The sequence below is a fragment of the Chanos chanos genome, chromosome 1 (assembly GCF_902362185.1).
Source record: "Chanos chanos chromosome 1, fChaCha1.1, whole genome shotgun sequence".
Classification (NCBI taxonomy): Eukaryota; Metazoa; Chordata; class Actinopteri; order Gonorynchiformes; family Chanidae; genus Chanos; species Chanos chanos.
Genome location: NC_044495.1, coordinates 48,248,200 through 48,392,378, shown reverse-complemented (window position 1 = coordinate 48,392,378; position 144,179 = coordinate 48,248,200). Strand labels below are relative to the sequence as shown.

The window sequence follows — 144,179 nt, the reverse complement described above, 5'->3', positions numbered from 1 at the left end:
AGGCAAAGACCTGTACACTCCACAGGCGTCCATGAAGAGAACTGCCTGTCCCTGCCCTAATCCACTGCATTCAAACAATCCCTGTGTTTAAATCATATTTCTTTCACTATATCTTTGAATCTGACTGTCTACTTACACTGCATGAACATTCGTATCTACAATGCACAACACACATCTAGTCCATACACAGCCTCATCTGTGTATTCAGAGTTGAGCAAAGTAACAACTCCACAAAATGCACACATAATCTTAACCTCCCTGTGTCACAAGTTTACATTCTCTAATGAAATCTACAATACATTCATTTCTTTTTCCTCCACAAAGTGATTGAGGTTTTAAAAACATTCAACAAACCCAGTTTTGTTCTCTTCTGATCAAAGTAGTTTTGGCAAGAACTTTTCAAGAGAAATGAAACACATCATCAATACTCAGGTATGACTGGTAGAATAACGGTCTGGATCTTTTTGTAACTGGCAGGAATATAAAATGAACAGTAATCTGTTAAATTTGTTTTAAAGAATGAAAGAAACTGCACAGTGGCTTGCTTACTCTATGTCGTACTACAGAGCAAAACAAACAAACAAAAAAAACCAAACAAACAGAAAACTGTATGTCAAACTTCTGGGGAGCAAATAATTTTGTTTGGTAAATGTTGTTAACCAGCAAAAAAATCTGACATTTTTCGTGTGATTTACTTATTGTTTTTATCTAGGTACATTTGATGCTTTCTTCATTTATCATACATAAAACTATCACATCACTTCATATAAAAAACACCCTGTTTCTGCTGTTCTGCATGCAGTAAGTGCTGTATTTATTATGATATGGCTCTTAATTGTTACTGGAAAAGAGCTGATCTGAGGTCAGTCCATATCTGGACCCCCTAGCCCACTTTTCTTATCCCCCTTCTCTGAAATGAGAGAATGGGTTTGAGAAGTAGAGAAGACTCGGTTTCGTGATCAGTCAGGCATAGTGAGGATTTTTTTAAATTATTTTCAGTACTGTTTGTTCTGTCTTTCAGACCTGCTGACTGATGTTTCCCAATTCATATCCTGGATGTTTTTTCGTCCTAACACAATGCTGACACACCTTGTGAGGCTATGGTGATGCCCAAAACTGGAATTGAGAAACACTGACCTAAGGGAAGAGGGTAGGAAGAAATCAAGGCCCTTGGAGTTACATTCAGCCCCTCCCCACCCCCCACCTCCCCCAGCTTCTCAGCATGCCCCTCTGGAGTTGGAGGCTCGCAGGGCGATGCTGGCGATACTCTTGATGGCACAGGTGGAGAAGCGATGACACGTTCCAGCGCTGGAGATGTAGGTGGAGGCGAGGCGGTGTAGCCTCTTGGCCCCAAACGTGTTGTAGTGGCCGGGCATGACTTGCTCCACCTGCTCCGAGTCCACCAGCCCCACCAGCCTTTCGCAGCTGCGGACGTAGTCGCCGATGCGGCTGTAGGGGAGCCAGTCGATCATGGATCCGTCATATACCACATCCCCGCTAAACAGGAGTTTATTCTCAATGTCGTGAAGGCAGATGCTGCCCCTGGAGTGACCCGGCATGTGGAGGACAGTGAGCTGCCGGTCCCCAAGGTTTATGACATCACCTGGGAGAGAGATGGAAAGAGAGAGAGAGAGGACTAAAAAAAATGAGTGCAGCAACCAGATATTGCAGCTGCACTGCAGCACTGACACAGCAAATCCAGTATCGAATGTATTTTCAGGGAGGCAGGGAAGAGGCAGCCCGGTTAAGTCTTAAGGGTGAAAAGGTGCTTAACTGCAGACCGCAGATGTGTTTACCTACCTAACTCTAGACAAAGACACCAATAATCCTCCCAAAAAAAAAAGAGACACCCATGTACTTCATATGCGTGACGTGTATGTCTAGGCCTGAACAATGGCTTTTTACTGCTGTTAGTCAGGTATCGCACTGTATTTGCACTAGACAATAAGCCTACACATTGATATTAATTCCTCATACCAAGGTATTATGAGACAAACCAGCACTGATTAAAAACAGACAGTGACAGTAATCTGTGTCAGAAACAAACAAAACAAAATAACACAAAAACAAACAAACAAACACCCTCAAAACCATCCATGTGTTTCTAGCCAATTTATGGTTGTGCATCATAGAGTGTGTCGGTTTTAACTGAAAGCACATCATCAAACTTAACAGCAATGATTTGCTGCAGTGGCCAATAAATCGGCCAAAACAGATTCAGGAAAAAGTCTGTGGGATGAACCAACAGTAATCCAACATTCCAGAGGTTGTGTAATCAAATTGAGGGAGAGACTTGGTTAGTCGGATGGGAAAGGGATACAATTCTCAGCTATCAGCTCTCTGTAAATGCATTTGCTAGTATCTCCAGACACTACTGACATAGATACGAAAATTACATTAGCGGTTGGGCTGATTTACTGAAATCGAGGGCGTGTCTCCTCAGAGCCAGTAATAATCACATTTCGGTTGATTTCGCTTTACCATATCTTGACAAATGCAAGGAGATGTTGGGAAGAGACAGAGGAAATTATTTATTATGATATACATTGATTGCACTGCACAGACACCAAATTCAAGTCTCGAGCGCCTCATATGTCTGCAGACATTCTCACAGAGACCATCCGCCGTATAAGACGAATATCATTTAGGTCATACTGCAACACACTAATTGAAGTGCAAGCATACCTTCCTGTAATATATGAGTTGGTTGAACAGCCTTGACCCTGTACTGCCTGGCTCTCCAACCGGGGGTCGGCTGCTCTACAATCTCGCTGTCGGATAACCATGTCACCGTCTCGAAGTTGTCACCGTTGGCCAACGCGTCGACCTCTGCCTTGTGAACGCCCACCTGTTGAAACTGATGCAGGCCACCGGAGTGGTCGAAGTGAACGTGGGTTCCAATCGCTAACAACGGATTCTTTTTCTTCGGGTCGTCTCCGAGCAAACCCATAGCGTTGATATAATCCGGTAGGCTCCTGAGGCCCAAACCGGTGTCTATTACGACATCCTGGTGGGATCCACGAATCAACCAGATGTTAGCCCTGTTCCCCGATTCGTAAAATCTCTCCTGGATCCAAAACACTCCGTCTCCGACCGATTTATGCGCATACCAGTCAGTCGCAGACATCCCCATACATGTACTTTATAACAGCGGTTTTTTAACGCTGTCCAGCCGTGGTGGATATATTGAGCTGCACAAATTGCTTACTAGGTCAGATTTATCTATGGCGTATAGCAGAACCGTTGAGATACGGCTCTGGCGTATAGTATCTAGAGGTAGACACCCTTTTCCGCAGGAGGAGCGTGTTTGCGTGACGTCGAGACGTGACGTTTATTGGGAGCTGCATATAATTGGTTTAAAACGCAATCGACGCTACCCATGAAGTAAATAAGTCATTATTACGCACATTGACAACTAGCTGCAGCTATAGTAAATTTAGCTAAATTGCAGTGAGGTTTTATCGGCAACATTTATCTCTGCCATTTATCACGACTGTTTTGTAAAAAGCTTCTGGCTCTAAGTGGTTATTACGTGAATCAATACACCCATAACGTTTGAGAAATTTCTAGTTCTTTTTAGAAACTTTGGACGTGCATCTTACACGTTATGGCAGGGAAAGGTAGGGGCATAGCAGCCTTCACCTTTAACGTTGAAGCCTTGGGCATAACTAGGGCTTCTATGCCCGAGACCAGGGCTGGGCCACAACCGTTATTCCCGGCAAGTATTGGTTGTAATTGTCCGTTTTTTTAATTGGCGTGGAAGACTTTACACCATGCTTACACATTCTTGGGATTACGCTGCGAATTTGCAACGTAATGTCTCTCCCCAACGTCTACCGGCGAGTTTAAACCAGTATATTCTCTAGATGAGCACATTCAATTTTTTTATTTTTTTTATTTCAGCAAACTGACTTTAAGCCTGTGCCTTTGAACGCTGGTGACGACGAGGAGTACATGTTAGCTCTGAAACAGGAGATCCGCGGGACGATGAAAAACCTCCCTTTCAGCATTCAGCCGCAGGCAGAAAGAGGGAAGTGATGAGATCCCCGTCAGGAAGCCATTATCTAATAGAAAAGAACTTCAGAACACATGCTCCCAACCGCAATCACTTACATAATTTCATCAAAATACTGGGGCCGGCCAAGATGCACTTTGCACTGTCTCATCCACTCAGCTCAAAACACACCCAGAGTTCTAGCTTGGTACTGAAGGATGGAGGAATTATAGAAATCATACATTTTATGTGTCATTTGTGATTTATGAGTGAATTTTGTATAACACACACACATATGAGACATTTATCTCATGAAATAAATATCCGATGTCAACGTCAGATGATGCTTTGCCATTGATGTATTCTTAAAGATGTGGAACGGTACAAGGAGAAGTACGTGAGGGAGTATCAGAAAGTAAAGGATGAAGAATGGACACCAGGTAGCTGTGCTGTTATTGAGAAGTGTTTAAAAGTATGAAAGACTGGAAACAAAATCACTTGAGTTTTATTTTACAGACTGGACACGTCTTCCAAAGGAACTGATGCCTCTGAAGAAAAAAACCAGAAAGAAAACGAGTAAGTTCACTCCTACACGTTACTACTGACTTTCAGTCCTCAGTGGTTCATTAACAAATCATATTAGCTGAACAGTTTCTTAATTTTAAACAATTCTTAAATTTGCAGACAATAAGAAACCTAAAAAAGTATCATTTGAAGACAAAGCAGATGTGTTGACTAAACTTGATGTAAGTTTAATGTATTTTAAGCTTTCCAAAACATTCTGGTGCGTCGTGAAATTCTCTTCTATAGCCATTAAACCTTTTGATAGCTAAGAAAAAAAAAAGTGAATTTTCAAGAAAGGCAAAAATCATATCGGATCTCAAATGGCCCAGGAGCTGGAGAAGAACCAAGATGATAAATCAGATGAAGAGAAGGAGGAAAAGAAAACGCAGGAAGAAGATGAAGAAGTAGAAGGCGAGGAGTACGATGAGGAAGAACTGGAGGAGGTAATTACTTGACCCCATCCACATTTTGTCCAAAACTGACCTCAGCATCTGTTTACTCTACATGTTTTAACTCACAATGCCTCTAACTGGACCTCTTTTCACAGGAGAATGACTACATAGCAAGCTACTTTGAAGATGGGGATGACTATGGGGCTGGAAGTGACGACAACATGGATGAAGCCACATATTAATGCATGATAAATCATGAGCCAATAAATAAAAATGTAAACAATTAACAACGTGGAACTCCCCTTTTTTCTTTTAAAGCCACACTGGCAGTTCTGAGACATTTCTGTGAAGTGGACTGCTATATGAACACCACTTATTTGGAAAATTTATTTAAAAATAACTTACGATTAATACAAATTTTAAATCTGGGATATTAGAAGTACTATATCAAAACACATACGTCCTAAGGTAAGTTGTATTATTTGTACACTTTGAATGTCACTGTAAAGATAAATAAAACTGCACGTTATTTTTTTAAATACTCATAATTCAGATATTAAAATAGAATTTGTTTTATTTCTCAGCCTGTAACTACAGTCCACAGGATGAAGGCACATACAGTTCAAAATGCATTGCAGTCATAAAAACTGTGACATGGTTTAGACAGAGGAACTCAGAGGAAATTGCAACTCTGCTGTTTAACATGAAAGATTAGCATTAAAAAAATGTTCATTTCACATTTCATTTTCATGTTCTCGTCACTATGTGTGGTACACTGCATCAACACAGTCTTCCCATGTTGAGAAAAAGTTTTCAAGCAAAGTGAAGAATACCTACAACAGAGCCGACATCACCCACAATACTGATTTTATCACAATATTTTTTTTTCAAATAAATTATTGTGTATATCCCTGACAAAAAGATGGAGATTCTTGCAATTCTAGCAGTTCTACTTTTGAAACAAACAAACAATAAATCCAAGGGAGGAATTGTTGAACTTGTGGTCTAGTGTCCTGGAAAAGATCTCTTATTCCTTTGAAGTCTGAACAATCAAATGCTGGCTGCTTTTAAGTCTTGAGGATTCTTAAAATCTCCATGTCTATTAAAAGCTGATCTGGAACACGAGTTTGCTTAGTGGTGTCCCAGAGAGCAAAACATATTATACAACTATACTGTCACCTTCCTGTGAATGTTGCTTTTATAGAACTAACCAGGAAGAAAAAAAAATGAAAAACTGGATCCCATTGTGCAAAATATATCACTTCAGTGACAACAATGCCTTTCGCTACTATTCATCCAGCCCGTCCTCATTCAACAGTACCATTAATTTCCCTACAAAGTGGTTGAGGTTGAGAGATCAAAAAATGCCGCAAATTAGGCTATTTCTCCTGTGGTCCCTGGTCTGGTTCCCCTGTTAGTTTTTTTTATCGATGGTTCTCTAGAGGAACTCCTTGTCCTACATTAGGGTTCAGGTGTGAATGTTGGTGAGGGGCATTTTCCATCTGCACGGATTCAGAAGCATGCCTCAAACTAGCCGACGTAGGCCCAGCCAGCACGGACCCGTTGGCTGTGTGGTGGCTTATATCTGCTTTCATGAGCACTTCGTAATACAGGAGGTAGAAAACTGGTGTGACAATGCCCACTACTAACATGATGGCCACTGCTGTCCACCACCTCATTCCCCAGTCCGCCCCATAGTAGGGATCTTTCCGGGGGGGTTGTCGCCGTTCTGGGTCCCCCAACAAAGGCTGCTCGGGACTAAGGGAGGATACCACCTCGTTAAGGCTATTCCTGGAGGGACTCGAGGACTTCACAAGCTCCTCGATATCCTTATCCTTCTCCTGCAGAAAGCCTTCCACGCTGTCCGTGGACGAGGAGGAGTCTGTGCAAGCAGCAGAAGTGGAGGGGAATTCTGTGACGCGGCGAGAGCCAATGGGAGAGCCAGGTTTGAGGGGGGCAGTGCTGTGGGTCTCTGTCAGAATGCTGAACCTCTTCACTGGAATCTTTATGGACCTCAGTGCAAAGAAGTCCTGCTCCGTCAAGAGATTATTGGCCCTTTTTATGTCTGCAACCTGTGAGAGAGATGAAACAGCAACTCATTACCAAAAATGCTTACACAAGAATAATATGTTCATGAGGTTTCACTGCAAAACAAAAGGTCCCGTGAAATCAGAGCATGCCAAAACTAGTTGAGTGATTGTAATGACAACTCACTGAACAGAAATACTGAAGAGAGATGCTGTTGAGTGTGTCTCCCTCCTTAATGTCTTTTAGTAGATAAACTATATCATCCAGACGATCTCTGGAGGTGCTCCTACGAAGCTTGTCTTTAGCTCGAGAGCGCAGTTCATAGCTTTCCCCATCTTCCTCAGAAAATTCCGTCTCTGAAGCGTTCCCAAACAAATACGCCTGGCCTCCCACGGCAGGCTGTGCCGATATTGCAGACTGGTAGCCATTATACTGAGGTTTTCCAGTCATTGTTTCTTAAAAGGGTAAAAAAGAACATTTGGTCAACGAGGGTGGTGGAGTTCGATCGATATTACTGCCGCGTGTGCATTTAATTTAAAAAGGACAACAGAAACCACACAAACCAGATTATGGACCACCACTAAAAGCTACGGTTTTAAACGTAACCTTGTCTACTTTCATTTTGACAGTTCCAATCACTATTCAGTGCACCTCCGTACAATGAACTAGAGTTGACTAATTATTACGGATACTTGACAAGATAACTCAGTCTCGCCAGTTTCTCTTATCTCAACCAAGGCTAAATATTAAACAAACCTGACAATTTACACGTTTGACGCTTTAGCGCGAGCCACGTTAAAAGAAGGGCAGCCGGTTGTTAGCATAAGCTTGTTAGCAAGCTAACTTGACAAATAACTTTCAGTCTCGATGTCAAAACACTCGTAGCGTTAGTTACCTGTCCAAACTTGCGACTGCAAAAACTATCATAGAGTCAACCTAACTAATGGAAAACTCACGTAGGAGTAGAAGCTATCTTTAAAGAATACACAGCAGGAGAAAATCAATAGTTGGTAAATCGTAACCAGCTCTCGCGGCTTTCTAGCAAGAGTGGCGAGCATCTCAAACTATTAAAGCCCTTGAAATCCGAACAGCTACTTAGTCAGCCACCCTAAACCGCATAATACCAAGCATTGCTACCTGGACTGCTAACGTAGGGGCGACCAAACGAATTACTAGCAAGCGGGCTAACTGTCGTTGTCGCACGACAGGTAGCTATGTCTGATGAGCTCTAAAACGCAAATGTGCAATTCAGAAATGTAAATCAAGTTAGAATAGTGTTAAGATCATTATATAATTAAAATTACCTGAAAGAGTATCTGTAATCCGTGATATTACGCTATGCCATTCTTTCACCCTTTCACTTCTCGGTTTGGCTACATTTGTTTGGCTACGCCACGTCAACAGAATACTAACGTGATGACGTAGTTCCTTACACAAGGGGTTGTCCTATCCCCTTAAATTATTCTACAGGAATCTATATATGCTTTACACCGAAGATCTGCAATTGTTCGCACGTGAACTTGAAGCGGGTCTCGCAGTATTAATTTAGCTTTTAATGAAAGTTTAATCAGGTGTAATACGTTTTATGCATGTATTTGATCACGATACCTGATATGTATGAACTCATTTATCTTCGACAAGAATCGCTCATGGCTCTCTGTAACAGGCGTTTGGAGGACAGGACACATGGACAAAAATATACCGAATATATATGAGTGCGTTAAATTTCAAAAGTTTACATATGTAAATCCATTCTGTTTTATTTATTTGTTTATTTATATTATTTTTCCTATTGATTTTTACTTGTCATCATTTGTTTTAGGCCCATGGATAAACACACACACACACATACACGGGGGGGTGGGAGAGAGAGATTCCATATCTTTAATAGACGGTTTGAGTGAAATTCAAAGAGACAGATACATAATCCTGTTGTGAAATATAATTTCAAGAGTAATTGTATACAATTCTGGATTTTCTACATATTGCTTCTGTCAAAGAAAAAAAATCTTGGCTAAATGAGTCTTCCCTCACGACATTTAGACAAACAGCTAACTTACTTCTTTGATCAGTTATCTCAAACGGTTTCTTTTCTGTAGCGGTGCGCCACAGTTCGTATTTAGAAACATAATTTGGATTCTCTCAACCTAAATAGCTGGGTGAGGAGCGCATATCGCTGGGTGGAGCTGTTCACTAGATCTGTCAGTCTCGAGGAGGTAATGCGATTAGCACATCCTTGCCTAGACAAGGCACTGAGAAGTCCACTGTAGTTTTGTTAAGACAGGCAGCATGGCAACGCGGATCTCGTCCTGCAAAGACCCCCTTATCGTTCTCTGGACCTGAAAGTGCAACGGAGAGCGGGAAACAATACTGATGAAGAGGCAGTTAGAAACTTAATTAGTCACCTTGCTTTTTCTGCCTCGGTAGCCTACAACTTCTTTCTAAACGACTTAATTGATAATTCCGCTGTGGACTTAAAGGAGCAAAGAACGAGCGTTTTCGCAGATACAATGCATTTGTCATTAGTGGTCCTCTGACAATGAGAGGTTGTCGGGTCTGTTGAAAACCACTGATGATCATTGAAGTTACAGAGGATTCACTATCATTTGCATTGGATTGGTAGAACAAGGAGTAGGTAAGTGCAAGGGATTTCATGTTTGTCGCTTATTCAGCAGGTGCTCAACTGTGATGTGCTCCGCAGCATTACAGTTCATCAGCGTGCGCAAAACGTTCCAGTTATAAACTTTTGTTTCAGTTGCATAGGACTGTTTGAGTTTAATCAGACTGTTCTATCTTATATGATCGTAACATTATTTGCGTTGCTTGCAGCTCTCGAATAACGCGCAACAGGCAGCCTCTTATGTCTTTTTGAGGCTAATTTTGCACACACATTTCTCCTGAAAAGATGTATTATTATTTTGTGACTCTACATGTGCTCGTCTTTGCATCAGCAAATACATATGTGCTCAATTTAGTAGCTTACAGTATCATCTACTGAAAAATCCCGAATAAAATTTGAAACCTGATAGGTGGTTTATTGAAACAATTTTGTTGAATATAAATCAATCTAGTGCGTCGTTGGAAGAAAAGTTAGGATATGCATGTCCAAATATCTTGATTAGGGTTTAGAGATGAGACGTGTATTCAATTGACAAACAGGGCAGCCGCTTCCATGGTAACTCTCTGGATCTTCAGAATGTGGACTGTGTGCATTGTGTGTTTCCTCTCTCTTCCATTGAAATTAAAACAAGAATCTGCAGGGAACCTCTACACATGGTGCGCACGAGATAGGGCTCATTCTTAGGGCGGATGGGGGGGACCTCCGTTAAGCAAATATTACAAAATGTTATTACAAACCTCAAATCGCATTGGTTTACACACACAATGAATTCCAGAATTACCGGCAAACGCTCTCCCCATCTGTCAGAGAGAGGATAACTTATGTTTAACCGCTTTCTCTGTGTCAGTCTTACGTCACAGGTTCCTGCTCATTGTCGCCTGTGTCAGTTCTCATAAGAACCGTTATATGTAGATTAATGAGGGCCACAGTAGAATCTGGTCCCTTCTTTAAAAGGCTATCGCTTGAAGACTGTGTATCGCCTTGATTAATGTCTTACAATTCTTTTAGGACTTCTTTGCCTAAGGGGGGACTCTTTGTGAAATGTTCTATGCTAACAGCCACCGCATGTTTGCCAAGCTGTGGGAATTGGTCATGTTTCCCTTCTTCTTTTTTTTTTTTTTGTATGATCCTTTTGTTACGCAATTTGGCATAGTGTGTGTGTTCAGTGAATCTTTCAAGTTCTGTATCCACTGGCTGCACATGTGGTGAGTCAAAGGCACATCATTGTGCGTGTGTGTGTGAATAGATTTGTTATGAAGTCTCGGCTACACCATTTCTTTCAGTGAATCTCTAGCGCATCAGTCAGTATGATTCCCAGCACAGTTGCTGTCATAGTATCTCATCCCGTTTCACTGGACAGCCTCTTAAAACCGCTGCTATACACGGGCGGGGAACAAAAGGACCGTGTCAAAAACACTGGGCCCTAATTGACGATATGTCAGAGTTCTCCTCACAAGACGCGGCACTCTGATTGATGTTTGAAGCACAAATAGACCACACAGGGTCAGTGCGCGATGGAAAAAAAAAAAAAATGGCAGGTGGACTCAGACAAAGACATTTCCATTAGACAGTCCCAAATTTAGGGTGGGGTGGGTTAGGGGGGGTTTGCTGTAGCCAATTCACTGTACGGAACCACACAAAATCCGTGCTGTTTGTAATAAGCAGTTTGTCCCAACATCTTTTTGAGTGTATAACACTGTTATATGTTTGATAACAGCTGTTTTACTGCCAGTTACTGTTTGTGTGTGTATGGAGTCGGGGCGGCGGGGGGGGGGGGGGCTCTCATTTACCCTCCACCCCCCTCCTTTTCTCCCTCCTCCTCGCAGCCCTACCCTGCTGTGTCTCCCTCTCCTTTTGCCTTTTGTACTTTATCAAGCAATCTCTGTACACAGCGCATGCAGAGGCCACACCAGCAGCTGTCTCCTCCATATGGTATTTTCATTGATTGAATTTCAGAAGAGGAGAGGAGACTGACTTTTGTGGCTTGGATCAGCTTCAGTTCTCTGTGGTGGACAGAATATTGCATAGATCTGTTTTTTGGCAGGATTTTTTTTTTTTTTAAGGAAGAGGTGTTGGACCTCAGGCTCAGTCATGGGGGACAGAGCAGTAATATTAGACGCCCCTCAGTGCACCTGACACACATTCACTTGGGTGATGGATGATAGTGCTGTTGTAAGGGTCACAAAGGGGACTGTCAATAATTTGAAATACAATGTTGAGGAATTTTGCTCCCACATAAAAAAATATATTATAAAGTCATTTTAACATTAATTAAAATGCTCTAATGTTTTTTGTTTGTTTGTTTGTTTGTTTTTTTCATCTCGGATGGCGTTAAGCACAGCATTTTTAGTCATCTTTATAAAATACATCAGACTTCTTCCATTTTCTTTACAAAATTTTCATCTACTCTGTGTGTGATGTTGTTTTTTCTTTTTCTGACATTTTTCAAAAGTTAAACTTAACTTTCATTCATGAGAAGTTGTCCAAGACCATCATTGTAACCAAATTCTCTTTATGTCGTACGACCTCAAAGCATTTTGCCTTTCACTCGATTTTTCGACCGGCCCAACTTTTCTCCATCTTTTGAGTGGAGGTAGCAGGGTTCCAGAATCCTACCTCTTTTCCCACAGCATTTCAGGCCCTGCTAAAACAAAGTACCCACGCATGCCGCTGGGCACACAGGGAGAAGCTGAATTCATCTGGTTCAAACACCACACAAAGACTCTAGAGCCAAAACAGAATGGCACCACACTGGGTATATAACATAGGGTTCCACCACAATCCACACTTGTATTCAGTAGACTGGAGATCCGGTTCCATTTCCTCTGAATTGATGTAAAGGATTTTTTTTTCTGTCTGTTTGATTCTGATAAATGTTTTTTTGTTGTTGATCCCAACAGATTTTTCATCGTAACTGATAAACTGACTGTAATGAAAAATTTAACGGGCCCGGTTTGGTTCCTTCCATTTTCCATTCCCCCCGTAATGTTCCGTTTAGTTCAGTTCTGTTTGGGAACACTTTGCGATGGAAAGCGTCTAGGGATTGTTAAAGTAGTACGAACCATGGCAAAAAAAAAAAGAAAACCATGTTGTGATCAGTTCAAAGAGTGGGCGTTTAACTCAACTCACGATTTATCTGTTACCAATAAAACCGCTTTGCTCTGTGTCTGATGTTCTGTTTCTGAATAATCCAGAGCAAAGGTTTTTCCTCAATTCATAACAGTCATGAGTTCTCATCGTTAGGAAGTAACTGTCATTAACATTAATTGCTGTGGTCAATTCAGCATCATTAATTGTTTGGGTGTTGGGTTTCCCTATTATTGATTGTTAAGGGGAAAAAGATCTAAGAGGCTTTCTGTGAGTAATGCTTTGTCAGGGGCAAATTAGTTGTTTTTAAAGATGAATAATAGACCAGTTGCTGTGTTGCACACTGACATAAGTATTTTATGACCTTACATATAAAAGGACAGACAGTGACCTTTGACCTCCTGTACTGCTGTTTTCACAGTTTTCACTTTTGTCAGTTGTGGTGGTGTCTGCAGCATGATATTGACATATTGCAGACAATATCGTGTTATGGGAGATGTTTGTTTTGGAGCTGAATAGGGGAGAAAAGCAGTATATTTTGAGTGCATCTGACAATCCTGTGGTCTCTGTGTTTGTCACATTGACAGCCACAACTGTAACAGAACATTTGGAGCATGACCTCTGTCTTGGGCACTTTACTCCTGTAAGGCTTTGACCTTTCAGGAACCCAATATACGACCTTATTTACATCACTCAGATATATTTATTGTTTCTCTCTCTCTCTCTCTCTCTCTCTTTCTCTCTCTCTCTGTCACTCTTTTTCTGTTTCCTCAACAATGACTTTAGTTCATAGCATAGTATATACTAGTGTGTACAGAACATAATATACTGTAATGTAATTTTATAGAATGACCTCAAGGGCCCAGAGGGATGGGGGGGGGGGGGGGGGTGGTTGGGGGGGGGGGGGGGGGGGTCCTTTACTCCCCAGCCCTGGAGCACTGAACTTGAACTTTGGCCCCCTGCGTTGTCTGCAGGCCCAGTCAGACGAGGTGTCCCTGCCGAGCCCCGTGTTGCATGAGCAGTTTCTCTGCTCTTCCGAGCCGCTCGATCGTTGTTCTTCTATTCAACACTGATTTATTCAAAACGGATACTCAGGGCAACGATCCACACCACAAATCAGTCACAATATCTCTCTTTCCCCCCTGTTTCTTGGCAAATCAGTGGTTTGGGGGAATGTTGGTACTAGCGTCCACATAACAGATACTGTTACATTATAGAAATGTCAAAGATAATCTTGTACAAAAATAAACTGACGCAAAACACTAAATTTTTTGGACGCTACTTGTGACTCTATGAAAATCAAACAATTTCTTGCTGTCATGAATAAATGAAACGCTGACGAGATTTAGTTGTTGGAACGGTTTTGTCCAAAATGACAATTCAAAGCCATGTCCTCAGAATAAACTCAGAATTTACTATCAAAGAACAAGAACATGAATACAGCAGTTAGAGAACAAGGATGACTCTTCAGTCTCTCTCAAACTGATCTTAGCATCACTTCAAAAGTAATGACTGCTTGAATCACTTCTCCTTCCTGCTGGAGAAGCTAGCACTCTAATTAAGTCATGTTAAAAACATGATTGATATTTGGGAACCTAATTGTGTCAGTATATTTTTCTATTGATATTGTTTTGTTTAAACAGGACTTATGGTAAAACTATTTCTATAGATGTTTTAATGGGGCATATGAAGTACACTAGACACTGTTTTAATTGCTTGGGGTCTCCTGATTTGTCTAAAAGTGGTCTTTCTCTTCAGGATCGTCTGATTCATGTGACTAGGGCAGCTTGTAGTCCCCATTCCGGTCGTAATTCCCTTTAGGTTTTTATCCTTGTACCCAGGGGATCGTAAATCTGTGGAGCCCAACGTGCTGTGTTCTTCCCTGCGTCCTCTCTTACTGCGTTGCTGCTGGCTGGAAAGTTTGCCATGGCTCCATTTGTACTGGTCAGAGACCAGTTGGCGAAAAACAGGCCTTTGCTCACAGACCAGTTAACCCCACCTGCCCAGTGTGTGTTTGTGAATGGAGACAAGCATTTTAAGTGGGCCTCTGAGAGCATAAGGTCAGTATGTAGTGTAAGACTTCTCTTTTCAGCTACATTCAGATTAAAGGTGAGGCTCCATTACCTTCACCCCCCCCCCCCTCATCGTCCATCCTCTGGCTGCTTCACCATTTTCTCTCCCTCTCACTGTCTCTCTCTACATTGTCTTTTGTAATTGTGTAACAGTTTCTTACGAAGGAACTTTGCACTGTTTTGGGCTTTTGTCAATTGGGGGTGAGTGTTTGCCATCCATTTAGGACGACATGAAGACAGGAAATGATGTTGTAGAAGTCCATGTCCACTTGTGAACTAAACGGATTACTTCTCTGCGCATCGGTACGTCCAACAGTGAATCTCACCTGATACATATGTTTAATAATCGTCTAATTTCCCAGAGGCCACAGATTTGGAGAAAGCCGCGCACGAACAGGGATTTATTCTGTTCTCAGTCCAGCCATCTGTCCCAGCTCTGCCAAAATCAGCAGATTGAAGAGGTTGGAACGGGAATTTCCCACATCTCTCCTTTGCTTAAAAGGGGCTTGAAGGAAAAGATAGAGTAAGAGAGAGTGTGAGAGAGAGAGAGAGGGAGAGGGAGCAAGAGCACTATCTCTCTGAATGGGGGTTTGATTCAGTCTAGTGGGAGGGTAAGTTCTTGTATGAAAAAAGAGAGAGAGAGAGAGAGAGAGAGAGAGGAAAGAAAAGGGAGAAAAACAATGTTGCGAGAAAAGAGAGTACAACAGTGGGCTCCTGAATACTTGTGTGTGTGCTGGTCAGTGAATCGCGAGCCCCCGCCATTTCACACCCCCACCCCACCCCCACCCAAACTCCGTTTCAGCATGGAATTGAAAAGAAAGGCTATTAGCATTTCATCCAGGCTCAACTGGCTACATGCGTTTGCAGTAATCAGCTTTATAGTTTGCTCTTCTCCGCTCCGCAGCCACCGAGAGCTTGTTCTTATTTAATCCTCTGAAAGTACATTTTTTTCCACTTCCATCATTGTTGTTCTATAATGGCTAATCAGTCAGGCGGTGCTCTGGGTTTCGGGACCCATGCGAAAAACAAAAAAAGAAAAAAAAAACTCAATAGGACCTTCTCTCTCTAGAGTTCTCTACCCAAGTCTGAAGAGGAGGTGAAAAAAAAAAAAAAAGTTGTGTTTTTTTGGGAATAAGGATGTGAGGCTGTGCTGGCTTCAGTTGAAAGAAGCTGACAGCAGTTTTGGGACAATACCTTTGTGAGACTTTTTTTTTTTTTTCCCTTCTTCCTTGCTTTGCTCTCAAGCCAGTGCAGACTTGATTGGCATTGGGTTCCCTCAGAAAGGGAAAAGGACTCGCTTGAAAAGTAACATATGACAGTGGATGACGGTATTGTTCATGCAGTCTTGCACTCGGGAGTGTTCTTTTTTTTTTTTTTTTTTGCTCCTTTTTTATTTCTTTCATTCTCTTCTTTTGCCGTTTTGATGGAGAGGGCTCTGCATTCACACGAATTTCTCGACACACACAGATACGCACGCACGCACATACTTGTACGCATAAACAGACAGACATTTTTTTTTATTTCACTACTAAGTTAATTCTAGGTTCTATGTATCTTCCAAAATAATCTGAAATGTATTTTTGGGCATTCCTAGCCAAATTATTGTCTAGCCAAAACTGTGGTTTTCCTGGATTTTCTTCGGATTTAATGATGTGTGTTTTACCAGTACTCACTTATTAAATTTCTTAATTCCCTCTAACCTTGAGAAGTTGAGGACATGAGTGTGTCTAAAAATACTGGATGAATGAAAACATAAACAGTAATTATTGGTTTCAGAACATGGTTCCCAAACATGGCATTCCCAGGACTCTGTGAGTCAGGCTTTCTGAGACAACACAACATTTCAGAAGGACGTAAGAGTTTCGCTCATTTTCCATTCACTACAATCTGAGCCAACAAGTGGCTGACCAGTGGACAGTGCAACAGTTCATACAACAGTTCTTCTAAAGTTCCAAACGTTGACACTGTTTTCTGAGCTGAACTTACACATTAACTCATAGCCTACAGGAATTAGCCATTCTTTTAATCAGTGTTTCTCCACTCCAGTCTAAGGAGACCCATTAGCTAGGATGTTTTCAACTTAAACCAATGCCAATACACCTGATTCAGTTTGTCAACCACTCACCCAAGCTTTGGAGTGAGATGGTGGTAGTAGTGCAGGGGTCATTGGAATGACACAGAGAGACAGTGGAATGGCACAGAGACAGTGGAATGACACAGAGACAGTGGAATGACACGGAGAGACAGTTAAATGACACAGAATGACACAGAGAGACAATAGAATGATGCAGAGAGCCAGTGGAATGACACAGAGACAATTAAATGACACAGAGAGACCGTGGGATGACACAGAGAGCCAGTGGAATGACACAGGAAGACAGTAGAATGACACAGAGAGACAATAGAATGACACAGAGAGACAATAGAATGACACAGAGAGCCAGTGGAATGACACAGAGAGACAATAGAATGACACAGAGAGCCTGTGGAATGACACAGAGAGACCGTGGGATGACACAGGAAGACAATAGAATGACACAGAGAGCCAGTGGAATGACACAGGAAGACAGTAGAATGACACAGAGAGACAATAGAATGACACAGAGAGCCAGTGGAATGACACAGAGACAATTAAATGACACAGAGAGACCGTGGGATGACACAGGAAGACAATAGAATGACACAGAGAGCCAGTGGAATGACACAGGAAGACAGTTAAATGACACAGAATGACACAGAGAGCCAGTGGAATGACACAGGAAGACAGTAGAATGACACAGAGAGCCAGTGGAATGACACAGAGAGCCAGTGGAATGACACAGAGAGCCAGTGGAATGACACAGGAAGACAGTAGAATGACACAGAGAGCCAGTGGAATGACACAGAGAGCCAGTGGAATGACACAGAGAGCCAGTGGAATGACACAGGAAGACAGTAGAATGACATGGAGAGACACAGGAACGAGAGGAAGAGACATTACACTGAACTGTAACCCTTGTGCACTGGCGTGGATCTGGCTGGTTATATGAGAGCGGTCATTTCTTTTGAATTGGTTGGAGACATAGCTGGGTCGGGTAAGCTCAGCCCTATAATGGTCAGTGCAGAGATTCTAGGCTGCTGAGTCATTGTGGATTGGCTGACACCGGTGTTTGGATTACTGACGTTGGATTACTGATCTTGGATTACCTTGAATAAAGTTTGGGTCCAGAGGAGAAACATTGCCTGTGGCTAGCACAGTTCAAAAGAGCAAAATGTATAGAATTTACTGACAGTCAATTATATCCAGATAAAATTGCAAACCGTGTTTCCTTTAAGAATGAAGTAACTGTGAAATGCATCTTTAGTATAGAAGTAGATTCTGATTCTTAAGAAAATCTAGTACCGAAAGAATTTTCATTGGAAGATACACTGATGGTGCCAAAAGTGTGAAATCAGTGATTTTTTTCCTGGTACTTCCCTACTCTAATGATGATGAGTTCAGCTTTAAGTTGAAAAGGTTCTGAACAGGAACAATGCCTTTAGCAGTTTAGCGGGTAAATGCTCTGTTAACAGACTTTCCTCCTGGTGGACTCTGAGGTGAATGAGCTCAGCTCCTCAGCGGTAAGTGATCTGTGTCAATGGTGATAGAGAAAAAAGCCACCAAACGCCCATCAGACCAAGTTCTACCAAAAGACGAGAAAACGAGATTTATGAGATGCCGCTAGGTGTGAGAGGCGAGAGGAACAATCTTCCCTCGTGCACTCCGGCGTCTTACCTGCAAAGTCACGTGGAGTTTGTGTGTGTGTGTGTGTGTGTGTGTGACGTCTGTGTGGGCAGAGGGCATGGTCTAGTGTGGCCACACTCGCACACACACACATGCACACAGTTCCTTGTTGCTGGGTTCTGGCTGTGAAGACTTGCTGATTGAATAATTAATGTTAAGATGATGGAAGCTGGTGGCAGGCAAGGGTAACCCTAGAGGCTATCGTAGGTTCGTAACCGTACACCCAGTGGCATCGGCAGTGAGGGATCCAGTGTAATTGTCTAAGTCTCAGTTACCTTCCAAGAATGGCCTCCAGAAGAACCTGTCACCAAGACACTGAAGAAGTTCAGGGGTCAGGACCTTTCGTCGGGGCTCCCCTCTTCGCCGTATTAGCTGAGTCAGTTTCTTTTTGTTTTGTTTTTTTAAACTTATTAAACCAAAACCTCCAAAGCCTCTCAGAACTGTGTTGTAACCACACAAACTTTGATGTGGTAAGCCGCTGAAATAAGAAGCTTAATCAGTCTGAACAATAGAGACATAAAACCCAGGGCAAGCAGGCAAGTTTCCTGGCAAAGACTTGGGCCTTTACAGGACAGGGTGAGATCAGAGAAGAGCTACTTAAAAACAAGGAAAGGATAGTGTGTGTGTGTGTGTGTGTGTGTGTGTGTGTAGGAGCTGCTTTAGCGTAATAGGTGTTGTGAGCTTAGTGAGGTTTGGTCGACCGCACATGGACTGATACATCAGGGATTTCATAACAGAGAAGGAAGAGGTCAGGAAGGAATAGTGTAGAACCTTAGAAAGAGAGAGAGGCAAGGAGTGAGAGAGAGAGAAAGAGCGAGAGAGAGAAAGGGAGAGTGAAAGAGAGTATGTGTGTGTGAGAATGTGTGTGTGTGAGAGACAGAGGTCAGAGAGAAGGTTACAGAGAAAGAGAATAAAGGAGAAATACCATATCTTTTATAGGCAGTTTTGTGAATTGCACTTTGCTCTGGATTTCCTGTGCTTTTTCTCCCAGTTTTCCTCTAGTCTCCACTAGTCTAGCATTTCTCTGCCAGCTGGACCTACCCTAATCTACTACAAATCACAGCTATGGCTTGATGACTGAGCAGTGAACAGTTCGCTCTTTCCTCCTGTGTCATTGATTTGTTCAGAATGAGACTCTATCCTGCAGCTTATCAAACAGACATCTCTACAGCGTTCTGGCTTATCCTCACCGCCCCACGCGATGAAGAGACGTTTGATGTTCCTCTGCCTAATCGGCCCTGTGGAGGACTGGCAGAGTGTTTAAAGAACATCACAGTCTCTCTTCTTATCAGTGTCAGAAGAACCAGCCAGTTCCCCAAAGCCCATCTCTCTCCTGACTGACAGCTCGATGGAACCTCCCACAGAATCTCCTGTGTTGAGCCTGGCACGGGAGAACCCCTCAGAGAGAAAGTTCCGGACAAAGGCTCTTTATGACTTTATGACTCTGGCATGATTGTGTGACATGAGATGAGTCATGTCACGGCCTCAGAGACAGGAAAAATTATTCTTTGATTCAAGGATGAGACCTCAACTGTCTCTTTTCTGTTCGGACTGACCCAAAGTCTCAGTCTCATGAAATGGAGGCAATTTTTCATGTCCTTAGTTCAAGTGCAAACTGTTAATAAAATGGTTTCACACTGATTTAAAAAAAAAAAAATTAAACACATTGGCTTTTGGGCTGAGTTTGTTAATGTCATTTACAGAAATGAATTCATTTTATTCCTCAGTTCTTTAAAGGTGGAAGGCATCCATTATTCAGCTTAACTGACAGGAAATCAAAAGGCCATTGTTTTAAACAAACGGCTTACATTTCAGCTTTATTTATTTGAGAAATTTTTATTTTCGTTTAACTTTTATTTCCTTGTTAAATATAGTCAATCTTCGCATGAGGAAAGATGTTTTTCCCCTCTACGCTGTATGAAGGAGTATGTACCCTGACATTATGTAGTAATTTGAGATCTTTGGAAGGCTTCGCTTTGGTTGTGTTTGTAAATAGGAAAAACGGTTCCGAGTGACCGCAGAAATAGCGTGAATTGTCCAACACCAGAAGCATGCAGAGCTAAGCAGCCGTGAAACGTAAAAAAAAAAAAAAAAAAAAACAGGAGTTAAGGACAGGCTGATAGAGAGAGCGAGGGAGAGGAAAAGAAAAAAGAGAAGTGTGTGAGCAAGATTGTCTGTCTCTATCATAGTCAGTGATAGTGAGTGTGAAGTTTTCAGCTCATCGGTCAGAGTGTGGGAAGACTGACTGCTTCTGCCCGGTCCTCTCTCTTTATCCCGTAGCCCAGGTTAAAGCCTGCCAACACTCTTTAATCCAGTTTTGATAGCTTTCACAACACTCCTTCTATGCTGTCCAACACACACACACACACACACACAGCCTTAATGCTTCCTACTGGTGTGATAAAATTCCCTTGTGATGATTGACTGAACCGGATCCATTCTACTGAAAATCCAGTGGAATTCTCGACTAATCTAGAATGGCACCTTGATTGATGAAATCCCTTTGCTCCAAACACTCTTACAGCTCAAAATAACCCCTAAAATGATTTCACAGGAGTGGAACATATGAAAAACTAGATCTTTCCAAAGTCTAACTTTTCCCTAAGCAATTTTGCAAAAGAAAAAAAAAACACTTTTAGTGATGACTTCACCCCATGCTTGTGTATTTCTCAACCTTGTAATTTAGAGCAAATATCAAAAAATATATATATAAAATAAAAGGATGGATGCATGCACTCACATGTACCAAACAGAGCACATGAAGCAGAGATACCCACAAGTCATTATAAACACACCCATTTTTTATGATGTTTGTTTTGATAGCCATGGAGACTGGCCGTGTGTCGGAGAGCATGCGGGTGAGAGAGAGAGAGAGAGAGAGAGAGGAAAAGAGAGACCTGTTGTAAAAATCTTACAGACAGATGGCAGAATCAGCAAAGACCTCACTATCCTCAGAGAAACATAATTAAGTTAAGGCTCCATTACTATTCTTAAACATTTTCTTCTTTGATCTGATCCTTGTGGACAGTCAAAAAGAAGTGAATAATAAAAAAATCATAAAGTCATAAAAACAAAAAGTTCTTTCTCTGAGGGAATTTGGATCCGAATGAATAAACTGAACATTAACTAAACTGAACATTAACTGAACATTAAGTATATATATATAGATAGCACATTTCTGTTTTGACTGTGGGTACATTTTCTTCCCCCAAGTGTTATTGTTGACATGGCAACAGTTATGCTGTATGTTATGGCATTGTAGTTCCATCATTTAAATGTTAAGTTAGTGGTTACTCTTGTTTTAAGGATTGTTTTTCTGAGATTGTTCTTGGCCTAGAGTTTCACATCTTTTCTTGAGACTGGACCAAGATACCACATGAAGTCTCTATTCAATTCATGTCTTAAGGTCTTTATGGTTTTACAAACCCTTTTCTCACAAACTCTGCATGTTAACCAGCTGTCAAAAAACAAACAAATGGATTTTAAAAAAAAAAACAACAACACCTACTAATGTTAATCGGTCTCTGAGTTTTGGAGAGGATTATTTTTTTTTTTTTCAATTTCAGTTGTAACACGACACACGTGAATCCCAGGCAGATGTCTGAGAGATTTGACAGAGATTTGGATCTGATGTTCATATATATTTAGCTCAGGAACAGTAACGTAATTCAATGGGGGAAAATGGAAAGAAAGAGAGGAAAAAATAAAGAACACATACTGTTTTTCAGTAAAAATAAAGTGTCTGTAGATACAAGCTTGGGAAATACCCTGTCTGACATTTCCCAGTGCATGTGGTGGACACCCTTTTCTGTTTTCATTGGAAATTCAGATGCATAAATATCATTCCATGGAAACCTGACAGGGTCTTTAGCACAGAGGCTAAAACTTAGCTTAAGACAGGCCCCTACAAAACTGCACGGTTACATACATGAAATTGCTCACTATTGCATCTAATGCTTTGTTTAAACAATTTAGCCAACAACAATACACTTTAAACTCCTTTGAACTTGATGTCCATAACAAAATAAATAAATAAATGAATAAATATATATATATATAGGTATATATATATGTATATATATATATATATGTATTTATATATATGTATGTATGTATGTATGTATATATGTGTGTGTGTGTGTGTGTGTGTATATATATATATATATATATATATATATATAGGTATATGAATTACTAAGCAAGATTCATGTTTGATTAAGACATTTTGCGTGTGTGTGTGTGTGTGTGTATTGTGGTGTTGGTTACAGGAATGCCAGCAGTCCCCACTCTAGCTGGCTTGGTTCTGGTGCTGCTCATGGTGAGAGCCAGGACAGAGTCCGCAGAGCTGAGGTTTCTGGGCCAGACCCAATTTGTGGTGAACGAGACCAGCAGAACCATTGTCAGACTGCTGGTGGAGCGCGTTGGAGACCCGGTCAACGTGACTGCACTGGTTCTGGTGAGCTTATATAGTTAACCTGTTTGAAAAAGACAGACACGTTCAGATAAACAGCAGCATTTTGGAAGAAACACTCATGACTCTACTTTTCTGCTTGAATGTGTATTTTTTTCAAAGTCTCTTTACAGGAAAAAAAGCCAGGGTGAGGCACATTGTAGGATGTTTTCCTCTCTCCCTGTGTTGCTCTTTCTGTGTTTCTCTCTCTCTCTCTCTCTCTCTCTCTCTCTCTCTCTCTTTCTCTCTCTCACTCTCTCTCTCTCTCTCTCTCTCTCTGGATTTCATAGAACTCTCTTCCAGGACACACCTGTGGTTTGGGAGTCACAATTAGCCTTCAGTTTTTAAATCTATCAAACAAGATATCTCTGTTTCAGCCAGATGTGTGTGTGTGTGTGTGTGTGTGTTCGTGTGTGTGTGTGTGTGTGTGAGGCAGCAGCTGGACGACCCCCCCCCCCCCCCACACACACACACACAAACATCTGCTCGCTCCTGGACCCAGAACTCCGTCACTACTGTGCACATATGGGCACAATCAACACAACACAAACCCGTCTTGTTTCTGAGAGCGAAGTTCTCTTCTCTGCCTGAGAGCAGAGGGCTGGAGTGTCACATGCTGCTAGTCCATGAACAGTCGCCTTCGCAGCTCAAAGAGGAGCAAGCAGCAAAGGAGCGATGCGTGACCTTCTGCTTTTGTTGTGGCCACCAGTGGGTGGAATTAAAGCAAGTCATTTAGTTGCTGCTTATATTAAAATACGTGGAGAAGGTCTGGGAATTTTTTCCCGCTCTCTGATTCCAAGAGAACCAGATGCTCCATGTTTTTTAAAAAAAAAAAAAAAGAAAGAGAGAAAAAAATTGGGTTGAAGGGCTTTATTATTGGAAAGGAGAGTTCCTTTAGTTTGATTAGCAATGACATTTTTCAGACTATATATTTAATCAGATTGTATTAACAGGCTACATGGTCATGTGTGTTTTTTGGTCTCATTGCTGGAGCTGGATGTTTGCGGTATAAAGATGCTGTGTGTGTTTGTGCTCTCTGTTGTGTAGCTGGAGGGAGAGGACACGGGCGATTTTGAGGCAACCACAGCCGTGGCTTTTCTCCAGACGACAGAGACGAGCAAAACCATCTTTATCGCCATCAAGGATGATGACTTACCCGAGGCTGACGAGACCTTTGTTTTCACTCTCAGATTGCAGGTACTGTGTGTGTGTGTGTGTGTGTGTGTGAGTATCACTTTATCATCATTAAGCTACAGGTATGTTATTTCACCTCTCTCAGTGTGTGATGTGATGTAAATCTAAATAGACGCATATCGAGGTGTGTGTTGCCGTTACCGCTCACAGTGCATTGTCCGATTTACCACAATGGGTTGTGCGGTGACCTCTTCCTTTTTCTCAGATATTTATATGCATTTGTGTGCGTGACTGACAGTGCAAGTGTAAGGACCTCTTTACTTTTTCCTCTCTCATTCTCCCTCTCTCCTCCCTCTCTCTCCTTCTTTCCTCAGCTAGACTTCCACAAAAATCATTTGTTGCCCTCATCCTCAACAGAGAAATCTTAGACCTATTCAAACGCAAGCAGGGCTACACGCTGCCCCCCCCCACCCCTCCCAGACCACCCCTCCCAGTTCCATCCCTTGCTGTAGCCCCTGTGGGGCCATGCTGCCCTTTGATGTCCCCTGCAGCCAGTCTCTGGGCTTAGGCCGAGCCACTTCAGCCTCAGACTACGCTACAAGTCACCTTTGTGAAAAGAAACACATTGTGACAAGCACAAATGCCCCTTTGCCATAGATTAAAGAGGAAAAACTCAGTGCAGCGAATCAGAGAAATAAAGGAGTGGCATAGAATTAAGCCTCTCTAACATTCAAAGCAAAAAAAAATAAAAAAAATACGTGCAGGGGAAAAAAACTCTGACATTTCCCACGCATGAGAGTCCATTCTGAAATGACTTCAAAACTCATTTAGAAGTAAACATGTAAGCATTGCGGTCAAACAATCCTGGGGTCTCTGCAATGTAATTTTTTTTTTTCCAGTCTGAAAGAAGAATTCACATGCTTGGCTTAATTGTCATAGTGCCGTTAGCTGGGGCTGTCAGGATTTTGACTGATGATGTTGGGTGCATAACCCGCTGTGTGCCTGTCTGTCACTTGAGTAATGAGACTCTAATTGTCTGATGGAGCCTGAAGTAGAGACACATGCTTAAGGAAGGCTGAAGCAAGAAGGATAGAAGTGCTCTACTGGGAGGAGCAGAGGGTTTGGTTCTCCTCACTGCGGATTTTGGAGAAGTATTAGAGGCACAGCTGTCAGGAATGTGACTATCAACGTATGAAAGCTTAGTTAGTATGACATTAATCTCACTCACTCACACACACACACACACGCGCGCACACACACACACACACACACAACCTTAACGCCAGACACTTCAATTTTGCTAATGACACACCTGTTTTTCTATATTTAATTTTATTACACTTAGTTATCAGTCCATTGCCACTGTAAAATAAATATGTCATGAAATTGGTATTATGGGAGAGTGGTTCTGAGGTTGTTGGGCAGTAGTTTCAGGTGGGCGTGGTGCAGCAGCAGTGCCGTAAGCAGAGAGAGGGGGCGATGTGAGGGAGGGAGGGTCACTTTGACTGCACTGGGGCCCAGTGTCACGGCTGGCACTTTGGGTTTGTTAGAGCGTGTGTATTCTGTGTCTGTATGGCCACTGCAACAAGAGCTCAGCGGCTGAAAGAAAGCTCTGTTACAGCTGGGAAAAGCCAAGCTCAATAAAGACCTGAATGAAGAGGGTCCACATGAGAGTTAATCTCTTATTCCTTTTTATATCTCTCTTTTTTCTCTTTCTCTCTCTCTCTCGCTCTCTTTTTCCCCCTCTCTTTCTCTCTGTGCCCCTGCCACACACACAAACACATTCCCTCTCTCTCCCTCTCTCTCTCATATGCACGCCGAAACATACAAACACACACCTCTCTCTCTCTCTCTCTCACACACACACACACACAGCCTCTCTGTGTTGTTTGGATTCTGTTGAGAGACATTACCACATTGTTTATTTCACTTTAAGTCTGAACTCATGTAGCCAGATGCTGGAGTCTTAGGGCCAGTAAGCTCTGCTAGCTTCTGAGAGCCTCCTTGCCTTTTCTGCAATGAGGTCAATTTTTTAGTGAGTAGTGTGTCATTTGTTTAAAAATTGACTGCTATCAGTCAGAAGCAATCAATAAACATGAGGGATGGACTCAAAACATAAATAAAACTAATTAGCTTCCTGTTTCCACACATAGAAACTGAGTATTGTTATCATTTGCGGATATGCCACGGTTCAGCTTCCATCATCTGTTGACTATTTTAAACTTTGTGAAGTCATAAGCTTGAGTGGAGAATTGACATTCGCTCTTATTTTATACCATCGCTATGGTTACAGAGCTCATCCAATGGCGTGACACTGGGAACTCCAAACACTGCCACCATCACCATCCTGTCCAATGACAACGCTTTTGGGATCATATCTTTCAACTCTGTAAGTGAAGCCTATTTATTTCCATTCGCTATCGTAATGTGTATTTAGTTTCCCTGCCATGTTTTCCTCATTAATCTAGACGCAGGATAAGTCTGGCTACGACTTGACATTATGATGATGTCTCTGACATCTGTCACAGCTTGTAACCGGGCACAGCTCCTGGTTCATTAGTTCATGAAAAATGATCTTACCATAGAGCAGTTTCTAATAAGGAAGCCAGATTGCCAGCATGTATTAACTGGATGCTGGAGTCATTTAATTTTTTTTTTTATCATAGTCTGAACCAGCATGTGATGAGCCACATTCATCACATGTTTACAAGACGTTGATAGAAGCTTTATGACAAAGGATTGTAATCATTTTCTTTTTGTTGTCATAATCATAGTTAAAGTGACGTTTGTAGGAGAAGGCTCTAGAATATCACCCAGGTGATGGCAGACCAGAGTTATTTCTGTCTGTTGTGAATGGGGGGCAATTAAACACAGGGGGAAGAATAGGGGAGGTGTGAGGAAATGAGAATTGGAGGGGGGGAGTGTTGAAGGGGGCAGGGGGCAGATTCCTCTGAGACGTGTAGTGTCTGATGGGAGTCTGGTTAGGAGTGTAGAGTTGCTAAGGGCAGTAAAAAAAAAAAAAAAACAGCAACATGGGAGCAGTTTGCTCAGTGGATTAACTTGTCAATGGAAGTTTGGTCGTTGCTACGGGAACCATCCATTTAGCCCTTGCCGCTACCCCCGTAAAGGGTCTCGCTCACTCATAATCCTGTTCCCCCATCTAGAACCTCTTCATAAGTTCTGCTCCTAGACCCACACTTTCTCAGGGAGACCCCTCAGCCCGACTTTCATGGATGTTCAGAAAACAATGACCCATATGTCTTATCCAGTATACGTACTGAGTCAGAAATATGACTTGCTACCATTTCAGTTCAGTTCAGTTACCGTTTACAGTTATTTTTGACAGTTTTATAAGTTTTATATCAAATTCCGGCAAAGTTAAAGTACCTTGGTATTTTATTGTTATGTTGTTAAACCTGATCAACTTACTTGCTACTTATATGAACAGTACACAACTGACATCATTAAGTCAGCTCTTTTGTATTAATCTGCATTTATATTGGTGTTATTAACTTTACTCTAGTTTATATGTGCACTGATCAGTCTGTGCACTGCACTAATGAATGAGTTATCCTCTGTCCAGTCGTCTTTCATCACTGTGCATGAGCCGAAAGAGGGGAATAAGTTTGTTGCTCTAAGTCTCATCAGAGAGAGAGGAACATATGGGCTGGTGACTGTGAACTTTGAGGTAAGCTCAACAATTTTGTTCAGACCGAACCAGTCCGGTTCAGGGAGTTAAGACAATGTGAGAGAGATTCACTTCAGTGTCATCTTCTGACTGCTGTCTTGCCATTCCTTGTTAAAGCTTTGGGCAAATAGCTCCTGTAATTTTACTTTCACACCATCAGATCTCTGGGGGCCCGAATCCAGCCATCGAGGACCTGAGCCCAGACAGGGGAAACATCACCTTCCCTCCTGGACGCGCCTTTGTCGTCTTCAGCATCCTGATCCAAAATGACAAGGTTAAGTTTCTAACCTAATCATCTTAGACCAGTTCATTTAAAAGAGATGAATGGAACTTTGGCACAAAGGTCCTGCTGTTAGCATAAATTCCAGACTCTACTCTAAGGTCAGTTACATTAGAAACCAAGCATCTATTAATGCTTGTGCAGAACATTGGCAGTCATACAGAGTTCTGTGACCATAGAGCAGCTGTAAAATCTATATATACAGCCACGTTCTGATTGATGTGGTGCATGCTCCTCTGCAGGTTCCAGAAGACGATGAAGTCTTTATGGTGCAGCTGACGGGCGTAGCAGGTGGAGCTCTGCTCAACCCCAACCGCACCAGCGTTCAGATCCAAATCGGCCGTAACGATGCTCCCATTCGCTTCTCCAAACCCACTCTGGCCGTGCAAGAGAACACAGGCGTCATAACCCTCAACCTCACTCGAGGCAGGATGGAAGACGGCCTTCTGATTGGCTCTGACGACAGTGAGGTTTCTGTCAATTACACCATCGTCACAGGAGATGGACCGGCCAGTGCTACACTCTCAGAGGACTTTGTGGACCTGCAGGCACGTAGGCAGGTGGTCTTCCCTCCAGGGGTCCATGAGAGGCAGATACATTTTAATATCACAGATGACGTGGTTCCAGAAATTGCCGAGTCATTTCAGGTGATGCTCCTAGAGGAGACCCTGTTGGGTGATGCAGTGCTTTTACCGCCCAGTATGGTACAGGTGACCATTGAGCCCAATGACAAGCCTTATGGAGTGCTGTCAATCAGTAGTCCTCCCCCAGCACAGCCAATCATCATCAATGAGGACAGAATCTTCAGGTTAGTCTGATACAAATGAAAAACAATGCTTTTAGGTGATCATATGTCAAAAATATTTATTTGGATTTCAATTCACTTGCATTGTTTTACTCCTCATAAAGTCTGAATGAGCTAATAGTATCCTAGTAAGACATCTTCAATATCATGCTATGTTACAAAATATTATGTTGCAAACTTTTTACCTTTATATTTCTAATCTTTGGTGGTTTTCCTGGCTGTTTCCTTCAAGGTTTAATGGGATCACAATTGTGAGAAATGGTGGAACACATGGGAACGTGTCGGTGAATTGGACCATAACACGAAACTCCAGCGACGCTTCTCCGGTTTCTCTTGACCTGAGTCCTGCGTCAGGTACTCTGAGATTTTCTGTGGGTCAAATGAGTGCCGTCCTGCCCTTAAACATCACCCAGGACGACCTACCTGAGGAGGCTGAGTCTTTTCTACTCAGACTGCTGCCCATGTCTGTACAGGGGGGAGCAGAGGTCGACGAACCAATGGAGGTCAGTGATGGGATCATACCCAACCTAGATTTAGGGTCTGATTTAGGGTCAGCATCTGTGTTCGGAGCCTGAGGACTCAGGTCAAAGGTGAATACATTCAGATGATCTGTGTCACTGAAGAAGAAGAAGAAGAAGTGAAGATGAGCCTCTTTGCTTTACTTGTGGTCTGTGCCATATTCTGGAGTTCAAAGTCATATTTTAACCATGTAGTTACTGGAAGTGTATCCTCAGATGAGCGGTCTTCCTCTTATTCAGCTTTTTTTCATTCCCAGCCCAAGTCCTATGTCTTTATCTAGAGCTGCAGTCCTCAGACACTGAGTTTAATTAGTGTCGGATGAAAGGATATAAGGATATGTGTAGAGAATCAAAGAGAATCAGAAGAATACCCATAAAAGCCAAGAAGGATGCAGGGTTTTTGTGCGGTGCATTCCGTGGCATCTCACTGGGGTAAAACTGGGTGTTTTCCCCACTCTGCGTGGGAATAGGAAGCTACCGCGGCAGAGGGAATGTAACAGCTCCTCCCTGGTCCCTACAGGGAGTCTGTGAGAGACACATTCGGAACAACATTGTTTAATAGCTGGTCTTAAGTCAGCTCTTTCTGACAGGTTAACAGTCTTTAAATTCAAAATCACTGTTCCTAGATCAGAGCCCAAGTTTGAAATGCATATGGACAGCACTCTCTCTCAGCAGGAGGATGTGGTTTAACAACACAGGCTTGTGTCTGTGTGTGTGTGTGTCTTGCTGACATGGCAAATGTAGCAGGACACACTGAGCGCCACTTGGTTGTTCGCTTCATGTGGGCAAAGCCATTGGGTGTGCGTGCATGTGTGTGCATCTGTGTGCCTGCATGTGTGTGTCGTCTTTGTTAAAACGTATTTGTCACAGCTTTATGTCCTGCTTATGTGTGAAATGAGGGGGTAGATCTAACCCTTGTTTACGTTTAAGTCTTTAAATCTAACACGTACTAGAATGTGGTCGCTGGCTTCCATTCCACTGGTGTTGGTCTGTTCTGCATGTGTTTGGTGTAGTTGACTCAGCATCATTTGAGGACCACATGTGACATAAGTATTACAACTTTGACATGTCAAGCGTCCATAAATTCGATTGGAATAACAGTTTCTCAAATCACAAAACAAAACATTGACAGAAATCTCCAGCTCAGCCCAGAAGATGGAGAAAGCAAATCACTGAGACTTTATAAACCGCCTCATGAATTCTATTTTTGCCCTTTTGTGAGTTTTAATGAAAGAGAATGGTTCTCTAAGATTAGCACACATGCCAAGTCTTTTTTACAGACGGGCCTATGTTTCATTCATGGTTTGTCGTGTTGTGAACCATACCTGTTGCAGCTGTTGCAGCAACAGCAGTGGGGACAGCATGGCTGCAGTGGTGGCATATTGGACTCCACCAAATGGCCACAATTATAATGCAGTTTACCACGCTGACAGCATGTCATCTAAAGCTGATAGAAGGCCCATGTTTTGGAAAAAAAATAAATTGGCAGAGCATATGTGTCTTGGACAAATTAAATTTGCGTGGCTTGTAGAACCATATGATTATTACAGCGTTACCCAACACAGAGAGGATATTTTGCCAAACGGCAGCAATTATACTGCACTTTGCCATGCTGACAACACTTTGGTAAATTTAAATTTTTATGTTTATGTCAAGTGAAAACATGAAAATAAATATATTCGACCCTCTCTGTGCCTTCCACAGCTGGTGTTTTACATACAGGATAGTGATGATGTCTATGGACGCTTTGGTTTCCACCCCGCGATGGAACAGAGTATCCAGAGTCACCCAGAAGGACGGTACTTATCCCTCAGCTTCCTGCGAGAGGGCGGGATGCTCGGGGTGGTTCGACTGGACTTCACGGCCCTTTACATCCCCGCGGGGCCGCTGGATCCAGCCAGAGCCAAGGACCGGGTCCTGAATGGTACCAGTGCCAACAGTCTGCTGTTTACCTCTGGGCAGGCCCTTGCCCAAGTCACTTTACCCATCCGTAATGATGCCTTCCTTCAGAATGGAGCCCGCTTCCTCATAGTGGTGCGTATATAGGGAGTCAACAGACTGCAATTAGTGGTTTCACTAAGTAAGGTGCTGCTGGATCATAACTTTATGAAAGGGACGTCCCGCTGTAAATGAAGTTGAAGTTATGTTTTTTACTCACGCCCCAAAGCCAAAAGAGAGTTTTTGATAGACATTGGGGGTTGACTAGGGGGGGGGAAACTGCTTTATTTTTGGGAGAGTATCTTTTTAAGGAACACTCACACTGTTTTTTTTTTAAGTGCCTTCTCAGAATATTCTCAGGCAGTATTGAAAGCTTAAGTTCCTTCCTACATGTTTTTGGAGAGTTTGAAAAAAAAAATCAAGTGTGTTGTCTTCTTGTCTTGTGGCTGGGACCTTTATTTTCTTGTGAATTTTGTGCGTGGTGGACAGAGTCCTCAAGGTCTCGGCGATCTTCAGAGCGTACTGACACATTTATCTGTCCAACAGCTTGTGTGTTAATTAGTTTCTCTGAGGATGGCCGGTGTGTGAGAACTCTGGATGTATGCCATGGGATTTGTGTGGCTGTTTAAACAAACTACCTCTTTCACTGAACAAGACAAATAATAGAAGAACAAGAAATAAAAAGAAAGAACTTCCCTCGGGTCTGAAATTCTTAGGTTAAACACACATCGAGGAAAGGTTGACTGACAGCAAGAAGGGCCGTGTTGAGTGGCAATTGTATGCCTCAACACCAATGTGTGCTGAGGATTAGGTGCCTAATTAGTGAACATGGAGAATAAATATGGGAACATAGACAGGCAAATGTCGACCATGGACAGTGATTTTCTTTCTTTCTTTCTTTCTTATGCTCTCTCTCTTTTCTCAGCTGGACAGTGTACAGCTGATGAGTATCAGTCCTCCCGTCCCCTCAGTGAGTCCACGTTTCGGAGGTGCCGTCAACATCTCCCTCACCATCACTCCTGACATCGCTAACGGAGAGATCGGCTTCGTTAGTAACCAAACAGTGGTGACACAGGAACCAGAGGACAGGAACAGCAGCACGGTACAACTGTCACTCTGTCACTCTTCAAAGAGTACACTTTCCTCCCCCCCCCCCCCCAAAAAAGGAGTCTATTATCTCTGTATTACCACCTGAAGCCAAAGGTCTGGCTTCAAAAAAGGATTTGTAAACCTCTAAGGTATTCAACTGCTTATATCACCCAAAAACTGCAGAGTGGCTCAGTTTTGGGTTTTTTTTTTTTGGGATCATGCCCCAAAACCAAAACGTAGAGATAGACATTGAGGGGTGAGTGGGTGGAAAATAAAACCCTTCTGTTGAACTACCCTTTTAAGTGCCTCATTTTTTTGTATCACTGAAGCTTTGATTTGAGCAGTGAGTTCAACAGTTCCCTGCTCGTTTTGTAGGATGAAAGTGTCATCTGTCTCTCTCTCTCATCTATTTTCCTTTCTTTCTGTTGGTGTTCTGCTCCTTTAGATCATTCTTCCCCTGCGGCGTGATGGGACAGACGGACGGGCGGTGGTTTTCTGGAGTGTGCGTCCTGTCGGAGAAAACAGGGAGGATGTCACCGGCGATGACCTTTCACCTTTCAATGGTTCCATCACCTTCCTGTCAGGACAGAGCGAGGCAGTAATCAATATCACTATCATGGCTGACAACATCCCCGAAATCAACGAGACCGTCCTCCTCACACTCGATCGGTGAGGATCGGTTCACTGGATAACGTTGATTATTTATTTTCACAGATACATTTAGTATTGTCATTTGTTGCTAGAGAAGCATGATATTGCCTAGAAATAACTGTCTGTGGTATTGGATCAATGTCCCTGTTTTATCAGTGGGTTGACTGAATGCATGTGAGACAGCGTGCGAGTCCACTGTCAAGCATGTCAATTAGTGTGTGTGGGTGAGTTTGACTGCTTATACATAATTATATGAGCGTGAGGTTCTCCACTTCAGTCATAAATGACAAAATGGACAAAAATGGTTTTTATGAGGAGACCAGCACAGCTGGGAGAGTTTCCATGTAAACCAGAGCCCGTCAGTAACAACATGAATTTAATGTCATGACACAAGACACAGGCTCCTCATTTGACCCCTTTAATCAGGTTCCCTCCCTGGTATTCATGAGTTCTGACAGGAACACTCCCTCTCCTCTCCTCTCCTCTCCTCTCCTCTCCTCTCCTCTCCTCTCCTCTCCTCTCCTCTCCTCTCCTCTCCTCTCCTCTCCTCCTCCTCCTCCCTCCTTTCACAGGGTAGAAACAGCTCGCTTTGTAGTATACTTTGGGTAAGTGCGTGGTGAAGAGACTCTGTTTCTTTTGTGTGCAGTGAATCAATACTTTGTTTAGAATTGCATTTTTATTCAGAGATTGGGAGGTGCTCTCTCCTCCTGAGGGTGTGAAACGAAGGGTGGGAGTGTGTGTGTGTGTGTAGGGGCAAAGCACTTGGATGCCAGGCTATCTCTCTCCTCTTTATTTTACTTATTTATTTATTTTTTTTTAGTTGGCCCCTAATTTAACCAGGGTCTTTATTCTGTGCTGTGAAGACGGCAGTGTTTGTATGCATGCGGTGCATCTTCTGAAAGCGTTTGTTTGGAATGCTGCTGCCTGCCTTCCTTTTGTCCGCCGTTTACTAATTATCCCGGGCTTCCAGAGCGGGCTGCATCCACAGCCAAACTCCGTTAACACTAAGGACCCCCCGTCGAGGGGGGAGGCTAGCGCGCCGCGCCTAAACACAGCCAGTCAAAGCAATCCAGCCACCTGGGCCCGCAGAGGGCCAGCAGAACAGTGATTTACATTGTCTCCCCCAACTCTTACACTGTATTTATTCATATAAAAAAGTAAATACATGAGTAATGAATAAGAGATAATACACTTCAGGGAGCATTACAGAGTTGCAGGCAAGATGGAGATTGTGTGTAGCTTGCGGAGGGGGTACAAGATATGGCTAAGTGCTTTACTGGTCTGTCTTCTCAGTGGGCCGAAAGCAGGATTAGGACCGGAAAACACTGTGTCGTAATGAATTATCTTTGCCTTTCCGCTGCGCAGGACGAACGTGGAGACCCAGATCCTGAAGCCTGGCTTTACCAGCCGAGAGATTGTGATTTTAGAGAACGATGATCCAGGAGGAGTGTTTGAGTTTTCCCCTCTTTCTCGTGGACCCTGGTTCATCAGTGTAAGTGCTGGACATAACTCAGGCTCAAACCTAACTCTGATCTGACCATTGTCCCTTAAGTGGCTGGTCTAATCACCACGTAAAACCTGCAAGGATAAAAATGAGTGTATACGCCAACAGTGGTAAGAAGCCCACGGCTTTTATACAATATTTTAACAGGTGTTTCAATCTTGGAAAATTGTATTCTTAGTGCCTTTTATGTTTAATACTGTTAATACCTTTTAACAATGCATAAAAAGCATTTAATTTCATGTGTGATGCACAGCATTGTGATTGTGCTTACCTGTGTGTGTTACGTCCCTGTGTGTGTTATGTCCCTGTGTGTGTTATGTCCCTGTGTGTGTTATGTACCTGTATGTGTTATGTCCCTGTGTGTGTTATGTCCCTGTATGTGTTATGTACCTGTATGTGTTATGTCCCTGTGTGTGTTATGTACCTGTGTGTGTTATGTACCTGTATGTGTTATGTCCCTGTGTGTGTTATGTCCCTGTATGTGTTATGTCCCTGTGTGTTATGTACCTGTGTGTGTTATGTCCCTGTAGGAGGGGGAGACAGTGGAGTTAAGGGTTATTAGAGCACAGGGCCAGTTACTGAACCAGCTGGTTCGCTATACAGTCACACCCGCTGGCACCTCCGAGTTTTACGGAGCTACGGGCATCCTGGAGTTCCAGCCTGGGGAAAGAGAGGTGGTGGTGGCATTGGTTGCCAGGCCAGACGGAGTACCTGAGGTAAGACAGGAGGAGGGTAAAACCTATTGTTTTAAATGGGCTAGGGTCACCCGTGTGGTACCTCCAATGCGTCAGACGACGCTTGCATTTCGTCAGCTTCAGTTGTGTGACTGTTTCAGTGTGCTGTTGATTAAGAAACAAATGCAGTTGCTGTTTTTATGGATAAAATTGAGATTATTTGACTAATTGCATACTTATTCATTTAATTATTTGCTGTGGTGCAATGAAAAGAGATCTGACTATACGTATCAGTCTTTAAAGATGACAGTAGAATCTCATTCATTTCCACAGACTGTAGGACCTTTCAGAGTTATTGTAATTAAAAGCATCACCAAAGCCTGTGCTTGTGTCTCCAGCTGGACGAGACTTTCTCAGTGGTCCTCAGCAGTCACAGCACTCCGGCCAGTCGCCTCGGCAACCGCAGACAGGTCAACATCACCGTGCGCCAGAGCGACGACCCTTTTGGGGTCATTGAGTTCATTCAGGCGGGACTGAAGTTCAGTATAAATGAGAGTAAAGGGATGGAGTCCCACTCAGGTACAATGACTTTTCAAATTATTCTGACATGAGGTTATCATGTATACAGTTTATTCACAGAGGTTACTTTTGATGTTTTTACATCATGACAAACAGTTTTTAGTAGCTTTATATAAAAACTATCTCATGTTTAATAACAGCCCAGCAGTATACAAGGGCAAATCGTAACTATGGGTCAAATCATGTGTATGGTAATATTTTGTAGTCTTTGTGGTCTTTTTCTCTCATTATCTATTTCTCTCATTATATGTGACAGCCTCTTACCCCATCGTGAGGAGCCGGGGTGGTTTTGGGAACGTATCTGTCTCCTGGGTCATAGAGCCCACCCATTCTGGAGATGTTACTCCAGTGCAGGGGGAGATTGTCTTCGCTGAGGGGGAGTTTTTGAAAAACCTGACCCTCTTCTCTGTTCCAGATGAGGTAAAATTTATACAGCACTCCCCAAAGATGAAGAGTGTTTTAAAGTAATGTATAGTATAAAAATAATAAATGTGATCAAGAAAAACAGTAAGTTGAACTGATGTTTTATGGCTGCAGTATCTGGTTTTGAAACAGTGACCTGTTTTTTTTTTTTTTTTTTGTAGATACCAGAGGGTTCCGAAAATTTCACTCTCACCCTCCTGAACACGACAGGTGGAGCTAGACTTGGGAATGCTCTGAATGCCAGTTTACAGATTATGGAAAATGATGATCCAATTTATTTTGCAGGTAACATTTTCAAACGATCACCTATACTTTACACTACTCCAGGCCTATAATTTATTCATCACTATCTCCAGTAATATATGTACATTATGCTGTAAAACTCTCTCTCTCTCTGTTTTACAGAGCCTGTTGTTGTCACTGTGCCGGAAGGAGGCATGGCCAATTTCACTATTTTGAGAGCCGGAGTTCCAGATTACGTCGCTACGGTGATGTATCGGTTTGAGTACGGCGACGCGTCACCGGGAGACTTCGTCCCATTGAGTAACAGCTCTCTGCTGACGTTTGACGTGGGTGAATGGATGAAGAACATATGGGTTGCTGTGGAGGACGATGACATTCCAGAAACGGATGAACCCTTCTATATCGTTCTGTTCAACGCCACAGGTGTATTATATTAATGTACTATTACTTGGGGACATTGGGGACACTTTACTGGCATTGATTAGTTTATGAAATTGTGTATTTATTAGCATTGTTTATTTATCTTTCAGAGATTTTTCAGAATATCGATAAATTTTACATGCTATAGATAGTCATTTCATCATAAGTACTGATATTTAGTGAATCAGTATAGCAGTAGATAGTCTGCTTCACTTCTTGATATGACTTTGTAGTTAGATGTATGAAAATGTGGTAATACGACTCTTTATATTCTTATCCATGTTTTAGTATGGAGTAGCTAAATCCACCTCATTATGTGTTTGTTTTCGTAAACAAAGGCAATGTTTGATTTGTGACGGGTCTTCGGGACCTCTAATGACCTCTCTAAATCATCACAGAGTGTGTGTGTGTGTATGTATGAGTGTGTGTCTCACAGTATTGAAGAGAGTGGTGGGTGGGCAAACTACGCCAAGTTAATTACAGATCACAGTCTCCCTTTCATTATGCATGACAAAGCTAGTCTACTCTTGGGTGCTTTTTTTCTTTTTTTCACTTTCACGTTCACTGCACACTCAAACGGGCCGCTATTTATTCTGGAATATTTTAAGGTTTGGTATATGATTTCTGTCCGCAGCTGGGTCTGAGTGGTTGCCATGGCTATCATTGGTTTCCTTAATGAGAACAGGCGCGCTCGCTCTCTCTCTCTCTCTCTCTCTCTCTCTCTTTTTTTCTTAAACTAATGCCTAGCATGGCCACAATAATGTGTAGATCTGAAACAAACGACATTTGTTATATGTAAAGTGGAAAACACAAACATATGCTTGAAAATATGAGATTCTGAAAAGGATTTGGCATAAGGATAGTGGATTCTTTCATCAGAGAAATATCTTACTTGCATGACAATCTTTTCTGTTCAGAAGCTGATATATTGACATCTTATGCAATACTACGGCCTGTTTTTGTATGTTTTTACTCATCCTGTGGTGGAATATTGGATACAGACAAGGTGTTGATTTGTATTCTTTATTGCCTGTTTTCTGCATTGTTTTTCTTCATTGTTACTGAACCGACTAGAAGAATATAAACTGCTTAAGTCAGGCTTATGACGGCATTGTGGTGGCATCAGGGCAGACCAGTGTTACAAATGAATTATACACCAGTTTATTACTTAAGACAGGTAATTGTGAGTTCCCAGACAGCGGCCATTTGGATTTGTAATGTGAGGAGAGTGTTAGCCTGGTATTGACGGCTTGATTCTCAAATGACAAAGCCTTTGTCTGTATGTGTGTTATTGTGTGTGTGTGGTGACCAGGGGATGCTGTGGTCTATGGCCAGGGTGTTGCAACTGTGGTGATCACGGCAAACGATGACGCCAATGGAATATTTTCTCTGCAGTCCATTGAGAGGCCAGTGGAAGAGGGGAAATCCAACAACTTTTAGTGAGTAACTGTTTCAAATGTCATCTTACCAGCAATGAGACAGCACTGATCTGGGATCTGTGTAGATATTCATGGGTTATGGAGAGGCTGCAGTGTTTAGTTTACCTGGACCTAGTCACTATAAGTAAGTCTCAAAACATGATGGCTTTACTTGTGTAAAAGCTGTCATAACATACTGTGACTCAGATAGTCTGTGATTTGCTGTAATAACAGTAATGAACCTCTCCTGTTTCCTTCCTTCCCTTTTGTGAATTTGATTTTGTAAATTTGATTTTGTAATATTCCCCCTTTCTGTAGTACTGTATGTGTGTGGATGCCACCGAATGCGTGTGCTTGGAATGGGACATAGTTTGGAGAATGCATTTTTTTGTATGTCCTATTGACCTATTATTGTAAATAATAAACATTTTCATCATAAATGTGGTGTGTCCTAATGACATAATGGTACGTTAGGCTGGTGTAGAATTATCATGTTGTTGCAATTGTTGTTGTTGTTGTTGTTATCTGCAGCGTTCACCGAGACCGAGGACACTTTGGCAACGTTACAGTGTTTTGGCAGCTGTTTGCCAACGATACCCCTCTGGAGCCTAGTCAGGAATTCGCTAATACCTCTGGCTCCATCATCTTCACCACCGGAGAGGAGACCAAACCCATAGTGTTGGAGGCCATATCCGACAAACTCCCCGAGTTCAATGAGTTCTATGAGCTTAGGCTGGTAAATATATCAGGTAAATTCTCTAAACTGTTTAATATGGCTAGAGATGTACAACATTCATTGAAGTAAATTTTTGAGCTATGAGATACCAAATCATTTTCATACTTGTATCTGTGTACATACTGTCAGTATTCAAGTTTGGTGCAAAGTAAATGCTACTGTAATCCTGATCTGCTGCTAAATACTCAGTTTTGCTAAATATTCAGTTTTGCTAATCTCCAGTATCCCCTATTCCCAGATTATTTCCTGTTGGGGAAAACAAAAACATTGAAAATGAGCTCTCCCATTCCATTATACAGGTGGATATCCTGGAGAAGGAGGCCGTCTGGCCGATCACAACCTCAATGCCTCGGTTCTGATACCTTTCAACGATGACCCGTTTGGAGTGTTTGCCATCGACCCAGATAGCCTGGAACGTGAGGTAGCAGAGGATGTTCTTTCAGAAGACGACATGTCTGATGTTACGTCTTTCACCATCCTTCGACAGCAGGGTACATTCAGCAACGTGCGCGTTAGCTGGGAGATCCTGTCCGCGGCTTTCCCGGAAGGCCTTCCCACGATGATGGACTTAATCCTAATGGCCACCTTCCCACAGGAGGTGGAACTCAGGCCCCATGCCAGGAGGCACCACTCTGGCACAGATGCCCTCTACTTCTCCGGCCTTCCAGGATCTTACGGAACAATTCCTGCAGCAGCCCAACCTGAGGACATCCCTCAGATCCTGGCTAACTTTACCTTCTCCGCTTGGCTCATGCCCACACTCAACATGGAAGGTTTTATTGTCTCTAAGGGCAATGGGAATGGGTCTCTGTGCTATGGTATTAAGATTCACATCAATGAATCCCATGTTACGCTGATGCTGCACTACACCACAGTGGGATCTAACAGCACACTCATAGCACGATCAACAGAGGCTAAGTTTGTGGAGGATAACACATGGATTCATGTTGTTGTCACAGTGGAAGATGGGATTATTGAGTTCTACTTGAATGGTAATCCAATGCCCGGAGGGATTAAGAGTCTGAAAGGAGAGGCCATCATCAATGGTAGGTAAATGGGATCTATAGTGAATCTGCTGTCTGAGAGAAAGTTATGTCTCTATTTGACAAAGAGACTCTACTGGGAATCTGTCAAACACCCAAACTCCAGATGTAGCTCCACCACTGTAATACTCCAGCAATAAGCAGTTGTCCTATGGCCATTATATTTAGGGACTCATTTTCGTAGGTCTTTTGTCGTTGTTAAGTAATATTGAGCCAAACTGACTGAACTGATCAAGCAGAACACAGAGACACAGATGAAAGTGTCAGATCATGACTTCTTGTTACTCTAACTACATTTCTCATGCCATGCATTCCCTGGGGACTGTGAGAGAAAGTCCTCTGGGCTTTTTGTTTTTTATTCCACTTGTGGGTGTGGGGTACTGGATTCATCTTCACTTCTGTGTGTCTTTGGAGAGATCCGGTAGTGACAGGCTTTTGCTATTGTTTAACATTACACTGAGCTGTTCTGCTTGAGTGAGCAGTAGTTGGCTGCTGGGACATTGTTGGTGGTATATGAGAAGCTCTTTGCCCCCCCTCCCCACCCCACCCCTGAAACTCCCCAACACCATTCCTAGAATTTAAAGACAATGTGTTTTTTCGTTCCAAGTGGAGACCCCCTGGTAGCACTTTCTTGATATCTCTTTTCAAAATACTGTCAAATGGATATATACATTTAAACAGCCAGAACGTATGACAATGTCTTAGTTTGTTAGCTTAACTGGTTAAAGTGGGTTCTCCTCAAGGTTTTTGTGTGTGTTCACTGTGGCGTGCTTCCTCAATTTGTACAGTTGTGTGCTTTTGAATGTCATCCTGGTGGCCAATGCGCTGTTACCGCAGAATTCACTGATCAGCGGACTGAACATGGAGGTCAAATTCTGACCTTCTGAACTGAGATTTCACACTTGTTTTGATGTGAAACCCATGCAATAGATTATGAGACTGGTATGTGTGTGTTTGTGTGTGTGTGTGTGTGTGTGTGTGTGTGTGTGTGTGTTTTTTTGACTTATTACAAGGCACATGCATAGGGGCATGCACAAAAATGATCTGTTGTTGTTTGTTTTTTTGGGGTTTTTTTTGGTTGGTTGTTTTTTTGTTAGTTTTTGGGTTTTTTTAAGAAACGCAGACCAGTGGCAAAGAAAAAACAAACCCTGATTTGATTAAATTACATTATTGGCTGTAAATCATTTCAACAAGAGAAAGCATTTAAAATAGAAATCTGTCTTCTTCTTTACACACATTTTTCATAAGTTGTTACAGATGTGATCTGTAGTAGTGCTTACTAAACAGGTGTGACTTTTAATGTCTCAACTCCTTGCAGACCCTGTACCAATATGGATTGGGTCAGATCCCCATGGCCAGCAGCGTTATACCGGTCTGTTGCAGGATGTCCGGCTCTACTCAAGCCGTCTGAACCGGACCCAAATCCACGAGCTCCATAACCAGCCATCCAAGACAGACCTGCGTAACGTGTCTGGGTACTTGTCTTACCGGCAGGATGATAAAGTCAAGTCCTTCATAGTGGAGGTGCGGGACGACCACGAGGAGGAGGGAGAGGAGGTGTTTTATCTACAGCTGGTGGCTGTGCATGGAGGTGCCAGGCTACCCTTGCCCAGACCCACTGCTACCCTCAGAGTGATGAAGAGTGACTTTGCCAACGGACTGTTTGGGTTCACTGGAGCCTGCATACCAGAAGTAAGAATATGATCCACTACACAAAATTTTACTAAGCTATCAAGGTTACAGGTGGAAAAACACTGCTATGTTTAAAACACTGCTTTTTGCTGGGTGAAGATAAATGTAACGGACTGTAATGAGAGTGGATTCACTAACTTTTTGAGATGTTAAGCACTGCTAGAAAATTATGTCATTAGACAAGTATTAGACAATTAGATTTGTCACAGATGATTGTGAAAAAAACATATTTTGTGTGTTAAAGGTTCTGCCTTGTTTTGATAAGACAGTGAAACAGGTAATGGATAGCACTGGCTAAGGAATGTGATGCTATTGTATTGAATTTGGAAGAATTCTCTGAATGACTAAAACCCAGGAAGTATAGAAGGTGTACAGCTTTTCATAGTTACATATTTTTACATTCACACACTTTGAATGTTTATCTGTACTATGTTTTGTAGCTACGTATGCTTTCAAGCTGAGGTGTCGTCTTATGTGTCTGGGATACGAAGAGGTGTTTTTTGACATGGGGAAAAAAATCTCTTTTCATCACTTTTAAGACAATTAAATATTTTTATTTCATCCTAATGTATGACTGCTAAGGAGAGTTCAGGGTGTCCTTGACATTGGTGTTCATGGGCAGAGCTGGTTGAAATAGTCCATGAAAGGGTCCCTCTGTCTGTCCACAAGGATGGAACAGTCCATACCCAGCTTGGTGACTCTAGCAGCTTCCTCCCTTTCTCGCTGGGCTCTCAGCTTCATGGCTTCTCTCTCTGCTTTGAGACGGGGAGGAATGGGTATGGACACATATTTAGTGTGGAACTCTTCACGGATCCAGGAGGAACTGTGAATGTTCTGAGGGACCCTGTTGGCAGCACTTTCCAGTTTGGGAGGATGTTGTGTGTTTCCCAGGAATGGTGTGGAGGAGTGGCCATGTGTGGGATGTGCTTGTCCAGGCAGGTGTCCACTGGAACACGTGGGACACAATCCAAAACCAGTCTGTGTCTGACCTGCTTCTGTGACCTGGGGTCCTCTCTGTGGTCGAACTCGTCCAGTTTGGCGCCTAAACGGTGAAATACCTGGACTGACATCATAAGTTTTTGTGTCAGTCGGCTTTGAGACACCAAGTTCCCACCACAGGTGCATCCAGCCTCATCAGAGACCTCAACACTGATTTTGTCTGTTGTACTCTGAGGCTTCCCACTATTTCTTCTGTGTGCTTTGAATTTCTTTGGGCGAGACTCCTCTTTCTGCAGAGTGTTCTTCTTGATACTTTAGCCTGCCTCGCCCAGCACAGAACTGACACCTGCCTTCTTGATGCTGATGGCCTCTGTCCTCATCAGCTTCCTGAGCTCTGCTCTGTCACCATCTGGGTCATTTAATGGAAAAGCCCATTTGAGCTTTTCCTGACCAGCTCTCCTCAACTTGTCCTCCCTTGTGGTGACTGGACTACACCAAGGGATGTGATATATTCCTGTTAAATAGCAAAAGGCATCACAATTTTAAAAGGAATTAATTCTTCCTTTTTACCACTTTGAGTATCGCTGTCACTAAAAAAGCACAGTCAAGGCAGCTTTGCCAAAGAAAAGAGAATTCAGCATCTGACCTAAGGACACCCAGAATAATTTCTGTTCTTGGTGCAGCCTTCTTTGCATCAGCAGCTGATACATCTGCCTGCTACAAAATGCAACACAGTTTTCCCACAAGGTGTAGGGCCCTCTGGCACACAGTAAGACCAAACAAAAACTGAAAATTTGACATAACTTCAAAAAATCCACTGGCCTTGGTGGCACATTCACTCCTGTCCTCTGAAGCAATTCATGCCAGAGCGTTCTTCAGAGATACATAGTGCTGAAGCAAAGCATTCACAGATTGCACCCGCACAGCCCACTGTGTTAGGCAATTTTTTTTTTTTTTTCCAAAGTCTTTACAATGTTCTCATCCTCTTAAACTCCAAGGTCTCACTGAGCTTGTTGAAAAACACTTTCCCGTTTGGCAAAAACTGTGATGAAGGAACTTATGTCTTTAGTGTACTGTACTGAGTCTCTGGCGAGAGTCAATGTCGTGACTGCCCACTTGTAACGTGAGATTTAACGAATGAGCTGTACAATGAACAAAAAGTGCTTTTAACTGCTCAACCAACAACTGGGCTTGAACACCATTAATGCTACCAGCCATGTTGGCGGCACTACCATAACACTGTCCTCGTAGAGTTAAACTGGTTGTCAGTTTAACTCTACTTAGAGTACATATTTTTAGTAACAGTACTTCTACTTGTACTTTTTCCACCCCTGATTACAGTATTCAATTTCTGTAGGGGGTTCCGGGGCCATTACCCTGTAAAAAAGAAAAGAAAAAATTAAACTCTGTAAAATTTAGATTTAGATTTAATGATGAGCATGATGAACTGCAGAGGGAAAGTTGTGGGCAAATTTTGGTTTGGATCTTCACTAGGCTACAACAGAAAAGAATGCACAGGGTCAGGCAACAGTGCCTGTATGACGAACATTTGTAAGATGAACTAATGTTGTTCTACCAAGGATAGAATGATATTTAGGCCCAATATGGTTAGTAGATGCAACGATTTTTTTTTTTTACTATTATTTTTCATTTTTATGTATAGTCATGTGTCGCTTAACGTCTTTTCGGGCAACTTCCAACCACATATACGTCCGTGGTCCCACAAGGTTATAATACAGTTCAGAAATCCCAATCGGAGAACGGGACATAGCAGGTGTAACCAGATGCAGCAGACGCAACCGCTTCCCGCACGCAACATGTGTATCTCATGTCTCTTGGCGATTGCGCTGCCAGACATGTAATAGTACAGTACATATATAACCTATAATACATATGTCTTGATAGACATAATAAATGCCTATGTTCCTGGCTTATGTGTGTACTGTAGTGTACTTTTTATCATTATTTTATGTGAACTTTCCTCACTTACAAATAAAAAGTTTACCGTATAATAGCGTATGCTTCAACTAGTAGGCAGCACCATTCAGTCTCGTGTATCGTGCGTCTCTTGAGTGTTGTAGCTATATGTCTGTTTAATTTTCTTTCGAAAATGTTACCGTAAAGTGCGTCATGGCTCCCAAATGCAGCATAACCAGTGCTAGCTATATCAGCAGCAAGAGGCAAAGGATAAGTATCGATTTGGAAGTGAAACAAAAGTTTATTAAACAACTAGAAGGAAAATCAGTGAATGCTATTGCTTGCAGTTTTGCTAAGTATGTACTGTAATATGGTGTTCGCACAACGTCCAAATCACATAACGTTCTATTTCACAGAACGCACAGAACGCGGACGTTAAGTCACTATGAATGCTCCAAAAAAAAAAAAAAAACCCCTGTAACGGTGACCTTGTCACTGGGTGGGCAGATGATTCCTCTGGGTGGGCAACACCCTCCCCAGCCCACCCGTAGACATGTACCTGCTACTAACCTGCTCAAATCCTCTCCAGTGTGTTGATCTTGGCTCTCTTCTGTACCTCCATGATCATCCTGTCTGTCTGCAAAAACACCACTTACTCATATGCATACTCATACCTTGGGCTTAATGGCACCCACTGCTGTTTTATATTTAGCTGATTTAGCTTTAGCTACCCTTGATTAACTTGGGTGCTTCATGATGTGAACTTGATATAAAGTGTCACTAACATGGCTACTAACCTGCTTGAACCCTCTCCAATGACTTGGGCTGGGCTCCCTGCTATGCCTCCATGCTGGTCCTGTCTGTTTGCAAAAATAAAAACACTTTCTCATAAGCAATTTACATTGATATTGGTCTCAACAGTACTTACAGTTATGATTTCCTGAGGACTATCCTTAAACAATTAACCTGATTTACAGTACTACTAGCCTGCTTGTATCTTCTCCAACAACTTGGACTGGGCTCTCTGCCATTCCTCCACGCTCATGCTACCTGTTTACAAAAACACCACTTACTCATACCTTGGGCTTAATGGTCATTCTGCTATGCTATATTTTGTTAATTAACCTGAGTGCCTCATGACATTACCTTGACTTACAGTACTAGCTACTGATCTGGTTACTAACCTGTTGGTACCTGCTGCCATAACCTGGGCTGGGCTTCCTGCTGGTTTCCCTCTGTGCTCCACCTTCTGTCTATTTGTATACCATACACCATTTACTTCTATACTTTCATTAAGCTTTGTTTTGTCAGCACTCACTGCTATGTTATAGCTAAAAACCAACTTTATAAATTGGTGGAACACATTCTTTTCAATAGCTCATGGCTAACATCTGCCTTCACTAACCTTTTAAAGAAAGGCCATAATGTCTTTGAAGGTGCACCTGCATGCTTCATGCTGCCAGGTGCAACATGCAGTGCACATGCAACCTGTTCTCTTCCTGCCTGCATGGGAAAAAATATTAGCCATTGCCAACTTAATCTGAATAAAAACAGACATAAATAATTAAACTAATCCTAAAGCTGCTTGAATTGATGCATTGTCCATCAAAATACATAGTGATGGTGTGGACTGTGTCATTAGCTAATGTAGCTAGTTCTCCATTCACTTCAATAATTTAAATTTAGCTGGTTAGTAAGCTAGCTAGTAGCTATGGAGCTAATAAGAACTAGCTAACGTTAGATGCACCTTGAGTCGAAATGCATTAACATTACATTTCGACTGTCTGAACTTTCAATTGATCACAATTAATGAATAAGCCAACTAACATTAGCTAGCTAGCTTGCAAACTACATTTGCTTATGCTAGCTAGGTAAAGTTAGCAGCTGAAGTTGACCACTTAACGTTAGAGTTTGAGGGATACATGCAACAATGCTTCAGTTAGAAATACAGCCAACTGTTGTACAATACTAATAATGATGCCAAATATGCTTGTTTTTATGTACACATCTCAGCTGAGATTTGGAGTCTAGCTAGATGACATTCAATGTGATCAGTCGAACACGTCTCTTCCTCTGAGCTGTTTCCCACTATCTCTGGTTGTGGCGGTCTGGCGGTGGCGGAGAGGAACGCTCCAACAGTCTACTACAACACAGTGCATGCACACCGCTGTGGTAGTCCTGCACAGGCACTCAAATGGCGCAACATGTCATATCTGTCTCGCTGATAAAGTCAAATATTTTCATATATCGCAGCTGATGCAATCAGATTCTTCACTACATAAAATTAGGTTTTCATTACAGGTTACTCAAATCTTCAAAATGAAATAAACACCATATTGTCTGCAAAAAACTAGTATTGCCAGGCAATACTTGTTTGAGAAGTAGCATTGCCATGGCAGTGCTAGCAATACTGACAGCAGCAGTCATGATCTATCACTTGATGGACAAAGCCAAATTCCCACAATGTCAAGAGAGAGACTTGGATGGGGGAGACCATTGTCCTCACGCAAAGATGTACATTCCCTTTTTTTTCCTTTTGAGTATACATGGCGTCTAAGCCCTCTGATGGTGTAAGCCATTAAAAATCAACCAAAAACCCACTGCAGGTTTAACATACATAGACCATTGTTAAATGATATTAGCACCTCAGGAAATGTACAAGAATCGCTTTCCTATCAGTATATTTGAGGAAACGTGCTGGCCTCTGCCACTCAAATCCAGTGCCTAGTTGAGAGTGATGAAGAGCGATTATGGCAGCAGACTTTACTTCACCTGAGCCCACAAACCCCACAAAAACAAAATCGAGTTTACAAAATTTACCAAAATTTAAAGAATTTTACACCTGAAAAGTAAAACCTGCTACACTTACAAAATAATTCAATGCTTTGAGAAGATGAACACAATTAATTGTAATGAGACTAGAATCAGTAAACCTGTTAGAGTTCAGTACTGAGAGAACATCCTGGATTAGACAGGTTTTAAATCATTTCATTTGTCACAGAGAATCTTGAAAGGAGTACAATTTGCGTGTAACAAGTTCTGCATTGTTTTGGTCAGACGTATAGTATGAGTATAGAAGCAGGATAAAAGTATTATAGAAGTATAAATATAGAAGCAGCTCTGTTTTTCATAGTTACATATTTTTGCGCTCACATACTTTGAATGTTTCTCTCTCTGTACTATGTTTTGTAGCTACAAATGTTATATGTATGCTTCTGAGTTGTGGTGTCATCTTATATGTCTGGGATATGAAGAGGTGTTTTATGACATGGGGGGAAAAAAATCTCTTTTCACCACTTTTAAGACAATTAAATATTTTTATTTCATCCTAATGTATGACTGCTAAGGAGAGCTCAGGGTGTCCTTGACATTGGTGTTCATGGGCAGAGCTGGTTGAAATGGTCCATGAAAGGGTCCCTCTGTCTGTCCACAAGGATGGAACAGTCCATACCCAGTTTGGTGACTCTAGCAGCCTCCTCCCTCTCTCACTGGGCTCTCAGCTTCATGGCTTCTCTCTCTGCTTTGAGACGGGGAGGAATGGGTATGGACACATATTTAGTGTGGAACTCTTCACGGATCCAGGAGGAACTGTGAATGTTCTGAGGGACCCTGTTGGCAGCACTTTCCAGTTTGGGAGGATGTTGTGTGTTTCCCAGGAATGGTGTGGAGGAGTGGCCATGTGTGGGATGTGCTTGTCCAGGCAGGTGTCCACTGGAACACGTGGGACACAATCCAAAACCAGTCTGTGTCTGACCTGGTTCTGTGACCTGGGGTCCTCTCTGTGGTCGAACTCGTCCAGTTTGGTGCCTAAACGGTGAAATACCTGGACTGACATCATAAGTTTTTGTGTCAGTCGGCTTTTAGACACCAAGTTCCCACCACAGATGCATCCAGCCTCATCAGAGACCTCGACACTGATTTTGTCTGTTGTACTCTGAGGCTTCCCACTGTTTCTTCTGTGTACTTTAAGTTTCTTTGGGCCAGACTCCTCTTTCTGCAGAGTGTTCTTCTTGATACTTTAGCCTGCCTCGCCCAGCACAGAACTGACACCTGCCTTCTTGATGCTGATGACCTCTGTCCTCATCAGCTTCCTGAGCTCTGCTCTGTCACCATCTGGGTCATTTAATGGAAAAGCCCTTCTGAGCTTTTCCTGACCAGCTCTCCTCAACTTGTCCTCCCTTGTGGTGACTGGACTCCACCCAGGGATGTGATAAATTCCTGTTTAATAGTGAAAGGCATCCAAATTTAAGAAATTGAATTATTTCTTTCTTTTTACCTCTTTCCCAGGATGTGACTAGTAAGGAGAGCTCAGGATGCTCTTCATGTCAGTGTCTATGAGAAGAGCTGGCTGAAATGGTCCATGAAAGGGTCCCTCTGTCTGTACACAAGGATGGAACAGTCCATACCCAGCTTGGTGACTCTAGCAGCTTCCTCCCTTTCTCGCTGGGCTCTCAGCTTCATGGCTTCTCTCTCTGCTCTGAGATGGGGAGGAATGGGTATGGACACATACTTGGCGTGGAACTCTTCACGGATCCAGGAGGAACTGTGAGTGTTCTGAGGGACCCTGTTGGGAGCACTGTCCAGTTTGGAAAGATGTTGTGTGCTTCCCAGGAATGGTGTGGAGGAGTGGCCTTGTGCGGGACGTGTTTGTCCAGGCAGGTGTCCACTGGAACACGTGGGACACAATCCAAAACCAGTCTGTGTCTGACCTGCTTCTGCGGCCTGGGGTCCTCTCTGTGGTCGAACTCGCCCAGTTTGGTGCCTAAACGATGAAATACCTGGACTGACATCATACGTTTTTGTGTCAGTCGGCTTTGAGACACCAAGTTCCCACCACAGGTGCATCCAGCCTCATCAGAGACCTCAACACTGATTTTGTCTGTTGTACTCTGATGCTTCCCACTGTTTCTTCTGTGTACTTTAAGTTTCTTTGGGCCAGACTCCTCTTTCTGCAGAGTGTTCTCCTTGATACTTTTGCCTGCCTCGCCCAGCACAGAACTGACACCTGCCTTCTTGATGCTGATGACCTCTGTCCTCATCAGCTTCCTGAGCTCTGCTCTGTCACCATCTGGGTCATTTAATGGAAAAGCCCTTTTGAGCTTTTCCTGACCAGCTCTCCTCAACTTGTCCTCCCTTGTGGTGACTGGACTCCACCCAGGGATGTGATAAATTCCTGTTTAATAGTGAAAGGCATCCAAATTTAAGAAATTGAATTATTTCTTTCTTTTTACCTCTTTCCCAGGATGTGACTAGTAAGGAGAGCTCAGGATGCTCTTCATGTCAGTGTCTATGGGAAGAGCATCCTGAGCTGAAATGGTCCATGAAAGGGTCCCTCTGTCTGTCCACAAGGATGGAACAGTCCATACCCAGCTTGGTGACTCTAGCAGCTTCCTCCCTTTCTCGCTGGGCTCTCAGCTTCATGGCTTCTCTCTCTGCTCTGAGATGGGGAGGAATGGGTATGGACACATACTTGGCGTGGAACTCTTCACGGATCCAGGAGGAACTGTGAGTGTTCTGAGGGACCCTATTGGGAACACTGTCCAGTTTGGGAGGATGTTGTGTGTTTCCCAGGAATGGTGTGGAGGAGTGGCCATGTGCTGGACGTGTTTGTCCAGGCAGGTGTCCAAAGGAACATGTGGGGCATAGTCCAGAACCAGTCCGTGTCTGACTGACCTGCTGGTTCTGCGGCCTGGGGTCCTCTCTGTGGTTGAACTCGCCCAGTTTGGTGCCTAAACGGTGAAATACCTGGACTGACATCATAAGTTTTTGTGTCAGCAGGCTTTTAGACACCAAGTTCCCACCACAGGTGCATCCAGCCTCACCAGAGACCTCGACACTGATTTTGTCTGCTGTCCCCTGAGGCTTCCCACTGTTCCTTCTGTGTACTTTAAGTTTCTTTGGGCCAGACTCCTCTTTCTGCAGAGTGTTCTTCTTGATACTTTTGCCTGCCTCGCCCAGCACAGAACTGACACCTGCCTTCTTGATGCTGATGACCTCTGTCCTCATCAGCTTCCTGAGCTCTGCTCTGTCACCATCTGGGTCATTTAATGGAAAAGCCCTTCTGAGCTTTTCCTGACCAGCTCTCCTCAACTTGTCCTCCCTTGTGGTGACTGGACTCCACCCAGGGATGTGATAAATTCCTGTTTAATAGTGAAAGGCATCCAAATTTAAGAAATTGAATTATTTCTTTCTTTTTACCTCTTTCCCAGGATGTGACTAGTAAGGAGAGCTCAGGATGCTCTTCATGTCAGTGTCTATGGGAAGAGCATCCTGAGCTGAAATGGTCCATGAAAGGGTCCCTCTGTCTGTCCACAAGGATGGAACAGTCCATACCCAGCTTGGTGACTCTAGCAGCTTCCTCCCTTTCTCGCTGGGCTCTCAGCTTCATGGCTTCTCTCTCTGCTCTGAGATGGGGAGGAATGGGTATGGACACATACTTGGCGTGGAACTCTTCACGGATCCAGGAGGAACTGTGAGTGTTCTGAGGGACCCTATTGGGAACACTGTCCAGTTTGGGAGGATGTTGTGTGTTTCCCAGGAATGGTGTGGAGGAGTGGCCATGTGCTGGACGTGTTTGTCCAGGCAGGTGTCCAAAGGAACATGTGGGGCATAGTCCAGAACCAGTCCGTGTCTGACTGACCTGCTGGTTCTGCGGCCTGGGGTCCTCTCTGTGGTTGAACCCGCCCAGTTTGGTGCCTAAACGGTGAAATACCTGGACTGACATCATAAGTTTTTGTGTCAGCAGGCTTTTAGACACCAAGTTCCCACCACAGGTGCATCCAGCCTCACCAGAGACCTCGACACTGATTTTGTCTGCTGTCCCCTGAGGCTTCCCACTGTTCCTTCTGTGTACTTTAAGTTTCTTTGGGCCAGACTCCTCTTTCTGCAGAGTGTTCTTCTTGATACTTTTGCCTGCCTCGCCCAGCACAGAACTGACACCTGCCTTCTTGATGCTGATGGCCTCTGTCCTCATCAGCTTCCTGAGCTCTGCTCTGTCACCATCTGGGTCATTTAATGGAAAAGCCCTTCTGAGCTTTTCCTGACCAGCTCTCCTCAACTTGTCCTCCCTTGTGGTGACTGGACTCCACCCAGGGATGTGATAAATTCCTGTTTAATAGTGAAAGGCATCCAAATTTAAGAAATTGAATTATTTCTTTCTTTTTACCTCTTTCCCAGGATGTGACTAGTAAGGAGAGCTCAGGATGCTCTTCATGTCAGTGTCTATGAGAAGAGCTGGCTGAAATGGTCCATGAAAGGGTCCCTCTGTCTGTCCACAAGGATGGAACAGTCCATACCCAGCTTGGTGACTCTAGCAGCTTCCTCCCTTTCTCGCTGGGCTCTCAGCTTCATGGCTTCTCTCTCTGCTCTGAGATGGGGAGGAATGGGTATGGACACATACTTGGTGTGGAACTCTTCACGGATCCAGGAGGAACTGTGAGTGTTCTGAGGGACCCTGTTGGGAGCACTGTCCAGTTTGGAAAGATGTTGTGTGCTTCCCAGGAATGGTGTGGAGGAGTGGCCTTGTGCGGGACGTGTTTGTCCAGGCAGGTGTCCAAAGGAACATGTGGGGCACAGTCCAGAACCAGTCCGTTTCTGACTGACCTGCTGGTTCTGCGGCCTGGGGTCCTCTCTGTGGTTGAACTCGACCAGTTTGGTGCCTAAACGGTGAAATACCTGGACTGACATCATAAGTTTTTGTGTCAGCAGGCTTTTAGACACCAAGTTCCCACCACAGGTGCATCCAGCCTCACCAGAGACCTCGACACTGATTTTGTCTGCTGTCCCCTGAGGCTTCCCACTGTTCCTTCTGTGTGCTTTAAGTTTCTTTGGGCGAGACTTCTCTTTCTGCAGAGTTTTTTTACTGATGTTCCTATCTGCCATACCCAACACAGAATTGACACCTGCCTCCTTGAAGCTGATGGCCTCTGTCTTCATCAGCTTCTTGCTCTCCTGTGTAACACCATCCAGTTCTTTTGATGGAAAAGCTCTTTTGAGCTTTTCCTGACCAGCTCTCCTCACCACTGGACTGCACTCAGGGACATGATAAATTCCTGTGCAGTAGTGAAAGGCATCCCAATTTAAAAATGAGTTGGTTTGCTAACTTGACTACTTTGAACATCACTTTCACTCTAAAAGTAGTATTTACAGTATGTCTTTGATGACTAGAAGTGCTAAGGATAGGCTAGTAACTTGGTGGCAAATAATTATTAAAGGAAATGTATAAAATATTGATTTTTCCAGAAGTTATGTGCTCAGGTGTGATTTATATAAAACTGATAAATTGTTTTATAGTAAACATTTTAGTTTTGGTCCGTTGTAGCTGGGGGGAAAATAGTGCAGTAGCAAGTAGCACATTGGTGAGTACATCGATTCTTCGGCTGATATTTAAAATTTTGATTTATAACGGACAGCGAAAATGCGGCCCAGTCAAACTGAAAACAGTTGTTTGATTATAGATGAAAAATAATAAATGCCTTACCTTTATCTTGATGTGGATTTGAAGAAGCAATGTAGTTGTAATTAAAGTTCATAACCGCGCTGCTATCGTGTTGAAGCTGAACCAAAAAGAGCGAATGATTTCCTCTATCTGTATCTTCGTGGAATCTGAGGTAGTATACACCTGTTACAGTATGTGTGTTTATCGCCATCGTTTATGATGTAACAATATGGTTTGAGTTCCATATGATGACACAGTGGCCTCGTTCTGTGGAGTTACTCAGAGTCAAATTCCGCCAATCCGCAAATTCCACAATACAGTTTGCAAATTATTTGCGCTCTATTTGATAACACAGTATCCTCGTTCTGTGAAATTACTGTCAAAATTCACTTACAGTCTTACAATTACTTACAGTTGCTCGTACGATTATCTACTGTATCTGATCCACAAACGAACACATAAATAGGGTATTTTCAAACTATGCATAATTTATTTTAACCACAGATATACCCAAGTAAGTGAAGAAACTTGTTTCAAGACTATTTTTGAACGTGCCCAGAACGAGTGCAAGCTTTAACGTAACTGAGTTTATGCGACGACATATTATCCCATATAATCGATCGCTTGATATCAAACGGAGAGAGAGGCTTGCATAGTTGACAGTTGTGTCGTATCGTCAACTCAAGAAAGTTTCGCGCTATTCGCTTTCTGATAAACACGGTTTTTATGCTGTCTGTTGGTGCTGTAACCCATCAAGAGCGAAAGCATCCATAGAGTGAAAATTTAACAGTTTGGGAAATGTACAAGACGTGCCACCATCTACTTTTCCAATATGGGAAGTTTTGAATTTTAAAAATTCAAATTTTGTTTGAACATTGCACAGGTCACGAAATCTTTCCTCTGATTTTTAATTTTGGAGTTTTATAATCAGCCTGTTATTGAGCTGTCTGAACACATAAGAGAAAGAGGAATGCATGGCTTGCGCATTTGTCACAGCCTAATGAACACTGTAAGGTGATAATCACTTTGAGGGTTTGTATTTCTCTTCTTTTCGGCCTTTATAGAGGCAAATGTGATCCACTCACTCACTATCTAAGCCACTTATCCTAATCAGGGTCATGGGGGTGCTGAAGCCTATCCCTGCGCTCATAGGGCAAAAGGCAGGGAAACACCCTGGATAGGTCACCAGTCCATCGCAGGGCAGACCCACAGACAAACACATTCATACCCATTTCATAACTCATAACTTCATACACATGTCATAACTCATACTCATAGTTGACATGTTTGGGGTTTTGCATTAATTCAAGTGCTGAAATCATGATCAGTTTTCTAGAGCCACCACAGTAAAGGCAAGAGCTCATGCTTTCTAGAAACTCTACAGAAAGGCAAGATTTCTATGTTTTCTTTACATATTCTGCAGTAAAACCTAGATTGATGCTTTCTGGAAACTAAACACTAATACCAAACATTTTATGTTTTCTAGAAACTTTAGAGTAAACTCCAACAGTTCAGTGCAATTTTGAATATACATTTCCCCACCAATGCTCAAGGTCTGTGGACAGGATTTCGTTCCCCTTACAGGAGAAAAAGTCCATTGTATCACTTGCTACAGTTAAACCATAACATCCACCTTTCAAAGAATAAGAAAGCATAGTCACACTTTCACCATCACAAAAAGTCATTATTATCTCACAGACCATTGGCTGTTATACATTCCATTAACTTTGATCCTGTTACTCAGTCATGGTGTGTCATCCTAAGTTTTGGCTGCCTAGAGAGAGTTGTAACATAAATCCTGCTTGTGAAGGCATGTCCTTGTGTATATTTGATGCGTCTTCACGCCTGACTGGAAGAACTGTGTGCTCCCCTCTTTAGGGAGATTGGATGCGCGGTGTGTACGGTAGCTGAGTCAATTAACAGAACAGATGGCAGACCTGGGTGGAGCATTCCTATAGTGACACATCTCCTCTGGTTACGGTGGCATGTGACTCCAAGCATGCTCTCTGCAAATCACACCACGTCCGGAGACAGCCAAAGGACTGACCTTTAAACTAATTTAAACCTAAACTAATTTATAGTTTTAATACAGTCACAAATATTCACTGATGAACTACAACAAGAAAATACAGTCAATCAGCAGCTTGTCTTTGACAGTTCTGTCCTGCTGTGTGCTGGTTGAATTCTCTCTGCTCTATGTATTGGCACCGGTACCACTTACATTAAAAGACTGCAAGGGCTATGAATTGTTTGTTTTTTACTGGCTCAGTAAGGTACGCTTAATAGATTTTGTATCAAGGTGATAGCGAAGCAAAAAATTAAAAAATGTCCTATTACAATTTTAAATGCAAACAGAACAAAAAAAAAAAAGCAAATCACAAAACCACAAAAACAACAAAGAAATGCAAGGAAACACTTATGAGTAGAAGTGCTTTTTTTATTGTTCCTGACTTAGGAACATAGATTGAGTTCTTTGTTTCTTATCTATAGATATCTGAGGAGGGCTCCACCATCTCCTGTGTGGTGGAGCGGACACGCGGGGCTTTGGACTACGTCTATGTAAACTACACTGTCAGACAGATCGATTCCGCTGGTGACATGTTTAACACCACAGACTTTGCCAACGGCACTGGCTCCATCCTCTTCCTCCCTGGCCAGCGCTCTGAGGTAGAAGATAGAACTTGTCACTCATTTATCATTACGACACACAAAAAAATGCAACTCAAGGGCTTACATTTCAAAAAAGGCCAAAGAATATTCTCACACTTCACCAAGTTTATAGAGTTTGTTTGGAGTTTTATAGGTGAATGGGAATGGATTCTTATAATTCATTCTCAGAATAATATAAATTAATGGATTGTGACATGCTTATTGTCATTTAGCCCCATCTAGTGGTTGTTTTGACTGGTCTCACAGGTGAGTTCCAGAGTCTTGTTACAGTCAAGATGAACACATACACAGTTAGGAGCTTTATAAGAGGCATTTTCCACACTGTGTTTGATTGCTTATTTTTGAATATGCTTCTGTGGTAATTTTGTCTCTCTACACCTCTAAGGTATTAAACCTGCTTGTCCTGGACGATGATATTCCTGAGTTTGATGAGAACTTCCAGATTGTGTTGGTTTCTGCCGAGTCTGGTGATGGGAAGTCGGGCTCCACCCCCACCAGCGGAGCCAGCATTGACCCCAACAATGCCGTTACCACGGTTACCATCAAATCCAGTGACCATCCTTATGGTATAATGTAGAATGCTTAACTGACAGCCATTATGATTATAATTCTCGACTCTCCATATATTCATTACTTTATCATTTCCAGGGTTTCTAAGAGACCCAAGATACAGATATGTCGGTCATTACTTTACATAACATTGCATGGTACATTTTTGGGTCAACTCATCATTGTTAAACCCAACAGATACATGAACTAAACGATTGCCCCATACATATGTGAAGGTTTTTTTTTATATAGTTTTGAGTAGGGCTTTGACCAAGTGTTTGACTTCTGGTCCAGGTTTACTTCAGTTCCAGACGACTCCTCTGACAGAGGGGATGATCCGGCCAGCCGTACAGGAAGCCCACGTCACTGTTAGCGAGGAGGTAGGCGTGGTCCGTCTTCTGGTGACCAGGGCGCAAGGCCTTCTGGGGAGGGTGATGGTTGGCTATCGCACGACTCCTTTCACAGCCGTCAGTCCAGAAGACTATGAGGTCAGTTGGGTAATCAAGTTATAGTATAATTCTCCTTTATTTTATATGCACTTCATTTCATAGATGCTTAAATTAATAGCACAGATCAGTTTTGCTTGAAATGAATTCCAGTCCTGACCTACTCCTGTCTCACACACTCTGACTTTATTCTACATCTTCTGGGAACTGTTGTGAGAAAACTGTCTATTGTTTTCTTTGAATAACAGGACTCAGAGGGTTTGCTGGACTTCCTGCCAGGGGAGAGATTCAAATACATCAATGTGACCATTGTGGACAACCCTGTCCCAGAGCTGGACAAAATTTTCAGACTGGAGCTCTATAATCCTGAAGGAGGAGGTAAGAATACAAAAACATACACTCATTTGCATCCCAGACACAGCAATTGGAGCTGGTCATATCTCCCATATCATGCTGAAAATCTTGTATGGGAAATCATTGCAGTTTTTGGGCAGGTCGTTCGTAACTGGTCGTTCATCTCCCTATTTTGCTCTTCATTTAGTAAAGTCTAAGTCTCATTAGCATGCTTCTGTTATTCCATACTCTATATTATTTCATTGCTATGTTTTCCTCTTTCTACTCTTTGTACTCTACTATGTTGTCTCAGTGTGATATTGTCCAATCCCCTGTTGCATCACTACATTTTCACCATCCCATTCTATATATTCCTGTGAGCGATTCCTAGTTTATCCCTATTTTGTTCCTGTTTCATTCCTGTTTGATCCATGTTTAATCACTGTCTCTCTCATATTTGATTTCTGATTGGGTCTTATTTGGTTCTTCTTTGTTTGATCTGTGATTCAATACTTAAATGACTCTTGTGTCTTTCTCATATGAGTCCTATGTGATTACTTTATGATTCCTAAACAATTCCTGTATGTTTCCTTTTTGTGTTTCCCCTATGTTACTCCTGTGTGAATCTTTTATGATTCTTGTATAATTCTACACAATTCCTGAATGATTCTTGTGTGACTCCTATCTGACTCCTGTGCAATTCCTGCATGATTCCTGTGTAAATCCAAAGTGGATCAGTTCTTTGGGATGGAGGGCAGTGGCAGCGGAGAAACTGATTCTGAACTCTTCCTTCCATCCTTCTATCATCATGGTAAGACCTCCCCCTCCTTACGGTACCACCAAAAAACCTGCGTTGACTCCCAAAACACAGTTATCCTCTCCCTTCTCTCATCGCCATGGCAACTGCAGAAATGTTATTTCAGCTTGCAGTGGTGTGGCTTGCAGGAGAACCACACTGTCTGTGACTGTCTGTTGATTGTGTCTTGGTTTCTCTTGGCAGTAAAGTGTTTTGCTTGTTGAAATGCTGTTGACTTTTGTGTTTTGACTGAAGCCCAGCTGTAGCTAATGCTAATTCACTCTTTAGCACACTCTTGTTTTGTTGTGGGTTTTATTCCCCCCCTCATTCCTTTGTAAGTTTTATGGACGGTTGAGGTTGGCACTTAAAAGAGAGCTTTGCTTTGTGAGTTCTAGATTAAGAGTTGTAAAACTCGGAATCCCTGTCTGTCTTAAGGCCAGAGTTGAACGGTTCCAGCTTCTTGGCTGCTAGTTTAGCAGTCCCATAACACTACTAAGACCTGCCATATTATTTGCATTGCACAAGAGCCAGTGAACGCTCACTTCAGCAATGTGGGAAAAGCAAATAGCAGTTGTATTGTGAGGGAGGCAGCAGTTGTAAGTACGCTTATTGAAAATGTCACAGGGCTTCTGGTCTATGTCTTGTACCATGGAGACACAAAATGTAAACCTGGCATTGCTGTTTTTGGACAAAAACAATTTCCTTTTATTTAATTTCATACTGTGTTTCGAAATTATTTAGACCTTATCGTAAACCCTTTTATTTTTATTTCAGTTGTAGATGTGAGATATTTCTTCTGTAAATGATGGGTTATGTTAATGTTGTGTTTCATAGCCAACCTTGGCATTGCCTCACACATCACTGTGACGATTGCCGCCTCCGACGACGCTCATGGAGTTTTCCAGTTCAGTGCCGACTCGCTGGCCATCAATGGCACTGAGCCAGAAGAGGGGCGAAGTTCTATCACCTTACAGGTTAGAATGGCCTCGCACATTACAAAAAGGTTGGAGATAAGCCAGCGTAACATTCTGCATGTAGGAACCAGCCAATATTTAGACTTGAACAAAGCTTGAGGAGCAAAACATTTGTTGGTTTTGTTCATAATCTTCTAAAGGCTTAGTTTGATTGGAAGTCAAGCACTTTTCAGCAGCTCTCCTCAAACTTAAGATTTCAAGATTTTGGGAAAGCTAGCTGTGATGATGATGATGATGATGATGATGACGATGATGATGATGCTATTTGAACCTTCATACAGGTGATGCGGACCTTTGGTTCTCTGTCCAATGTGACGGTGTATTGGGAGGCAGATGCTGACTCAGAGGAAGAACTTGTCTACAGAATGGGAAACTTGACCTTTGTGGTGGGCCAGACCATTGGGAATATCTTCCTCCAGGTTTTACAGGATGATCTTCCTGAGTTGGACAAAAGCTTCAAAATCCGCCTCACTAACGTCTCCCACGGCCGCCTCGGCGACCAAACTGTTGCAACCATGACCGTGCTGGCGAATGATGACCCCTATGGGCTGTTTGTGTTTTCAGACAGCAGCAGGCCAATCCGCGTGCCCGAAACCAACACCCCGGTCACTCTGTCCATCCAGAGAAGGAGGGGTCTGATGGGCAGAGTCAGGGTGACCTATGAGACGCTGAGGGACTCTGATCCCACCCCTTACAGCACACCTGGCATGGACAGAGCCAGTGCTGGGAATGACTTTGTGCCAGTCAGAGAGTCTGTAACCTTTGCACCCAATCAGAGTGAGGCAAACGTAACCTTGAGGGTATTGGACGATGAGGAGCCTGAGAGGGCGGAGTCTGTCTTTGTGAGGCTTGTTGGGGTCACACTGGTACAGGGTGCGCAGAGCAGACCAGGTGAGCATCAGTCTTGCATTTGCTGTTTAGAGTTTACAGTTTCAAGCCCTGGTTTAATAAAGGTTTACTGGTGTTTAAGTACATGTACAGATGTGAGCACCTGAAAAACTGAGTAGGTAGATAAGTTTTGACTGGTATTACAAGCATGATTGTCTTGGCTTGTTTTTGCTCAAACTAAAACAGTTTTAGATGTTTCTTTGGAGTAACTGAATAGTTTATGGTCTCTGTCCAAAAATGGGAGGAAATGCATGCAAATACATTTATTTATGTGTGTCGTAAAGTTCAAAATCAAGAGCTATGTTCAAAATTAGAGAGATATTTGTTTTAACACAGGAGAGGCAGGTACACACAGAAAATATCTACACTAAAATAAGATCATGAAAAGCTGTCAAAGCACAACGCTTTTGCAGTTTCAACGTTTTATGCATTCACTATTAAAGCCATATTTATTTGGAATAGGCAATCTATACCACCTGTTAGAAGAAATGATGTAATGCTCTTTGTCTTATGCGTGTAATCATTTGCTTGTTTGTTTTTACCAGTTGCTCTGTCTCCTCGCCTTGGTGTGGGGAACACCACCGTAGCCCAGGTCGTTATAGAGGCCAGCGACGACGCCTTCGGGGTGTTGCAGCTGTCGTCCCCTGCCGTGAGCGTACCAGAGTTCTATGTCGGCCCCATAATCAATGTTACACGTATTGGGGGCATTTTCGCTGACGTGTCTGTCAAATTCAGAGCCGTACCCATGACTGCCAGAGTCGGTGAGCAGAAATAAAAATGAGTTTTGCACGTTTTTATAAAACATAAAAAAGAATATAATCTCTTAGAACCTCTGAATGTACTTGTCTGTGGACATACTTTTAACCTGTATAATATCAATATATTTACACAAACACTCTAACCAGTCCAGTGCTGCCAGGTTTTATGAGTGTGTTATATTCTGTTTTGTGTGTGTGTGTGTGTGTGTGTGTGTGTGTAGGGGAGGACTATAGTGTGGCTTCCTCTGATGTTGTTCTACTGGAGGGAGAGACCAGTAAACCAGTTCCCATTCTCATTATCAACGACGTGGTGCCTGAACTGGAGGAGACTTTCCGCATAGAACTGCTCAACCAGACCACAGGGGGCGCTCTCCTGGGAGAATTGACACAGGCAGTCATCACCATTCAACCCTCTGACGATCCATATGGATCCTTCGGTAAGTCCAGGCTTCCAACCCAACTCAGTCTAATCTAAGCTTTTATTCACATAGTATAGATGGATATCATCTTAGATATCATCTAGTGACTAAATATTTTCATACTCAGTCTTTTATGGAAATCATAAAGAGTATTTATGATCAGTCAATTCACATCAGTTCCTAAAGTGACGTTAAATACCAAATCTCCATTTAAGAGAATCAAACTTTTATTTTGCTTTGTAATATTACCAGAATGTATGAACCACTGTGTTTAGACTGTATTTATCTGAAGAAGTTACATGGAGAACATTTTGATTGTATTTTATACCTTTTTTATGACCTGTAAGACAAAAATTAATGATCGTGTTTCTCTAGTTTTCCAGGCTGCGCCCGTCACTATAGAGGAACCAGGGACTGGCTCATTTGAGGTGTCTTTACCCATAGTAAGGAACGCTGGCACTATAGGACAGGTGTCTGTGCAGTGGAGAGCAACAGTCAACGGCAGACCTGCTACAGGTGACCTCCGACCTTTGTCCGGAGAGGTCGGGTTTGCTCCTGGTGAAACCATGAAAACATTGAAAGTGGAAGTCCTGGCCGACAACATCCCCGAAATAGAGGAGGTGAGGGGTTGCGTTCATCCGTTTCTCTATTAGATGTTAAAATAATGTCATTTCAACGTTGAGATAACCTTTTTCTTTTCTTTCTAATCTGTGTTTCAGATTATAAGAGTGGAACTGACCGGTGCCACAAACGGAGGGAGCGTTGGAGCAGAAAACATCGTGAACATCATCGTTCCTGCTAATGATAACCCTTACGGGACGGTTTACTTTGAGCAGGCTGTGTACCGTGTCCAGGAGCCTCTGGAGGGTGTTTACATCGCTAACATCACTGTCCGGAGAAGGTGAGGCTGTTCATTCACTTGTTTATCATTCACTGCTTGATTCCCGTCGATCATATGTTCTTCAGTTATTTCCACTTAAACAAAAGACTATTTGATGATTTTTCTGGGTACAGCTAAGCACAGAATGTGCTTTAGGATCTTATTATTGGCAATGAACAATATCAGAATGATGAGAAGCGTGTTCCTTTCTCCTTTTTCTAGTGGGGGTCATTTTGGTCTTTTGGAGATCCTGTACAGCACAGCTGAGATTGACGTCGTGGGCATCGCACAGAGGGAGGGGCACGACTTTCTTATTTACTACGATCCGCCGCTAACAGGAGCCCTCCCCATGGCCCAGCGTCGACCCATAAACATCACGTCACCTCAGGACCCTCTGAATGCCTGTGCAGCCTTCTGTCTGCGTGAACGAGCCTGCCAGGCCTTCTCCTTCTTCAGGGTTCCCACGGCAACCTGTTTCTGGGCGACCACCAAACCCACCCAGTTGACGTCGTCTGCCCAAACCTTCACCTACCTCAAAAACTCCACTGCCGCCATCTCGCTCTTCAGCTCGCAAGCCGTCGCCGGGAGCGACTATGTCACCATGACAGCGCAGACCGCGACCATGCAGGACGGTTCGGGCATCGCTAACCTGACCGTGCCGATTTTGACCGACTCCTTACCGGAGGTGGACGAGAGCTTTACCATCCGGATTCTAAGGGTCAGTTTGGTTAACATGACAGTGGAGGAGAAGAACAGACCATCCATAGGGCAACCAGACACAGCTCTGGTCACCATAGGGATGAATGGAGATGCGTTTGGGGTGTTTTTGCTCTATAGCATCAGTCCTGGCACTAGTGAGAATGGGCTGTATTTGAAGGTGAAGGAGGAGCCACGGGCCACCGTGCTCCTCGTCATTGAGCGGAGAGGAGGCAGTCTGGGACAGGTCACCGTTGAGTGGAAATATGTTGGAGGCAATGCCACGCCCAATGCTGACTTTAACGGAACAGGAGAAACTCTCGTTTTTGCAGAGGGTAGGTCTGAAATTTAGGGCTCCATATTATAATTCCTAATTTGGAGTTTTAAAGCAACTTTAAAGTAACATTTATGATTATGAAACAGTCATACAGCATTATAAATCTTTTCTAAGCATTTATATTTTTAAGCTTGCTGTTCATTGACAGCTGCATTAATGGGTTTTATTTGCCTGTAATCCACAGGTGACGTGAGGAAGACAGTGGAGTTTTTCATCACCGATGACACGGAGCCGGAGGCCAACGAGACGCTGATGATAGGACTGGTGAGGACAGAGGGAGGAAGCCGTATCCTGCCCAGTTCTGACACAGTCACCATCCTCATCCTCGCCAACGACCACGCGGCTGGTGTACTGGGCTTTAGCTCTGATTCACGCTCTGTCATTGCCAGAGAAGGTGGGTGGAGTCATTCCTGTGCGGTCAGTCAACTTCAGCGTGTTCTGCCTGGTCTGTATTCTTATTAGATATCTGCAAGCATTGTTTTCAGATACCTGCACATCTGGATATGTCCAAGTGCTGGAGCCATTTCACTTTTTTTCTCTGCCACCTCTTTGCTTTTGCTCTTGGTTTTAATGAACCAAATTTGATCTGTATGAGAGGGTAAAGCTCCCTTCAAACAGCCAACTTAATGATCCACCTGTACACTGAATTATGCATTGTCTCAGCTTAAATATTGATGTATCTGATACATATGTCCTGGCATTTCAAACATGTCTTGTAATTGAGTGATCAGGTGTCAGCTAAGCGCACTGTGGTGATCAAGGGAGAGACTGAGACACACATAGGGAGAGAGAGAGAGAGGTAAAACATCTGCTACATTAGGCAGAAGGCATGGCTAATTGACATGACAGGCTACCCTCACTCTGTGTGCGAGAACTCCTGTTATTTCAGTCTAATAGACCGCTCAGCTGACATGGGCCTCTGGGGAAGCTGATATAATGAATGGAGCCCAAAGACTCTTAACTTAATACACTCAACTACATCTAAGAAATTCATCTGACAGTTATGTAAAACAAACAGGACTGCGTGTCCCTCTATCTCGATGTACGAAGTAGCTGATTGCAGATAAGTCTCTCAACCACAAAGCTAGCTCATGACTGTTATGAAGACAACAAGTAAACTGTCCCTTGCTCAGTTGTAAATGTGATTTTTATCATAAAGGTGAGAGAGTGGTGTTGCTGGTGGAGAGGACTACTCCAGCCGTAGGGAATGTGACTGTGGAGTGGTCAGTCCAAGGCCCCAGGACTGCACTCACATTTGCTGATTCCTCCGGAATTCTCTTCTTCACTGAGGTAAATGAAACGAGGAATATATGGAAAATGACTGTAAGCTCACATCCTGGCCTGAGCCTGTTCACAGTTACCTGACTTGATTATTGTTTCCTTTTTTCCTATCTTAAACCACAGAATTGTCTTTATTAGTTTGTTTAGTTTGCTTGTTATACTGCATAGACTAATAAAGGCACCAAAACTATCACTACGAAGTTTTGCGTATGCATTAAGTTTTTGCATATAAAATAAAATTGAATTAAAAGAAGTAGAGGTTAGATGTTTTGCTTTGTGTAATGTTTTATTGTAAAAAAAAAAAAAAACTCTGACCCTGTGTGACCTCTGCTATAGGGGATGTTGAATGATACAGTGGTCCTACAGCTGCTGGATGACAGTACACCAGAGGAGAGAGAGGAATACACAGTTACCCTCTCCAACATCAGAACTGAGGGTAAGACTACTCTCCCATTTTACATTTATGATTACATAGAATTAAACAGAGCTGACAAAACAAATCATTTGTCACGTGATAGAAAGCGACAGTCTGTCCTGTGTTTATATTAAGCTACATTCACTCTGTCTATTTATGTTTCAGGTCATTTATTATTGACTCGTCTTCAATGTAATGAAAGTGTTGCATTTTTCATTTGCATGGTCAGCAATGTGGCTTTTTGCATAGCCTTATATATTATTCAGTAGTTCATGTTAGCTGAGAGTAAATGAGACGCGGTGTGTGTGTGTCTCTGTGTGTATGTGCCCATATGCGTGTATGTATGTATTTGTGTGTGTGAGTGTGTGTGTGTGTGTGTGTGTGCTTCTGTGATCCGAGTCTCAGTCAGTGTTTTCTCTTTTGTAGGTGTGACAGCAACAGGCGTGGCTGCTCTGGATCCACAGGGGAGGGAAGCGGTGATCACCGTGGAGACAAGCGACGAGCCTTTCGGAATGCTCAGCATTGCCCCCTCATCCGTCAGAGTGACGACAGAGGAGAGAGACACCACCCTCAGAATATACATCAACAGAGAGTTCGGGGCATCTGGTCAGCCTCTCTCTCTCTCTCTCTCTCATGCACACACACGCTTATAGGCACACACAAGTTTCTCTCTCCCTCTTGCCATCTGTGATCTACCGTTCTCATCACTGTTTTCCCATAACATTTGTGGCATCTCCAGGGTGCTACAAATGTATGTGAGTTAAACATAATGTAAATGTAGCCTCCAGGGCGCTCAAAGGTTTGTCTCTGTATTGTCTCTCTCTCTCTGCTCAGGGGCAGTGAGCATTAGCTATGAGACAGTCAGAGGCTCTTTGGAGGACCTGAGCCTGACTGAGGGAGCTCTGGCAGAACCGGACCAGGATTACCAGCATGTGTCTGGGTCTGTGGTCCTACAGGACGGGCAGACCTCTGTGTCCATCCCCATAACCATCAAAGACGTAAGCCAGTCAAAGTTTACTCAAAACCACACATTCTCTGGTCTCTAATGGCTTTTCACACTCACACTGTTCATTATACACACCCCTGTAAAAATGTAACAGAGAACAGCATATTTTTGAGTCTTTAATTGGTCATTATCTTAGTTTGTTTTGTTTGTTAAATTTGATAATATTGGTCTTATTCCTCCACAGGATGACATTCCAGAGTTGAAAGAATTTTTCCTGGTCAACATAACGTCAGCCGTACTCATAACCACCCTTCCAACAGCTCCAAAACTAGGTCTGACTTTACTCACTTAGCTGTAAATCTGTGTGTTTTAGCTAGGGCATCTGGCTACTTAACATTTAATATTGTCTGGGTTTTGGTAAGAAATTAGGAAAGCGCATTAAAATGATCTAAATAATTCATAAATAATGGATTTTAGATTCTGTTCTCCTTATTTATTGTTTTGCCGTGATTGAATGATATGAAATATTTTATTACTTCTGTTTCTTAACTGTCATCACTGTTCTAGCTCTGTTCTTCATTCTATAGCTGTTCTCTCTCTGCAGTCTTAGTTTCCATCTCTTTACTCTTCTGCCAGCTCAACCAATACTGTATGTCTTCCCCTCTTTCTTTTCTTTTCCTTTCTTTTCCTGTTTTCATTTTTTCCTTGGGCCTACATATCCAATAGAGGTGTATTATACACTGAAAGGTAACAGTAGATATGTGTTGTTTCTGACTGTATTTGGAGGCTTTAGTGACAGTAGACAAAGAAAGCAAAATCACACCATAATCCTCTAACAGTAAAACAGATACTTAAACTCTCTCTTGCTACTAAGGCCCAGTGTGAGGTGAAAATGATTAAATACATACTTAATCTATGTCCAAATACTCAATTTCATTTACCCAGTTGATGAGTTAATGCTGTGTTAATGACTTTTTGTTGTCTGTTTTCACAGACACACAGGGGTTTGTGGCAGAAATCACAATTGAAGCTAATGATGGCATTAGAGGAATTATCGGCTGGCAAAGTATTGAGTAAGGACATACACTTAAACTTTTCATTTGCTGCACTTAAACCTAGGTTCTTATTAACTGTTTTTATCATAACACCATTGAATTACTCTGTAATCATGCAATTTTTCTATGAATACAATTACCAAAAATTCCAAGTTGCTTGCCACTATAAAAACCTTAAAATTTCTTGTATTTTGTCTTTCCTGTGAAGTTATGAGGTAAATGAAACGCTTGGGCTGTTGACATTGGTGGCCTACAGAGATGCAGGGACTTATGGGAATGTTTCAGTCTTCTTCTATGCTCAGAACCTGGAGGCCCAAGTAGGGCTGGACTTCAACACCACACCAAGTGTGAGTTTTCATTTACAAAGTCGTTTCACCTTTTCTTCTTAATAGACCTCATCATTCTGTAAGAGAGAACCATTTTGATATCTGTAACGAGAATTTCATGTTTCAACTCCTGAATATCTTGGTTGTCCCATTTGAGATACCAAGGTTTACCAGAGGGTCAAAATTCACTCCTGGCTGTGCTAGACTACCCTCACAGATACCCCTATGATTGGATTATTACTACCTTCAGAGGATAATAAAAGGATGGATGATAAAACATATGGATGATTGTCTTGTAGGTGCTCCATTTTGTTGATGGGGAGAGGTATAAGTTTGTGGAGGTGGAGATTTTAGATGATGCTCTTCCAGAGGGAGACGAGAGGTTCCGACTCATACTGACTAATCCATCCATGGGGCTTGAACTGGGACCCAATACCACAGGTAGGTTGTTCTGGTCAAAACTGGTTTGAGCGAGTTAATTCTTGATGTAGGCCATATTGTTTCACATTGATAAACACTGATTTTCATTACAGGAGGACTAACCTGGTTTATTCCAGTTCATACTGGTTATACACAAATAGGGTTATTTAAAACAGATATGATATATTGGTTAACATTACAGAAGAACTATGTGTTATTACTGGTATATTATAACATAATAAACTGGTCAAACATTGGTTAACACTGGTTAATACAGCAGGTGTTCGGACTGGTTTTATATTTTTATATCACATTCACCTAAAAAAAAAAAAGTCTTCAAACCATCAATGTCTCAACACGGCCCACTAAGCAAAATTATTCCACTCATGTTTCCATAGCAACGGTGACCATTCTGACCAATGACGATGGCCGTGGCATCATTTCCTTCAACAACAGTGAGCACTTCCTGCTGCGAGAGCCCACCTCCATGTCAGGGCTTGGGGACAGTGTAGCCACCCTGTACATAGTTCGGGACCCCCCTCAGGGCACATTTGGCACAGTCATGGTCCAGTTCTCCATCACTGACTCTAATGGGTCTCTTTACACCACTGACCTCTCGCCCTCTCACGGCTTTGTCGTGCTGGAGGACGGGGTCAGGTTTAAGGTGAGGGAGAGAGAGAAGTGGGAATGATGACTATGTGTGACATGTATATGCTAATGTGTATGTGTGATAGGTTAAATGGGACTGAACTGGTTAATGGTCAACTGGCTTTCTACAGTGACATGCACTTTATTTGATGAAAAATAATTGCCTGGAAAATTTTGCCAGAATTTGCTGTAAATGTTCTTACTGGCACAATACTAATGTTAAGTGGTCTTAAAACTGTTAAATGTTTGGATCTACCATTTGGTGTATCAGGGATTTTATGTGAGTACTCAGGATACACATGGTCATTCTGTATGTTCTGAGGCTCATTAATTGGTGAAATGTTAAAACTTTGACTGTGTTGTAGACCCTGGAGATCTGGGCAGTTCTGGATGAAGAACCAGAGATGAATGAGACATTTACAGTGACGCTGTTTAACCCAACTGGAGGAGCACGGCTAGGAGAGTCAGTACAGACCACCATCACTGTACTGCAAAACCAGGCCCCACTAGGCCTCTTCAGAATATCACCATCTATCAACAGGCAAGGATTCAGGCCCAGACACATACATACATACACACATAGACACACACACACACACACACACACACACACAGACATACACAAACACGCACGTGCGCGCACACACGCACACACAGACACAGACACACATGCACACACACACACACATACACACAAACACACTCTCACATGCACACGCAGACACACACTCACACGCACACGCACACACCTACACACACATGCACGCATATCCAAACTCAACCTCACTGATTTTTTTGGTATTAACCCTGCATGTGTGTTTGTGTCTGTGCATGTACCTGTTTGTCTTTGTGCATTTGGGTGTGGGTGTGTGTGTGTTTATGTTTGGATGTTTGCGTGTATGTTTCTGTTTGTGTTTTTGGGTGTGTGTGTGAGCATGCCTGTGTTTGTGTTTGTTTTTTTGTGTTTGTGTTCAATTGGGTGTATGTGTATGTTTCAGGACTGACTCTGTGACAGTTGAGGAGGCCGGTGAGACTGTCTTTCTGACTGTATCTCGGAGTAACGGTGTGGACACAGCCGTCAGCGTAGAGTGGGAGACACAATCAGACACCGCCTTTGGCATGAGTAAGAAAATTAAACACTTACAATCCATTCAGTATACTCACTCACCAAGACAGTACCAACCCAAACGCACACTTGCCTGTCTTATCCAATCTGTTTACATAAAAATAATGACCAGGCAGAAAAGGATGAAGTCACAGTCAGAAAAACTGTGACAGCAACTGTTTAAGAGGGGTTTTTTCTAACTCTTTTAACTCCCCAGGGGGAGACAGTCCAGCTCTGGTGGTCTATCAGAAGCTGAGAGACAGTCTGACGACAGGCTGGTGTGTAGTACCTAAGGAAGACTCAGTTCTGGCCGTGCGACTGGAGCAAGGTCAATCAGGCCCCTCCTCCCCAGGTCTGGCCGTGCTGTACTGGTGGCAAGGTGTCTTTGTCCCTATAGAGGTATGGAGCTAATTTATAGCCCTGTTTGGGACTCCAGAATGGGCAACTCCGCCGTGGATAAGTGATGTTGTTTTAACGGAGAATAATTCAAGTGTAATTGGAGTATTTGTCCCTCTGTTTCTGTGTTACAGTCTGTTTTGATCCAGAGCCCAGACAGGTGCATCGGTTTTGCTGTGAACAGCTCCTCCTATGTAGCAATAACACACAGGGCTTCAGTCGAGTCTCCCCAAACCAACGTCAGCCTGTTCCGCATACAGCCCGATTTCAACCTCACTCTAGTGAGTGCTTTTACATTCTCCCTATTTTTAAATGTCCTACAGGAATTATAGCTCTTGCATTTTGGGCTTGGTTTAACACAAACTCTGGTTTTATTTTTTCACTTGACTGTGATCCATTTCTGAGGGGCTTTTCTATTTATGGCTTTACATCTTCTTTTAAAAAAAAAAAATTTCTTACTCCTCTCTCTGTTTTCGATTGTTCTCCTTTTCTAGGAGCAGACTTTGACGGTGGAATCTCCAGATGTCAGACACTTCTCAGCTGATGATCAGGAGTATTTGGTGTCCTCCAATCAGGTTAGTAAAGGAGAACAAGATTAAGATTTGGTGGAAGGACTGTTCAAAATCAAGCCAGAGCCATCACTGAATATACCATATCATCATTTTACTTCACCTCTGCAGTAAATAAATACAATTTTCACAACCTCCTCAAATGAAGCACACAGAAGGTTTACTGAGGATTCATTAAGAATGATTAAAATGTTTTTTTATTGGCTGACATCAACACAACATTATAGATTAAATATTGATGTGAATTTGCCCTCCTTTGTCTCTGTGAGGTGCTATTTGCACTTAGCAGTTTCTGAGTAAGGTTCTTTCACTCTGTTAGGTATTTGTGTGGGTCGGCGCCTCCTTCTCTCTCTATCAGGACATGGAGTTACAGGACATTACAGTGACCTTACCCGTCACCCGTGGCAACAGCCAGTACCTGGTGGTCTGCAGAGACAGAGTGTCCAGTACCTGTCTTGTCTACCTGTGGACTAGTGGAGGCTTCCAGAACCCACGGCCTCTAGACATTCATGCCAGAGTCAAACAAGCAGAATCTTTTCACATGGGGGGAGACACATTCTTCTTTCTTCTCATAGATGGTAGGATTTTTATATCTGTGGGTGTTTTTATATTATTATTTTTTATTTTATTTTATTATTTTTTTTAAGTATGTCTGATTTATAGAGCTTACAGTCCGACAAACAAACTTCACCTAACCTGGCCTCACCTAGCCTATCTTAGCATAACATTTCCTAACCTGATCTAACCTTACCTAGCATGTGATATGATATGTTATGCCTAAAATATGTTAGCTTAAAATTACCTAAAAGTACCTAGGCCTAGCCTAGCCTACCCCAACAAATGTTAGTCTAAAATAACCTTAATTAACATAATTTAGCCTAACCTAGCCTACTCTAACATTAGCCTAAGGTAACTTAAGTGTGACTGTTAACATGACCTAGTCCAGCCAAGCCTGCCCTACATTAATTTAGCCATAATTAACCTAACATAGCCAAGCCTACCCTAATCTAATTTAACCTAAAGTAACATAAATTAACCCAACGGCCTCTAACCTGACCTAACATATAGTGTTTAGCCTTAGCTAACACAATCTTAGTCCTAACCATCTCTCAGTCTTCTGAGTTGGGTAGAGTGGTAGATTTGTGAGTATTTCTTTTAAAATTAAAATTAAAATGTTTGATGTGCAGTAGTCCAACATACCCTGTATCTACCCTGTCTAGGTGCTATTCCTGCCTGTGTAGTATTTGTGTGGGGGTCTCAGGAGAGCTTTTTCCAGCAGACTCAGTCAGTCTCATTCCCAGGCCTGTCTTCCATCCAGCCCTTCACTCCTCACTCCGGCATTCGTGAGTTACACTCTCCTTTCTAACAAATACCAAACATAGGCTACAACACTGCTATGTTAGGTATGTTTTCATAAAAAAATATCATATGTATCTGCTTGATCAATTCTTATTTAACAGCAAATCCACATATTTTAACTGGCATTCTTTCAAAAATACTCTAACTTGCCGCTAAAAGTATAAAGTTTTAGGAAAAACCAGAAAGTGGTGTAAAGGAATTTACAGACTGTTCAAAGTGGTTGAGAAATGTCTTTGGACATTTCATTTGTTTGTGGATGGTGTATGGTCCCCAACTATGCATGAAATCTACACTCTTGTCCACAGTGTTAACAGATGTGTGTGTGTGTGTGTGTGTGTGTGTGTGTGTATATATATATATGTATATATATATATATATATATATTTTTTTTTTGTATATACACATATATGTACATATGTGTTTTTCCTCAGCTCATCTTTTACTGGCTGGTCTGAATGGTTCTGCTGTCTTATCATGGCATTCCAATGAGAGTCAGTTTATAGAGGTAGTGGCAGCCGTCCCTGCTCTTCACCTCCTATATCTCGCTGTCCCCTCCCTCAACACCACCAAGAGCCTGGTCCTGGCACTGGGACCATCAGAGTCCGTCATATACGAGCTCACCACAGTGTCCAACCACTCTGACTTCATTCCCAGGTATACCCTTGCTATACATTGGACCAGGAAGTCTATCTCATTGCAAGATCTGTCCGTAACTACCTTTTTGTTTCGTTCACTTCACTAACGTGAATACTACTTTTGTGTGCACAATAACAATGTAAATGTTGTATTTCCATTTATATATCAATTCATTGTGTCTGTTTTGGTCTTAAGTTGATGTATATATGACTCTAGCTACAGCATTTATTTGAATGATTGATTGGTTACTTTACTGATTGATTGGTTTGATTGATTTTATGGATTGGTTTAATGTATTGATGTACTGGCAGAATAACTGACTGATTTTTGTTTTTCTTGTTAAGTTCCGGCGAGCTGCATTTCAGCCCCGGCACCATGGAGCTGGAGATCGCTGTGAACGTCGTAGACGATGACATTCCGGAAGAGGAGGAAAATTTCCGTGTCAGCCTGAAGAATCCGAAGGGAGGGGCTGAGATCGGCTTTGGCGGTCTTGTAACTGTGGTCATCCCGTCTAACGATGACGCTTATGGAATTATTGCTTTTGCACAGGTATCTTACATCTGGAACCAATGAAAATATATCCATAGATCTTTCACATTTTGCTCTATAAAAAGTTCAAAGTGTTGAACGTAAATTTTAAGCCAGACCTAAAGAATAAATATAAAATGACTTGTGTACATTGTTTACATACTGTATTGTATGTATAAATAATTTGCCTATTTTTCAAGTCATCCATATACTGCAGTTAAGATCTCTGGTGTGTCTGTGTAGAACTCTCTTTCACGGGAGGTTGATGAGCTGGTGGAAGACAACATCATTTCTCTAAGCATTGAGAGGAGAAGAGGAACATTTGGAAGACTAACAGTGCACTGGCGTGCCCTTGGAAACCTGGAGGACATTTTCCCCACATCAGGAGTGGTGAGAAGCAATCAAGTGTCAAACATTAACACAAACACCCTACTCATTAAATTTATCAAACGTGTATTTTATCCACATTCTGACATGTCCTGTCCCAATACAATCAGACATCCAACTGATGCGGAGGTCTACTTGGGGTTTGACCTACTTTGAATTTTACCAGTCTTACTGTCAACTAAACCTCTTTTTCTAAGGTGGCGTTGTCGCCAGGCCAGGCCGTGGCTGTTATCTCTCTGACTGTCCTCGCTGACAACGTCCCAGAGCTCGCAGAGCCGGTTACCATTGTTCTGACCGATATCACCACGGTTGGAATTGCTGACACCTCCCAAGGGGCTGTCATCGACCCCAGGGGTTCTCGGGCAAACCTCACCATCAGGGCCAATGGCTCGCCCTACGGGGTCGTCGGATGGCATCTGGATTCCCAAAACTACATCACTCCAGAGCCTCTCAGTACGTCTGTCACTGCTGTATTGTTGATTAAATCTTTTTTGGAAGGGGAATCGGAAATATTTTAAAGCAAAGCTTATAGTTCGTGACAAGGTTCAGTAAGTGTATATTACAAAACTACATTGAGTGAATTGGTCTAGGTTTCTTGTTACACCACAAAAACTTAAACTGAAAACTACTTCTCACTGAAATTGAGGAATTGAGTTGCCAAAATATTTCAATGACACAATACCCATTTTGTTTTGGAATTGTTTAAAGTTTTTAGAGAACCCCTTTCAATCTTTGTGAAGGTAATATGATGCTTTCATTTACAAAACAATTTTGCATGTCTAAATGTATTATACAAAAGTGGGAAAACAGTTAGATTTATGTTACACTTGTAATGCAGTGGTTTACTTTTCTCTTGACTTCAGGAAGCCCAAGTAATATCACTCTCAGCATTGTGAGAGATCAGGGCTCGTCAGGAGACATCGTTGTCTACTACACAACCCGGCCGGCACTGGCCCAGCTACCTGTCAATCAAGCCACTGAGGACCAAGACTATATATCCAAAGACTCCACTGTCATTATGAAGGAGAATGCCACGGTTGCCTTGGTGACCATCAGCATCCTACCGGTGTGTATTTTAATCTATGATTCCAGGTTCAAATCAGATCAACTCTACATCTTTTTAGATGGTCAAATTATAGATTTGATTATAGATTCGAGACAGGATTATTGAGTACATGCAGTCTGTGGAACATGCCCTGGATTTGCAGCATGGTTTATTTCAGGGCACTGAAGCTGAGACAGGAATTGAGTGTCTCTGTTTGAGTCATTAAGCGGACTGTTTATGTCCTTGCCTGCTTTTCTGCCCACAGTTACAGGCCAACAAACCATCAGTCTCACCCTCACTACCAAAACCCTGCTCTTATCCCATTTCCTCTCTGAAGAGCTTATGTGCTTTAAATTGCAGAGTATTTTTTACCTTCAATGGTCAATAAACTTTGTTTAGGCTGAGGAGAACTGTTTCTCAATCTGCTGACAAGCATCCTTATGTTTGTGTGTGTGTACATATGGATATTTGTGTGTGTGTGTGTGTGTGTGTGTGTGTGTGTGTGCACGTGCGTGTGTGTGTGTCCATAGGATGAGCTTCCAGAGTTGGCTGAGTCTTTCTTGGTGAATCTGACCCGAGTGGAGTTGTTGGAGGCTCTGACAGGAGCAGGCCAGCCCAGCCTGAAAAGGCCAGGCATGGAGGTTGCAGAGGTCACCATCCAGGAGAACGATGACCCCAGGGGCATTATTCAGCTCAATGTTACCAGAGTAAGAAACACTTTCTTCCGTATGTATCATTTAAATATGTCTTGGTTGTTTAACAAAAAAAAAAAAAACATGCTTCTTTCTCTTAGGATGTCTCTGGAGAGGTGCTTGCTTATGAGGTGGCTCCACCCAGAAACCTTCTCCGTTTACCAGTGGTACGATTGGCTGGTAGGACAGGTAGATTAGTGGTTTACTGGGAAGCTCAGCCAATCATTGCCAGTTTTGAGGACTTCGGTCCTGCCTCAGGGAATATCACATTTCTGGATGGACAGGTGAATATAAGCATGATTCTATGTAAACTCCTTTTTAATTGTTTTAACAATTTTAATACACATCATATCAAACAATTTCTCAATCATTTCAATGTTAAATGATTTATTTCTTTTCTTGTGGGGATGCTGTTTTTACAGTCAGTTAGTTATATTGAAATCACCATCACTGACGACGACATGGTGGAGCCAATGGAGATGTTTCTTGTGAGACTTACTCGTGTCATTGGAGGAGCCAGGCTGGGGGAGGAGACTTCTGTGACAATCAGCATCCCTCCCAATGATTCCCCACTGGGTCGTTTTGGATTCGAGGAGCTGACAGTAAATATAATACAGAAAATTAAATAAAATACTATCTATCTTTAATTTACAAAGTTGTTTTGTATTCATTGGGCCATCACTTAATGTTGCTTTATGTATTATTTCTTCATTTTGTTTGTGTCTTGACTCATTCTTTTTCTGCAAAATCTTGCACCCTAAATTGATGCAGAAAGCTTTGCACTCAGCGGGGCAGTGTCTGTGTCATTCATCATTTTCTCGTTGCTTAGGTTACCGTCAGTGAGCCTGAGTTCACTGACGACCCAGCTGCCGTGGCAACCCTGACAGTGGTGCGCAGTGAGGGTGGGGATGGCGTGGTGCATCTGGTCTGGCTGTTAGAGGAGGAGGGGAGAGATGACCTCACCCCTCAGAATGGAACACTTGTCTTTAATGGGGTGTGTGATGCGCTCTGCTTAGGGTGACTGTATCTGATACCCCACAAACAGGAACGTCATATAAATAGCCACATTATTCAAATTCATACTGATAAGCTATCAAGCTGTAGTGCTGTTTATGAAAGCATTGCATGTGCAAAAAAGAGTTAAAGGTCTGAATTGTTTTTCACATCTCATAAAAGCAGCAAAATGTTATACACACTGGATGGTATTTCAATACTGTTGTTTGCTCCTGTTAAGCTACCTAAAGCGTCAGTCGGTGCATATCCATATCTTAATACTCACTTTAAAAAACAAACACATTGTTACGTTGGAATTGATATGTGACTGCGATGTAATGATGTGTGTGAAGACGGAGGAGAGGAAGACCGTGGTGATCCGTGCCTTGGCGGATGCTCTACTGGAGGGAGAGGAGAGATTTACCATCCAGCTCCTGTCTGCTAAGAATGAACCAATCATTGACCCTGCAAATGGTCAGTATCAAACAGACAGTTGCCCCCAGACATCTTTTGTCTACCATTTAGCAAATAGTTGTTCCTAACAGAGAACTGCATCTCCTCTCGCTAAAAGTTATTTATCAGTTGACCTGTAAAAATACAGTTTGTGGATTAACATGATGATCAGCTTAAAGTGTTTTTTTTTTCATATCCCCTGTTTTGTTTTGTTTTGTTTTGTTTTGTCAGATGTGGCAACAATTGTGATTGAAGCGAATCGTGGGGCCCTGGGGACAGTGGGAGTGGCTGACTCCTCACAGAGCGTCCTGATTGGAGAACCACAGGGCACCTACAATGGCACTGCAGTCGTCAGGTAAAAAACACAGTAATGTCTGCTGTGCTTTTTAAAACAAGGTGTTGTGAATGTAAATCAGTCGCGGTTATGTGCTCATGTTTTGCGTGTGTGTGTTTTTGTGTGCATGACCGCGCGCGTGCGCATGTGTGTGTTTGTGTGTACATATGCGTGTGTCCTTGTGTGTGTGTGTGTGCCTGTGTTACACATCTGTGTGTATGTATGTGCATGCGTGCGTGTCTGTGTGTGCGCCTGTGTGTGTGCTCCTGTGCCTGTGTGTGTGTGTGTGTGTATGCGTATGTGTGTGTGTGTGTGTGTTTTCACAGGCTTATACGGGGTCCTGGTATCTTTGGCGAGGTTCAGATCTATTGGAACATCACTCCAGCCTTGACTACAGAGTTTGAGGAGATCTCTGGCACGGTTACCATGAAAGACAGCCAATCAGCTGCCACCATCCTGCTGAGGGTAAGCCGAGGGAGAGAGAGAGTGAGAGAGAGAAAGTGAGAGAGAGAGAGAGATATGCATTTTATCAGTACAACTCATTTGGAAATTGACATATCACAATATGCACACCTTAGATACTATAGCTAATTGTTACCCTTACTTTCCTTGTTATTCTTTGACGTGCTCCAGTTAGATATGTGAATGTTAATATTACGCATATTCCTTCATAGACTGAGAGATGTCATCATTGACTAACATTCATAGACTGAGAGATGTCATCATTGACTAACATTAAAAACTGAATCACAGAGGAGGGTCCTTTGTCCGTCTCCTTTCTGCAGTTGCACTGATTTGCATAAAGGTTAAATGAATGTGACCTGCCTCCACACAGGGAATATCATTTTCCTTTAACCCATTTAGACCATATTTAGCACAGTGCTAAAACAGGCAACGACAAGGACATGTGGAATCTTTTTACACATTTTTACTGATATTGTTTCCATTTTTCAGGCACGAGATGATGACATACCAGAAGAGAAACTTGCCTATCAGTTGACTCTTACCTCCATAACCCCCGGGTCAGAGGTCAGCCCGGACAGGAAGCAGGCCACAATCACCATGGCAGCCAGCGACTTGCCCAATGGCCTCTTCTCCTTTTCCCAGAGTTCTCTGGGTGTGTCTGAAGAGGACAGACTGGTAAGGGAGACACAAGATTGCTGTCCTCCTACACATAGCCATGTGTTACTGTCATTGTCATACACTGCCATGGAAAAGTCATTTCAAAGTGTTTTCAGTCACTACCAATAGCCTTGGGACTGATGTTATGGTTTCTCCCTCACACCATAATCCCCTGTGTTTGCCATCTGCTCCAAGACTGTCTTTGCTAATTGTAAAAAGTGCACATCATTGGGGAGATTTTTTTTTAAGATGGTTTCCAGTGTATTTCCATTTTCCAGCTTTTTGTTCTAAATCTCATTCAGTTTAATGAGGCACTTAGACACAAATTGAGAAGAAACATAGAAACGGTTTCCAAAGCAGATCTCACTACAGTAGTCTGGTAGCTACTATAGACATTCCTGTGACTGTGTGACAGCAGTTTATATAAGAGAGATATGTATGACACTGCTATACTCTACACCACTGTCCACCACATATGCAACGAATAACTGTTAACTTGATTGTAATCAGAAAGAAACTGTACACAGAATGGATGTCTTCAATGCCAGTTTTCTTGCGTGTGTGTGTGTGTCCATTCGTGTGTTCATACGTCTGTGCGTGTGTGTGTATCTGTTTGTCTGTGCATGCATGTATCCCTGTGTGTATTTGTATATGTATCTGTGTGTGTGTGTGTGTGTGTGTGTGTGTGTGTGTGTGTTGGTGTGCATCCGTCCATGTGTCCCTATGTCTGTGCATGTGTCTACATGCGTGTGTGTGTGCTGTTCATCTGTAGGTGAATGTGACTGTGGTGAGAGACAGGGGACTGTATGGTAGTGTGTGGGTGAGTTATCATACTGAGGGCAGGACTGCGGTAAGCGGTGAAGACTTTGAGCTGTTGTCTGGACGGCTTCTGTTTGGACCGGGCGTGGCCTCACGCTCCATCACACTGAGGATTTTGGATGATGCTCTACCTGAAGGACCAGAAGAGTTTTACCTTAACATCACTAACGTTGAGCTCCTCAATGACAGGTAAGAAAATGAACCACAGTGACATTTACAATGTCAACGACATTTAATTCAGTAATTGTTGTGAGACTAACTAAACAAGCAATTATAATTAAGGAATCAGTGACTGACACAATGCAAGCCACTCTGTGTATTTTCTTAACTGGCACTTGACTGGTAAAGATAGATTTGTGTGAAGTTGTCATGCAGTAGATACAGTAAGTGTCATAGTAAAAGAGACAGTGTTCTCATTTTGCGTGTGGTGATTGGTTAATGAATGCGGGCGTATTGCGTGGTGCGTGATTGTGATCATTGTGGGAGAGTCATTTGTTGGAGTGTCCTTTGACTTGGCAGTGTGGTGGACTACACAGTGAGAGAGCAAGGCCTCCAGCTGGATCAGCCTCCATCTATAGGCACGCCGCCCTCCATGGTTGTTGTCATTCAGAAGAATGACAACGCAGAGGGTGTGTTAGAGTTCCACCCTGACTACATCAACATCACAGGTACTGAGACAATTACACACACAGACATGCAAACACTGTCATGTATATACAAACACACAGATGCACTCACAAACACACACACATTTGCTTGCATCTACACTTTTTTTTTCATTTTTTTGAACACATGCGCGTACACATACGCTCACACTCTCAACTGCATCCCCCTAGTTTTTCGTGTGAGTGTTGTCATTGTTCTCATATATGTTATCTCTCCTACAGAGTGAATATACTGAGAGAATTTTATTCATATTCTGTCCATTAATTCCCTTAATTAAATCTGTTTTCTCTCTCTCTCTCTCTCTCTCTCTCTCTCTCTCTCTCTCTCAGTGGAGGAGGATGTAGGCACTCTGTCCATCCCTGTGCTGAGGAGAGTGGGCTCCTTTGGCCAGGTGTCAGCTGAGGTCATCGCCCGGGGTCTGACTGCTCAGCAGGATGAAGATTTCATCCTCCTCAACGACTCTGTCACCTTCCAGCCTGGACAGACCCTCAGCTACCTCAATATCTCCATCACTGATGATCTGGATAGGCAAGCATGGCTTCTTCAAAGTATCTCTCAGAAATATATTATTATTTTGAAGGATTCTCAGGGCAAAATCAATGCTTAACCAATCCTATACTTTGAGATACCAAGAAATAACATAATTTCCCTGCCTGAATGATATTTAATACTGACCCAGACCCGGTTTCGCCCACAGAGAATACAGTGAAGTGTTTGAACTTCAGCTCTCTGTCGCCACGGGTGGTGCTGTGCTGGGACATCACCTCGTCGCCCAGATAACCATTGCCAAGAGCGATTCTCCCAGCGGCGTGGTCCGATTCGTCAACCAGACCGAGATCACCATAGACAACCCAGACAGCACCCTGAGGTTGACCCTACTTCTGGAGCGATCCGGAGGTCTGGTGGGAAACGCCACAGTAAGCTCCGTCTAGACTATACCATCCCTGGGTCCACAGCCTTAGAGCGGACCAGCCTCTGCACTTCACATATGGAGAAATCATTTGGACAAGAATTATAAAGTTTACTTTTATTGGATGTTTCCATTGGGTTTTGAAGTCAATTACTCCAGGGTTATGTGTGGAGATTAGCCTACTGACTATGACTGTAGGAGTAATCCATCAACTTAATGATCAGTGTTTGACTACAGTCTGACTGTATCATATTGCTTTTAGCTCAATATGTATTGGAATATGTTTTACATGTTTCATTTAGATTTCTTGTGAATGATCTACAATGCCAGCGGACTCTTACACAACTTTATACCAACTTTATACCATCATAAAATTTCATTTTAAATGAACTGTGGTTCAACGGTGAGCCACAATATTGTACATTGATTTTATATGTTTGCTGTTGTCATTTTTGTTTGTGTATTGGAATTTATTTGTCGCTGATATGTTAAAGTTTGTCTGACCATATTATTTGCTGAAAAGATGATGTTTTTCTTTAAACAGAATTGTAATTAATGCTAATCTGTGTGAAATTTGATTGCTCTCCCTCAGATAACATGGAACATTCTAGGGCCCAACTCAAACGAGGTTTTGCCATCTGTAAACACAGATATTGGTGAACCTGTAAGCGGATCGTTCCATTTCAGAGATGGAGACGGGGGTCAGCGTGCTATAGAGCTGAGGATTTTACCTCATGGGGAGGTGGAGGTGGCGGAGATGTTTGTGGTCACACTGAACGTCGTGTCTGGAGACATGGACATTGACCCCAGAGCTGGCAGTGTCACCATCACGGTACATTACACATGAAAACAAAGCGCTATTATCAAACAAACCAGAATTATAATGATTATATTTGAATTATTATTATTATTATTATGACTAAAACTGTTAACTCAACAACTGTAACTATTATAATTATGACCAGAATAATTGTTTTATTCTCTAGGTATGACAGTTTAACTAATAATGTAATACATCTTCTAAAGAGAGAAGGTCAGTAATCCAACAAGTGTGTATCTGTGTGTGTGTGTGCGGCCCCCTTACAGATTAAGAAGTTTGGGGATCCTAATGGTATAGTGCAGTTTTCAGAGCAGGACTTGTTGGAGCGTGTGTACAGTGAACCCACAGACAATGAGAGACCACTCAACATCTCTCTGCTCCTCACACGCAGAGAGGGGGTTATGGGAAACATCACGGTAATCACCATACACATAAACACACGCACACACACACGCACACACACACGCACACACACACAAACTTGACTGATTTTACAGTAACATCGTAACTAATTTACTCTGGGACATCTGTTTCATGTTTGCAATTTCAGAAATGGAGATTAGGCTGTTTTTATTGAAGTACTAGTTACATACAGTATGCTAACAGAGAGATCAAGTCTACGCTGGTATTATACACTAACATCAAACACATCAAACTGTATTCCAAGGAAATTCAATATTATTTCTCTGTCGTGATTCACAGGACTATAGATTTTATGAGAGATATCAGCGGTAATGAATGACTGAGGTTGAGAAGTGACTCAGTGTGTAATTATTAATAAGCAGATTCTCTAGATCATTCCACCCTGCTTCTGTGGCCCTGTTTACACTTGGTTTTAAAATGTGTCTTGGGCGATCGGATCACAAGTGGACAGCCGAGACACACTGCCATTTAAACCTGTGTCTATCATGCACCTCTAACACGTCCAGCTGACCACTTGTGTTCGGATTTCGTTACTGCTACATCACTTTCACTCGAAGGTTATTACTTTAGTCTCTGTCGGGGATGCATTGGATGCATCAGCGTTTACACTACAAAAGACATGTAGTCAAATGCGTCCCAGACCACCTCGGCAAGTGGTATGAGTGATCGGATCACAATGCATCTTGGTGGTCGTTTACACTTGTATTTAGCGCTGTCCACTTGTGATCCGATGGCCCAAGACGCATTTTAAAACCAAGTGTAAACAGGGCCTGTGTCTTGTCTGTTCTATCAGGTGTTCTGGGAGATCACCAGTGACGCGGACACGGCGGGCGATTTCTCCTCCATGTCGGGTTCTGTGCCTATCTTTGCTGGGCAGAGGGTGGCAGAGCTAGTGCTGACCCTGCTTCCCGACTCTGTGCCCGAGCTGGAGGAGCTTTACGTCCTCCGTCTGACCCGTGTGGAGGGCGGGGCCGAGCTCGATGCCAACCGAAGCGTCACCCGTTTACGAGTACGTGCCAACGACGAGCCTCATGGCGTGTTTGCCCTGGACCCGCGGCTCCAGATGATGGTGGTGAACCCAGTGGAACGCAGCAGGTACCTGGTTCTGAACGTGACCAGGCAGGCGGGGGCTTTTGGAAACGCCAGTGTCGGGTACCTGATCCGCTACGCCACCCCAGGCCTGGTTTTTACTGAAGACACGATCACAGGCAGTGTCGTGGTGAGAGACGGAGAGAGATCTTCCAGTGTCATTGTGCCAATCAGCACCCAGGTCTGAAACACCACTCATCTGTCTTTTAATACATGCTTGGAGATAGTTGGGTTTAGTATTTTTTTTTCATAGAACAAGATTGTTTGTTAGTGTCCCATAATTATATTTTAAAGAAATATCAATTTATAATAATATCAATATATATGTATCAATATCAATATATAATATCATACCATCTACATGTAATATCACAGTATGTAAATAGTAATGTAATATGGGATGTAATAATATACTGTCGTTTTAAACTTGACGTTGAAATTTGTCTGACTCTAAAGTAATTGTGCTTTTTACCTTAACTGACTGACTGGTAAATTCAGAGGCTTTGGGCAGTCAGAATTCATGAGGCTTATTTTCAAGACTTTTTGTTTTCTAGCTTTTCTTTGAGACTGGGTTTAATTTCACTCTTGAGCTGACCAACGTGAGCCTGATTGGCCCCCTACTCAGTTCTCCTCCCAGGATCCTGCTGGAGTCAAAGAGGTCCACAGTCACTGTGTCAGAGGAAGCTGCTAATGCAGAGGTCAGTCACACACTGCAGAAGCAGTGACTCTCTCTGCCACCAGAGGGCAGAGAATGCACATTGAAAAGCTACATACCTCTATGTTAAAGCATCAATGAAAGAAAACTTAGTGTGTTAAATGGGAGGTTAATAATTTTGCCAGTGTATGTTTAAAACAGGAAAAATGAAGTCATGTTGCTTTTATGTGTGAATTGACCCATGGTTTTAAGTAATAGGTTTTGCTGTTTGCTAATTTTGATCCATCTTTCTTTCTTTCTTTCTTTCTTTCTTTCTTTCTTTCTTTCTGATTGTCTCTCGCTGTGCTGTAGGTTGGGTTTAGCTCACTGGCACTCCAGGTGTTGAATGTAGTGAGTGGTGAGTGTCAGGCTGTGCTGTCCCGGACTGGTCTGTTTGGTAATGTGACTGTAGAGTGGAGAGCCGGCTTTCCTCCTGGACAGGACCCACCGGGGTACCAGACTGGAACCATCACACCCAGTTCAGGTGAGTCATCTGGAAACAAATACACAGACAAACAAATGCACAAATCAACAAGTATTCAAATGAACACAGCTTTACATCTTGACAACATATTCCCTCGAAACATATACATCCAGATCTAAACCATACTATTGCAGGTCGGTAATACAACAATCCATGTGTTTGTGTTTTTTTTTAGTGGATTTTTCAAATAGTAAAACAGGCATTAAGTAAAGGGATGCACTTTTGATTTTGTTTTTGTTTTTTTCATGAAATGGGACTTTCAAATAATGAAACAGACATTAAATTAAGGAATGTAGAAAGGTGTCCACCAAGGTGAATTATTGTGGTTTAATGAGAGAACTGTTGACTGTGTTGCACTTAATGACCGTGCTTGCTCACAGCTGCGCTGGCCATATAATGTTCATAATAAGTACCATGTGTCTTCTCTTTTGTCTTTTTTTCTGAATTTTTATGCTGATGTGTCTCTCCTCTCCTCCAGGCACTGTGAGGTTAGCTCATGGCCAGAGGAGTGCTGTTTTAACTCTGACTGCACCGTTTAACGTGTCCAGTCCTGCTGCCCACGCTCTCCAACTGATCTCAGTACAGTCTGATGCGCCGGGTGGAGCCAGACTCAGGTACACCCATCGATAACATCACTGTTCTGAGACAGCTTTATTTCCACACAAGTTTTTATATGATAGTTTATGCAAATGGTCTGTGTATATAGCTTAAGTGATGGAGAAAATCACTCATACATTAGATATTAAAAACTGAATTCTGTCATTTTGTTAGTATGTAAAAGGCCTGTGTGACTATTTCTGGAGAGTATATTACATTTGATAATCTTGTGGTACTGCGTGTTATTTGAATTTTTGAATTTTTGTATGTTAAGATATTTTAAGATATTTTATATCTTCTTTATCTAAGAAAAATACATTGTGTGTGTGCGCGCGCATTTATGTGTATCTGTGTGTTCAGGTCTGGTTACACACTGACAGAGGTGGAGCCTCTGGGCGTGTACCTGTTTTCCACCGACTCTCGGCAGCTCATGATCCAGGAGGATGCTCAGTCTGTCACCCTTCACGTCCAGCGTCTCTACGGTTTCCGTAGCAACCGCTCCCAACTTTCCTACGCCACGTGGCCCGGCAGCGCCCGGCCTGGTGAGGACTATACCCCTGTGCCCAACGGGCAGATTATTTTCGATGCCCGCCAGACGCTTGCCACCGTCCGAGTGTCTGTTCTGGACGACTCGCTTACCGAAGAGGACGAAAATTTCTACGTTAACCTGACCGACGTCAGGGTCCTCAGTGGAAGCCCGCCATCCCCTGACACTCACCCCCGTATCCTTCACAATGGCAGCATTGCCACGGTTACCATCCTTGCCAACGACGCCATCAGCGGCTTTCTGAGCATCGGGCCTGCGTTGGTGCGCACTTCTGAGGATGTCCAGGAGGGGGCACCACAGCAGGAGAAGAGAGTGGTTCTGAGGGTCCGTAGGACCGCAGGGCTGACCGGAGTGGTTAGCGTCAGGGTCCGGACCTACACTGGAGGCCTTACTGCTCCCGGGCTGGAAGAATTTCCGTTCCAACAGGAGCAGAACAGAACCTGGGCCCTGGAGGGGGAGGACTTTGCCCTGGAGGCCCAGCTGGTGACCCTGCTGGAGGGCCAGAGTGAAGCGGAAGTCAACATTGTCATTCTGGATGATGTGGAGCCTGAGGGAGAGGAGGTGCTTTTTATCTACCTCAGTGAGGCCATGGGAGGAGCACAGATAGTCAGCACACCAGATGAACATGGCTTCACCTCCTTCTCTAAGATCATCATACTCGGTACACACTTAGAGTGTCTGTGTCTGTCTCTGTGTTGATGTATAATGGGAGGTTGCCAATGTTTTTGTCTTCTTCCAGCTGAAAATCAGCTGATTTATTGTTTATTTAATTCTCATGTTTTTTGAGTCAATCATCAATAATGAATGTATGAATAAATTACTGTCTTTCTCTCTGTCTCTCTCTCTCTGTCAGGGAGTGATCTACAGAATGGTATAGTGGGTTTCAGTTTGAGCTCTCTGGCAGGTCAGGTTTTGGATGAGGACTCAGAAAACAGGACAGCAGTGCTCTTTCTTCAGAGACAGGAGAACAGGTATTGCTTGCCCGCGAACACACACACACACGCAAGCATGCACACGTACACACACATACACGCGCACAAACACACACTAATCCAGCTCAGTTAGTGCTTTACCTTCAGTTCCCAGCGTAAATGAAATAGATTTGGTAGATGCAGAATTGGGTGCATCTTGAACTGAACTATTTGTTAAAAAGAGAGGTTGTGAAGATATGATGGCTTTCAGAGGGTATGGTGAAGCCATACTTCAGCTAGGTATCACAACTTTGCTGATGTGTGTGTATGTCTGCCTCTGTTTCTGTGGGTTTTGTTTGTGCGTGTGCGTTTGACTGTGCGTCTGTGTGTGTGTGTGTGTGTGTGTGTGTGTGTATTTTGTGTCACTCAGAGCGTTTGAGGACGTTGTGGTGCTCTGGCGGGCGACGTTCAGTACGACTGATCTGTCTCTGGTCAGTAAAGGGGTGAATCTGACCAGAGAGCTGATCCACACCAGCGGCAGGACCCTGTGCCGACGGGGAGAGGTTGTCTGTGAGGTTACGCTGGAGGTCAGAGCAGACCAGGTCAGTTATCTACGATCCTGCAAAACCATCCTTCTCTAAAACAGGCATCAGCAAACATCATTTTGAAAAAACATCAAAGTAATGTCCAAATGTGTGTGTGTGTGCTTGTGTGTGTGGGTCTGTCTGTCTGTCTGTCTGTGTGTTTCAGTGTGTGTGTGTATGTGTACGCGCGCGTGTGTGTTAATGACGTGGTGTACACCCTACTGTGAGCCCATTAAGAGAGAAAGTGTAGAGACAGGAAGAGTAACGTCACCCCTCCTTCCTCTCCTCCTCCGCTCTGAGCAGGGGTTCATCCTGCTCTTCCTCTTTCTCTCTTTCTCTCCCCGGGGGTCTTAGTGCTTTTTGGGGGCATTATTGGGGAACTGATTGATTTCTCTCATTGTCCCTGGTTCTCTGAAGAAACCACATCAACCAAGACCAGAATAACAACTCAGAGAACATCACATTCCCACTGGATGTTCCAGCGCTCCTACAGCTCTGAGCCCAGACAACTATAACGTACATCTGTTAGACCTATAAAATATTGATTTATGGGTGTTTAAGTCCTGTTATTCAGTGTATATACTATGCTATTATATATATGACTCTACTAAATATTGACAGGTGTATTTATATTTACTGCGCATACAGAATATCTATGCTTTTATAGCAGTGTGTTACCGTGAGCAGTTTCCTGGATCTGATCTCTCAATCTGTGTGTCTATTTTTCTGTGTTTGATTCAGGATCCAGAGGAGCAGGTGTGGTTTCTGGTGGAGCTCTATGAGGTGGGTGCAGGAGCAGCGATAAATCAGAGTGCACGCTACGCCAACGTGACGATGCTGGAGAGTGATGACCCACGGGGGCTGGTCTACTTCGCCCTTGGCTCCAGACTACCCACAGCCACCCTCCGAACCACCAGGGTCAGCCTGCAGGTCTACAGAGATGCCAGCACCTCCGCGGCCATCTCTGTGCGGTATTACACACAGGTAATGCACACACACATGCATGCACGCACGCAGATACACATCCAGGTCTATGGAAACGTCAGCACCTTCATGGCTGTCTCTGCATTACTACACAGAGACACACATACACACACACACAAACACACTCGCATACATGCATTCACATGCATACGTGTGCACATGCACGCACGCAGATACACATCCAGGTCTATGGAGACGTCAGCACCTTCACGGCTGTCTCTGTACACTGCTACACGTAGACACACACACACACACACACACACACAAACACTCGCATACATGCATTCACATACACACACACATTCGTGTGCACATGCACACACACACACACACACACACACATACACATACGCATACACAGGCACATGCACACACAGACTCACTGAGGTTTACAGAGACTCTAGCACCTCCATGACTATCTCTGTATTGTACTGCACACAGGAAATGCCCATATAAACACACTGACACACACACACACACACAAACACAAAATGAGTCACGCAGCTGCATAAAGAGCAATACTGACTGAAAATTCAATTTGAAAAGTAGGTCAGTGTGAATAATCCTAACCTTGTCTAATCTAATTCTGTTTAAACATGTCTTGCCCTGTACTATTCCACTGCTTCCCTCTGATGTGTCCCAATCTAACGTTCTAGTGTCACCTCCACCGATATTACCATGGAGACGACACTTTTACAGGAACAAAGATTTTGAAACCGTGTAACACAGACAGGAGCAGTTCTTTCAGACAAGACACAGACTCATGGCTATGCGTGTGATCTCCATAAAGACCCACCTGCTTTAGCAACCTGCTTTAACCTGTAATACAAAACCATCTGCTGTGTTCTAGAGCTCATTGCGTCACATATGAGAGAAAGAGAGTTGCGAGAATCACCAGGTGACCTGAGTCTTTAAAACAGGATTTGGTTTGCCTCAGATGATCTCTCTCTCTTTCTCTCTCTCTCTCTCTCTCTCTCTCTCTCTCTCTCTCTCTCTCTCTCTCTCTCTCTCTCTCTCTCTCAAAAGGAGCTTCCAAAAGCTGAGTCTGTGGGACCTAATCTAATCTGGCCCGCCGTGGCTGGAATGGATTTTGTCTCGACCGAAGGCATCCTGACCTTTGACATCGGGCAGAGGAGCGCCGGCCTGGAGGTCATTCTTACACCAGACACGGCCTCGTCCAACCCCACACCCAAACGTTTCCGCATGGTCCTGGCTGACGCCACGGGGGGAGCACGGATCCACCCGCAGTTTGGCCTGGCCAACGTGACCCTGGTGTCGGACTCAGAGGCCCAGGCAGTGTGGGGGTTATTGGATCAACTCCAGCAGCCCCTGGACGAGACGGTCGTTAACAGAGTCCTGCAGGGGCTCATTAATAAAGCCAGCGGAGAAATTACGCAAGAGCAGTTCACCGCAGTGCTGGACGCCCTGGGCAAGGTAGGGAAAGAGAGAGAGAAAGAGTGAGTCAGAGAGAGAGAGAGTGAATCAGGGAGAGAGAGTGAGAGAGGGAGAATCAGAGAGAGACAGAGGCGATGAGAAAGAGAAAGGTGGATGAGAAAGAGAGACTAAAATAAATGAAAAGGAAGGAGAAAATCTGTTTATGTTTGTATCAAAACAAATTAAATGAAAATGATGTCATGATGTCATACGCTCTGAATCCCTCTTCCTCCTTCATCTTTTCACTCATCCTCGTTTCCCCACCGCTCTTTCCTCCCCCCCTCCTGCAGATTCTGAGTGAGGCGGAGCAGACTCCGTTGATGGACAGCAGCAGGGGCTTGACTTATGACCTCCTGTGTGCCATGGCGAACCCGAGCCGCAGTGACACGCGTGGTCTGAGTCAGCTGGCTGAAGTGACAGAGCGTTTTGCTTTCTCCTTACTCACAGACTCCGAGTGTGGGAAGGAAGGTCAAAGGTCAGGGGTCACACAGGGCTCACATAAAACCTCTATACGTCTAATGACTCTTCTATTCGAGGCTTTTTCTAAATGGACAGTAAATGTTTTAAAATAGTTTGATCATATAAACACTTTGCACTAATGGTTAGAAGTAGTTGTAATGTGTTTTTAGGGGGAAGAACAGTTTGCTTAGGGAGTGGTCCCTTCTTTAGAAATAAATTAAATAGACTTTTCCATGTTGTTTTATCATTGAGGACAAAACTCTCTGTGAGTGAGCTCCACTCTGTTTTTTATCAGTGAAAGTATCATTTGTCTTCTGCTCGTCTCTCAGGGGAAAGACCATCCTGGACACCTGTCCTTACTTTACCATTTCTGCCTACCACTGGTACCCGACCCAAATCAACGGACACACCTTCACAGGCAAGAACATGGACTCCTTCACCCTGCCAGAGACCCTGCTGGAAGTGCCAGCCTTACCCGCGGGCACCGTGGCACCATCAGCCTGCCGCAAACTTCACTTCACAGAGTACAGCACAGAACACTGGTTCCTTACCAACACTAAAGCCAACGCCCTCAATGACAAGGCAAGACCCCACACACGACCTGTCTGTCTGTCTATGTATCTGTGTACCTGTCTATCTATGTACCTATCTATCTTTCTATCTATCTATCTATCTATCTATCTATCTATCTATCTATCTATCTACTTGTCAGTAAAACAGTGCATATATGTTTATATTCATGAATAAGAATGCGATAAACAAACAGAAACAAAAAAATAGATTTTAATTAAAGCCAGTAGGCATGTGTTTGATCATACATCAACTTTGCTGAGTTGCCTTGACCTTACTTCATTACTGTATAAGCTGATGCGAATGTGACGTGGGATCGGCAACTTCACCAGTAGATGGCAGTATTGTATCAGGCAGATATGGGACCGCTATCATTCAACAACAGGTCTCTCTCTCTCTCTCTCTCTCTCTCTCTCTCTCTCTCTCTCTCTCTCTCTCTCCTTCTCTCTCTCTCTCTCTTTGTCTGCCTGCAGGTTTTCTCTGTGAGTCTACAGGGTCGGGGTTCTCGTCCTCTCTCTGGTGGTAGTGAAGTGGTCTACCGCATTCACACCCCTTCCCGCAGGGTAAAACCGCGCCAGGCCCTGTGTCTGCTCTGGAACCAGGCCGCTGAGAGGTAGCCAGGCCAAATGCACACACACACACACACACACAAACACACACACACACACATGCACACGCATACATTCACATACACACACACTCCTCAGACACACACACACATACATGCAGTGCGCGCACACACACACACACACCCCTCACATGTTTCACAGATGCTAAACGCATGTTCCAGACACTATTTCATTTTGTTTATTTTACTTTAGCTATTAGTTATGTAATCACAACAATTCAAGTCTCAGTTGAAGTCTGTGTACGAGTCCCATGGTAACTGAATTCCTCGATTTAATTTAACGGCTTGACCCTAATGAGTTGATAGCGTCACTGGGGCATTACATGCAAGAACTCATGTGTTTCAGTGCATGTGTTTCAGTGATGTTCAGAAGGTTTAGGATGAGTCGATAGCATCACTGGGGTATTACATACGAGAACTCATGTGTTTCAGTGCATGTGTTTCAGTGATGTTCAGACGGTTTAGGATGAGCCAATAGCATCACTGGGATATTACATACGAGAACTCATGTGTTTCAGTGCATGTGTTTCAGTGATGTTCAGACGGTTTAGGATGAGCCAATAGCATCACTGGGATATTACATGCGGGAACTTGTGTGTTTCAGTGCATGTGTTTCAGTGATGTTCAGAAGGTTTAGGTTGAGAAAGGTGAAATGTTTCAGGGCCTCTGTCCTATCTGCATGTGTGTGTGTGTGTGCGTGTGCGCGCGCGTGTGCGTGTGTGTGCGTGTGTGTGTGTCGGTGTACCTCAGATAAAGCAGTGAATCACACTACTGAGGCCAAGGTTCATGATCTACACACACCCACATACACATTTCTGTCCTTTCTTTGCGACTGAGATTGGGTGTGAGTCTCTGTGTGTTGCCATGTGCGTTCAGAAGGACATTCCAGAATTTTGGACGGGGACTCTTGGCCGTACACCCAGTTTCTCCCAGTCCTCCAGAATTTGGCTTGGCAGGAAGCAATTTTTTCCCAGATAGGCTTCTTAGATAACCCTGCATACTGACGACAAATAAAGTTCATTCGAGGAGAGAATGAGGGTTTGGCCAACAAAAGCCTCACAATTCACGCCAGAGATGACTTTGATATGTATTTTAATCTCGAGAATTTTATTTCTTGTAAAACTTTTTGTTCCTATTGTGAAAAATCACTGCAGATTTGTTAGTAGACAGGACTCTGATATGTAAGCAGAAAACATCCGTTATACATTTTGACATAGTAGTTGTATGTTACATAAGCTTGACTGAAAAGAGAGCTGAACTGACAGGCTGCTCTGGCTGAGTGCTTGTCCATTTTTTTTTTTTCCTTTTCTGTGTCCTACGGAAATGCTTATAAATCTAAGATAAGGTCAAAAGCACACTCAGAAACTGCTGATGTATTTGCTTTCTTCCCTATACCTTTCTGTTCCTTCATTTCATATGAACTTATATGTCAGTCAAACGAATGTCGACAGACCAAGCGTGAAAGTTATCTCTCAAATATTTTCAGACATGAATATTATCTTTGTACAGACACAAAAAACGTATTAAATCTACCAATCATAATGTTGTGTTTTATCCGCTGTGTTGATGACGGTTAAAATAAATGACACAGCTCTTTTTCTTGTGAGATCTAATGAGAAACAGTGTAAAGACATTGTTTAAATCGGGTGTAATGTACGTTTTCTCCGTTACATAGCTGGTTATCAGACGATCGGTTCTGTCGCGTGCTGGATGATAGCGACAACTTTGTGGAGTGCACATGCAGCCACCTGTCAGTCTACACTGCGTATGCGGAGACCGACTCGCTCTCCTCCTACAACGAGGCCTTCTACGCCGCAGGTTTCATCTGCATATCAGGTCAGAGAGCAAAGCTGCTCTTTTACAAAATAGCATCTAGAAGTTCATGAAAATATAGATAAAATTGGAAATTGAATTTCTTGGATTTTGTTTCAGTCGAAACTTGAAACTTGTTTTTGAATTATTGATGTATGATGTTGATGTGTACTTCAGTGAAATGTAGGTAGAGCAGTACATATTGTAACATGTTGTTTGTTTGTTTGTCTATTTGTTTGTCTGACCTTCAGGCTTTGCCTTAGCCATCATTTCCCACGTGTTGTGCACAAGGTTCCCCATGTTTGCTGCCAAACTGCTCACACACATGATGGTGGCCTGTCTGGGTACTCAGGTATGACACCAATACACATTTATGCCCGCAGCTTTCTGTGTGCTCAGAATGTTTTGGACCATATTTCGTGATTCAGTGATGAAACATGCAGCATCATTCTAAACATAAGCCCAAAGCATCTGCCTGATATTGATATCAGTATCGATATTGGTATCGGTATCGGTATCAGTCCTGAGCAGTGCACACGATCCTTAGCAGTCTGTGATCAGGACTTTAGTTGGTATTAAGACAGGAAAGGGGTGGTGAGTCTGTTGTGGAGAGAGCTCTTGTATGTGTCAGGACCATTGTGAATATGCAAACATGAAATGACTAACCGTATGACTAACGTCCTTGGTTAACGTCCTTTGGAAACTCTGAGCAGTTAAGGGATTGTCCCAGATTGCAACATTTTGCTTCTGTTTTTATTTATTTATTTATTCTATTTATTTGTTTGTTTCTCCTCGTTCTTCACTTGACAGTGGTACATATGCGTAAGAAAGCCTTGACAGGTTTTTGGGAAAGGTTCGCCCACAGATTTACCAATGTAAGCGCACCTGGTGACCCCAGCTCTTGCTGCTTCCCTCCCTTGCTCTCTCTCTCTCACGCACACCAAGACACGGGGGGCAAATATTTTCTAAGAACTGTTCAACGAGAGGATACACAAATGTAAAAGTAACCCATGGAGACTTTTAGGGTTACCCTAACAACACAACCATGTCAAAGCACCCTTCCCCATAAAAAACAGAGGAGAGGAGGGGGGAGACAGATCCACGTAAACGGAGAAGCAGAAATGCGGCAACCAGGATGGTCCCTGGACCAGGAGTGGAAATTTTCCACAAAGCTCCGAGGCTCGTACGAGAGGGAAGAGGGCAAACATAGATCCTACTTAACCATGCTCTGAAAAAGCTGTTCCTATTCTCTCATCTATGATTGTCTTTTTTTTTTTCTTTTTTTTTTTTTACTTCTTGACCCGGCCGACGGACCGTAACGGAAAATTCCACTCCCTCCATTGCAGGATGCAGTCGTTTTTGTCACGGCAGATTCGGTATTAGAAGGCAGAAGCACGGAGTACGGTTTCTGTCCAAGAATTTGAAAGTTGGGTCTGAGTTCAGTCCTAACGTCTGACTTCACTATGAGTCAGACTGTTTTAAACTCTTGGTTAATTAATATACAAATATCAGGACACGTAGATTGTATGGCATGTTTTCTTGTCAGCTCCACAGATACACTGAAATCCCCCAATATGTCACTTTGATTTTACTGAGGAGGAATCCTTTAAGAACTGAAAGAGCTAACAGTGTGACTGGAGATTTTTGTGAGTGAAATATCATGGCTTGATTTGCAGTCTGTCTCATACCTGTGGAAGCACTGGAGAACAGCGGCCATTAAAGTAAAGTTTAGAGGATATTGTTCCCAGTGATGGCAGCCTGTTAGAACTCCACACGCTATGATGCTGTTCGGTGTCAGAGGCGCTGTTTTCTTTCAGCCATGGTGTGTCCGTAATTGTTCTCTAATTGAGCTCCTGGTACAGAGAACATTAAATCTGTCTCTCTCTCTCTCTTTATCTCTCTCTCTCTCTCTCTCTCTCTTTGTCTGTCTGCAGGTTTTCTCTGTGAGTCTACAGGGTCTCTCACTCTCTCAGAAGTTGGGGGGTTGAGAAGTTGTGCTGTAGTCTGTGTTGTATGTGTTTTTTTTTTTTTTTTTTTTCAATTGCTCTATTCGTTTTGTTCTGGTGTATTAGAGTGTCGTTAATTTAAAGTCACCATGCGTCCGCCTCTAAGGTTTGAATTAGAGATTTGATGGCTCCTTCAGACTTTACAGTGTTGAGTCTGTGCAGTGCGGGCCTGTCTTTTGTTTCGAGGCGTTTATCTCCTTGGCAACACTATTTTCTCTGGCCATTTTGTTTGCTTCAGCAAATGCAAATGAAAGCAGTTAAAATAAGCAATAGACAGTGGTATGCATCTGAAAATGTTGTTTTTGATTTTCACTGGGTAAAGTACGGAGGGGCTTGTGTTCGTTTTGCAGTCGTTAAAACAGGGAATTCACACGGAGAGCATGGAGGTCATTATCTGTCTCATTCGTGGAACTGTGTCCGTGAAGAGTGTTTGTGCGTGATAGCTGTCGCTCTACAGAGGGAGGACAAAGCTCCCGTGCATAGAAAAGACACAGGGCCTCTCTCCATCTCTGCTCCTCTCACTCTGCGGACAGAGCAGGACTATCCCGTTGACAGACGTGGGAATGAAGGTGACACGTAGTGACATGTACCCCAGCAAGACGACGGAAGATTGTAGTGAGTGGAAATTTACCTGGAGCTGCAGGCTGACTCCCCTCTCTCTCTCTCTCTCTCTCTCTCTCTCTCTCTCTCGCTGTCTGTTAGTGCTCTCAGGGCTATTCAAATGAACAGTAATAACACACACATTAAGCCAAGCTCAATCTCAGAGACATCGCAATAAAAGGATGATTGGGTGCTCCTGCTTTCGGCTTTCACCTCTGAGGATTACAGAAACTTCGTGCCTACTCACGATGTTCAGTTACACACACACACACACACACACACGCACACGCACACACAGATCAATACACTTTCATTTCAAACACTCCTGGCTGTTCTGAGACTAATAAACAGCATTCATTTTGCAAGTGGCACAGCCATGTGAAGAAACACATCCAGGTATTTTGTGGATGTGTTTAATTCTGCAAAAAAAACAAACAAACAAACAAACCAAAAAAAATAGCAGGAACTTCACACTAATGATATATTCGCTGATATTACCTGTTATTAGCCTTGTATAACGTCAGTTGTTGATTTGTTATGTATTGTATTGTATAAGTGTCGTATATGCCTACAATACATTAGAGATTTGCATCTTGACACAGCTGATGAAGCCTCTCCCATTACAACCTCTGTCATAAACCAGACATTATTCAGTAAGAGTCCTAGTACGAGGAAGTGGAGAATACTCTGTATATCACATATTACGGGATATTTAAAATTTCATTATGGCCACGTTATAGAGGCCTTATCAAATCATATAGCAGTTATTGCTTGGAAAGATTTGCTGTGTGTTTCAGTCATTTAAGGTACAGTTAAATCTGACAAACATAAATTGCATATGCAAATGTTCGTTATGGAGGCTACGTGTGTTTTTATGCACCGCGGCTTTGTGACAGCATGTAGGCGAGTGTCCACGGAATACATTAATCCATTTCTCTGAAGAAAACAGGTGTCATCTCTTTTGTTGTTTATCGTTAACTTGCTCTATGTCCATCATGGACCCATACCCACTGCTTATCCGGTTAAAGTTACACTCACAGCCATGCTCCTGTGACAGATTCTGTGTACCTCTGTACAGTACACTACCAGCACGACTCCGGAAACATTGCATTTGTCACTATTCTTGTTGTGAAATTTAACTTCTAGAAGTTTCCTGTGAAATGAGAGCAGCCAGTTTGGCAGCATGCAGTGCCTATCACTCTGAGTGGATGCTTGGCAGTTTTTGTTTTGTTTTGTTTTGTTTTTAAGTTTATTTAAAGTTATGCGTAATGTGGATTTCCACTGTCCCGTCTGTTGCTCCAGTATAAAGAGATCTACCATTCAAGGTCTGTCCCAGGACTGCCTCTTCATGGCTTGTAGTGAATGTTATGTAATTGTCTCTCACTGGAGCCCCCCCGCCCCTTTCTTCCTTATCTGATACAGGATTTCACAATCAAAACATGAAAACTTGTTTTTGAAAAGTGTTTCTCCAGAAATATCCAAAGTGGTTTTATTTCAAACAAATACATTGTCAAATATGTTTAGTAGAAAGTTTTATCATTATTATTCTCTGTGTGTGTGTGTGTGTGTGTGTGTGTGTGTGTGTGTGTGAGTGTGAATGTTTTTCTGTTGTTCTGATAATGGGATTTGATTCTAACTTCTTGAAAAAAGGAGTATGTTATGAAAAATGCACTCCTGATAGTTAGTTTAAGATTATGCATGAAGACCACAGTCAGATTATTCAGGGTTTCTGCAGAAATGGATGTTTCTTTCAGTCTGGCATTTTTCATCTCATCCAACTCAGTTTTTTTAAAGGGCTGCTTTGAAGTAGCAACATACATTTTCTGACCTGTTTCAGTCAGACAAGTTACTAAACTATATCCATACTAATTTTTCTGCCCTCTCTCAATCAGACAAGTTACTAAACTGTATCCATACTACCTTTCTGCCCTCTTTCAATCAGACAAGTTACTAAACTGTATCCATACTAACTTTTCTGCCCTCTTTCAATCAGACAAGTTACTAAACTGTATCTATGCACATTTTTCTGACCTATTTCAGTCACACAAGTTACTAAACTATATCCATACTAACTTTTCTGCCCTCTTTCAATCAGACAAGTTACTAAACTGTATCTATGCACATTTCTCTGACCTGTTTCAGTCACAAAAGTTACTAAACTATATCCATACTAACTTTTCTGCCCTCTTTCAATCAGACAAGTCACTAAACTATATCCATACTAACTTTTCTGCCCTCTTTCAATCAGACAAGTCACTAAACTGTATCTATGCACATTTTTCTGACCTGTTTCAATCACACAAATTACTAAACTGTATCTACGCACATTTTTCTGACCTGTTTCAGTCACACAAGTTACTAAACTGCGTCTGTGGCGGGAAATCATAAACAGAATCAATTGTTCACGAACAGAAGGAGGATGTGCTCAAATGCACAGAAGCACACGTACATACTTACATAAACAGACCTACATACACACACGCATGTACGCATGAACATACACACATACACACACATGCGGAGACATTCACGCATGTAGACACAGACACACAAAAATCCTTGATACACATACATTGTAGAAGTATTAAGTTATACAAATATGGAATATTTAGTTTAGTTCTGGGGAAGAGGATGAAGAACAGAGATCGGGAACACTGTGTTTTGGAAACGTCCTTCTTCCGCTATCCAAAAGCTTTTATTTATATTTGACGTTGACAAGAACGGGATAAGGACAGTTTGGAGTGAGGTTTGGCGGAGAGAGAGAACAGACACAGACCCTGGTCAGGGGAAGGTGTGACAGTTTCGTAATGCTGTCGTCTGGCTTTTCTTTGACTGGTTTATAAATGTTTCACGGGTCAAAGCTTTTACCCACGGTAGTCTGACTGTAACAGTGGCTCTCCTTCAGTCTGTGGTATCCCAGATGCTTTACGCTTGACCCTCATTCACAATAAATCAATAAACAGAGGCTGACGCGATGGCCCAGAATGACGTCAAACGCGACGCAGCGCTAGAAAGGGTGTGTGTGTGTGTGTGTGTGTGTGTGTGAGAAAGTCAAGAAAAGGAAAAGAATTCTGGTGCTCTCTAGCCCCCTCTCTTTTCCTTCCTGTTCTCTCCCTCTCTCTCTCTCTGGGACGTGTGTGTGTTTGTGTGTAATATCTTCTCAGCAACACAAGCTGGACCAAGTGATTGCAGACAGTGTGATGGTCCCAGGATTAAGATTAGATTAGAGGAGATGACTGGGGGTAGTGTTATGGTCAAGTCCCTGTAAATCAAGCATGGCAATATTCTCTCAGTCTAATCTAATTTAACACCACGCTTCTTAAAGACTCTGACATACATGCTTAGTCCAACTGTCACAGTGCCCATTTACAAGCGTATAAACTGGTTTAAACTGGACTCAGGCTTTTGCAAGGGGTCAAGACCCCTTGTCTTTCAAGCCATGACTAACCACGGGGCTAATTACTAATCACAGTGCACCGCTCTATTAATCTGATATTGTGGACCAGAGGCAAGAGGCCTCCAGAGGAGAGGTAACACTATACCGTGTACTCACTGCAACCGACTGTTGCGTAACCGTGTAAATTCTGGCCCATGCCTCCCTTGGCTGTAATGGGGGTGCTGAATTAATTGTCTGTTTGCTATTTTCTGCTGCTCTCTATCATTGCCGTGGTTGTGCAGTGACAGTGAGAGGACACAGGGGGAGTGGAGGCAGGTACATTTTTCATGGCTCTTCAGCCTGACCTCACATTTGAGACAGCGAGATGACACAGCCTCTCACTGCTCTGGGCTGTTTTTTTTTTTTCTTTTTCTGATGGAGACCGGCCCAAGCTTTCATAAGTGTACTTGCCTCTGGAAGAGGGACCGTTTTTATGAACGGAATGTATGAACACTATGATACCACACCATATTATACAATACCACACTATAGCATACCATAACTATACTGCATCAGAACTACACCATAACTATACACATTATTATTATACCATATTATACAATACCACACTATAGCATACCATAACTATACTGCATCAGAACTACACCATAACTATACACATTATTATTATACCATATTATACAATACCACACTATAGCATACCATAACTATACAGTATCAGAACTACACCATAACTATACACATTATTATTATACCATATTATATAATACCATACTACAGCATACCATAACTATACTGCAACAGAACTACACCATAACTATACACATTATTATTATACCATATTATACAATACCACACTATAGCATACCATAACTATACAGTATCAGAACTACACCATAACTATACACATTATTATTATACCATATTATACAGTACCAAACTATAGCATACCATAACTATACTGCATCAGAACTACACAATACCTATACACATTATTATTATACCATATTATACAATACCCCACTATAGCATACCATAACTATACAGTATCAGAACTATACACAGTATTATTATACCATACCATAACTATACTGTATCAGAACTACATACAGTATTATTATACAATACTATAACTATACTGTACCATAACTATACACAGTAGTATTATACCATATCATAACTATACACAGTATTATGAAACCATACTATAACTACATTGTATCAGAACTATACATACAGTATTATTATACAATACTATAACTATACTGTACCATAACTATACACAGTAGTATTATACCATACCATAACTATACACAGTATTATGAAACCATACCATAACTATACTGTATCAGAACTATACACCGTATTATTATACTATACCATAACTATACCACTTCAAAACTGTGCCATACCGTAACTATACCCTGTTTATGTCACATCATAACTATACCATGCCATAACTGTACCATATCATAACTACAAAATCATACTCACACACCATAATTACACCACATCATAACTATACCACTGCCATAACTGTACCAAACCACACCTTTACCATACCTATGCCAGTCCATAACCATACCATGCTGTACTACACCATAACTAGACCATACTAGGTGATGCCTCCATACCATATTAGAGGAAATGACTGGACAATTACACCTCTTTGCCCATGAAAGACAAAATATCCCCATAGTTTCTGACAACAGTCGAGTCACAGAGGGGATATTCAACATTTTTCTTCATTTTATTTGAGACAGAGTGGAGAGCATTGTGGGGGTTTTTATCTGTATTTCTGTGTCAGCTTGGAGTATTGCTCTCTGTATGGCACGCCTGCGCTTATTGCCATGTGTTTCCAAAGCATTTTGCTCAATTGCACACACTATGCATGAGCATATCATCTGTACATGTGTGTGTGTATGTGTGTGTGTGTGTGTATGTGTGTGTGTAACAGACTATGCCCTTCTGGAACCTCGGACCATGTTGTCTTTTAGCCAGGGGAGAGACTTTGCCCACCAACAGCAAACCCAAAAATGGAGCACTCTTTTGGGCCTTGAACTCTTTCTCTCTTTCCAGAAAAAGCTCTTCAAACAGAGGCAGAAAGCTGATGTGTCCTTTGGCATAATTATCAGTTTCCACTACACGCGCAGCTGTGTTCCTCATTCAGTGCCACTGCTATGCCAATATGTAAGGTTCATTCAACTCTTGTTGAATGATCTGTACTAATGTGGAGTTTCTAGATTACTGAGAAATCGTTGGAGCTCGCCCATGAATGATGGATTGATCAACCTAATCAAACAGCTGGCAAATTCTCCACATTTCGCTGTTTTGCTGGATTTGCTTCCAGAGATTTGTTTTCCACAGATATTTGATTGCTCTTTGCCTTTCAAACATGTCATCGTCTTCTTGTCCTGAATGGTAAACAATTTTTTACACCTAACTTTAGTGAAAACCGACCCTTCATGTTTTTGAGACAAATTTTTTAATGTACACATTCTATAGGATATGAACAGTTTAGATCAGATCATTTATCATTTGAGTGAGGCTGAACTTCTGAGTATTTCTAAGCATTTTATGACAATACACAATGTAGTTTCAGTTTTATGATCGCTGTTATAACCAGCTAATAATGTCAGTGTATGACAGTGTGTGTCTATGAGACTTGCACTACCTGACATGATAATAACTCATAAGATATGTGATTTGAACATGTGAGCATTCTGAACCGTGGCTGCAATTTTGCAGTTTATGCAGATGATCAACCTCTTCATGCCGAATTATCCGAACCACACCATCTTACACAACCATAGTGGTAAAAAGACCAGAACCAGGAACAATCACTTCACTACCGCGGTCAACAAACGTCAGCGTGGAGGTCCCAAGGGCTGAAATGAAACTTACCGGCATCTGACGCGATCGGATAACTGTAATTTGTGTTGTTTTGTGAGTTGAGGAGTGTAACTGAAGCCAGCCCCGCTGTGGTTTTGTTTTTCGTACGGACTGTTCAGCACCTCGCTCTCCAGAGTGTAGCGGGCCTGTCTGTGTGTGTCCCCTGTCAGCCCCAACTGTCAGCAGCCCTCCTCAAACACAGCCCTCTCGTGCACCCCTAGCCTCGGGCACAGGGGCACTCTATTTTTGGAAAGACGTGTTGTGTGAATGTTCTGTGAAGGTTGAACTTTGGAGGGTGAGGGAGGCTAAACTCCAGGTTGACCTGACTGCTGCGATCGTCGCGTGTGTTTATTGACTATGGTGAATCTGGGACAGTGTGGGAATGCAACGCCTCGTTGACAGGGTTCGGGAGAACAGGCGATGCAGAGCAGGAGATTGGAACCGCGGATATTTGTTTATGGAGCGACGGTCCTCCTTTTTCAACCTTTGGTCACGTGAACTTTTTGAGGGGTTTTTTTTTTTCGTCGCCGTACGCTCTTCCTTGGCTGCATATGTCATTCAGTTCAGTCTGGTTTTGTTCCAAGTTTTTCTTTACCTTACGAACATCATTATATGCAAATTAACAATGACTCACATGTTGATTACGACATTCTTCCTTGTGGTTTTTATTTTTTGGCTTGTGATACCTGTCATAAATCTGACAGAGGTAATTGTGATTACTTCTTCTTAACTACGACCGCAAACAGGAAATTTAAAATCTCTCATTTCCCAAAATTGAATTGGGTTTAATCTTTATGAGTCAGACACTAAAGCAGAGAGTGAATCAGAATTTTATTTATTTCAACACACTCAACCAAGATGGCCACCTATGCGTCTCCTTGTTTCCAGGCATGGAATATCCCACTGGTGTATATGTGCACTATGCAGGGCTTACAGAGAAAAGAGAAAGCTAGATTTGGCTGTCCACAATGAAGTGAGACAATTGTGCTGCCAAGTTTCCAGGAAAGTCCAGGATATGCTGGGATGTGTGGGAAAGGAAGTCATTAAAAAGTGTTTTATTAAAGATCCCAATGCTATTTTAAGGGTTCACACTATTGTTTTTATCTTCCTATTCGAACGCGTCTGTGTCCGGTACAGAGGCATTGACACTCTAGCCCAGGATCTTTCGTTTAAACAACATCATATCATCGCATCAACAGACGAACGAAATAGCCCCCAGTGTCCTTGACGGCAAGCGCATGCACGTAAATCCCGCCGTTACATAAACAAATTGAGAGGAAATTTAAATAAGTTGATAAACACAGACTTGATCGCACTTCAGTTTATTTTTCGAGACAGTCATTTACAGGAAACCCTGTAGCTTCCCTGTTTTTTCCAAGCAGTTACACTCTTTGACCAGTAGGGGTTACTCTGTACCTATTATCTTCTCAGAGGGAGACAATGAGCAATATACAGGACTACCTTAGAGAGATCCTACATAGAGCAATATTAGAAGGTCCATGCTGGTAGGTGATGTTCATACATTTACTCAGATCAGGATTTTTTGTCATTCCTACCAACAATAAAATAGTTTTAAGTAAGAAGCTGAAGGAGGAAAGAGCCATTGTCTATAAAGGCACAAATGCACATGGAGTGGATTAATGCAAATCAATAACTGAGTCCTATAAAATGCATTTGAATGGAGTTACTAATCCAGCTTTACAAAGCCAACCAAGATTACTGCACTATCTCCCTCATTTGGTTGTTTAGATATTGACCTGGTTTCTGTATTAATGTATAGAGAGCTTGGGTGAGAATAGCCCAAGGTTCTTAGCTTACACTATGATCAGTGCAAGTGTCACAAACCTGTATATAAGAAAAGTCTTCATATAGTCATCATATACTCAACATTACTCTGCATGTGTAAAGCACAGTAAGGATGTCCTGGTTCTAATTTCTCTCTTTAATTCTACAGAAAGCAACCTGGTTTAGGATGGTCATTACACAGTATTAGAATCAGCATCAGTTCACTGTCTGACTGATTTGGTATTGTAAAATCCATAGTTCACTCTCTACTGTGTGATGACTGTTTTATTGATGTGTAAGCTTCACGTGTATCCACTCTGCTTATGCAAATTTATTAAAGCTATTTACAAGACTCAAACATGTCCACCTCCTCACAGCCTTTAGAATCCGGTCCCCTGGACAGAATCAATGTCAAACTTAAACATCAAACAGTCTCTCTCTCTCTCTCTCTCTCTCTCCCTCTCTCTCTCAATCTCTCCTTTCGTTCTTTCTTCCTGTCAGTGTAAGAGAACAAAGACCTCTAATGCATTTGAGTAAAATCTAAACACTTAATTGACTCATTAGATTGTTTACTTTGCTTATCAGCTGATAAACAGTCCATCTACACAGTTGCTGGAGTGTTGATGGACAATTGGTGGTTGTTACCATAGTCACTTGCGTTTCGTCATGGCGACAGTGTCTGTTTCAGCCTGAAGAAAACAATGTAATGCTGATAGCCAGCACTGTGGTCATTACTGCTAGTCACCATGGACCTGAGGCCACAACATAGACAACTGCAGAAAAGCCTGGGCCAGTACAAATAACTCAGGTTTATCAGATTTCTAGAATCTTCTGAGGGAGGCTCTCTTCAACAGAAGGGAGTCTGCTCGCTGCAGTCAACGAGGGGCTGGAAATACAGTGAAATGTTATAATATTGTAATACTGAGTGTGGTTATAATACTGGGAATGCTGTGAGTAATTGTGATGTGTATCTACTCACTCAGAAACGTCAAGGGCCACGTTCTTCAGCTTGATAATCGTCATCCACTGAAGAGCCCATCTCGTCTGTTTGTGACTCACTGTTGGTCTTGAGCTGTTTTTTTTTAGATATACTCTGTTGAAATTTCCACAGCTGTGGATTAAATGAAGTATTTGTGGTCCACTTAGAGTGGATCTAATTAGTGTCTGTTCAGAATTGTATGCAACAGAGAAAACAGATGAGTTCCTGACCAATACTGTGGAGGTGGTAGGCAGCTGTTTTTTTTTTTTTCATTAAAAAAAAAAAAAAACAGGAGATAGCGAGCAGACAGTGTAAACATTGACATGCCAGGACTGTTTTCCTGCAACTCTCAATCAGTGTGTGTATATTAAACAGAGACTTGGCCCTGTTCTCTCTTTCACCGATGTCTTTGCAAACTTTGCCTGCCACAAAACACACTCAGAGGCCTTTGACAAGACAGAGGAAGAGGGCCTTTCAGTGCAGCTTGTGGTAGAGTATGAATATCACTCACACTATGAGATAAAAAGCATCTCAGAGCTGATGCTTTTGCTTAAATGCCTCGACTTCTGACGACACCCGTATCCAAACAGACGTCTCTCTCTCTCTCTCTCTCTCTCTCTCTCTCTCTCTCTCTCGCGTGAGACGTCCACGTCAAACCGCTGTAGCCGTGTTTGTGAGTGAAACATCAGCAGCCAGGGCTTTAAAGCCCGTGGCATGGGCTGCTTTCCCAAAAGACGTGGGACAATGATTAACAGAAAACAAATCTGATATTTATTATCTGAAACATGAGAATGCTCAGTCAGAGCCTTCTCCCTGTTTCTTTTTCTCATGAATGATTAGATCCATTGAAACAGCACTTGTTCATACTCTTTACTCATTGGTTAATGTTGAATGAAGCAGTTTCAAGTTTGCTGTTATACTTCTCTTTAAATAGTTGTGTAGTTGGGATGATGGAAGAGCCCAGAGTGTTAAACTGTAGTATCAGATATCCTTATTCACATACTGTAAGCACCAGTCTGAAGAAATTATGGCCTGGCCCATGCTAATACCAACAGATTTATTAAACTAGGCTAAGAGACTCATGCCTCTGTCAGGAACTGTTCTGTAAAAAAAAAAAAAAAAAAACAGCCAACCAAACAAACAAACAAAAAAAAGGTTTATTTCCTATGTTGCACTTTATTTCTCCATTCTTGTGTAAATGAAAATGCAAGTCATTTCCTGTGGCCTCGTCTGGTTGAAATCTATGACGAGAAATGATGCAGTCGTTTATATCACCTTTCTCTGATTTCCTCTCCTGAAACTGCCTGCAGCTAAGTGATTTTGTCCTCCTCTTCTACTTCTTCTTCTTCTTCTTCTCCTTCTTCCTCCTCCTCTGTGAGCAGAGCAGGAGGGAGGTCACGTGAACACCATAGTCGTGTGTCAGATGGAGCAATCCCATACTGTCCCACTAACCCACGTCCAACACGGACATTACCATATGACCTGCTTTCAACATGCAACCCCTACACACCATAGCAAACATGCCAAAATCATGTACGCTCACACACAGGCAAACAAAAAGCACTCCTACACCGCCAACACATGTAACTTTATGCAAATATATCAGTGTGGCATATATGTAAAGTGATGATGTGAGCACAGTCAGATGGAGTGATGGATTGTACTTTACGGTGCTGTGCTGAGGGATGTGAGGGACAGAGAGAGAGAGAGACAGAGAGAGAGAGAGAGAGAGAGAGAGGGAGAAAGGAAGGAAAAGGAGGGAGGAGGGTTTGCGTGCCGTGCAGTTTGTGCCAGTAGTTCACTCTCTCTCTCTCCCTCCTTTTCTCTCCCTGAACAAAAGCAGCTAAGGAAACACCCACGATGCTGCTGAGGCTGGAACAAGCTAGTTCAGACCGGTAGAGGAGGAGGAGGGGAGAGGGGAGGGGGAGAGAGAGAGAGAAAGAGAGAGAGCGAGAGAGAGAAAGATTCGGACGGCCAGGCTGAAGCTGAAGCTGGATCTCTGGCAGACGTGACTCGGCACCTAATGATGTCATTTTGGTCGCCGGTCCTATTATTAGCCTCCTGTCATTAGGAGAAACATATTGATTCTCCAAGAACATGAATGACATAATGCAGCTAATGTACATCTTGAAACTCTGCCAGTTATATCATCTTTCACTTTCAAAATTAATGAATGAGATATCTCATAATTAATTCAACAAACTCCAAGAACTCAAACTGTCTTATGGTGAAAAGTGGCTGATTTTCAAGTCTGCTGTGAGATGTTTATTTGTCTAATTGGCGTCTTGAAACACTTCAGATGAAGTTTAAGGACAGCTGATTTTTGTCATAGCTTTGCCTTTTTCTTCTTAATGTGTTCACGGACAGTGTGAAAATGAGTGTTAAACGTCACACAGACACACTGCTCCTCAGCTGCTCTCGTTCTCTGTCACAGCTTTTTCTTTTCTCTTTTTTCTTTTTTCTTTTTCACCGAAGCAGACAAAACAATTTAGGCCGAAAAAAAAGTCAAATCCATGAAAACAGACAACACATTCAGCCAGCTCATGTTGACTGGTAACAAAATAGAACAGCCAACCACGTGTCATCGACAGCATAAAGGAGGTCTCTGATAGCTTTGAGGACTCTGTGGAGTCGTCCAATGGTAAACCTCGGGGAGAGACACTGTGGCCTTGGAGTTTGATGACAAACACATATGTAGTCCCACACAAAGGAAGCAGGCTAGCCGTCTCCTTGGTCTGTAGGGAGGCCAGTGTCTAATCCAAAGCCCTGGTATCACCCCCCACCCCAGCCCCCAGTTCTTTATCTGACAAGACTACAATGTGGAGATAGTTTCCCCCCAACCATTTAGTCACATAGATAAGGATTCTAAATCGCGAAGTAATGTGTGTGTGTGTGTGTGTGTGTGTGTGTGTGTGTGTGTGTATATGTGTGCATGTCTGTTTTAGCTTTCTGACTGCTAGGCAAAAGCATTTTGGAAAATTAGCTCTGAGGTACATTACAGCCCTGTTTTTGTTTGTTGGTTGGTTGGTTGGTTGGGGGGGGGGTTTGCTAGTCAGAGCTTATTGTGTATTATGGGGCATATGACGTTTTTGTATAATCTGACAGCAGGAGGGCTGTAGTCTAAGCTTTTTTTTTTTTTTTGAGGGGGCTTTCTTTATAAATGAATGACCTGGACATTTTGTTCTCTTTATATACACATCCAAAAGAGTGGCACTGAATTTCACACATTTGATTCATTTGAATGGAAAGCTGCCTGTAGGATCAGTCTGCCTGTCTCCTTTACATAAGGGAAGGTACTTCTCCCATAAAAAAAAAAGTTCCCAAAGTTCACAAAGGCTCATCTGTGGGCAGAGGTGTCCAAATTCAGTCCTTCTCTGAACAGGTACTGTATAGCAAAAAAAAAATTGCTTTGTCGCCTTGGCAACGGCGATTCCGCCCTTAAATGCACCCAAGCCTTTTGACTTAACTGGGACTGAAGCGCTCATCACTGTACCTTAGGCCACAATTTAAATGTTACTCTTTAGAAGAGCCAGCAATTTTTTTTTCATTTGAATCATTCAAGCAGACTAAAGAGCAGGTGGTGTCATTAACAAAGAAAGAAAGTATGATAGGTTATCCTTGACCTGCCAGTGAAAATGCTCTTACTGGAACAGACTGTCTGTTTTTCTTTGAGGCTGAGGTACACAGGCTGAAAACTCAGTTCTCTCCACGCACTCCTGTCTGGGCTGGTACTGTGTCGGTCAGAGCTCTTGTTCGGAGGCTGAGTTGTGATCTGAGAGTAGCTAAGCATGAGTCATAGCAGGATCTCTGGCCTGGGTGTGTCCACAGGCTCTCAGCACTCAACTGTATGAAAAGCTGTGCTGGGAACAAGATCACACCCCGCCTTTGTCACGTACGTGTTTCTCTGCCCAACCTGATACTGCTCTCTCTCTCTCTCTCTCTCTCTCTCTCTCTCTCTTTCTTTCTTTCTCCCTCCCTCTCTCATTCTTCTTTTCTGACTCTCTTATTTTATCTCTCTATTTGCCTCTGGCTCGTTCTCCCTCTCCCTCTCCCTCTCCCTCTCCCTCTCCCTCTCCCTCTCTCTCTCTCTCTCTCTCTCGCTCTCATTCAGAGCTTATGTTCTTTTTTTTGCACCTGTGTTGTGTATGATACACCATATCTGCCCTATATAAAACAGCTTTTGGATTGGCTATTTTAAGACATTCCCCAGATAACCACAGCTATGAGCTTCTCCTTATGTAAACTCTCACAGGTCCTTCGAATTACATGGCAGGGCTCATTTTTGCCATCTTTCCCAGTGCTCGAAAAGGCATGATCCCACACTGGCCAGTCCCAGTACTAGATGTCTCTAATCCTCTAGCCAGAGACCTGATCGCCCCACAACACACACACACACACACCTCCCCCAGAGCTCAAGCCCTCCTGGCCTCGACCCCAAATCCTACCCCCACCCAACCTCTAAGTTGTGTCATCAAAGGCTGTTGGTAGCCCAAGGCTGGTGTATAGACGAGAGAACTTGCCTTCAGTTTAGTCCTCACGCAGGGGGGAGATCCTTAGGCCCTACTCACCTGTATTTACACCTATTAAGGCTGATATAAGGGCACAGGGGCCAGCAGCAAACACATACCAGGTTGACTTGTGTGTGTTTGGATGCCTGGTTTGTGATAGTTCGGATCCTTTTATGCGGGCTCAGCTCTTGGTACCAGCTTCTGCCATGCCAGCTCTTTCCCACTACTGGTGTCGTTATGTAAGACGTTTCCATTGATCATGGGCCAAAGAGACGGCCAAAAAGGTCATTATAGGAAGGGGGGGAGGAGACAGTACCCCCCCCCCCTTAACCAGGCGAAGTCTACTATTACTGATGTAATCAACTGAAAGAGTGGAAAGTGCGTAAGCAGATGTGGCGTGAGTAGCCGCCCAGCCCTTGCCTGACCTGTCCCCAGGGTTAAGCCTGGAGGAGAAAGGCTCCTGTCCAAACATGTTTCGCCCATTACCGTCTGTCACAGAGGCCTTCTCTTAAAGGTTGAGTTATGTGCCTCGCGTGACCTTAGCATGTTCTTTTTTTCCCACCCAAATAGAATGAGGAATGGGGAAATATTTATACGCATTTGCATGTTCTTGTTTTTCTGTGGACCTGACTGTTTAGAACAACAGGTCTCACCTCTTGTCACTCCCTCAAATTGCTTCTGGTGAAAACCTAGTTCAAGGGCTAATAATCCGTACATGACATTCAAATGTGTGTTGCAGAAGCTATAACATGTTGTAGACAAAAGATATTTTGATTGATATTTTAGCAAATGCTGATCAATGTTAAGAAAAGGGTATTTTTTTAGGCAATATCTTGGTTAATGCTAATGAACTCTTAGCAAAAGATATTTAATGTGATACTTCATATTTGCGTGTGTAACTTTACCCTCTGGTGCTCCATGATGAGGAAGTTAGGGTGTGGAAACCGTGTTGGGAAGAGATGTAATGGGAACACAGGTACAGTGTTAGTACGGGTCCACAGGGAAACTCCCTACTGTGTGTCTGCGATGACTAATCTGCATCGGTGACTTGGCACGGGCACATCCCCTGCCAGCCAGATCGCCGCTGGCCGGAATCATGCTTCCCAGCATCCACCTGGTCAGGGGGCCGAGTTTTTAGGTTACCCCTCCTCTGCTTCCCGTTCTGGCCATCTTAGTCACGCCACTCCAATTTGGGAAGACCAGCCGGAAATTACCTTCACATCACCCGATATTGCGCTTTCCGCAAGCTCCGCAAATTTTCAACTGAGAAGTTTTTCTGAAACGGCTCATACAGGCTCCATTCAGACCTTCCATCAAGAGAGCAAAAGAGTGAGGGAGAGAGAGAGAGAGAGCAAGAGAGAGAGGCAGTCACAGTCATGTTTACTTTGGAAGGTACAGCCTGTTTCAGCAGATTGCACGGTTAAAGTCAGATCCAGAGCAGTTGAAGCTCTAAGGCATGTTTGCAGTCATTTTTTTTGTCTCCACTGAAATCACTTTCCAGACAATTACGCTGTCGTAACCGTACGGGAAAGGTCAAACAAATTTAGGTTCTTGTTATGATTTAGGTGAATGAATCATGAGGTAACGCAATCTGTTTAACCTGAAAATCTGTGCTCAGGGACAGAATGATATGCCCATTTAGGAGCTCTCTTATTTTGGCAGTGTATTGAGAAAATCAAAGCCTACTTATGGTGAAGTCGGTGATTTTTTTTCATGACCAGAAGTACCTCCCAAACTATAATTAATTCAGGGCTGTCCAGCATTTTGAGAATTGAACTTTGACCTTCGACCTTCCTGGGGTTGTATAATTACTCCACCCATTTGTCAAACTCATTCTGCCTCAGAGTGGCATGGGAGTTATGTAACTTCGCACCTGGACGGTATTTAAAGTTTTGTCTCAAACACAGCAAAAATGTCTAGGTTTGTGTACACTACAGACACATACATCACGTGCTCTCCACTTTGTTTTCCCCCAGAATTACATCAACACATTTTTCTGATGGGTAAACCTTAGATGACTAGCATATTTTAACCCCACCCTAGTCCCAAAAGCACTTGTTTACTCATACTTGTTTGCATATGTTGATGGCTGTTGGCGACAATGAATGATTATGACGACAGCTGAAACAATGAGAGGCATAGTTCGCTTCACAACGATGCTGATGACGATGATGACGATGATGATGAAGATAAAAATGATGGTGACAAAAATGAACAAGATTAATGTGTTAGGTTCAGGATAGTTTGCTCTGACACTGTGCTCTCAGAGTTAACATGGTCCAGTCCTCAGTTATCTAGATGACTATCAGGTGTGCTGTCTTCTTTGTGTCTCTGGCTAAAACCCATAGACGAGACAGACGCCGCTTTCACAGATGCAGCTTTATCAGTGATCGTTCTGGCAATTTTAGGAACAGATTTATGTGTGAAATTCCAGAAAAGTTGAGTCGGAATTCGGGATAAGTTGATCGTGCAATTTTCCAGAAAAGACCTGGTAATGTCTCCAGAAATTTCCAAATGGACTCACGTGTGAACATAAAATTGCTGGATAAGAGGGTAATGTTTCTGATGATGTGTTTGCCCAATGACTTGCTCATAGCAGGTTCAACCAGGAAATTTGTTCAAAACAAAGTATCTCCTGTCGTGTAAATTAGACCTCATCACATTCTTCTTTTCCGGAATTTCCATTTCATGTGTGAACACACTTGTCCCAGCAATTTTCTAGGAACGGTGCACAAGTGTGAAAGGGGGTAACGACCAGCATTGCTGGAAAATTTTATCTGGAAATGTTCTGGGTCTCTCCTATGAAAGAGGCTACAGAGATTGAGGGGGACAGAGAGCGAGGGAGAGAGAGAAAGACAGAGAGAGAGAGGACACTGGACACAATTATACCAACATTTGATTAGGCTTGGAAACACCGATTAAAGATGTGATAATATGCATTTTTTAAAGACACTTTCTTCCATGTGGTCAATAAAGCTCTGTAAATTGATAAAACACTTGTCACTGAAGTGTTAAATTAAAGTCAAGGGACTGTACTTTAACCTTACAATTACAGTGATTCACTTTCAGATTTTAGGAGTGAGGGGAATCTACTGTAGGGGCATGAGCAGGAACACGTATCTCAACCTGGACAGGCAGATAGACAGACAGGCAGACAGACAGACAGATTTGAAGAATTGAAAGCCTCTGAGAGAAAAGAAAAAGCAAGCAGTTAAAGAGAATTTTATACTGGGGGGAGAAAAAACCCTCTGCCAATCCTAAGGCCTGCCCTCACTGCCTGGCCTGACCCCATTGGTCATCTTATAATTACTGTGTTATTGAAAATGACCCAGCTGCCTAGAGCATTAAAATAGGTAGTCTCAGGAGACACAGTCTCTCTCTCTCTCTCTCTCTCTCTCTGTCTCTGTCTCTCTGTCTCTCTCTCTCTCTCTCTCTCTCTCTCTCTCGCCCTGTTGGCAGTGCCCGAAGCACTGGCTTTCTGCCTGGCGCAGAGTGTGCATTGTGTAAGAGCAGATGAGTTGCATGGTTGGCATCATTGTGCCATGCTTTCCCTCAGGAGAACACAGCTGCCCTCACAGTTTTTATGGCACTGAGGTGGAATCTGATAGCGTCACTTTCTCTCTTTCTCTGTCTCTCTCCCTTTCTCTCTCTCTCTCTCTCTCTCTCTCTCTCCCTCATGAGTTTAATGCTGAGGACAAGAGCAACTTTTTGACCATGTGTGAAATATGTGGGCCCTTGATTGGCGCTCACTTCTGCTTGTGATATAACAGTTCTCCTTCGAAATGTCACTGAAATATGTATATTTTACAGTGGCAGCTGTTTAAATATATATAATAAAATTATATAAATTTATAATTTATTTAGCAATGAAGCTAGAGTAAGACATAGAATAAGCAAGACTGTGTTGACCTTAAAAAAGAAATGCCACCAAATAAATGAGTGAGTGAAACATTTTGTGTGTGTGTGTGTGTGTGTGTGTGTGTGTGTGTGTGTGTATGTGTATGTGTATGTGTATGTGTGTGAGAGAGAGTCTGTCTGTCTGTGACCATGAGACAAGGCCTTGCTAACACGTTTTGTGTCTTCCTTTTCGTCAGATCTGTTTCCTGGTGTCTGTATTTCGGGGTCGTCTGTTCTCGGAGGACAGCTGTGCTGCCTTGGCTCTTTTCTTCCATTATTTCCACCTCAGCCAGTTTAGCTGGATGCTCATACAGGTAAGAGACACAAAATAAAAACTTCATTTAAACATTCCGTGTACTCTCATTGGTCCACAGGCTGGGAGATAACCAATCAGAACAAGGATCCTCGTCAGAGAGGCTATTGGTGTCTTGTGCTGCAGTATTTGAGCAGAAATGCCAGTATGGATGTAGGAGCCTCTATTTGTTGATTATACATATGTTTACTGTTTAACACTTGTCATAATGTTCACATTAACACAGGAAAGCCAAAACAAATTCTTAGTAGTGTTCTTGCAAGGCTAACATTGTTCATTTTTCTTCCCTACCTGAACTAGAGCACACATACGTGCAGATCTTGGCCTTGTTCTTTTCTAACTTACTTATGAAACATGTTTTTGTTTTTTTTTTATGTAACGCGCGCACACACACACACACACACACACACTGCAGGATCAGGTCCAGCTTATGTGTGTTTCTGCTTGCATGGCTTTCGCAAGGGATATGTGGTGACGTGCCTGCCACTGGCATGCCGACACCACTCAGAAAACACCACACACACACACACACACACACTTCACCCCCCCACCCCATCCCATCTCACCCCCCAATCTCCTAACTCCACTTCAGGGAGCCTTCCCATCCTTAAACTTTCATTTGGACCGTTTTCCTTTTCGAAATAATCCCTCTCAGTCCTTAAAGAGCAGGAAAAAAACCTCAGTGAGTATGGAGCAGAATCAAACCTCCCCAAGCCGTATAGAGGTCGGCATGTTCTCTCCCTGCCGCCTTCAGAAGCCGCGGGCTCCCGTCCGACTTAGCCAACAGAAAACGGGAAAGTACATTTAAGTTCATTATAGCTGTCTTAAAGACTTTTGCTGAGTGTAAAAACAAAAAACATCTGGGTCCTTTGTACTGGAGGTTTTCTCGTCTGCTTGAGAAGATGTGGGTTGGAGAAGTGACCCCCAGGTGGCCTTTACCCAATGTGAACTGGAATCAAACCTTGTTTTTCTTACCGTAAGGGTTTAGCGCTGTTTCTCAGTGGAGCAGAACAAAGACAGGAGAGACAGCTGTTTACACAGAGGGCATAATCTTTCCTGGCACTTCACATTGATTACGTTGATGCAGATTAAGGCTTGCAGAACATGGATGAAGTTAATCCAGTAATTATGATATAGGGCTGGTCAAGAATGCTAGTTTTATTTGATGTTGTTTTTTTTTTTTGTTTCGTTCTTTTCAGAAGGACTTTGTGATGTTGACAGAGCAGTGCTGTTAATTAGAAAATATGACATACGAGGACCAGGAAACTAGCCTTTATGGAAGTGTGTTATGTTTGTGCATGTGTGTGTGTGTGTCTGTGTGTGTGTGTGTGTACAGGTGCCTGTGTGCATGCATGAAGAGATAAATATGTGTGTCTGTCTAAACAGGTGCATTTGAGCTTCCATGCTTGTGATGCATGCTTGTGATCTGGGGCTGGCGCGTGTGAGTGTGTGTGTGAGTGTGTGCCTGTGTTGTGTCTGTTTGTGTTCATATATGTGTGTGGGGGTGTGTATTCAGAATCTCATATGGAAGTGATTGGGCCTATTCTCTGGTGGAAAAAGGTAAACTGTGATTCAGTCTGGAAAGAACGCGTTGGACACCAGCCTGCCCTTATCAAGCTCACTGACTATATAATATCCCACACTCTTCCACAGTCTCTCTCACTCTCTCTCTCTCTCTCTCTCTCTCTCTCTCTTTCTCTCCTCTGCTTTCTCAACAAGAAACCTCTGCATCCCTGTGCTGAAAGAGTAGAGACATCGTCAGTCAATATTATTGACTTGAGAGAACCCACCCCCACCCCCACTCCACCCCCTGCCGCTCCCGCTCCCCAGCGCCTCGTACATTGGATATCTTCTTCTTACTAAGTGCCTCGCCATTGGGCGCCAGAGAATCTTTTCCCCCGACGTCCAGGGAGCCCCCAGTCAATTGTATGGATGGAACATGAGAGTAGCCTCGCCGTGTCCTGTTGCCAGCTTTCTCTTTTTAATTAAATAAGAGTCACTAACACTCCTCTCCTTCTGCTTTAGCATGCAACTTTACTGCTTTATCCAAGCCCAGAGCCCAGCACCACTGCACCCACCCCCTAATCCTTCTCAAAAAACAACTAAGCAAATAAAGCACCTCAGGGTACCTAAGGTTAAACATTTTGGCATGAAGATATAGAGTAATATATTAATATCACCCTGAGAGGAGTGTGATGTGAAGGAGTTTGTTTTGAAAGGTTCTGGGTTGTAAGGAGGTTGCGCTGGACATTGGTGAAGAACCTGATTCGTTGGTTGAAAAAAAATAAAAGAAAAGAAATCTCCCATCTTCCCTGAAACACATACCTTGAATTGTATTGGTTTTTTTTAGGTCTGCTATGATTGATGTGTTTTGTAAAGAGTGAACTAAATAAGGTTTTTCACATGCCATGGTTGGTCTTTCTGGATCCCCGAGACCAAGTGGTTGTGTTTGCCTCAGATAACCTTGATCTGTTTCACTGAGCCCACCTCGTTTCCTCCTCTAGAATCATTATGACGTATGTTTAGGCCATACATATAGGATCTTCTCTCAATATTACACGTAATGACGAGTAAAAAGTTCAATCATCTTAATGAACTGAATGAGTAAACACTCATTCACAGTTACAGAGGCGACACACGGAGATTTGGAATCTGTTTTGGTTAAGGTGTTTCTGAGACAGATTGACTTAAGCATGTGTGTGTGTGTGTGTGTGTGTGTGTGTGGTCCTCAGGCAGTGAACTTCTGGCAGACTCTGGTCATGAACGACGAACACACAGAGAGACGTTACCTGCTCTACTTCCTGCTCAGCTGGGGACTTCCTGCCCTGGTCATTATCATTCTGGTCATAGTGCTATTGGGAGGCTTTGGATGGAGCATACACAGCGTCTATGGCCTGGTACAGGGAGATGTGTAAGTACATCACACATACACACACACATACACATACTCAAATATAAAAATGCACAACCCCTATGTCTTGCCAGCCAGGTATGCGCGGGCACACACACGCACGTGCACGCGCACATGCACATATGTACACACATACACACACACAACCAGTCACCTCAACCCCATTATCTTGCCAGCCAGGTGCACAAATATGCACATGCTCTCACACACACACACACACACACACACACACAAATAAGCACACCTTCAAGCACACACATGTACACACACACACACACACACACACACATGCATACAAACACATTGTAACATACTGACATAGTGCATACTTTTTTCTGCTTCAGTGGAGAGAGGAACTGTGTAATTAAACCTATGCGAAAAGACGAATAACTCTGTCACTCACCCTCTCTCTGTTTTTCTCTCCCTTTCTCTCTGTCTCACTCCTTCCCTCTCTCTCTCTCTCTCTCTCTCTCTTCATATCCAGTTTCTGCTGGTTAGGCTAGGAGGAGTGCTTCTATTTTTAGCCTCTCTCTTGGTTATGAGGTCACAGGCTCTAACAGTCAATACATTGACACTGGGAGTGTTACTGATTATAGCATATGGGAGTAGGAGCTGCACTCCTGTGCCTACCCAGGCTGGGTTTGTGGTCGTAGAGCTAGGCTACTCCCAGGTGACTAAGGAAAGGTAAACATCCCCTCACCAGTTGAAAGAAACAAGTGATGTCATCTTGTCTCAGGCTTTGCATTGCTGCACTGCTTACGCTGCCCAGGGTCCCAAAACGTCCACTATCTTAGAAAGAGGAGGGTTTCTCTTTCCGTTCTGTAGTGTTTATGGAAGGTGTAACAAAATGACCTGTTATTACGACAAAACTCCTGGATTGTGACTCGGCCCACATTTCAAAAACAACCGTATTTTTAGCTTAGATGCTAAACATAGCCATGAAAGGTAGTGTTGTTCTTCAGCCAGATGTACCACATCCACAAGACTGTTAGTCTGATGTGTCCACACACCTTCTTACTTCTAATTCAAAGCCTCAGTGTCTGTGTTACTGCGTTTGTTTGGGGTTTTTTTTTTCTTTTTACCAAATGGCCTTTCTAAAACAGGCAATGCTGAGTCAACCTGATTAGTTTAAAACAGTAATGATTCTCCTCCGGTGAATGTGTCCGGTCCAGACCCCATCTGCCAGAATGCTAATCCTTACACTAATTGAGGCCTGGTGGACGGAGCCTTAGCGGGAAGAGAGAGAGAGCGAGATACGTGTTGTTTGGTTGCCATAGTCACACCACGAGCGTCGTGATTCAGTTTCAGATTAGGTTGAGAATGAGATTAAGCATAGCCTGGCTGAAGGATGCGGAGTCAGAGACACCTGGACTTTGAAAAGGGTCCAGAAATAGAGCTGTGTTGTTTTTAAACCTTGTATATAAACATAGCGTATGTTTTGGACTTTATCTCTTACAGTTACACAATGGTAAGTGCTTAGAGTGAAAAGGTCATAAAGTGTATTTATGTTTAACCATATCAGTTGTAATACTTCATTTACACATGTTTATTACAAAACCAGAACTGTGCTGTGTCGCCCAATATGGTGTGTCTGACACTTGGCGCATTCTGTAGTTAATGACACTAATTGTTTGTATATGTTTTCCAATGACCTTGGAAACATTCACAGTCTCATGTCTAGATACGTTTCACTCAGCTGTGCTCTTAAGAAAGAAAACTGTCATCACACTCGTAATGTAGTACACATTGTACCTTTTAAACTTATGTTCCATCTATGACATCATACACATAGTATTTTTACACATTCATCCCATATGTGATGTCATACGTGCTCTACAGGTTGAACATTCTGCATTTAAACTCATTCATTCCATTTGTGACATAATATTCCATTCGTTTTTACACATTTATTCCGTGAGCGTAGTACTATTTTTCCCATGTGTGAAGAGTGTGTTATGTTCAGACACAGTGCGAATGATATATGATGAGTGAGTGTTGCATAACGACTATGTGGTTGGGTGTGTGTGTGTTTGTGTGTGTGGTTTGGCAGTCAGATGTGTGAGTGTTCTCTTCTCATATTGTAAACCTGACTCTAACCCTTCATCCACCCCACACTGGAAGCCAGCTGGATACAGTTTGACCCCGTCTTGACATGACGGAGTCTTACAATACAATAACACACAGACGGAGAAGGAAGTTATTCAGTAGGAAACATGACCTGGGGTGTTAGATGTATCATGTTTGCCTCTCTGACGTTTATATCTATACCTGATGTTCATATGCAAGATGATGAGGTTTTTTGTTTTTTGTTTTGAAGCATGTTCTGTTACATGCGTCATATTTTCCATTTTAGCCACAGTCTGATTGATTTCCGGCTTTACTCTTATGATTTTCAGAATGTCACCTCTGATGCTGGTCTTATATTACGTTTAGATTTACTGGCATTTTGCCGTCAAGTTCCTGACACTTGCTGAATGCTCTACTGGGTGTCTGGAAGGATAGAATCGCATTGAATTCATAACTGACATTGCACAACTCCACCAAACACATAACGCTAATGTTTCAGAAATCAACCCCGGAGCCCCACGCTTTCACAAGGCCACAGCACGGCCTTTGACACGGACTTCTCCCCCGTTCCCTGTGTTTATTTCCCTCCTACAGGCCTTTGAACAACATCAGACTTTATGTACTGTCTTTCTATTGTGTTATGACTAGCCCATGCTAGTTGTGCCCTGTGTGAACTGGCTTTCGGTTGGCTTGGTCTCTGCTGATTGGCAGTGGAGAGAAAAAGAGTGTAGCCTGAGAACAGAGCCAAGTCCCTGATTATTTTGATACTTGTAACGTCAAAACAAAATCACAGAGTCATGTTCTACAAGCTTTCCCATAGCAAACAAGGGTCAGAGCCTCTTTAATTGTCCGGTGGGAGAAAAACAACTGTTGATTGGAACAAATTCCTTAGATATAAAGGGTGAGAGAGAGAGAGAGAGAGAGAGAGAGAGAGAGAGAATGTGATTTAGGAGTTTGAGAAAGACAGAATTTATTGCCAGCAGTACAGAAACTGCACAGCTACATAATGGTATTATTGTTATTTATTATTACATGACCAATGAGTGTACAATGGCTGTTTTATCTCTGTGTTTCTCTGTAACCACTCAGACACTACTAACCCACCTCAGGACTCATGAAATGAATACAACACTGTACCCATTCCGAGCCTCACACCAAATGTGTGTCAGAACAAACATAAACAACCAGACTGACATTTGGAAAAGCACGCCGGCCGCTATATACAGACAGAGACATGCACACATACACACACACGTGTGCACATACACACACAGACAGAGACACACACGTACGCGTGCACACACACACACACACACACAAACACCAGAGAACACTATTTCATTTTTAACTGACGGAGCTGTCACTGAAATTCACCCTTCCTTCCAATTCTCAACCTCATGATTTTGGTTCAAAACAAGTTTTTTACCACACACATTTACCTGACATTTTGCTCATTCTGAGTTGCCATGTACAAATGAAATAAATGTCTATATTCACACAAAAACCATCTCTCTTCCTCCATTCAGGTGTTTCATCCCCAATGTGTATGCCGCCCTGTGCACGGCCGTACTGGTGCCACTGGTCTGTGTCGTCGGAGTCCTGGTGATCTTCATCCACGCCTACCAGGTCACTCAGCAGTGGAAGGCTTATGACGACGTTTACAGAGGACGCACAAACAGCTCAGGTATGGCAAGGACAACTTTTATTTTCTAAGGCAGAGGGAAGAAGTCACCCAAATGACATCCACCTACGTGAACTTTATGATCCGACTCAATAAAACACGATGCCAATCCAGACAATACAGTATTATGGAGTACAGTGTGGTGTGCTGTGATAACATAACACAACAGGACATATTGTGACACTGTAATAAAACAAAGGACGGGGATTACCTGTATCTAAGGCCATCTGTAAAAGATACTGGGCACAGCTAAATGTCTCCCCGCCACAATATGCTACAAGAACCAATGCATTCGTTTAGCAGATTTTTGAGCTCTCTCTCTCTCTCTCTCTCTCTCTCTCTCTCTCTCTCTCTCCGTCTCTGGGACTCCAAAGTAGGGAATTTTAAAGCAAGAATCATTAAATATGTAGCAGCTGATAAGATGGAGAGCAAACTGACACCGTGTTGCTGGATATAAACTCTCGAAAGAAAAAACAAAACAAAAAGAAAAACAGAAAAAACACTGAGAGGGCAGGTCCTAGTCGCTGTGCAGTAGACATAGTCAACCTGACTCTTCAGGAGCACAGGGAAGTATCACCTGTTTTTCAAATCATGTTTTACTGAGTTAACCTCACCGCGTCATGGCCCATGCCATTTCGTTGAAAAGAGATGTTTTTGATTTAGTCATGTTTTGTTTGATTAGTCAGTAGAGGTCACTCTGTTTTGCTGCTGTAGGCCTGTCTTACAACACAGTGAAATTCAACCAAGTATGATGATGGATTTAAAGCATGTTATCCTTCAGAGAAATGGACCTAGTGCGTAGGTACATTTAACACCTTTGACCAATACTCAGTGGTCATTGCTGAGAGTCTGTAGAGAGCTATAAAGATGTAGTTTGCCTAGTGTTTGACTACAATCTTTGGCAACAGCCACAGGTTTAGAGAGCACAGAGTTACACACTTGAAGATCAGCTGGAGTTCGTAGAACTCAACTAAGAACTTTGTTTTTCTTTCCAAAAGATATTATTGTAAATCAATCCCAAAGGAAGGATTTTCTTCAAATAGCCACAAGAACAGTGGCCTCCACTGAACTAATCATAATACATGACGCTGGCTGTATTGTTCCCTGGCCCCTCTCTCTCTCTCTTTATCTCTCCCTCCTTCTCTCTCTTTCTCTCTCTCCTTCTCTCTCTTTCTCTCTCTCCTTCTCTCTCTCGCTGGCCACAGTAGAGTGTGGGTGGTCTGGGGACTGTTGGGCTGTATGTTAGCTTTCCTAGTACTGACACCACAAAGAGATAATCCCTAACAGCCAGGCTATTTTTACAGTAGAAACACAAATCCAACCCACCCCCACCTCACAAACAAAACAGCATCAGCAGCACATCAGATATGTGGCCATCAAAAAAAAGAGAAAAAAGAAAAAAGCAGTCGCCTGTCCCACACGCTTTCACCTACTTGACTACAGATTCACACAACGGTGTACACACATACACACACACACACACACATTCACCCACTCTTTTTAGGGCCAAAGTAACTACTTTCTAAACACACTCTCTCTCTCTCTCTCTTTCTGTGTCTCTCTCTCACACACACACACACACATTTGTGTCCATAGATCTGCTAGGTCAGTGTGTTCTGCTCTTGCTGACTCTGGCCTGTCCCACTGCGGACAGACGAGCTGCCATCTGACACTAGAGACGTTAGCAGCCAAGTAAGAGAAGAGATATGGCAGCCAGCTCTCTAAACAGCCTTTCAGCAGAACCTGCGGTTCCTTCCTCACACCGGGCGGGAGCCCAGCGCTGCCGCCCGCGAGATTAAGACCCGAAGACAGAGCCATGAGTGTGACTTTGAGGAAAAGAACAGGCACAGACAGCTGTGTCCTTGAGGTGTTCTTAGGGCTTTTGTGGTCATCTCCCCAAGACAAGCTTTTGCTCAGAGAACAATCTAGAAGGAATGAAAGGGGGGGGGGGGGGGGGTAAATCAACCTTAAGCCCCAAGATAGAAATGTTCTTTTAAAAAGAACTAATTGCAACAGAGCTGTTTTTTCTTCTTTTAAACTTTCATTTGGTTTCTTGGTTTGTTTATGAGGAAAATGGAGCGTGTTATTTCACAGTGCAGTGATTTCCTGGAAAAGCTCCCTCTCTTCAGGCTAACCTTCTTTTTTTTTTCTTAATAAACAGGAAGGCTGTCTATCGTTTTAATATGAATATTATCACTGTCCCAACCCGAAGATTGCCCTCCCCCATACCCTTTTCACTATCAACGTGCAAATAAAGCAATCAGCCCGGTGATACAGGTCAATCATTTCCCCGCACGAGTTCCTCATTGTTTGTTCCTTTGTTTCTGTTTGCCCGTGCGCCCATGTTAGATTTTCCTACTTGATAACTCGTTTCAACTTGAGCTTTATGACACTGCTCTCCCGTCCTTTAATATACTAATCTGTGGGTTCAGTCTACTTCAGGTTGGCCTTTCCATTTTAATACGCAATAAACCAAACATTGCTAGAAACAGTTCTAGTAACAGATAAGTGCTAGTCCAGCTGTTTCCTTGTTATAATTTTGTACAGAAATCCAGCTGGGTTTTTATTTGACTTTAAATGAGTTGATCCATTAGTCCAAACAGGCTAAAGATCAGCGGTAGAGGAACAATAATCCTGTCAGAGGGCAGTGAATGTACACTAGCCTTGGCTCATAGACTGGGCAAAGGGCATGTGCATTAGCCTTGCATCATATGTATTTCCATTATGGATTAGTGTGATTTTAATGGCTCTCCAAAAGTTAGCATGAAGGTCTTACTAGTAAGTATGTGAATAAATCATGAATGAGTGACTTCGGGGCTGGAGGCCATTACACTAAAAACAGACTTAGTCACGGCTTTGCCACGCCTAATTACGCGACGCTAGCTGAAGAGGCAGTAAAAGGCTATTGACAAAAAGCTGATAAGTGTTTCTCCTTCCTTTGCAGGACTTGACCCAATAACATTATCTATATACATGCCTGAGAGACATGAATTAAACATGTCTTGCATCTATGTTCTTGAAAACACATTTATCACTCCTGGCTGCCGACGCGCTCTACCTGTTTTGTAGGTGGCTTATGACGCTTCGGATGTCGCAGACGTAAGCATTCTTGCTGCTTGTTTAGCATATCAGAACAATTTTGGGTTGATAAGTTCAACCCACATTGACAAACCTCTTTCGGTCTACTTGTTCCTAGTCCAAACAGCGAACAACAGAGAGTTCCGCCACACCTCTTAAGACAGCACAAATCAGATGTCTGCCTTTAGTTTAAATCGTTAATGAGGTGTGACGATATTGTTCTCTGTACCTCCATAACCCACATCTGTTTATTACACATAGCCAGTCTGTAATGATGCACAGTACACTCAAAGGTTCACTGGGATTTAAAAAAGAATTAAATAAATACATAGATTGCCCTGACAGGTTTGTTAGCCAAACAACATGTACATCTTGTTAGTAAATGTTGTTTTGATATGACCAACGTTTGATAGTACACAGAGTGTGAATGTACACTTTGTGTTCAGGTTGTTCCTGGGAACTGTTCTTTGAACCCAAATCTCCCTTATCAGACTGATACAATGTTATTGTTTGCAGGTGTGGGACAGAAAGTAAAACAAGCCAATGAAACTTGGAAAGGTCACATGGTTTCGTATCGTTAATGATGACTCCAGGAAATAGACCTGATTAGTGGCTGTATGTAAATTTTTGTGCTGTTAACTGGTCTGTGGTCGTATTGGATAGGTAGCTGATCAGGGAACCTTAATCTGTTCTTACTACATTTCCCAGCATGCTTTTTGAGGGGACCTGTTTCATTGCACCTTCACCCATAAGGTATCCAGTATACGTCATGCAGGTATAAGGCCCCAGCACAGAGTGATAGCACCCAAAATACTGATCCACACTACCCCTCCGCTGAACAGAAGGTTGGTTATGACTGCATTACAAAATCACTTCCGACCAATGATGGTTAAACATCCATTCCCTGTGCTTTAAACCGGTTTGGCCAGCTGCAGAACTAACCATGACTCTGCAACGAGAAATCTTCTCGAGTCATGTTTGACTTTCACATCATCTCAGGTCGCTGAACAAAACACAGTCCCACACAACTGAGTTTTTTTGGGGGTTTTTGTTTGTTTTTTTTAGTGCAGGACGGTACATCCCTTTATTATCATTTGAGGTACAGTCATAATCCTCCATTTTATAAGATAGGGATTTTTCTCTTTACAGGCTCAGGTAAACACATGAGTGTCACACACTGAATTCTCTCCTTATGTAAGACTACTGCTCCGTGGCCTTTACCACCATCGGTATCTTTGAACGAGGGAAAGATTTATGATGAAATGAGAAGAAAGTTTAACTGAAATGATCTTATTATCCCTCTCAGAATAGAATGTACCATACTCCCTCTGGCCTCCAGACCTTTCTCCTGCTTTCGTGAACTTATAGGGATAAACCACATCTGAAACACGGCATAAGGCAGCTGTGTCTTACCCTTTTTTTCACTTCACCCAGCAAACACAAAAAGAAGCTTGAATAAACTCCTATAAACTCGTAAATATATATAAATAGCGTATTTAGAGTTAAAAAAAAAAAAAAAAACTTTGAGGTTTAACAGTATACTTGTCCTGCTGAAAAAACGGGCACTGTCTTCTACACGTGTTTGTTTGTGAGCTGTGAGTGTGTGTCTTTACACAGTTGTCAGCATGCTTTTCTAAAGGTTAGTCTTACTGTTTATGCTCTCTCTGACGCGTTCACCGTAAAGCTTAGACTACTCCTCAGGACTGCTTAGGCTTGTGGCATGTTGTAATTGCAATAAACAGAATGAGAAAAAAAAAGGGGACAACTGAACAGCATGGATCGACAGAAATAGACGGGCTGGCTTAAACAACAGGGCTTTATTTATTTGTGTCATCTACGCCAAGAGTTGTTTAAAAGAAAGAAATGAACCGTGCTGTCTATTGAAGTGCAGCAAAAACCAAATGACTTTCTTTAATGTTTAATGTTGTTACTCTTTGTAATTTTAAGAAGAGAACCACTAAACCATTCAGAACACTGTAACAGACACAAGACAAATTTCATGAGTTTGCAGATGTGACCTCTTAGAAAGGCAGTCATTTTCAAGATCGTATCCCTTTGTAACCCCCCCAGGAAGCCCTGTAGAAAGTGACAGCTCTTCTGACTTCTCCCTTGACAATCTTTGGTCGTTAGTTTTTCCATCGAGAGTGTCTGTCTGTGACTAAAGGGGGAGGGGGAGTCTGTCTACAGAGTTGGCACCTAGCCAGACCATAATGCACTGCACATCACAAGCCCTAGTTGAGGGAGAAGGACGTCTGTATCAAAAGGTCAAGCGTGTCCCCACACACTTACACACAGCAAACCTAAACACACAGCAAAGTGCTGATTTCAAACTCCTCCATACCCCGGGAGAAATCCAGCTGTTCCACTGAAAACCATCATACGGCTGGCCAGACAGATGTTAGTTCTAGCCCCGTCGTGATTGAACCAAAGCAAAGCCTCTTTGCGGTAAGAGCCAAAGCTCTCCGGCCGTTTGTTGTGACAGCTGCCGCAGACCAGAGCCGCGGTGCTAGCTTCGCCTTTCGGGGGGCCTCTGTTTGTGTTCGGAGCTCCTTTAGGTTTGTTTTCCCGTGCTGGGAGTCTTCTCTCTGCTAATAAACAATGAACGCTCTTCTCTGTGACTAAAAAAAAAAAAAAACACCTCCTACTGCAGAAACTTTCTGTTCAGAATGACTGAACTAATATGGCTGTTGACACAGCATAAGTTTCCATATCGTTTGACATCACTCCTACTGACCCATTTTCAAGTGGTCCTGCTAACTTGTGGTGTTGGTTTCTGTAGCAGCATTTGATTGGTCTGTGAGAGCTCTAAGTTATATGTATCTAAACTCTAGCTTTGGAATTTAGAGCAAGTAGTGGCTATGGCAGTTACACCGTATGTTGTTCTTAGGAGAGTCAAATGTATTTTCCATAGGAGAGAGGCAGAGAGGGAGAGTGAGAGAGAATGACAGAGAGAGAGAGAGAGAGACAGACAGAGAGAGAACTCCATTTCTCTGCTCATTGCCAGCCCGTACTCAGGGTTTGAGAACCTACTGTTGATTCTGAGGTGCTCAGATACAGACCACAGCCAGGAATGTGCTTGCATTGATGGAAAATAGAGAGTGAGAACGACCGAGAGAGAGAGAGAGAGAGAGAGAGAGAGAGAGAGAAGAATGTAGCCATGTGTGAAAGAGAGAGAATGTACTGGGAAAGGGTGAAGGGAAGTGAACCCTGAGGTGGTGAGAGAACATAACATAACAGGCATCAACAGATAAACACACAGAGAGAGGTACAGACGGCTTTTCACCACAGACAATAAAGTTCAGCGGTAATAACTCAAAAAAAAAAAAAATCACACAGTGTGCGCGTGTGTGTGAGAGAGAGCGAGAGAGCGCGAGCACACAGGCGTAAGGTGATGGGAAGTTGCACCTAACTGCCAGTTGGTTGAGTAAACTCAGGCCCTGTGCCCTGAGTGTCTATGTCTGGTGCGAAATGTATGACCTACTTTTTGTGTCCAAGTCATTCAGAATAGCCCCTATACACTGACCTGTTAAAAAAAAAAAAAACCCCTCCGAGACAAACACGCACATCGGGCTAATACACGTTACAAATCTCTCAGCCTGTCACTCTGTCATTAAAGTCAATTTGTCTGCTGAGTCTCAAAGGGTTTCAGTTTGTACGGGTTAGCAGAACAGATGTTAGCGCTAACGCATTATCTTGGAATGACACTGAGTGCTATTATTGCAGCACAAACATAATGTTCTCCACAGGCAGAAACCCTCCCTAATGTACACCTGATATGAGATATGTCGTATTCCTCTCACACAGCTAACTCCTGATGAAACGTCTGTCCAAATTTCTCTGATTGTTTTTACTCATGCATGTTCATCAGCCGCGGGGCTAAGGGAATAGCCGTGATCTGTTTTTAGCGTTTTTTCGGCAGCGGCCTATCGCTTTCAGTATGATCGGGCTTCATATCTTCTGCTACTGCTTAAACATTCAACAAAATTCTGTCTTTTCTGTGTCTCTCTCACTGATTGGCTGAATGTATAGAAGTATATGATGACAGATTATGAGAGCTGGATACATCCTAGCTTGTCTAATATTACCATGGAAATCTTTTTTTTTTTCTGAGCACAGGAAGGTTGCTTGTTGTTTTTGCCAGTTTCTCCAGAAGACATTTCCCCCCTTTAAATCAATTAATGCTTGATAAAAACCAAGGCTGTGGCGGATTGTTGTGAATTATCTGCCTTGATAATTAGCATGTTATCTGTCTTTATTTCATTGCAAGAACACTGAATTAAATATTGGGTCTTATCAAAAGAGATCATGCATATTCTAGCTCCATTTGTTTACTGGGGTTTTGTTTGTTTGTTTGTTTGTAAATGGCTCTCTTTTTAGTTTGAATAGAAACAAGGGAATTGGGGTCCAATTCAAACAACTCAAGCATCAGGGGTTTTTTTGTTTTGTTTTGTTTTGTTGGGGTTTTTTTTGTGGGCACGTTCAACAGCTTTGTCATTTTGTGGGGGCTCTTTTATGTGTGTGTGTGCGCGCGTGCATGTGTGTGTGTGTGTTATGAAGCGAGTGATGAGTGGATGAGTCAACATGTTCTCGCTACGCCGCGGCCCGTTTGTTCTCTTATTAAACATGCGAATAAAAGACGGCACGTTGGCACTGGGGTCGTGGGCTTTTATGGGATGCTAATTGGCCAACTTGTTACAGACAATGGCACGGTTTTCTCTCCGCCAATCACGAACCAGGCCTCTGCTCCTCTTGTACTTTGCCTCTGTCTGCCACATCCTCTGATGGCCATTATTCTGTTATTAGTGCTACTGTTATCATCAAATCATTTTTGGTAGCACTAGTATTAACACATGGACAATGCGTGACTGAGTCATTGTATTAAAATGCCCTTGAGATAAACTGACAGTTTTAATAAGCTTTATCTCCTCAGGTAGCGAAGGAGTATGTTGTCTGAGGGTGGAACTCAGAATCAGAACTAATTTCAAACTAGTGTAGTTTTTTTTTGGTACTTAAACTGAAATGAGATTTTTGTTGTAGCGGATTTTTTTTGTTAACTGGTACATTAGCTGGCAAAAGGCAATCCTGAAACTCTTAGTATCTCTCTCTTTCTAATAAAACTTACAGACATCCTTGTGAGAACATTTCAGAGAATAGCAGCGCTATAAATACATAGTAAAATCATTGCCAAGTAGTGGAAATTTGGTAACACTGACTCTTTTTTTTTTCCACTTTATTGTATCGCCTTTATTTCATTCTTCCAGTTTTGCCACTGTTATAATGGTTTGTTTCGTCAGCATTTAGCTGTTTGCACCGATTTTCACCCCCTTAATGCATTTCACAGACGCCGCAAACCAAACCTGTGGCTTTACTAAAAATCAGTTAAGGCCTCTTTACCGGGTTGCCAGGGAGACTTCTGGCACTAGTCAGGGATTGTTTGTCGGTGAGGAGAATCTTGGGTCAAGCGCCGAGCCTCTGTGCCAGCTCCAGCGGGCCCTGAGCAGCCGTCCTGATTAAAGGCCTCCCGTAATGAACACAGTCTTTTGAGTGGAAGCTTTTCTGGATTTCTGCCGCGGGTCAATAAACACGCGTGCACCACTTTTTAAGCCAGTGCCAAAGCTGTCAAAGAGAGCTGTGTGCAGATTCTCTCTCTCTCTCTCTCTCTCTCTCTCTCTCTCTCTCTCTGTGGAACTGTGGAAAAAACTGTCAGTCCTCACAGTGCCAGCTCACTCCATGACTGGAAACAGTGACTGGTGCCAATCAAACCTATGGGCACCAGCGGGCGCATAGACCTCCAATTCTTCACTGAGAACACTGTGGAATAACCACACTCAGCAACTTGCTAACTCACTCCAGATGCCACACAGTAGAGTAAAGTGGCTAAACTTCTGTTTAGTGGAAGTTATTTCTGCTCTCCACATGAAAAAGAGTTTACATTTTTGGTAAGCGTCTATTTCAGTGTTTGCTTATGAAGCATGTAGAAGGCTGATCATTTGGTTTTGTTTTTGGTGTTTTTTGTCTTTGCAGAGGTGCCTTTGGTGCTGTATCTGTTTGCCTTGGTGTCTGTGGTCTGTGTATGGGCAGGCCTGCACATGGCCTACAGATATCTTTGGATGCTAATTCTCCTCGTCATCTTCAACATCCTCCTGGTAAGAACATTCCGCATCCTTTCAACACTATATTACAACACAAGCAACAAGCTCCTACCCAATATGTTTCTACTAAAGATTTGCATATTTAAAGTTTTCTTAAATACACCAAATTTTTCTAAGCATTTCCTCTACCCATTGTCCTTTCTTTTCAAATTTCTGTTTATTTCATATGATATTTGTGTTCTCCCTGAAATTAATCCTGCAAGTCTGTTTTTTTGTTTGTTTGTTTGTCTGTTTTATCTTTAGTGTTTGAATTTTCCAAGTTATTCATTTGAAGTGTGCTTCCTTGTGCTGCGTAGGTCAGGTTCTGAGAGTCTGAGTTACTTAGTGTTTCTGTCAGATAAAGGAGAACATGGTAACCGCCATAAACTCATCTTATCAGCCGAATTCTTTTCACCCTCATAAAAGCGACTTCGTATCAGGCACCTAGGATAATGCCAAGGTCACCTCCTTCCCCATTAAACTTGTAACCTTATTAAACACACCACTGCTGCAGCACTGCATGAACCACACACACGCATGGACACACACACACACACACACACAAACACATGCACGCACACACACACATGCACACGCACAAGCACACATGCATACACACACACACTCAGACACACATACCATAATCTGCAGTGTAACCTGTTGGATTAGTATAGCCTGCTGTTTATCTTAGTGGAGTACTATGAGTGGATTACTATGGGCTGCAGCGTAATTTGGTGGAGGACCATAGTCTGCTGTGTAGCTTGCTGGAGTATGGCCAGAACTAAATAGAGATTGGTCCTTTCCATCTATTTTTATAGTCCATTGATTACTACACCCTGGCATGCTTACAGGACATTGATTGATTGGTAAAGCTATAGGGATGGAGGGACCGGAATAGCCTGGGCACAGGAGAGTGTGATGGAGTGTATTCAGAGTGTGCAGGTGATTTCTACTGGAGCCTGTGTTAGATGGTGAATGTTTGACGAATCACTCAGATGACCCTGCATAACCAATAGCTCTCCAACCTCCGTAACCTGACTCAGGGGCTGTAGTGAATGCAGTGGAGCAGGGCAGGTTCTGGATAAGATTTGTCCCTCAGGGGTCAGCCTGTTTCTCTGTACACCACACTGTATATCTTTACTGATGTCTAATCAGCACTGGTGACGTTAGCTTCCATTCCTCCACAGGGTTATATAACAGACGCTAGTTGTCTGCACTTTTCAACCCAAACCGCCAAAGTACGAAGTGTCGTAACCAGTCTTACACGGCACCTCAGAGGTTGGGACAAAAGTATGTAACTATCACATTAATACTGTTAGAACCAGCATGGAGTTCTCTCACAGACGTGTAATCTACCCTTTGTTAATAAGAACCCCAAATAAGTACATCGTAATTCAATATTTCGTTATTATTTCCTCGTCGCATATTTTCTGTCCGTGATGTAATTGAGATCTCTGAATGACTTTTAATTAAAATAAAGCTTATGTAGAGGGTTTTCTTAGGCCCCTGATCTGAAATAACTCTATGGTCCAAAGAAAACACAACTGTGCAAAGTGTGTCGCTGATATCTAGAGTGTCTTTGTGAAAATCATCGCATTGAAGTGAATTATCCTGCTTTTGTCATGTTTCACTCTCTACCAGAGTAAATGGGTTCCCAGCCTACAGATGAACTGTGAGAAAAAACGTCATGATGACCATATTGGGAAAACCTAGCACGTGTAGTTTTGATTTCTGGTTTCCCTCACAGGTGCAGAAGGTTTCTGCACTATCCTACTAATTAAACTGGTTAAAAACACTTAGTAAACTATAAGAATGCATCCTATTGGCTGCTCTGTTGCTTGACTCATGATGACAGTTCTCAAGGTTTTGTCCTAAACTGCTCAACTTTATAGAAGTAATGCTTATCAGATAATTGCCTTATATCAGGTTGTACACAGACTGTTTATAGTAAGCCAAAGCCTGCCCATAGACAGACCTGAAGCTGTAATGTTTAACTATAAACCGCAAATGTCCATACATGGATGTTTAATCTGACTCTCAAACACAGGTTAGAGAGGGAAAATTGGGTTGATGCCACTGATAAGCCCTCCCCACAAGGTGTCCAAGTCCTTATCCTCTCTTAAATGTGCAGTGTCATATGTGACTGCTAGATTAGTTAAACTGTGCATAAAGTGCTTGGACATTTCCACGTCATCTCCCTTCATTACCACAGCAAAATCCTCCTTTTTCTATTTTTTTTCACCTTAAACAGGAAAGTCAACGCGCTCACTGCTTCAGGTGTACACAATCACACGTCTGATTCAGAGTCGATTAAAAGGCGGGAACAGAATATCTTTTCTTTCATTTGCTCTTAACAAAGCTTCAGGAGCAGACAGTCTCCAACACTATTTATTCACTCCAAACAAACAGATGTGACCTAGATCTCCATCACAGCAGTCAACCAACCTCTTATGAAGAAAATCGCTTATATGCAATACAAAGGAGGCAATAAAAGCAGGTGGGAGGGACAGTTATGTGGTTTCTGACTGAACAGAGGCCTTTTTTCCTGGGGTCTTAAGGTTCACAGTCACATTAAAATGGATAGAACACAAGGCTTGAATGCTGAAGCCAATCACTCATTGATTTAGAGATTCCATCAAATGGGCATGCTCAATAGATCTTTCTTTGCTGTGAAAAAATAATTTAGGGTTTTTGTTTTCACCTGATGCTTCCGATGCTCTAGCTCCATGGCACAAAATACATGCACATACACGCGCACACGCACACGCACACGCACACACACACACACAGTTTACTGTACATCAAACAGAAATATATTAATATTTGTTACAACGTGATAAACAGAAATAATGTGAATTTGCAAGGATACATTTTTTATGGTTTTCAAATCAGCACAGTCGACACAAGCACTCAAAGGAACAGAGCTCATCACGAAATGAGACAACATAAACACAAGTTGTTTTGTCTTAGTGTGGGCACTTCTCTCAGCCCACACGACAGAAATGTCAGCCCTGATTATACAAAACACACACACACACACACACACCATCTGGGACTAAAAACTTTAAATGCGGTGATTCAAGTTCAGAAAAATGTCTGAAATATCATGAACACTATTTTAATCCAACCACCTAAAGTTAGTCCTACACAGTGGTAAAACAGCTTTGGAAGACTACAGGGCAACAATAACAAAACCTTACTGGGTCAAAGAATGATAATCCATTTTTAAATAACTCTCTTTTCAAAGTCGTTTCAGTAGCCTTGGGGTAAAAACATAGGAAGGCTTAATCTCATTCACGTTTCCTTTTCTTTTTGTCATGATGTTTGGAGCCTGTTTGTAATAAGCTCTGTCTGACTTTCCCGCTGTTTTCACTGGAGTCATTTTTCCATGATGTGGATTTTCCATGTTTGTCTTGTTTTTGTCTAGGTCACCGTTGCATCCAACATAATCACTCATTTAATGGTGCGATTAGCCCCATCTGAGCTCCAAAAGCTGTAAATAAGCACAGTTGTTACAGCTGAAATTGGGTTTTGAGAGAGAGAGAGAGAGAAAGAGAGGGAGAGAGAGAGGCTGTCTGTGCACGTGTATGTGTATGTGTTTGTTGTTAGATAGAGAAAGAAAGAGAGAGAGAGAGTGAGAGTGAGTGAGGGTGTGTACGTGTGCATGTGTTAATGCAGATGTGATCGCTGGTGTGTATCTGAGGAATACTTCAGTAAGGTACTTTTCCAGCCCATCGTTTTAAATAGAGTTACAGTAACTGCTTTGACGTATAACCCTGTGTTGTAAAGGCCAGTTTCACATATTAAATGAAATCCTCGTATGAGTAAACACACAAACACCTGGGCACAAATATATGGAATAACACAGAGCAAATAAAACAAGCTCTTCAAAGCCATGTTTCAGAATGAATTTCAGTGCAGCGTAACATCGATCTTTCAGCTCTCTGGGGATTTAGTCTCTGCTTCTCTTTATGTTGTCTTTGATCTATATCTGATACTCAAGCTGTCACTGACGACAGGCCACGCCACACGTTTTCATGATGCGCGGATGTTAGTCCAGTTCCCGTCTCCTCCGTCTGTGTTCGCTCATGCCGAAATTTGGTATGACAGATACGAAAACAGTCAAACGGTTGCAGAACTGTTTATCAGCACGGGCGACTCTGACTGGTCTGTGACTTTTACTGGTAGACACTGTCACAGTGTTTTGCTGCAAACAAAGAGCAGTCTCTGTTTGCTCACAATAAGATTTGCTTTCTCCTTCCTGTGCTAGGCCCACATCCAGAAATAGATCTGTCTTCGCTGTAATTTGTTGTGGCGTTGTTATGTTTTCAATGAACAGAAACGCTGCGTCATTGTCAAAATCCATGCCTTAGTCAGTGGTCCTGCCACAGTGACCAGTACAAACCTCTTTCTTTGTATGTTTTTTTCCTTACCTTCCCTATTTCACTATATCAGTCTCCTGATCCAACTAAGAGGTTCACTGTTCCTCTACCTACGAGAATACTGAATAATTATGGCTCTCTCTTACACATACACACACACACACTCACACACCCTGTCCTTGTGGCCTCTCCTCACTAACGTTTAGGGTACCTCATTAAAAATATCTACCTCTTCTGGTTTGGGAACACTTACATAACTCTTAGGGGTAATGAGGCATGCTCTACTGGTCTCCGAGGGCCTTAGCGACATGTGCTAATCTCTCTGGAGAAAGGTCTGATAGCACAGCCCACCCTATCGTGAAAACATCTGATAAGCCCTCAGTGGAAAACCCAACAGCCACTCAGAGAGTGCAAATGACTGTAATCAGACTTGGTACGTTTTATCTGCGACCGGTCTGAAAGGACGCTTGAGGTGTGGAAAATGTCAACGGGGTTTATGATGAAGAAGTAACAGTTAGCTTTGTGCTTTTATCTCTCACTCTTGGCTAGAGTCTGTATCTTCTGCCCTTAGATAATAAAAAAAACCCTCTATCACTCAAGTTTTTCAACAGTCATTAAACTACATCTAGGTTTTTTATATCTGTTTTTTATCAGATCTAGCATAGATATAGAGATTAGTTTTATCGGTCAGGTCAATATAGATACACAAAGAGCTGGGTGACTTGGATTTATGACTCTGACAGTGCAGAAAATGAGTTAACACTGCTTAAAATGCAGGTTTATGAGATATATAGTCGCGCCGATAGCTGCTAATGCAGGCTAAATTTGCCTTATATAGCATAACGAAACAGACTAAGTAACTTAATTCTTCCATCTGCTGACAACATCCTTTTCTCAGGATCCTCATCTCTCCTCCCAAACCCATTCACCCTATTTTTTTCCCTCCTCGTCTGTCTTTGTCCTCGGTCCCTGTGTTGTGAGATGTCTGGCAACTGTGACGTATTTCGCGTATAAGTGTGGCAGACCGATTAGCAGCTATGTGTTGCTAGCGTACATGACGTGTCCCTGAGACATCCAGACAGTGTGGAAAGTGATGTCATTGTGGAGGCAATGATGTCATCCCGTTATAAAATCGAACGTGAGGAATTTCTATCCGTTGGCTTAATTGTCTACATTTGATGCGTTAGCATTCACTCTCTTGTTTTCTGGGCACATAAACGGCGAGCCAAGTATATTCATACTTCCTGAACGAGTTGATATAGTAGAGATGCAACTCTTAACTTAGCAGCTCACCCATGAATTGCTGAACTGGAAAACTATTTGTGGGGAATGATGGCTAGTTCACAGTAATCAGTGTCCACACAGATGCTATTTCAAGTGTAAACACAGAGTGCTTAAACAGGAGGAGTTAGCTGGTGACTTCACGGTTCTAGACAGCCCTGTGTGCATCCAGCTATGTTCATTTTACACTTCATTTTACGCATTTTATTCTCAGCTTTCATCTCAACATTAGTTAACAATAAAAAACTTGAAAACAAATATGGAATCTTTTGAGTTTTATCGTAGATGGCCAACATTCTAAGTTTGAGTTTGAAATATTGTCCATGGATTTGAGGTGGGATGTGGGTTTGCTTGCCTTTGTGGAGCCCTAAAGTTTTCTCCTGTCTCCTGTAGGGACTGTATGTGTTTGCAGTGTACTTTATCATGCACAACCAGCTGTGTTTGCCGGCCAAGGCCAGCTACACCGTGGAGATGAACGGCCATGGTAGCCCAGATGGAGTCTTCCAGAGCGTTGGTGCGGCAACTGTCGGCGGGGAGATTAGCAAGTCCACACAGAATCTCATCAGTGCCATGGAGGAGGTGTGTTTGTTGTTGTCTTGCTGTTTATGTGTTGAAACATGTGGAGGTCTGAAGAGTCAGAGAATTTGTATTGTGTATGTGTGTATATATATATATATGTGTGCGTGTGTGTGTGTGTGTGTGTATACACACATACACACACACACACACACACACACATACACAATACAAATTCTCTGACTGTATATACATATACATACATACATACATATATACATACATGTAAAATGTGCAATGTTTAATTAAGTTATCAACTACTTATCTTCAGAGTTTAATGTCTGCCACGGAGGAGGTAAACTAATTACCCTCTGTTTACATAAAACATAACTAGCTTAATATTTAGAGTCACCATGACAGCCCCAGACATTTGTCTGGATAGTATTATAGATAGTCTGTGGATAGAGTTACAGTCAAACTAGTTATCGTTCAGAAATTACATCATTTGAGCAGTACAACCACAAACAACCAATGAGGCATTTTCCAAATTTATGTTAACCCAAACATTTAACATGTTTTTTTTGTTTATTTTTTTTAAGTTCCCCTTTTTAAAGAGAACAGTGAAAATCATACACTCAACATCCTATCAAACATTCCACTCCCTGCAGTTTATTCTTGACGTGTGTGAGTGTCCTAATCTACCGCCCTGTTATCAGAGCTCATCTTCTCAGTGGCTCTGTTTGCCCAGTCATCAGACTCTTCATTATGTGGAGCCCCAGCCTAGCCAAACTTAGCCCTCGCGCGTATACTCAGAGAACACGCAGTGCCTCTTAGCCTGCTGAAGTCTCTCTCAGTGTTTGCTCTGTGAGGATTGAGTCAGCAGTCCTGTCCACACAAGGCCCCTGTCCCTACAGAGTTATGTAACATGTGAGGAGCCCTCTCGTCCTTCGGCCTCTGTGAATCCCAGCTATTCACACAGGTCAAAGAGGGAGAGAGAGAGAGAGAGTCAGTCCCTGGGGATCCGGTAGGGTCACAGAGAGTGAGTGAGTGAGAGAGTATGCCTTTTAAATCCCATTCAACACTGAACCCTGTGGCCGAGGCTTGACATGAGAGACGTGACTATCTTTCATTATGAGTCTGGGTTTTTTGGTTGTTTTGTCTACCAACCTGCTTGTGGATTTACAAGCATGTGCTTTTTCAGCCGTACGACATAGCTGAGATGCCGGGTTCGGCTGCAGTGAGATTCAGCTTGTTCGGAGGACTGATCTGTAAATGTTCTAAGGAGGGCAGCATTAATTGCATTGACCTCTGCTCTGAACTCTGTGCGGCTCTCTGTAATCCTGTTTCATTCTTGACAGAACAAACTTCAGGATTTGGAGCCATGAGTTACCGCATGGTCCCAGGAACAGGGTGCAGGACAGAGAGAAAGAAAGAAAGAAAGAAAGAAAGAGGGAGAGAGAGAGAGAGAGGGAGAAGAAAACGCGAAGAAAAGGAGGGGTGTACATCCTTACCCCACTCATCCAGTTAGATGTGACAAATCCGACGGTGCCTGGTAGTGCCTAATTCACCAAACTCGAACAGTCTGTTCCGATTACACCCCCACCACCCCCCAGACACCCTCCCCCACCCCTCATATAAGCCATTACCCCTAAATTCCTGTTCGGGAATTCTGGACACAGGAAGAGGCTTTTCCCTTGGGAATTCCTTCAGCAGACAGATTTTAAGAGCATGGGATCCATCTTAATGTTATTACTGAGATTAAATTCTTTTAGTATTGTATTGTTTTTCAAAATGACAGTGGCATTGATATACTACTTCCCTGTGGCATATACGTTTGGGAGAGGGAAAAATAATGTGAATTATTAACATGGTTGCAGTGGTTTGTGTCACACTGTGCAATTTCAGTATCAGTTGTTTTTTTTTTTTGTTTGTTTGTTTGTTTGTTTAATGGTAGATCAGGGCAGAATTACATTAATCAATCCCTTACTCATTCGTGAGTGAAAGTAAGAGGACACAAAGACAGAGAGAAGATGGAGAGAGAAGGGGGAGGTGGGGGGGAGAGGGAAAGAGAGGGACAGAAGTGAAAACATAGATTTATAGTTCTCATAACTTTCTGAAAACAAGGTGGGAATTGCGTGTGTGTGTGTGTGTGTGTATGTGCGCGCGCATGGGTGTGTGTGTGTATGTATGTATGTGTGTGTGTGTGTGTATATGTACTTCAGATTCAATGATTAGTCAAACATTGCTATATTCAGCTATGTACACATAGCAAATTCACCAGTGGTCAAATAATTCCTGTGGTGTTTGTATTGTTCCACACTGAACAATACAAACACTCTCGGAGTTAATACAACACCAGTTCATTTACTGTGCACTTGAAATCCCTGTCCAATCAGATGCCAGTTTTTTTGGGGGGGGGGGGGGGGGGGGGGGTTCTTTTCTTTTGTCCGTCCAGTCACATGTCCTGTGTGAATCTGTGTATGATTCAGCACACAGTCAGTACTGACGAGATAGTGAGTAACTGAAGCTGAATCAGTACCAGCCAGACTCATAGAGACCAATGCATTTTACACTTTAACTATAACAATAACTCTTAAACATGTAGTTCACCTTTTCTTACCATATCACACTCCTTACCGTTTTGTCTGCTCTGTTTGCTTTATGTCCCTCAAACTCTTGCATCCATGTGAGTTTTAAAACGATTATGAAAATGCTTTGAAGAATTTATCCGTGCATCCAAAGACCACATTTACATCCATCTGTGCACACAAAGTGTCTGCTGAGCTGTTTTTCAGCCTCGAGCAGCATTAACACATTTTATCTGCATTTTTTCAATCTAGACAAAAGTTAATAAAAGGTTTTGACCTCTCTCTCACCCCCGAAAGTATCACACTCTGACCCTTATCCCAAGTGAACCCTTCAGATAACCATGACCGCAGCAAACGCTCATGAACTCTGTTTGACCCCGGACAATGGAGCTTCTGTTCCCTTCTCCCTTGTCAGCTGTGAATATGTCCGCTGGCCGGAATACGGGAGACCCTCTGCTGCGCCTAAATATTTTTAAGTGTGTTTGATTCTGTCGTCCAAGGACATTTTGTGCTGCGCTTTCCGAGAAGTCAGTGAAAAGTGTATTATTAACCCTGAGATAATTGGCCTGACCCTGGATTTTGACTGAAATTTTGTGACTTCTAATTTTGACTTTGGTTTTTGGCTCTGTGTGTGTGTGTGTGTGTGTGTGTGTGTGTGTGCATATGTGTATCTGCATGTTTATCTGTGTGTGTGCGTGTGTGTGCATGTGTGTGTATGTGTGTGTGTGTATGTGTATATTGGACGAGCTTATATGTGTGTTTGTGTGTGTGTATGTTTCACAGGTCTCTGCAGACTGGGAGAGGGCATCTCTGAGACCCAGTAGCCAACCCAGCAGTGTGTTCAAACAGGCACCACAAAATGGCTCCTACGTCCCCCAGGGAGGTTTCATCAACACCAACCTGGTACAGGATGAGGAGTCCCAGGAGTTTGATGACCTCATATTCGCCTTAAAGACTGGTAAGTACCTCCGGCACCTGAAGTCAATCATTCTCTTCTCCCATAGGAAAGCTTTCATCTGGAAAATCAACAAATAATCAGCTATATAATAACTGAACCCCATTTCTCATCTACTATCTTAATTTTTCACTCTCTAACCAAATTAGGCACACAGGTTTCCTGTCATTCTTAGAACTTTGACTGTGTTGAATTAGTTTTTGTGTTCTCTGAATCTTATGTCAGTCTGCTCTTTTTGTCTTTTGTGGTATGTTTGCAGTGAAATCCATTCCTGTATTGCTGTTTAATGCAGTTTAATGAGCTGCATCTTGTTTTTATAATGTAAATGTCACTCTAAACAGAGTGACACGGGGGACATCTAAAAACCTGTCCAGGAGGGCCAAAAAGGGCCCCGAAAGTTACCTATATGCCCTCAAAATGAGGGGGTGAAAAATGCCCCTTTAATGAATCCCGGTGGGTTTTTTTTAATTCTAACATTTGATACTTGTGCTTACATTCTGTCTAGTTACATAGATGGAGTGTAAAATATGTTTCAGTGCCTTTGGGGACGCTGTAGTTGCCTGTGGCTGGTTGGTCCGTGCGCGATATTTTTAAATCTCTCTGGATCGCTCACTGACGCTGAGACGCGTGTCCTTAAAGCGGGTGAAACGTGGAGCGGTCTTTAATTAAAAAACCTAGAATCAGATTTTCTGTAGCAGCAGTAGAGAGCACTGAAGGCTCCATCTCGTACAGCCAAAACCACGAACGCGACAAAACCTACGGTGAAAACGTCAACCTTGGCAGACAGTCAAGCAATGATTTATTCTATGTATGTTCTACCATAGCAGCCAACTATTTTAAATGTTTTCCAGAAGAGGAGTCAGTGGTTATTGTCTGAGGATGTCCTGTACGCTGATTACTTTTATATTTGATGTTGATTTTAGAGAAAACAGCCACAATTGTAGAGAGTGAGTAATTTTTTTGTTGTTGTTTTTTAAATAAATCTGTTTAATTAAAGTGTTTGTGATACCCTGTTGACTTCACATGTTGTGTGCATTGGCTCTTTATAAAGTCAGAAAAAATATGCTCTCATAAAGGTCAAAAAGGCTGATAATTAAATCCAGGGGGCAAATATTGCCCTTTAATAAAAGAAAAATGAAAAAATGAAAAAGTTCATTCCTGACACTGCTGTCTAGTGAGCATGTTATAATGGAAAAATGTGAGGTGTGCTGTGAACTTTCGGCTCTTTTTGTACCACACTGTGGACACACGGAGAGAAATCTGCCTCCCGTACAGTGAGAGTCCGGAGAGACCACAGGTCTGTGAAGTACTGGAACCATCTCTAGTACCTCGCTGCTTTTCACACAGCTTCACACTGTCCCTCTCATCCTTGTACTCTTCCCGTCTTAGATACAAATAAAGATTTATTTGTGGAAAGATCCACGTGGCGGCCTGAGGCCCCTGAGCAGGGCTCTATCTGGAACTTTCTAAGTCATTTTTAGCATGGGGAAACTACAGACAATCAGTGACAACATACCAAAAATATTGTTTCGAAAACTCTCCCTCTTTCTCGCTCTCTCTCTCCCTTCCTCCTTCCATCCCTCCCTCTCTCCCCCTGCCTGTATCTCTCTCTCTCTCTCTCTCTCTCTCTCTCTCTCTCTCTCATTCTCTCATCTCTGTTCCTGTTGGGACATTATCTCATTTTCCTGGTAGACCAACACTTTGATATATGTTTTTCTTTTAATGCAAAGGAGACCTGAGCGGTCCTTCTTCCCGTTGTTATTTAATGTTTACACCAACGGCAGTATAAGTGAGAGTCGTCTATCCAGAGAATTAATAATGAATGATAGAGGAAATTAATTATTAAGGTTAATGCCGAGGGATCATTTTTATCTGCGTGGCAAATGTGTTAATGATTTGATTGTGTTATACTGTATATAAGATTGATGATCTAGAACTTTCTATTGCTCTGGAGCAATTTCCAATTGAAATACATTGAACCAATTTAATATGTCAATATTAATCATATCACGGAATTTCTACATAATGAAAATTCTGATTTTTTTGTTTGTCTTTTTTGTGTGTTTGTTTTCTTTTCAGGTTCAGGCCTTAACGTTAGTGACACCGAGTCGGCCCACGGAAGTCACGATGGGGGGAGTGTGGCGAATTCTCAGATCGTAGAGCTGCGTCGTATTCCTATAGCAGACACACACCTCTAACCTCACTCGCTTTTTCTACTGAAAAACAACAAATATACACACAGTATTTTTGTACCTTTTTTTTCTGCCTTTGCACTAAATTACCACACACTTTTTTGTTGTTGATTGTTTTTATTAGTTATTTTGATACCAGGAATTTGTTCATATTTCCTCTCTTTTTTTTTTTATTTCATACAGGACATATATATAAATATATATTTGTGAATATATAATTGTTACTAAATTAATTTGTGAAGAGCCATTTTGGAAGATGTCTTAACTCTATTGGATGTAAATATTTTGTGTAGGATCACTAGCACACGGACAAGTTCTCCGAAGAGTCGCTTATTTGTGTAACGTCTTGACAATAAATGTTTTGACAGATATTTTACACACCTTTTTTTTTTTTTTTGTCTGACTGCGGATCTGTGTCCTCCAGCTATTTCATGCTCTGGTAGAAATGCTTAGACATGCAAAACAGGGCTGTCTGGCACTTATGTAATGAAGGAGCAGGAAATATTAGCGATGCCCAAGGGTGAGACAGCAACAGATTCACACGCGTGTGTGAAAACATGTCATTTCTCAGCAAACTTACCTAACATGATTGACGGACTTGGAGTACTTCACCTCAGGACAAAGAATGACACCTGTTTTTATGTCTCTCTGATCTGATTTACAGCATTTTTAATGTTCACATGCTACACGCCCATAAAGCAGAACAAGTACCAATCCACCAAGCTGTGTACATAGTCAGACTGCAGTTATTATATAAAGGAGGCTTTTCACAGATTTGGGAGGGGGTGTAAACAAAGGTCATAAATAACGAGGATTAACTTTTATTTTATTTTTCTACAATAAATTTTTTTTTCTCTGAAATTCTAGTATCCAAAGAACAAACTCCCCACTCACAGTCCTATCAAGCATTATTCTTATTCTAGACACAGATCAGACTACGCTCAAAATAGACTGAACACCCCTACACTATAGAATCTATACTATTCATTCAATCTGTTCCACTCTGTTTGACCTTTATCCCTGACCCCTGCCGCTGACCCAGTTGAATAGATGGACAGATTGTATTATTTGCACTGAATAGGTTATACAGTCGGACAACTGGCTCAATGCATAAAACAACAACATACGATCTCTGGTCCTGTTGAGAAAGAACCTGTTTGTCAGCGTGTTAGAGAAGCAGCCTTTTCTTTGCAGGACCCCACTGTGATTGTCACAGTTGTTGATTTGACAGTTCTGTGTTTTTCTAATATGAGGCTTGAGTGCTGAGAACTACAATTCACTGGAAAAAAAAAGAACAAAAAACTGAGCAAGCAAGTTATGTACTATGTCCATGTGCTGAAGTTTCTCTGTCTGTCTCTTTCCTGCCTCTCTCTCTCTCTCTCTTTCTCTCTTTCTCTCTCTCTCTCTCTCTCTCTCATACACACACACACAGAAAACTTTGGAATTTGCTGTTGTTTATGTGTACAATACAAACAACCCTCTGACCCTAAACAGCACACAGGATCAGCAGGCCAGTAATCCCCTAACTGCATCTGCTCTGAGATTCAGCACTGGAGTCAGTGGCTCTGCCGTCTGATAGACTCCTCTAGGGGAGAACAGGTTACTGACATCTCTCTCTCTCTCTCTCTCTCTTTCTCTCTCTCACAGACACACATCAAGTACACAGAGTGAAAGCAGGCAAACCTCTGAGAAAAATTCTCTCAGAAAATTCTTCATAAATAAAAAAAAAAAAGAAAAATTCAGACTGTGAGATGTCTGGTCAGAATGGATCTTCCAGGCAGCTGGTATTGATGATACTTTTCTGTGTTCCATTTCTCATGCTGTGGAGGGTTAGTACAGACTTCAAAGAACAAAAAGGACATTGAAGTGGTTCTCAAACTAGAATGTTCTCCCTCTGTCTCCATGGACACCCTCAACTCCCCACAACACACTGCCTCAGGTGTGTGTGTGTATGAGTTTCTGTATTTCTGTGCATGTATTTAGGCATGTGTGTGTGTGTTTCAGTCTGTCTGTTCCTTATTCAGTCTTGCTCAGCGGGTGCCTCTCTGAGTGTTAAACCCAAGACTGAAGAATTACTGCCATTAGCATCTTAAATCTCTAACTACATTGGAAACTGGTCTAGAAATAGCTTCTCCGGACTTTTTTCCCTACTTAAAACTTTTTCCTTTGTGGGAATAAAATATGCCACTTATGAGCAATATCCCATGTTTACTATATTTGGTAAACCCACATTATGGAGAAGAAGGAGGGAGAACTATGTGGTTTACTATAGATTCACATAACAAATCAGCTGAAGACATGCTGGCTGTTGTGGTAGATTTTATTGTGAGTTTAAAGTTAAAACCTTATTGTTGTTTATATTTTAATCAAAACTAGTCTAGGGGTGTAATTCAGCACTAAGTACAATTAATCACGCAGACAATTAATTTCTCAGGTGAACAAAAGAAGAAAGAAAAAAAAAAACCATTTTCTTAAATCAATATCTGTTGTAGGTTGTAGAGCCGCATTAGACAGTTTCTCATTAAAAAAATTGCTCCGGGCTGAGTGACATGGTAAAGCGGGGAGAGTGAACTCGGGACCCGATGTAAAAAGGACAGGAAGGAGAGCTACTACTCGCACAAATTGGCAACGGCGCTCAGAGAGCATGAGTCACTGGACAAACACAGTGACTCAGCCTTTTTCTCATCATTTGTCCAAAAGCGTAATGTTTTCATTTGGGCACCCTTTCCCACTTTCACCGTTGTTATTTTTTGTAGTTCTCCTCTTATTATCTTTCGCAACTTCCTACCAGAAAGACACAGTTTAAGCCTAAAAAACAAGTCTCTCTCTCTCTCTCTCTCTCTCTCTCTCTCTCTCGCTCTCTCTCTCTCATTGTACGTTTTCTTTATTTTATTATTCTTTTTGCGTAGGACTTTGGCGCTCCCAGAGTTGTGTTGAAATCCGATAATGTCAACCATCGAGTTTCTCTCTACGATTTCATCAGCCCTTTGTTAGTTGTAAAGTACACAATAGAAATCTAGGTTCTTTCCCCGTCTGAGTGAAAAGTGAAAGAGAAACGCGCTAGTCCGTGTGTATTTAAAAAAAAAGAGGGGGGGCATTATGAACACATCCTCAATCTCAATCATTTGTGTCCTCTTCATAACAATACACCTTGGGCTGATCAATGCAAAATGTGCATATATATATAATACACACATTCACTACCAAAAATCCATAAATTTTAATTAATACCCTAAACTAGGCACAGTTGACAGTTTCAATTTCAATCGTGTGGTACACATGATCAGATTAAAAAGTATTTGTAAACGCACGTGTTGCTAATTAAGACAATTCAATTCAATGCGTTTTTGAAAAAGCAAAGTCGGGTCTCCACGGGTTGGATCAGCGACTGGTTCACTCGTGTGAGCATGCAATCGCAGTCGGCATTACATTGTAAATTGCGTCTAATAGATACATCTCAAGTAAAAACCTGACGGAGTGAACAGGGTCAGATCGGAGCGTTTTAACTTCGTTATACAACCCGTAGCTCTGTCAAATTAGATTTGACTTAATGTGCAACATAGCCCTAGTTGTTCTTTTGGTTTGATCTTACACGTTTTGGTGGCCCTGTGCTCCTGAACAGTTTTCATACAGTTTATAAATTCTGATTTCTAGATTTGAGGTTAAAGTCAATGTTCAGATTCGAAATACTTTTCACAACGATTGTTATTCCGTCAAACTACCCCGAATTTCCCAAACAGGCGAGTGCAGAAAAAAGGTAATGTCTTCCCTGGACAGCCTCAAGTGATGACAAAAAACGGCACACAGAGTCAAATGGGTAGATATTTCATTTAAATAAATATCAAATTAACGCGAAAGAGTCTCGTCTGAGACTTTCTTCCACTTAAACAGTCAGAGATAGCTCTTAAGAAGAATACATGTGGGGTTTTTTTTTTGCGTAAAACCATGACATAGTTTTGTGACACGAACTGTTAAACTGAAACGCATGTATTTGCGAATTTTTTCTCTGACGCAACATGTTTCCAGGGCCTGGTG

At 42.6% G+C, this 144,179-nt stretch overlaps 4 protein-coding genes across 4 annotated transcripts in view; 2 read left to right on the top strand and 2 right to left on the bottom strand.

Annotated features, from left to right (window-relative positions):
* mblac2 (metallo-beta-lactamase domain containing 2) overlaps positions 1–3,237 on the bottom strand; it is a 4,262-nt gene extending 1,025 nt beyond the window's left edge. Inside the window, exons 1-2 of the mRNA XM_030776764.1 lie at positions 2,686–3,237; positions 1–1,603 (exon numbers count right to left, since the gene is read on the bottom strand). The exon at positions 1–1,603 is cut by the window's left edge and continues 1,025 nt beyond it. Coding sequence (XP_030632624.1) covers positions 1,218–1,603; positions 2,686–3,133 — 834 coding nt within the window. The 5' untranslated portion in view covers positions 3,134–3,237 and the 3' untranslated portion in view covers positions 1–1,217. The remainder of the gene's footprint in view (positions 1,604–2,685) is intronic.
* A 357-nt stretch (positions 3,238–3,594) lies between these two features.
* On the top strand, positions 3,595–5,193 carry polr3g (polymerase (RNA) III (DNA directed) polypeptide G). The gene is made up of 7 exons (XM_030786869.1): positions 3,595–3,718; positions 3,904–4,031; positions 4,364–4,434; positions 4,511–4,570; positions 4,679–4,740; positions 4,888–5,001; positions 5,106–5,193. Exons 1-7 carry the CDS (start codon positions 3,608–3,610, stop codon positions 5,190–5,192), a joined length of 633 nt encoding a protein of 210 aa, XP_030642729.1. The 5' UTR covers positions 3,595–3,607; the 3' UTR covers position 5,193.
* Positions 5,194–5,536: 343 nt separating this feature from the next.
* Positions 5,537–8,354, bottom strand: lysmd3 (LysM, putative peptidoglycan-binding, domain containing 3). Its single transcript, XM_030778318.1, has 3 exons — positions 8,283–8,354; positions 7,165–7,433; positions 5,537–7,022 (listed from the first exon to the last, which is right to left on the bottom strand). The coding sequence occupies exons 2-3, from the start codon at positions 7,426–7,428 to the stop codon at positions 6,375–6,377; spliced, it is 912 nt and encodes a 303-aa protein (XP_030634178.1). The 5' UTR covers positions 7,429–7,433; positions 8,283–8,354; the 3' UTR covers positions 5,537–6,374.
* Positions 8,355–22,790: 14,436 nt separating this feature from the next.
* Positions 22,791–140,150, top strand: adgrv1 (adhesion G protein-coupled receptor V1). The gene is made up of 89 exons (XM_030777753.1): positions 22,791–22,976; positions 24,018–24,167; positions 26,398–26,493; positions 27,688–27,792; positions 27,953–28,066; positions 28,315–28,880; positions 29,110–29,380; positions 31,100–31,429; positions 32,259–32,435; positions 32,868–33,091; positions 34,439–34,565; positions 35,108–35,293; positions 35,650–35,830; positions 36,087–36,250; positions 36,415–36,538; positions 36,659–36,919; positions 38,229–38,355; positions 38,866–39,083; positions 39,370–40,116; positions 41,432–41,805; positions 55,589–55,765; positions 56,154–56,334; positions 56,612–56,805; positions 57,021–57,141; positions 57,827–57,907; positions 58,727–58,866; positions 59,148–59,757; positions 60,300–60,515; positions 60,734–60,949; positions 61,307–61,551; positions 61,651–61,832; positions 62,034–62,842; positions 63,029–63,238; positions 64,004–64,134; positions 64,462–64,561; positions 64,967–65,146; positions 65,375–65,538; positions 65,731–65,818; positions 66,481–66,559; positions 66,750–66,888; positions 67,167–67,308; positions 67,686–67,951; positions 68,301–68,476; positions 68,934–69,058; positions 69,258–69,439; positions 69,571–69,717; positions 69,931–70,011; positions 70,325–70,583; positions 71,226–71,348; positions 71,796–72,018; positions 72,345–72,549; positions 72,772–72,918; positions 73,113–73,368; positions 73,779–73,981; positions 74,491–74,667; positions 74,754–74,936; positions 75,075–75,254; positions 75,482–75,646; positions 75,999–76,119; positions 76,330–76,453; positions 76,759–76,897; positions 77,387–77,572; positions 78,327–78,562; positions 78,893–79,041; positions 79,369–79,567; positions 79,737–79,956; positions 80,542–80,781; positions 81,036–81,185; positions 81,986–82,462; positions 82,836–82,979; positions 83,288–83,459; positions 83,938–84,073; positions 84,417–85,264; positions 85,457–85,574; positions 85,945–86,116; positions 86,840–87,082; positions 88,109–88,516; positions 88,807–88,991; positions 89,305–89,557; positions 90,019–90,158; positions 91,849–92,009; positions 92,237–92,337; positions 112,247–112,363; positions 115,095–115,273; positions 118,867–119,024; positions 128,124–128,245; positions 134,287–134,472; positions 137,781–137,955; positions 140,032–140,150. Exons 1-89 carry the CDS (start codon positions 22,791–22,793, stop codon positions 140,148–140,150), a joined length of 18,609 nt encoding a protein of 6,202 aa, XP_030633613.1.
* The last annotated feature ends 4,029 nt before the right edge of the window (positions 140,151–144,179 follow it).

Coding starts and splice junctions, on each gene's coding strand:
- polr3g (XM_030786869.1), top strand. CDS start 3,608: ATGGCAGGGAAAGGTAGGGGCATAGCAGCCTTCACCTTTAACGTTGAA. Junction 3,719..3,903: donor GGCCACAACCGTTATTCCCG/GCAAGTATTGGT, acceptor TTTTTATTTCAG/CAAACTGACTTTAAGCCTGT. Junction 4,435..4,510: donor GGATGAAGAATGGACACCAG/GTAGCTGTGCTG, acceptor TTTATTTTACAG/ACTGGACACGTCTTCCAAAG.
- lysmd3 (XM_030778318.1), bottom strand. CDS start 7,428: ATGACTGGAAAACCTCAGTATAATGGCTACCAGTCTGCAATATCGGCA. Junction 7,023..7,164: donor CTCTTCAGTATTTCTGTTCA/GTGAGTTGTCAT, acceptor TCTCTCTCACAG/GTTGCAGACATAAAAAGGGC.
- adgrv1 (XM_030777753.1), top strand. CDS start 22,791: ATGCCAGCAGTCCCCACTCTAGCTGGCTTGGTTCTGGTGCTGCTCATG. Junction 76,898..77,386: donor CTGCCACCATCCTGCTGAGG/GTAAGCCGAGGG, acceptor TCCATTTTTCAG/GCACGAGATGATGACATACC. Junction 115,274..118,866: donor GGCCTGGTACAGGGAGATGT/GTAAGTACATCA, acceptor TCCTCCATTCAG/GTGTTTCATCCCCAATGTGT.